Source organism: Mustela lutreola, chromosome 10, assembly GCF_030435805.1.
Source record: "Mustela lutreola isolate mMusLut2 chromosome 10, mMusLut2.pri, whole genome shotgun sequence".
Lineage (NCBI taxonomy): Eukaryota > Metazoa > Chordata > Mammalia > Carnivora > Mustelidae > Mustela > Mustela lutreola.
Window position 1 is genome coordinate 23201734 of NC_081299.1, and position 135038 is coordinate 23336771.

A 135038-nucleotide genomic window follows, 5' to 3' on the forward strand; every position below is an offset into this window, starting at 1 on the left:
ACCACGTGGCTTCGCTGCCGCCGCCGCCGCGGCCGCCACCGGCAGGGAGGGTGGGAGGGAGGGGCGGGGCGGCCGCGGGAGCAGAGAGGAGGGGAGAAGGGGTAGGGCAGTGGAGGAGGCGGGAGAGGCAGGGAGTGACTGGGAAGAGCGCAGGCTTGAGGGCCCTGGGTCAGACCCGGACTTCCCGGCTGCTGGAGAGCTGTGTGACCTTGGGCATGTCACGTCTCCTCTCTGGGCCTCAGCTTTCTTAGCAAAGTGGGAATAATGTCAGCTTCAGAGTTGCCAAGAGGGTGGAAAGCAGTTGTGTGACTAAAACTCTTAATCCTGTGCCTGAGCTCCTGAGGGTGCTGGAGCTCTCCTCTCTCCACCCTGTCCTTGGGACCCCGAGGTTCCAGGTTTGGCCCTCTCATTCCACTCTGGTTCCCAGATCTGCTCCTCTTCCCAGCCTCCCTCCTAAGTGTCTGGTCACGTGTTCGTCCTTCCCTCTTTCCTTCTACTGGCATTTACTGAGGCGGACTGCATACACACCCGTCGGGGACCCAGGGGTCCAGAGATGAGCACTGCAGCACGGTCCCAGAGCGCACTGAGCTTCCCAGTGCAGGGAACAGACAGGCTCCCAGAGGCATGAGGGTGAGATGCCTGATGGCAGAGACAGAGGTCCTCCCAAGGGCTGTGGCCAGCCCCTCAACCCCACTGCAGTGGGGAGGAAGTCAGAAAGCAGAAGATTGCCTCCTTCCAAATGCCTGGGTGGCTCAGTCAGTTAAGCGTCTGCCTTCTGCTCAAGTCATGATCCCAGAGTTCTGGAACCGAGCCCCATATCAGGCATCCGGCTCCTTGTTGGTCTGGGAGTCTGCTTCTCCCTCTCCCTCTGCTGCTCCCCCTTCTTGTGCTCTCTCTTTTTCTTTCTCTCTCAAGTAAATAAATAAAATCTTAAAAAAAAAAAAAATATATATTGCTCTCTCCAAGACACCTTGAAAAGCACTCGAACTTCCAAACCCGTGCCAAATCCATTTCATCCTCCCTGCCTCCCTCCAAACTTCCTATAGTCACCTCTGTGGTTCGCATCACTCAGGCAGGAATTCCTGTGTCATCCTCTTCCGCTTCTCTGTCCCATCTGGCCATTCTGTGAACCGTACCTTCCCAATAATATCTATAAAATTCCTACTGTGTGCCAGACTCTCCACTGGGAGCGAGGGAACCAACCAGTCTCTGTAGCCACTGGGAGAACAGTTCATTGAGGGACTGTCCTTACAACCGGAAATACATAATGACAGACTCTGATGAGTGTTCACTCTCAAGGACCAAAAAGGGTAAAAGACAGCATAAGGGGGCACAGTCCAGGTGTGGAAACCAGGAAGGGCTTCCTGGAGGAAATGGCATTAATCCTGAGAAGACTACAGGAGGGAAGGAGGAGGGGGGGTGTGTGGGGGGAAGCAGTGTTTGGGGCAGAAGAAACAGAACGTTGCTAATTCTTCCCACCTTCTCTGCTCTAACTAGCCGCTTCTGACCAGCGGGCAGTGTGAGGCAGATCCAGACCCGGGGTTCTGCACCCACACAGCCTGGGTTCCAGTCCCAGCCCTGCTGCCACTTGTATGCTGCTCCCATAGTAAGCTCTCAGATCCATTCTTATAATCTTCTCCTGGGACCAGCTCTGTAATTGGTGGGGTCTGCAGCAGAAGGAAAATGCACGGCTCCTTGTTAAAAACCCAAGGATGACGACCCAGCAGAGCATGAATCCAAGCACCGGGAGGGCGCTGCAGGCCCAGGGAGACTGTGTACCCCCCGAAGTCAGAAACCAGCCCCATCCTCTCCCTGGACTACTAAAATGGGCTCTTCACTGCCCCACCACCACCACCCCCCAGCCATTCCTGGGCATGCAGCTGGGTGTTTTGAGACACACAGGTTATTCCTAGAGTTGAAACTCCTTGTGCTAAGGTTTTCACTTGGGAGTAATAGGCCGAGGGAACAGTGGGAACTTTCTCAGCCGTGCTGAGAAACAGCTGTGTCCCACCGGTTTCTATGACCAGACGGGCTTCCAGAGTCTGTGAAGTCCCTGAGATGATATGCAAAGCTTCATGTGAGCAGATGTGCCTTTTTCTGGGGAGAGGCTTTCATCAGATTCTTCAAAGAGTCTGTTTCCACAAAAGAATGAGAACTGGCCCCACGAAGCCTCGGCCCAGATGTAACGGTTCTCCAGCAGATCCTCTTTGGGGTCTCTTCCAGAAAGAGCCTCTACCAGCTTCCTCCATGACTTTAACGATGCAATTCAATAATATTAACAATAATAGCTACCACGTCTTGAGTGCTTACTCTGAGCCGGTTGCTTGATATATATTATCTCATTTAAGCCCTAGAATAGCGGTGGGCTCCATTGGGGCTGTAACCAGCCCTTCCCAGGCTCTCGGGTGGATCACATCCCACCCAGGACATCCCGTTCCAAGGCCTGGCTGTAGCACTCTTAAGTCCATCCCACAGGACAAAGGAGGGTCTGTCCTGACCTCAGCAGAATCAGCCGCTGGCCCCAGGTCATTCCGAGTCCAAGCCTTGCCCTAATGAAGCCACGCACACACCGTGACATCTTCCAAGCTTTGTGTGTTTTGTTCTGTCTAAAGTGTGTCTCCCGTCTAAATTCTTAACCTGGAGAACCGTAATTTTCAAATCTCAGCACAACTGTCACTTCCCCTCGGAAGCCTTCGTCACCCTCTGGGACCCAGGGCGGTGCCTTCACTTTTGGGCTAGCAGTGGTCTGGGCTACCTCCATTTAAGCTTTTCCTGGGATTTACTATACTTGTCTGATTTCACGGGTTTCCCACAATAGACTGCGAGCTCTCTGCGGATAGCAACTGGGTCAAAAATTATCTCTATATCCCTCAGAGCTTGGATGGGGCCAGGAGTCAGCAAATATGTGATGAATGAATGATCCTCCTGGCCTCAGGCTTCAGCATACCTCGAGCTCTCTTTACCCCCTGGAAGTCCAGCGTTCTCAGGGGGTGGGGTGGGGGTGGGGGGAAGGCGGTCTAATTGTAGGAACAGCCAGAAACAGCTTCGGGAGATGTCGGGGGGTTAGGAAACGGGGGATGACGTCCAGCGGGGCTGGTAATAGCCCAGATGAAGGATGACTAACCCCTCAAGTAGGGAGAGGCTGTGGGGCAAATGAAGTAGGATTTTGAAATAAAGGACAGAGATGATTCAGAGAGAACCCACGCTTCCTGAGTGAGGAGGCAGAGTCACAGTCAGCCCTGGAGAGAGGCATGGGAGGGGCTGCTGTAGGCTTGAGATTTACCAGGTGGTGAGGAGTTCCCCCTTTGTCCTAAACCAAGAGGTCCTAGGGTCTGAATATTCCACCATAGTCCCTCTGAGGGTTAACACTGAGAGTTCCACAGAAAGTTCACTCATGAGATGGCTAAAATGTTAAGCCTATTCATTTCTGGGGTGCCTGGGTGGTTCAGTGGGGTTGGACCTCTGCCTTCAGCTCCGGTCATGATCTCAGGGTCCTGGGATCGAGCCCTGCATTGGGCTCTCTGCTCAGCGGGGAGCCTACTTCTCCCACACCCCCTCTGCCTGCCCCTCTGACTCCTTGTGATCTCTCTCTCTCTCTGTCAAATAAATAAAATCCTTTTTTAAAAAAAGCCTATTAATTTCTTCTTCTTCCATGTTAGAGGACAGAACATGCTCACTAATGATCATTTCTGGGGTATTTTCTGACACCAACCAATTCTTCAGCACCGACTGGTTGTCTGACAATTCACCCCATTTTGGACACTGAGGACCCAGAATGAGCAGGGCTCCGCAGCTGAAGAGTCAGTCCCACAAGACTGCCTGCCCCGTGGATGCCAGCCACAACCTCTGGTCACCCCTGCTTCTCCCCAACCAGCTCTAAGTCGGGGATCCCTTTGACCTCCTCCTCAGCTCCCATAATTCTCTTGTGAACCCCTCACAGAACAAGCACAGAAAGGTGCTTGACTTACCTTTACTGGTTTCTTAGAAAGGATTCAAATAAACAGCCAGAGGAAGAGGTGGGTCAGGCGATGTCTGGAAGGGTCTCTCCCTGAGGGGTTGGGGTGTACCATCCTTCTAGAAGGTTCGCCAGCCCAGAAGCTGCTCCGGATCTCATTGCTCGAGAGATTTTTATGGAGTTCAGTCTGCAGGGCCTTCCCAACCCCAGGCCTTCCCAGAGATGAGTGGGAGCGGCTGACAGTTTCGCCTCTAGTCACTTAATCTGTCTGGTGACCAGCCCCGTCCTGAGTCCCCTCATGAGAATAAACCCAAATGTCATCCAAGGAGACTCACGAATAACAAAAGGCAATCCTATCACTGGGGAAATTCCAAGAATTTCAGGAGATCTCACAAATGGGGACGAAGACCAGATATATTTTATATGATATCACAATAGCTAATGTCTCTTAAGCATTCTGGACCAGGCACTGTCCTGAGCGATTTCTCTCAGTAAATCATTAAACCTCACCACATACCTTTAAGGTAGGTGCTATCATCGTCATCCCCTTTTTCCAGATGGGGAAACTGAAGCTCAGACAGGTTAGAGCACTTGTCCAGGGTCACACACGCAAGACAGGGACATGGCAGAAACAAGATTTGTCCCCAGGCAGAACTACCTGTAATATTTCTGTTTCATTCCTTGCGTTTTTCAAGCTTTTCTTTTTTTACAGAACCTTTCCTTCCAAAGAAATCATACATTTCTAAAACAACAAAGTGGACCTGCGTGTGTGGGAGTGTGTTTGGGGAAAGAGGACCAGCAGACTGCTCTGTCGTCTGTCCTCACCTCCTGTGCAGGCCTCCAAATTAACACCTCAATGCAAGCTCTCTCAGGGACAAGTGGGAAGGCTACTGGCCTGGATGAGCTTCCAGAGGCCTTTTTGGAAGAGGGGAGAAATGAAGAGCGGGGGAGAACCTGAAGGGCAGAGAGGTTGTGTGAGTTCTGTTAAGCCACATAGCTCATTAAGAGACCTGGATGTCAAGACCTCCGGGTCAGGTCCAGGACTGCGCTGGGCACTGTGCTAGGAGCTCTGGAGTTGAAAATGAAGAGGACAGGTGCCCTGGAGAACCCTCGGGATAAAGACTTGGGGGTTAGCACACTGGCCAACAGTGTGGCATCACCTATTGCTGCTGCTGCTTCTTCTTCTTCTTTTTTTTTAAAGTAATCTCTACACCCAGCGTGGGGTTCGAACTCACAACCCTGAGATCAAGAGTCACGTGCTCTACTGAGCAAGTCAGCTAGGCACCCCCACTGCTTATCTTCTTAAACCCCGAGTTTTCGCCCACCTGCCTTCCCTCTCTGGCCCCTGACAGGCCCCTGGGTTTGTGACTCTTGGGTCTGCAGGGCAGGCAGAACAGACAAGCAGGTGGTTACTGGCATTGTGTAGAGCGGCGGAGGGCCTCCGGGTGCAGAGACAGGATGGTGGAGAGAGTGGGTAACTCTGCGTGGTGATGGAAAACTTCAGAGAAAAGACAGTGCTGACTCAGGTTTAGGCTGCCAGGGAGAAGTGCGGACACACGAGCGTCCAACAGGGAGGTGTGTTTCAGGAATGGTGCCCCCTTTTCTTTAAGTTCTGCATGTACTTTTAACCTCCTCTTGCTTCCTTCCTGCCGCCACTCCTCTCCAACCAACTGGCCTCAAAATCTCAGTTTTGGAGCAAATCTTTTTTTTTTTTTGACAGACAGAGATCACAAGTAGACAGAGAGGCAGACAGAGAGAGGAAGAGAAGCAGGCTCCCCGCTGAGCAGAGAGCCCGACACGTGGGGCTCGATCCCAGGACCCTGGGATCATGACCCCAGCTGGAGGCAGAGGCTTCAACCCACTGAGCCACCCAGGCGCCCCGCGGAGCAAATCTTAAAAGGAAAAACAAATCTCCGCTAAGCAGAAATGGCTGAGAGAAAAGGAAGAGGCCGGCATAGGGTGTCAGTGAGCGGACAAGGTCTAGGTTGGGAGACCCCAAACAGTTCGTAGAAAGTGTTGTCTCCTTGTCTGGGGCAGTGGGGTCCGGGAACACCTAGCACAGCCTCTGCGGCCAAGACGCATCTCCCTTTCCAGTAGTCCCTGGTGGCTGCGGGCTTCTAGTTAAAGTCTGCCCTCGGGGCACCTGAGCTGGGGATGCGTGGGGCTGGCCTCTCCAGTCAGCCCTGTACTTGGCTGGGCCTTCATGGTGCTGTGCTGGGGCTGCACTTGTCTGGGGGATCCCCTGGGATAGGAAGGACAGACAGGGTTAGCTCAGGCCTCCTGACCCCAGGCTCTAAAAGGATTCCCAATCCCCTGCTGGCTCCCCATCCCTCACCCAGGTGTCCTTTCACAACAATGCACTGAATCCTAAAATTAGCATCTTCAAGTCTGGGGCAAATGGCCATCTAGAATCATAGAACAGTGGAGCTGGGAAAGGGGTCCTCTAATTGCGTAGCTCCCAGCGTTAGTGTGTAGACCTGCCCTTGAACCTGGGCCCCACACCAGCCCGGCTCAAACCCAATCTCTGCAGACAGGACCTGCTTACAGGTACCTTGTAATAGACGCCCCTGGGGAGTCTGTGAGCCGCTTGAGCCCTCTAAATCGATACAGCGCAAAGCTGTGCAAAGCTGCTGTCTTCTAGTCCACTTCGTCTGGGCTCTGCACTTTGAAGCCCCCCAGAGGAAGAGCCTTTTCTTTTCTCCAGCGTGGCCATCTGGTGTATGAAGACACTGATCTGTCTTGCATGGTTCCCAAAGCTGTTCCTCACAAAGATCTTCTGGGAGGGTACCCAGAACCGGAAGCCAAGCCTCATCAGGTGTCCTTGTCAGAGTAGGGAGAAAACTGGACTGGCTCCCTTTCTGCAAGACCAGCCCAGAGCTGCCACACTGGCTTTCATGACCCTTTGCAATCTGGCTCCTCCAGAGCTTTCCAAGGTTCCTACTCATCTGCCTGTCACGCCTCCACCATGCTGTTCCCGCCATGTGCTGTGTGTCATTTCTGAACACTCCCGATTTGGTGATCTGTGCTACTGTCCCTGTTTTTTCCACTATCCAGGCTGTACTTCCCGGCTCCCAGCTCCCTCCCATCTCCCCAGGTTCTTTTTTTAAAAAATTCATTTATTTGACAGAGATCAAAAGTAGGCAGAGAGGGGGGAAGCAGGCTCCCTAATGGACCTGGGATCATGACCTGAGCCGAAGGCAGAGGCTTAACCCATTGAGCCACCCAGGCGCCCCTTCTCCCCACATTCTAACTCTCAGTACAACTTAACGCTAACTCCTCCTCAGGCACTGTCCCTGGCTTATAGGCATGCCTCCAGGATGGATTAGATTCTGTTTGAGTTGCTTATTTGTATCTTTTCCAAAAAGGAGGGCATGAGATGACACAAAATGCAGATAAATGTGGTACCTTTTTCTGGAGTGTCAATTTTACTTGGTGCTCAGTCATTTAAAACATTTATTAATGTAAAACAAGTACAGCTACGTTAGGAAGCAGCACACAAAACCACGCACATTTAAACAGTCAATTTCTCTAGGAAAAAGGTAGGGGGACTGCTCTGAGTTAAGAGACACTAGAGAGACAGAATAGCCAGACACATGAAACTCAATTGATTCCAGATTGAAAAAAAAAAAAACAGCTATAACAGACATTAAAAAAAAAAAAGATTTTATTTTTTGGACAGACAGAGATAGCAAGAGAGAGCAGGAGCAGGGAAGAGAGAGAGAAGCAGATTCCCCACTGAGCAGGGAGTGGGATGTGGGGCTCGATCCCAGGACCCCAGAATCATGACCCGAACTGAAAGCAGAGGCTTAATTGACTGAGCCACCCAGGCGCCCCTATAAAAGACACTTTTGATACAGAGGAAATTTTAATATGATCATTGGACAGTATTACAGATTGCTGCTAATTTTCGTAGTTGTGGTAATGTTAACTGGGGTTATGGAAGAAAATTCCTAGGAGATGCTTGCTGAAGTATTTGGGAATATTTGGGAGTGAAGAAGTATGACGTCTCTTACTCTCAATAGTCACTGAAAGTTGTATATATGTTGTGTGACAGAGAGAGAGATTGTTGAATTATCAAATCTAGGTGGGGCATATAGATATTCACTATATTAATCTTTCAAATTTTGTTTGAATATTTTCAAAATAGTAAGTGGGGGGTCTTACATTTTAGGTTTAAGGTAATGTTTCTTTTCTTTCTTTTTTAAAGATTTTATTTATTTGACAGAGATCACGAGTAGGCAGAGAGGCAGGCAGAGAGAGGAAGGGAAGCAGGTTCCCTGCTGAGCAGAGAGCCCGATCAATGCGGGGCTCAATCCCAGGATCCTGGGATCATGACCTGAGCTGAAGGTGGAGGCTTTAACCCACTGAGCCACCCAGGCGCCCCAAGGTAACATTTCAAAGTTATTAATTTCAAGTCTCTCCTTCCCCAGTTTATTCTTCTCCATCATTAAGGACACACAAGGGGAAAAGTTTGAGAGGTCCTGGCTTTTGTTTTTCTCCCCACCATTCTCCCCTAGCAACTCCCCAAAAGACTATGACTATCATTTCTGTATTCTCAGAGCCTGCCACAGCACCTGTCACAGAGGGGTGTTAAATAACTCCTTCCCGAGTGAGCAAACCCCCTGACTTCATAATATGGATGTGACCTTGGAAAACCCATAACTCCTCTCAGTTTCCCCTCCTGTAAGCTGAGGCTGGACCAGATGACCCGAGCACCCGGAAGGCCCTTTCTAGCTCTGGCACCTTTGGATGCTGTCCCAGGGGTTCTGAATGGAAGTCACAGGTCTTTTTTCTAAACAAACCCCAAGTCATCAGGCACAGATGATCACTGATCACAGTGGATCAACCTCTGATCTCTGGTCCAAAGTTTCAGCTCAGCCACGGGTGTAGAAGTGGGTGTAAGCTCACACAGACCACATGTCCGAGCAGAGGTTTCCCAGAGATCCAGAGGTGGCAGGGGAAGTCAGTTTGGCTTTATGCTGCCCTCCTGGCTATGACTGTAGACATGGCTAATGTTAATATCCTTAACCTTGATTTCATATTGCAATCACCTAAGGAAGCTTTAAAAATACTCATGCTCACCCTGGAGATTCTGATTTAACTGGCCCAGGGCATGATCTAAGTGAGCATCTGGAGTTTTAAAGACTCACCCGCTGATTCTAATCTGCATTCAAGGCGAAAAGCCACGAGGGCTACAAGGTGGTGAAGAGGTAGGAGCTGTCGTTGGATTGACATTCTGGCTTTGCTACTCACTAGCTGGTTAACCTTGGGTCTTACTCCTCTTTGAACCTGTTGCCCCGTTTGACAATCAAATGAGATCATGCATGGACAGCACCGAGCCAGAAAGAACAGCTAAACACATACTCAGGGGCAGCTATTAATGAGTAAACAGAAGCCTGTGGCTCTCCTAAGAAAGATTACAACTCTCTGAGCCCGTGGAGCCGGGGCTCGCCGGCTTGCATCGCATCACTTGCAGGGCTTGTGAAAACAAATGGCTGAAGACTTTCTTCCCCCTAAACTTCTGGTTCAGTAGATCTTGGATGGGGCTCTAGAACGTGCGTTTCTAGCTTGTCCTCAGGAGATGCCACTGCTGGTGCCGTCCCAGAAAGCATACTTTGAGAATCATGGTTCTGAAGCAGGGTTTTTCTTTCTTTCTTTTTTTTTTTTTTTTTAAAGATTTTACTTATTTATTTGACAGAGAAATCACAAGTAGATGGAGAGGCAGAGAGAGAGAGAGAGAGAGAGGGAAGCAGGCTCCCCGCTGAGCAGAGAGCCCGATCCGGGACTCGATCCCAGGATTCTGAGATCATGACCTGAGCCGAAGGCAGCGGCTTAACCCACTGAGACACCCAGGCGCCCCTGAAGCAGGGTTTTTCAAGAGCATCGCCGACCTTTCGGAGGCTCATTCTTTGAGCCATTCTGGCCCCTGCTCACTGGACGTGCACAGGATCCCTCCGCTTGTGACAATCAGAAGTCTCCAGACATTGCTGAATGTCCGTTGGGAGGCAAAACTGCTGAGTTGAGAACTACTGGTCTAGAGGATAAAATTAAAGAAGATCTGAGAGTCTAAGTGGTTGTCAGAGGCAAGTGAGGGAAAGTTGAAGCCTGGAACAAAGGAAGAGAGTTTGGGGCAGCTCAGGGATTGATAAGAGAGCGGGTGCACCTGGGATACTGAGACAACTGACTGGAGGGCAGAGGGCAGGCTCAGAGCTCAGAATGGCTTCATTTAGTCCCACAGGAACAGGGGTTGTCTTTTAAGTCAGGCCCCTCCCTGTGTCCTGGGACACAGCTGTCAAGCCCTAAAGTCTCTTGGAAAGAGCAATTCTGTCCTAACTCCAATGGCCTGATGGCCTTTCCCTGTGGCTCCACTGCCTGCAGCCCCAAATTGCTCTTTCTCTCTCACACCCCAGTTTCCTGTTCACACGCTTCTGAGATATTAACAAGCAGTAGACTCCAGGTCTATCGGTGAGAAACAACCGGAGTTTTGCTGTGAAGAAGCCACTCTGGTAAGATTCCCGACCTGTCCAAATCCACCTCCCTCAGAGCTCAGCCCACCAAACTCAACCACCCAGTGGAAAAAAAAAAAAAAAGATTTGGCTCTTTAAGTGCCAATGGTATTAAGTGCTAGAGACTGTGGAAGTCATAAAGGGAAATTAACTGAAGACCAGAGATGCCATTACTCATTCGGGAGCAATCTATCTCTCCCAAAGTGAGAATACAATTTGCACCCTCTAGGGATGTTTTATACTCAAATCCTTATTCCCCAGGCTAGGGCCGCTATTCCCTGCAAATTCTAAATGGTGCTGCTATTTCCTGCTAATGGCTTCTATCCAGCCTTTGAAGAAGGCACTTGGGAGGGGCAAAGAGGCTGAGGTTAGAGGAAAGCCTAGCAGTCTCCAGGGCCTTGGTCTCTCCCAGGCGCAGTCAACTTCTCAAGGGACTGGTAGGCTTTGAAAGTGCGGTGTTAAGGTTCAAGTCTTGTTCTCCCCTAAGCCAAGACAGAGATAGGGGAGGGGTCTGGTGCTCGAGAGAGATTCAGGAGTAATGTGAGAGTGTTAGAGGTGTGAGGAGCAGCTTGCGGACCATGTTGGCCAAATCTAATCCGGTTAAAGGCATAACCTTCTGTGTAATTATTGCTCACGCCTGAAATCTCAGTCACCACTCCCTGTGAAGATCCCTCTATAGTTTGTGTGTGTGTTTTAAATATTTATTTATTTGACACAGAGAGACAGAGAGAGTGGGAGAGAGCACAAGCAGGGGAAGTGGCAGGCGGAGGGAGAGGGAGAAGCAAGCTCCTCACTGAGCAAGGAGACTGATGTGGGACTTGATCCCAGGACCCTGGGATCATGACCTGAGCTGAAGGCAGATGCTTAACCAAATGAGCCATGCAGGCGCCTCTCTAGTTTGTTTTAAAGGCTCTGAGCCGTCCTGCAGCAAAGAAACTGCACTTTATTTAACCCAGATTACCCCCAAACTTATCTGAGCATGGGGACTTTATGTCCTAAGGTCGCTAATGTATGGGGGAAACTGTTCCGTGGAATACACTTTAGGAAACCTTAACCTATAGGATCTAGTACATGAAGGACAAACTCTCCCAAGCTGAAGTTCTTTCGGTTCAGGAAATGTGCGAAGCTTTCAAGCTTGTGCCTGTAGTTTCTTGGAAGGCACCTGTTCGTTGTCCACCTGGCAATGCCCTTGCCCATTCTCTGAGTCCCAGTGTGAGCAGGATCCCATCACCTGTTGAGACTTCCTGAACTCTGGCAGGCACAATAAATTACTTTGTTTCCAGTGCATGTTATCCAAAATTCATTCACTCTATGAAAAGTAACTGGTTTGACAGCTTTATTATCCTGTTGGTTCCTTCATTAATGACTTAAATAAGTCTTGGAGGTGTGCTCACTTAGAACTATACTCAGTCTTACAATGAGATAAACAGATGATTCAGGTTTGGGAGCTCAATGTACAAAACCACACGTTCCAAACAGGCGGCAGGTCTGAAGACCTCTGTGTCGAGACAGGAGGTTCCCAGAAGGCACATACCACGCCCCTGTGCCAGCTGGGATCCACTAGTGCCGGTGTGTGTGCACTGGGCACAGTCACCCAGTGATCTAGGGAGACAGTGACCTGTTTTGAGGGTAGAAAGCAACTAACAGCATTTTTCAATGTCCTTGTCAGTTTAGGAAGGACAAGGAAGCAGAAGTGCAAAAAAATCTCAGATGCTGTCCTAGTCCAGGTACCGCACAACTTGCTCCTGTTGCTTCTGAGCTGAGTCTGCTGCAGCATTCCAGCCCGCCACTCCTACCGGCTGAGGCTGCCCCCAATCCCGTGCCCACTCAGGGAGCCTGACTGTAGGGACTGCTGCTCAGAACAGTGTTTTTGGCAGAAGGCGGAGTAGGAAACAGACCCTGTTCCTTAAAGAGCATGTCAAAGTGTACAGAAACTAGGTTCTTTTAGACTTTACACTTCTTGACTGCTATGGATCTAGTAGGTGAGAAACTGTTTGTTATGGATAATTATTCTCTAGGAATTAATCTTCATGGGAGTAAATCTAAAAAGAAGAAAAGGGGGGAAAACCCTAGACATCCCTGTAAACCTGTAAATAGCATCTTGGAAGTTTAAATGGACTGTATTCCCCTGGCCACATCTTGCCTAGCTCAGATTTACAGCAATCAAGCTTCAAAGACAATAATAAATCCAATCCACATGGCTCTTGTAAAAAGGCATCTATTTGGTTTTTAATACAAAATGACTCAGAGAAACACAGAAAGAAAAATATCATACAAGCCAGTTATTGAATTAAAAAAAAAATTCCCAATAAACAAATTTCAGTCACATTCCCTGTTTTCGGCCTGGATTAGGAAACAGGAAACTACAAACCAATCCATGTCTGTCTCTTTGAAAAACTCTTCCTTAAAAAAAAAAGGAAAAAACCCAAACAGTCCCTGAAATCTGGCGGGTGGTTTTTAGAGGCCACTGTCAGCTTGCCTTAATCATCCTGTGGAACGGGATAGCAGTGGTTGCCGGAATATGGCCACCTCCTCCTTGCTTTTTGCTAGGAACGATCTTCATCCGAAGGGAGGCTGCTGGCCTGGGCCCCGCTGGATGCCACTCATGCCGCCTGAGGTCTCAGGGTCAAGCAGCCGGTGGTTCTTCCTTCCTGTGTCTTCACTGAATCTCCCCCATATACAGTCTCTTGTCGCTGGACGCGGAGAGGACTGGGGTGAGGAGAATGGAGAAGATAACTGGAACTAATGAAGGCTCAAGGAGACTCGGTGCTCAAGGGCTCTTGTGTTAAGAGCCAATTTTGGTATAAAAGAGCAATTGGGTTTAGTTTAAATTCCCCTCCTCTTCAACACTGCTCACAGGAAACGGTAGCCTGGCTTTTCAATCCAAGTCCTCTTGAAACCACAGGGTGGACTGTGCTATGGTAAATGCATTATCAGGGTCTAAACCCTGATGTCCCGTGTCAGCCAAACCTTGTGAAAAAGACCTTCTCAGCCATTCCAGGGAAGAATCAATGTCTGTGTCAGACATTCTGCAAATGTGTTTCCGCTTGTTATAGTTAGCCTGGGAGAAAGTTACGCTCTCTCCTTAAATTCAAGGTCCACTGTTTAATTAGCTAGTCAATAAAAGGTTAAATTGCAACTTATAGTTGAATATTAAGAAATATTATTTATCCAAATATATCACTGCACCAGACTTGAAGCATATAAACTCAAGAGAACTAGAAATAGATTAACCAGACTCCCTTTGAGATTAAAAAGATGGAATATGTTCTTCCTGTCCACCATTTAAAACCATGGCGAGACTGTCAATGGATGGCCATAAAGCCCACATGGAAATTCACATACAACAGACACCCACCTCTGCCTTGGTATTTTCAGGGCCCCTTTAGGGAGGTTCCCATAGTTTCCCTTACCCCAAAGTTAGGACAGACTTACTGATGGGCTCATCTGGGTGAAAAGCCACTTCATTGATGGAGCCGGCATGTCCGGGCAGCTTGTACAAAATCCTCCGGCTTGTCGTGTCCCACACATACACGAACCTGCAAAGTACCGTGATGCACAATGCTAGAGCTTCCTAGAGCTCAGGGGAGGGCAGAGGCCTGGCTTTTTAAGAGAAATGGAAGCAAAGATTTACTTATTACCCTTACTTACTCAACTGTGTTTTGGAACTAGCTTTAGAATGTAGAAATTTAGAATTTAGAAACCAGAAATACAGATTTTCGAATAAGGGATGGACCCTGCCTCCGAGTAACTGAACAGAGATACAGGAATAACTAAAATCATAAGCATTACTGGTATTTCAAATGTAAACTTTTGAGATAGGAAAGAACAAGGAAGAAGGACAGTTATTCCTATGGTCCCCACACAGAAATCTTAAAGAGCACCTGCTATTCGTCCAGGAAGTCTTATAGGTAACCTAACTACGGCAGGCTGGGAGCCTCGGTTGCAAATCCTGTAGAGCTTCTCAGTACTGCATTCAAATCACAGAGCCCAGAGAAGGGACAGAAAATTTCTGCAGTATAACACAACCCAAATATATACTTGACCAACCCTGCACTGAACTCATGGGAATCCCATGACCAGACCAGCTAGTCTGAACTCAATTTACAGATAAGAAGGCTAAGAACAATGACTCTTCCAAGGCGACACAGTTCATCAGTGGCTTAGCGACAGAACTAAAATGAGAACGCCGGTATTCTCCTTTCTCTTACCACCCTCACGTCTTCTACTTCCCCTCACTCCTCAGAAGTTCTTATGACCTTCAACCTTGCTTGGGTCATTTTGGGCTGAAGGGTAAAATAAAGAGACATAATCTTCATATGACCATGCAAAAATGATCTGTTGGTAAATTTAAAGGGCTGGTGGTTTTCAAGCAGGTTATAAATATCATTTACATATTTGTTTTGTTCAGTCAACCCAAAAAGGGTATAGTCACCAGTATCTGATTATAAAATGCCTGGTGCTGATGTGACATTCCATTTTTGGTCTAAAATACAACTAAATACGAGCTTCTTACTTGCACTGTTTAGCTCTCAAGGACCACACTCCACAGGAACTAAATAAAATTTCCAAGCAAGATGGGGAGGAAGCAGGAAGCTCATCTGTCTCCAGACTCCTTGGCTCTGATGTTCATGTTCTTCCTGCGGTCTTCTTCCTTGCTAAGAGCAAATAATGCCCCCAAGATGATATGGCAGAGTAACAGAGTCTGAGCTCAGGAGTCTGAAGACCTGGGCTCAAGTCTCATGTATCCATTTACTCATTAAGTAACCTTAGACAAGTATTTAACTTATCTGAACTCCTCTCTCCTTCACTGTGATGATGGAGACTACACTGAGCCCACAGCTTGGTTGAGAGAAGTGACGAGATGACCTATGTGAAGCACTTGGCACACAGAAGGACAGATGCTGTTATGACGAGTACATTCATGATCACAACAGATGAACATGAAGACAATAGGCTGACTAATTCACGGCAGACAGACTGGCCAGTCTTCTCACAGTCCTGGATAGGAACTGTTGAGGGGTTTTGATTTTGAACATGAGGAGGGAGGTGATTTTCAAGTAGAGAGGGGAAACTTGCCAAATCCAGGCCAAGCTGAAAAGCAATCTTCTGAGGACACATTTCCCAGGCACATAAAAGCCAGCAAGATCTCCAAGGGTTTACTTGAAGGCCTCACTCTCTATGGCCACCAGTTAGATGCTAAATTTAGAGGATTCCTTGTCCTCCCCTTACTTTGGCATGGCAACAATTGGCAGGAACCAGGTTCCTTATATAACAGAGCTGCTTGCTGACTTGGGGCTAACTGGAGAGGTGGCCTGTGAAACGTGGCCAACCCCAGCATGGAGACACATGGCCTGTGCCCAGGCCAGAGCCATGAGGCCCCCATGTAAGGTTTAAAGGAACAGTGGGGAGGGAAAGAAGGAAGAGGACACTGAAAGTTAGAAAGGGTCAATGGCAGAAACAAACTGCTCAAAACAAAAGCTTAGGCAAATATCATGTAAAAGCTTAACTACATAAAAAAGTATCACCACTGAAAATGATGTAAAAACGCTTAAATTGGTTCTTATTCTGTCAGAACGCACCTTAGGCTGTGGGTTCTTTCATTTTTTCTGTTTTAAGGGGAGGGTCAGATTCCCTCTGCAAGGCAGCTTTCTATACCACCAGGATGCAAACCTGTTTGCATGTGGACCCTTGACCCCTAGAAAACACCCCTGGTTTTTCTGGTTCTCAGGATCTTGGGATCACGACCGGAGCCGAAGGCAGACACTTAACCGACTGAGCCACCCAGGCATCTAGGCTCCCTTCTCTAATTCATCACTGAATGGCTGAGTCAGTTTAAATTGACAGCTAGGAAAGTCTCAACATCTCTGAATTCAGCCCGGGGCTGAAAAACACCTAGCTCCCGCATCTAGCAATCATGGCCCTATTGTACTCACACCCAGCTCTGAATCATCCTCAGCATGGCAGCCAGTTACCAATAGCTGAGTTGATATGCAGGCTAAGAGCTGACTGCTGTCCTCGAGTTAGGAATTCATTCATGTAATATTCACTAAGTGCTTAGAATAGGTCAAATACCGCTCTGGGTTCCGGATGACTAACACTCATTGCCTGACCTCCCGGAGCAAATAACTTAGTGAGGGTGCCCCACTGTGTTTGTCTCACTGTAAGATGTGATGAATGCTGATAAAGGCTGGCTGTGTAAGGTGTGACGACAGAGCAGAGAGGAGAGTGATTAGTGCTACCCCACAGGAAAGGGAGAGAGAGGGCCAGGGAAAGTTTACAGACAGAACACAGAGGCGATTTCTAGAGAGATACGCAAGTCTAGAGAAAGAGGGAACATGAGAGAGAAGCCTGGAGGCACAGGGGGTGTAAGGACAGGGAACGTTCCATGTGACTGAAGCACTGCGGCAATGGTGGGGGAGGCGAGTACACAACACGTATCTGATGAACTGAAGCACCACGGAAGACTCTGAAGAGGGAAACGGGAGCCAGATTAGGAGCCTAGACTTCACCCTGATGGCAGAGGGAATCCAACAGAAGTGAAGCAAGTGTTTGCCCTTCCTGTCGAAAATGCATCCAGACGGGCAACGCTGCGCCTGTCTGATGTGATGCTCAGGCCCTTCACACCGCACACGGATCCCTCTCCGAGCACAGCCGTAGCTCTGTGTCTGCTCCAGCTCGGATCACGCATAACAGGGGACCTGCCGCTCCGTTACTCTTCACCTCACACCCGGCAACCCTTACCTGTCAGCTGAACCAGCTGCTATCTTACTTCCATCAGGTGACCAAGAGCATCTCAGAAGATTCTACAAAGGTGAATAAGCAGGAATTCAATGAATACAGTAATGTACCAAGCCCCTCTTTACTAGACTATAAAATCACTGAAAGACTTTAAGTTTTTATTTTTAAAAATTTTTATATTTTATTAACATATAATGTATTATTACCCCCCGGGGTACAGGTCCGTGAATCGCCAGGTTTACACACTTTATAGCACTCATCATAGCACATACCGTCCCCAATGTCCATAACCAAGCAGCCTCTCCCAAACTCCCAAAACTTTTTAAATTTCTTTCTTTCATTTTTTCTGTTTTAAGGGGAGGGTCAGGGAAGAGGGAGAGAGCATCTTAAGCAGGCTCCACACCTAGTGTGGGGGCCCAGTGTGGGACCTGATCCCACAACCCTGAGATCATGACCTGAGTCAAAATCAAGAGCTGGATGCTTAACCCACTGAGCCACCCAGGTGCCCTGAGACTTCAAATTGTCATTATTTTATATTCTGTAGCCTAAGACCACATATTTTATTTCATATAACATACAAACCAATGTTAGAAAATGTTTAATTTATAGTAAATTAAGAGAGGAACTGGCAACAAAGTTTTATTCCGCCTACAAATGGAGACTTCCTTTGCTCCATATTTATTTTGATCCTCATTAATAATTTTATCTTGAAGGAAAATAAAAATAAAACCAAATTCAACAAAAAATAAGAATTATTTAATGGGGCGCCTGGGTGGCTCAGTAGGTTAAAGCCTCTGCTTTCGGCTCAGGTCATGATCCCAGGGTCCTGGGATCGAGTCCCACATCGGGCTCTCTGCTCAGCGGGGAGCCTGCTTCTCCGTCTCTCTCTGCCTGCCTCTCTGCCTACTTGTGATCTCTATCTGTCAAATAAATAAATAAAATCTTAAAAAACAAAACAATTTTTTTAAAGATTTATTTGAAAGTGAGAGCGAGTGAGAGAGAACCAGTGGGGGGAGGGGCAGAGAGAGAAGCAGACTCCCTGCAGAGCAGGGAGCCTGGTGTGGAACTCAATCTCAGGACCCTGGGATCATGACCTGAGCCAAAGGCAGACAATTAATGGACTGAGCCACCAGGTGCCCTAAGATCTGATTTATAAAGTGAAACTGAATCAAACAGACTCTCAAAAGAAAACCATATGTCTCTATTAACAAATTATCTGGAGGCAAAGCTGCTATTAAGAGCTGACCTGGTACAGAAAAAATTCTCTCAAACTTTGGGCCATGATCCATACTGAGAAGAGGGATATATTCTCAGGGCCCTATGAGCTGGGCACTGGGAAGGTGAGGGAAGCCACCATGAGTAATAGCCAGGAAGGCTGGGTTCCATATGGAACACTGACCAGAGGGTCAAAGTTGCCAAAGAACTAAAAGGATAACACTATCTTGTTGAAGTCAGAAATCTTAAATTAATCTTAAAATTTAAAAAAAAGGGGGTCCCACCTGCCTTCCTCCCTATGCTTCCATTAGCTTTATTTCTGGCAAGAACAGTTTTTTAATTTATTTATTTGACAGAATGAGAGGGCAGGAGAGCACAAGCAGTGGGAGCGGCAGAGGGAGAAGCAGGCCCTTCACTGACCAGGGAGCCCCATGTGGGGGCTTGATCCCAGGACCCTGGAATCCTGACCTGAGCCAAAGGCAGTTGCCTAGCCAACTGAGCCACCCAGGCAAGCACAGTTTTTTTTTTTTTTTTTTAAGATTTTATTTATTTATTTGACAGAGAGAGAGAGAGAGATTACAAGTAGCCAGAGAGGCAGGCGGGGGGGGGTGTGGGGGGGTGGAGGAAGCAGGCTCCCCGCTGAGCAGAGAGCCCAATCTGGGGCTCGAACCCAGGACCCTGAGATCATGACCTGAGCTGAAGGCAGAGGCTTAACCCACTGAGCCACCCAGGCTCCCCACAAGAACAGTTTTGATGAAGAACAGTGTTAACTGAAATGCAGCCCCTTCTTAGTAGAGCTACCACCCTCTACCCTTAGTGCCACCCCCTTTTATCCCCCCTGAATTGAGATATAATTGACATTGAACATAGTTTTAGTTTTAGGTATACAACGTAATGATTTGATATATGTAAATATTGCTCTTGGCACTATCTTAAATGTTATCTTTGAGTCAAATGGACAGTAAAACACTTTGCCATGCAGAACTTACCTTCTCAAAGTTGTGCACATTTCCTTGAAATATCTTCACACACCTCTCTTTAGGAGCAAATGGCCGGACATCCCAGACCCGCACTGCAAACAGAGCAAAAACAGTTATGGGCCAGAGGTTTCCTGAGAACCCAGCTGCAATCAACGTCATGTCAATGACACATGCTGTTTCCTGGTTTCTGTTTTCCTGTTTCCTGCTGTTTCCTCTTTCCTGAAGGAAGGCCAACACAGTATATTATAAGGTACATGATAAGGCTCTTTCCCCCCCTAAACAGGCATAAAATGCATTCAAATTCCATTAACAGGGTCTAAGGGCACAGTGGAAAGCTGAGCTGGCAGGAAGGGGAAATGCCAAGTGCACTGCTGGGGGTCTGCAACAGAAAGTAGCTGGGTGTGACATTAACAAAACATTGGCAGATGATTCCTCTGCCAACCCAAAAAAGCCACATTTAACAAAGCTTTAATATGACAATCTAAATACCACTGACTACTGTGACAATCAATCTATAAAAACCAAACACAGGACTAATTTTGCTCATAGGGACACCGGACAGTCTAGACTTGAGCAAGGTCAAGTTATACTAAGAGAGTATTATACTAATAGTTAGAAAAAATGAACTCTGATTCTCATTCTAGCTGTTATATGTATGGGTGGTATCAGGTAAAAAGTGAGGTTATAGTTTAGTCTCTGTAAGATGAGAATACCACTTGTTCTTTTTCTTTTTTACAAGAGTACATTAAGGACCAGATAAGATGATACATATACCAGGACTCTAAAAGAATAGAGGCAATAGATAAAAATAAGGATTTTGTCATTTTATTAAACAGCTATAACAAAAAATTCTTATTACTTTAATAACCATTTAGGGAACCTCATCATTCCTTACTGTGAACAACGCTAGAATTTGTCAATGGCAAATACATAAAAATCAGGATATAAACAGCACAGTAAGCAGTGGCTACAGCTGTTGGTAACAAATCCTTTATCAATAGTGGAATTCAAGGGATGTCATTTTAACTGAGTGTAATAAACATAACAATCCTAGGATTCAGATAGGCACAGAGAGTGAAGGTAGGTGTGAAAGTTTGCTATTAAGGTGAGAATACAGTCAGAAGGTAAGGGTGTTCATTCATTCAAGAACTACTTACTCAACACCCGCTGAGTGCTAGGCACTGTCTTCATTACAAAAATGTCAGTGAAAGCATTTCTGTTTCTGACAAGCCTATGAACTTGTACACGGAGGCGGGGGGGGGGGGTGGTCATCTCTAAATTCTCCCAATATTAAGCATATAATCCACCTTCTTTTTTGTTAATAGTAAACCCATCCTCCCACGTGGCAACTCAAAAACAAGCAGAGAAGCATCTATTTGTGTGAATGCAGAATGTTGCAACGTTTTACTGTTCAATTCCCATCCCACCAGGGCTTTGGAGCAGGGAGGGAGGGCACACTGGGGGACAGAATGCAACTCTACCAGCAGCTCTACTGGTCATTCAAGTTTGGTGCTCTCTGTAATGCTCGAGGACTGCTTTGGATGGATCTCAACAATCTACTAATCACCAGGAGCTTCTCGTACAATGCCTGGCTCCACAGCATACCAGAGCTGAAACAGGTCTTAAAAGCTGTAAGCAAAGTTTCCCGAGGATTAGAGTAGGCAGATTTGGGACTAGAATCCTGGCTTCTTGACTTTTCTATTACAATGTGTTCTCCCAGTTGCCCTGGCAGAAACCTGTGAACCACCCTTGACTCTTTCTTTTTGTTTTGTTTTTTAAAGATTTATTTATTTGACAGACAGAGATCACAAGTAGGCAAAGAAATAGGCTTTCTGCTGAGCAGAGAGCCTGTATGGGGCTTGATGCCAGGACCCTGAGATCATGACTTGAGCCGAAGGCAGAGGCTCAACCCACCGAGCCACTAAGGCGCCCCGACTCTTTCTTTGGATTCACATGTATCCCAGTACACATTTCTAGTACCCAATGCCCACTTTCCATGCAGACCTTGAGGTCCACAGCGTCTGGACCCTTGGAGAGCTTTCCTTTCCATAGTTACCTGTATTGTCCATTGCGTTGGACAAGAGATAAGAGCCTTCAGAACTTAAACTCAGGCCAGTCACCGAATCTGCATGGCCTCTCATGGTGTAGGTTAGCTTGTTTTGGCGCAAGTCCCAGACCTACAAAAACAAAAAGGTACTCCCAGAAATCAAATTGAGAATAGCAAAGAAACATAGTTACTAAAGAGTCAACTGCCTGGAGAAACTGGTATCCCCTCTCCATCTGGCTGTGGGCCCAGTATTTAGCACAAAATAGAGGATTTCTGTCAAGAGGAAAAAAACCTCATCTTTAAAAAAAACTTTTTTAGAGAGAGAGCATGAGCGCGGGTATGGGTGGGGCAGAGGGAGAGGGAAAGAGAGAATCTTTTTTTTTTTTTAGATTTTTAAAGATTTTATTTATTTATTTGACAGACAGATCACAAGTAGGCAGAGAGGCAGACAGAGGGAGAGGTGGAAGCAGGCTCCCTGCCGAGCAGAGAGCCGGATGCGGGGCTCGATCCCAAGACCCTGAGATCATGACCTGAGCCGAAGGCAGAGGCTTAACCCACTGAGCCACCCAGGCACCCCAAGAGAGAATCTTTTTTAAAAAGATTTTATTTATTTATTTGACTGAGAAAGAGAGAGCACAAGCAGGCAGAGTGGTAAGCAGAGGGAGAAAGAGAGGCAGGCTCCCTGCTGAGCAAGGAGCCCAAAGCCGGACTCCATCCCAGGACACTGGCATCATGATCTGAGCCAAAAGCCAGTTGCCCCGACACTTGGGCACCATTTCCAGACCTTCCTTCTTGTGGCCTGCACACATTGTTTGTGCACAATCAGTGTGTATCTGGGATTTGTGGCAGAAAGAACTAATTTAAGCAAGATATTTTCCAAGTGCCCAAATCAGTTGTTCAGTGAATGTTTGGGTCTCTGGTTAGTGGGCATCAACAATATGAGTTTTCATGCTAGATCATAACCTGAGCCGAAGGCAGAGGCTTTAACCCGCTGAGCCATCCAGGCACTCCTACTGGGTACATTCTTTAAAAATAAATAAATAAATAAATAAATTCTGGGGTGCCTGGGTGGCTCAGTTGGTTGAGCGTCTGCGTTTGGCTCAGGTCATGATCTCAGGGTCCTAGGATCAAGCCCTGCATCGGGCTCTTTGCTCAGTGGTAAGTCTGCTTCTTCCTCTCTCTGTGCTCTTGCTCTTTCTCTCTCTCAAATAAATAGTATTTTTTAAAAATGATGTTATTTATTTATCTGACAGACAGAGATCACAAGTAGACAGAAAAGCAGGCAGAGAGAGGAAAGGAAGCAGGCTCCACGCTGAGCAGAGAGCCTGATGCAGGGTCAATCCCAGGACCCTGGGATTATGACCTGAGCTGAAGGCAGAGACTTTAACTCACTGAGCTACCAAGGTGTCCCATCTCTCTCAAATAAGTAAATAGAATTTTTTAAAAAAGATTTTATTTATTTGAGAGAGAGAGAGAGAGAGAGAACGCATGCACAAGCAGGCAGAGGCGGAGAGAGAAGCAGGCTCCCAGCTGAGCAAGAAGCCCGATGTGGGACTCGATCCCAGGATCCTGGGATCATGACCTGAACCAAAGGCAGCAGCTCAACCAACTAAGCTACCCAGGTGTCCCAATAAATAGAATCTTAAAAAAAAAAAAAAAGAAAAAAAATCCTGAAAACAAAGCATTGGATTGGCAGAAAAATCTGAATATTTGTAGACAGAATAGACTTCCTATTTACTCATTACTCATGTATTTATTTATTTATTTATTTATTTGGAAAGAGAAAGAAAGCGTGCACACATACACATACTTGGGGGAGGGGCAGATTCCCCATTGAGCAGGGAGACTGACATGGGGCTCCATCCCAGGACCCTGGGATCATGACCAGAGCTGAAGGCAGACACTTAACTGAGTGAGCCACTGAGGCATCCCGCATGTGACTCTTGACCTAGGAGTCATGAGTTTGAGCCCTACATTGTGTGTAGAGATTATTAAAAAAAAAACACAACAAAAAACCTTAAAGAAAAAGAAAAGAAAAAACAAAAAAAAACAACACAGTTATAATAAGTAGGAAATAATTCACCAAATTACATGACACTAGAAATAGGGAACTTCTCAAAGAAATATGAAGGTCATTCATTTATTCATTCATTTTCTAAGTAGGCTCCACAGCCAACATGGAGTCCAGTATGGGGCTTGGACTCCTGACCCTGAGATCAAGACCTGAGCTGAGATCAGGAGTCAGATGCTCAACTGACTGAGCCACCCAGGTACCCCTGAAGGACATCCTCTTAGAAAAAAACCTAGTGACATATGTTATTACTGTACTTATAGAACTTTATTTGCACATTCTCTGTGAGATAAATTTGGCCTTCAGAACAGAGTTGAGATTAGCTGTCTACAGAAACTGCCTACCTTGACAGAAGGTATAACATACATTGCGTGTCTGAGAAGTCATGGAAAACCTTCAAATCCTAAAATGGGATCGGGTACCCCTTAAGGACTATAGCATAATTAAATATATCTGTTTAGAGAAGACCCAGGAAGAGTCTAGGATAAAGAATGTGGAATAAGCCACACTGTATGTCATAAGAAGGCTTTCCTAGCACAAGAGTATTACTCTTAAGCTGATCTATCCTCATAGTGGAGATGAGGGCATCAAATTCTCAGACTTAAAGAAAAGAAGCCAGTCTCAAAAGGTTATACATACTGTATGATTCCATTTGTATGATATTCTACAAAAAGGAACTACAGGACAAAGAAGAGATCAGTGGTTGGAATGAGTTAGGAATGGAAAGAGGGTTTGACACAAGTGAACACTACAAAATTTTGGGGATGATGTAAATTGTTCTGTACCTTGTTTGTGGTAGCTACACAAATCTATGCAACCATAAACATTCATAAAACTGTATACAAAACAAACTTGATTTCGCCATATGTAAACTTTAATAATTATTTTATTATTATTTTTTAATGGGAATTCTTTTTCTTTTTCTTTGTAACCTCTATGCCCAATGTGGGGGGCTTGAACTCATGACTCTGAGATCAAGAGTCACATGCTCTACAAACTGAGCCAGCCAGACACTCTTAATAATTTTAAAAGTATGAAAATTATAATAACTTAATGACACTAACCTACTGTCATGTGTATGAGATGACCTCTAGTGATTCTAAAGCTAATGGGCTCCCAAACTTCTCTCTGGGAAATACTGCATTAGCTATTAAGATGATCTAATTAAGTTCCTATGCCCTGATTTGACATCCTCCATACAGTTATAAGATAGAAAAAGGATGGGAAGTTAAATTTTGGAAATGGTCAATTTTCAAATATTATGGGACATCTAAGCGGGGGAATGTTGAGAGCTTGGCTGTATGCAGGGGTCTGGAGCTGAAGATCTGGGCCGGAAATATAAAGTCAGCATACAGATGATAAAGCCATGGACTTAGGTGAGAACTGTCCAGGGAAAAGGGATATAGTGAGAAGCACCTAGTAAAGGACCTTGGGGAATAACGACATTTCAAATATGTATAGAGAGTTTCCATAGTGTAGTGGTTATCACGTTCACCTGACAAGTATATATAGAAAGAATGGCTCTCAGAGGTATTTGAAAATGATATGCCAGAGGGGGTAGGAGAGTATACTGTTACAACTATTAAAGATTAAAAGAATCTACTGAAGGGGCACCTGGGTGGCTCAGTGGGTTAAGCCACTGCCTTCGGCTCAGGTCATGATCTCGGGGTCCTGGGATCGAGTCCCGCATCGGGCTCTCTGCTCAGTGGGGAGCCTGCTTCCCTCTATCTCTCTCTCTCTGCCTGCTTCTCCATCTGCTTGTGATTTCTCTCTGTCAAATAAATAAATAAAATCTTAAAAAAAAAAAAAAAGAATCTACTGAATTTAGGAACAGGGAGGAGGATTATTGGTGACCTTGAAGAAAAGGTCACCAATGAAACAATGGAGGCAGAAGCCAGACTGCTGAGGAGTGATCAGGAGACATGGAGTGGAGGAATGAAATGGGGTGGAACTGAAGACAGTGAGTGTAGAACAATCATCAGAGGGCACTTCTCATAGGCATTAAGAGCAGGACTCTGAAACCCGAGTCTGGGTTTTGCCGGACTTCTTTTAATTCAGTTTCTTCATCTGTAAAATGGCGTGAATAGCATTTATTTCATAGGGTGCTGTGAAGCTTAAATGAGTAAGAGAAAGCTCGAAGAACAAGGCCTGACACTGACAGTGAGGGTCCCACGGTAACGATAACATTATTACTGTCACCACCACGAAAGAAGTCTGGCTGTGAAGGGGAAGACGGACAGGGCAACAACAGGAGGAAGTGGAATGAAAGGAAGACTCCCCACCCTAAGGCCAAGAGCTGAGCGCAGCGGGAGTGATGATGCGAAGACAGAAGAGCAGACTGGAAACAGGATCTGGGAAAACAGATGGTATGAGGGCCCAGTCAGGGAAAAGGAGCCGATATCCTTCCAATGAAGGGACTACCTTTAAACAAAAGCAAGGACATTTCATCTGTAGTAGCAGCAGAGGAGGCAGGGAGGGAAGGGCACACAGTCTTACATTTTTAGATAGGAACAGTAGGAAGCTGGATATTTACCTACAGTTATCACTCTAAAGGTAAAACAGAGGGCCAAGAATCTTTGAAACACTTAAGGAAGCCAGTATGTAAAGACAGACACAACCTACAGTTATCACTCTAAAGGTAAAACAGAAGGCCAAGAATCTTTGAAACACTTAAGGAAGCCAGTATGTAAAGACAGACACAAATTGTGTAACCCCCAAAACACTTTCCAACCACTGGCATTTGCTATGTCCAGAAACCGCTACGTGCTCTAATTAATGCATTAAGTTCATTTAATCCTCACTACAACCCCATGAAGTAGATGTTATTATTGTGGTTATTAAAAGGCTGTTAAAGAACTTGCTTGCAGTCCTAAAAAACTAGAAAATGACAGAACTGGGGTTAGAAACCAAGTTAATTGGTCAAAAGCACGAGTACACTGTGCTGCTGTGTGGACCACCGCCACTCTCACATCATCACCGCCTTCCCTCTTTCTTGGCTGTGGATTCTCTGAAACTTCCTTTGTGCAGTCTCAAAGAGAAAGACACACTCAGAGATCAGAGTTGAGAATCACAGGGTGATTCAACGCTATCTCAGCAGGCCAACAGAGTGAGGGGGAAAAAAAGGTTGCAAATGTCTTTAGCCAGGGAACGCACTCTTCACGTTCACAGACTCCACACATGGGGCTTCAATTCACATGAACTGTCTGGTCCCTGATGGCATTTATATGCTATAATGCAACCCTTGACTTAGAAGTCAATAAGGATAGGGCAGAAAGAAAACAAGATTTAAGTTACTATCTTCTTTGTAGTTGGTATAAAGTACAAAGCTATCACAAACTCAGAAGTTTGAAAAGACTACCATCTGTGAATGGAGACAGGTGAAAGGGAGGTGTAACACAAACATTAAACATACCTTGATATCGTTGTCTATTCCACCAGAAATAATCTGGTCACTTGTGTCATTGAAGGTCACAGCTAACACCTGGTAGGTGTTCTGAAATGTCTGGATGGCTGCTTTCTTCCGGATGTCCCACAGCTGAAGCAGAGGAATAGGAGGGTCTATGGTCAAATATCATTGTAAGTAATTGCATAGTACATCCTGAAGTCTTAAGGATTTTGTAGAGGTAAATACATTTTTTTTCTTTTTTGAAAGATTTTATTTATTTATTTGACAGAGAGAGCGAGAGTGTATGCACAAGCAGAAGGAGTGGCAGGCAGAGGGAGAAGGAGAAGCAGGCTCCCTGCAAAGCAGAGACAGCCGGATATGGGATTTAATCCCAGGACTTCAGGATCATGACCTGAGCTGAAGGCAGTGGCTTAAACAACTGAGCCACCCAGGTGCCCAGGTAAATACATTTTTAACAGGGACACCATTCAGAAACTTGTCTGGATATTCTACTAACATGGTGAGAAGTGATGTAATTTGGCCAATGTATCTGAAAGTTGGGGTAACAAATTACTTTGGTTGTATTTTCAGACACCTTTGTTAAAGTATGAATAATCATAGTTCATCAACATGCCTTAGAATGGAAATCCTCTGCTTGCTTAGTTCATATGCTCTTTTGCACAGCAAGGATGTCAGACCAGTGCTTTCAAACTGCAGCATTAATGAGCTGTGGCTCACGTTAAAAAACATACAGAGAGAGGTTACATCAATGAAAACGGCAGAGTAGGGAATGCTAAAAGGTTGCCCCTCTATAAAAGCAGAGAATTATGTGGCAAAAATCCTGGCAGAATTAACTTTCTCAGAACTCTAGAAACTATTCAAAACTTTGTAGCAACCAGTAAAATGCTTAATGAGGAAAAAAACCCTCCTGAGTCTTGGTAAAAAAGTTTTAGTGTTTTAACTTACCCTGTCTCCCTCTCCTACTCAGCAAGAGCTCTGAAGACAATGGCCCATATTCCCAGTATAGGTTCCTATACCAGAGGGACTAGAATGGACCTTATTCTCAAAGAACTGTGGTTGTTTTTAACTTTCTGGTGGCTCCCTGAAGGATGAACTTAAAAGGTTTGACTTCGTTTTGCATAACTTGGAACTCTGCCAGGGCAGAGGCATTTGTTTAAAACATTTAAAGGCAAATGCATTAGCCTCTGCTGTCTGGGGCCAGGGATGAGAGTTGGGGCAAACTGTACACAAACCAAAAAGCTTGGGAGAAAAGCTGGGGAATGACACAGTTTGGAGAAAAAGAGCTTTGAAAAGCTGACGTATTCCTAGGACTCTAGAAGGCCATTTGCATGCCCATGTCTGGCACATGTTCAGAAAAGACCTGAGAAGGTCCTAAGCTCTCTTGCAGACCTGCACAAGCTCCGCACAAGCAGGAAGTGAAGGCTAACAGAAAGTTGTAAACTGACACAAAGCTGTAAACTGCCTGGTAAAGACAGACACCCCCCAAACATACACAATGAGTCTGCAAAGACTGGGGAGAGGTTTTTTTTCCCACAAGTGATTAAGAAAATCTCTGTCAAATCATTAGTGAGCCACCAAGCTAATGCAACAGAGATTTCAGTGGCTACACATGGCAAATAATACAGACTTTATAAAATTACCTCAGAAAATTCACTTAATAGGAGTGCCTGGGTGGCTCACTTGTGTGGCTGATGTCTGGTTTCGGCTCAGGTCATGGTCTCAGAGTCCTGGGATTGAGCCCTGTGTTGGATGGGCTCTGTGCTTAGCAGGGAGTCGCCTTGAGATTCTCTTTCCCTCTGCCTCTCCCCCTGCTCATGCACTCTCTCTCTCTCTAATAATAAGTAAATTCTTTTTTTAAAAGATTTTATTTATTTATTTGACAGAGAGAGACATAGCGAGAGAGGGAACACAAGCAGGGGAAGTGGGAGAGGGAGAAGCAGGCTTCCCGCCGAGCAGGGAACTTGATGCAGGGCTTGATCCCAGGACCCTGGGATCCTGACCTTAGCAAAAGGCAGATGCTTAATGACTGAGCCACCCAGGCTCCCCAAATAATAAGTAAATCTTAAAAAAAAGAAAAAGAAAAAGAAAAAAAAAGAAAGGTGGGGCACCTGGGTGGCTCAGTCATTAAGCAGCTGCCTTCAGCTCAGGTCATGATCTAAGGTCCTGGGATCGAGCCCCGCATCAGGCTCCCTGCTTGGCGGGAAGTCTGCTTTTCTCCCTCTCCCACTTCCCCTGCCTGTGTTCCCTCTCTCACTGTGTCTCTCTCTGTCAAATAAATAAATAAAATCTTTAAAAAAAAAAAAAAAAAGGAAAAAGAACAAGATAATTTACTAAACAAGTAGCAACAACAAACCCCTGGGAGAAAGTAATTTCCACAGTTACCACATTATAATATTCAAATGTTTTCAACAGGAAATTATGATGATGGGACAACTGGATAACCATACTCAAAATAACAAAAGCAGACCTTTATCTCATACTATATGGAAAAATATACTCCATGTGGATAAAGACCTAAATGTAAAAGTTAAAACTATGACATTCTTAGAAGAAAACACAGGGGTAAATTTTCATGGTCTTGGATTTGGCAATGAATTATTAGCTATGAAACCAAAAGAACAAGTGACCAAAGAAAAAACATAAACTGAACTTCATAAAAATGAGAAACTTCTGTACAAAGGACAGTATCAAGAAAATGAGATGAGAAGATAACCAACAGTGGTAGAAATATTTGCAAATCATGTATCTGATAAACATCTAGTATCCAGAATGAAAAAAAAAAAAAAACATAGTTCAACAACATTGCAAATAGCCCCCAAAATGGGCAAAGGCCCTGAATAAACATTTCTTTTCAGGAGCTGTAAGCACAAGAAAAGAGGCTCAGCATCATGAATTAGCTGGGAAATGCAAATCAAAACAACAATTAGAGATTGCTTCACACTCACTACGATGGTTATAATTAACAAAAAAACAAAAACCAAAACAAAAAAGGAATCACAGAAACTAACAAGTGATGGTGAGGAAAAATCGGAACCCTCGAACACCACTGGTGGGAATATAAAATGATCTGGCTGCTGTGGAAAAGCCTGTATGTTCCCCAAAAAGCTAAAGCAGAATTACCATACAACCCAGCAATCTTCCTCCTAGATATATACCCAAGAGAAATGAAACAAAAACTTGTACACCAATCTTTGTAGCAGTGTTAAAAAGGAATGAAATATTAATACATGTCACAACAAGGATGAAGCCTGAAAACATTAAGCTGAGTGAAAGAAACTGAACACAAAAAGGCCACTTATATGATTCTATTCTATTTATATGAAATGCCCAGAAGAGGCAAGTACATAGAGACAAAAAGGAGATTAGTGGTTGCCAGGGGCTGGAAGGTAGGGAAAAAGTACTGACTGCTAAATGGGTATGGGGTTTCTCTTTTGCCCTCCTAATCTTTGTCAGTCCCGGTCTCCCTATAATGGACTGTTCCCACCCTTTTCTAATTTTTATTGGGGGGGGGGGCGGTTTTGGTATTGGATCATGGTGATCAGCACACATATTGTGAATGTACTAAAAGCCATTGAATTGTATACCTTTTAAAATGGTTAAAATGGTAAATTTATGTTATGTGAATTTTACCCCAATTAAAAAAAAATATAGAAGAAAATGTCCCCTATAGAAACGGTTGATTCATAAACACAGATGTATTGAGGGGAGTATATTCTGGGTCATAGTATAAAATGTATTCCTTAATGCAGATTGTGATTTAAAAAATGTTTAAAAGTTACTAGTTAATCCCAACTTTCATGGATGAATAAACTAAAGAGCAGGGCGCCTGGCTGGCTCAGTGGGTTAAGCCGCTGCCTTCAGCTCAGGTCATGATCTCAGGGTCCTGGGATCGAGTCCCACATCGGGCTCTCTGCTTGGCAGGGAGCCTGCTTCCTCCTCTCTCTCTGCCTGCCTCTCTTCCTGCCTCTCTGCCTACTTGTGATCTCTCTCTGTCAAATAAATAAATAAATAAATCTTTAAACTAAAGAGCAAAGATAGAACTAACTTGATGAGAAATACCCAGTAGGTCAAGGGCAAAACAAGGACAAGAATCTAGTATTGTCTGATTCCATTACATTCATGTTGAATTTACTAAAAAGTGTTAATTTCTTATAAATACTAAACATATGTTTGTTATAAAAAGTTAACATTTATTTTCAACAGCTGTTTGACTTATTAACAATAGAAGAAGATAAAGATTAGGTACAACAACTCTAGAACCCTATACTCTATAAACAACTAGGCTCTATTTAATAAAAAACAGACTTATATAACATGGGTCTACATTAAAAAAATTTTTTTTTTAAGTTTATTTATTTTTAGTAATCTCTACAACCAACATGGGCTTGAACTCACAACCCTGAGATCAAAAGTCCCATGCTTTGGGCGCCTGGGTGGCTCAGTCGGTTAGGCATTTGCCTTTGGCTTGGGTCATGGTTCCAGGGTCCTGGGATGGAGCCCTGGGTTAGGCTCCCTGCTGAGCAGACTCTGGAACCATGACCCGAGAGCTTCACCACTCCTAAATACCTTTGTGCGTTTGTCCTATGAAATACATATAATAGGGGTGTCTGGTGGCTCAGCTGGCTAAGCGTCTGCCTCCGGCTCCAGCCATGACCCTGGGGTCCTGGGATCTAGCCCTGCGCTAGGCTCCCTGCTCAGTGGGGAGTCTGCTTCTCCTTCTTCCTCTGCTGCTCTCCACCCCCACCTCCCACCTCCCACCCCTGTTCATGTGCTCTCTCTCTCAAGTAAGTAAAATCTTTGGGGTGCCTGGGTGGCTCAGTCCTTAAGGGTCTGCCTTTGGCTCTGGTCCTGATCTCAGGGTCCTAGAATAAAGTCCCATATTGGGCTCCCTGCTCATCAGAAAGCCTCTTTCTCCCTCGCCCTCTGCCCCTTCACCCCACTCATGCTCTCTCTTGCTATCTCTCTCTCTCTCTCAAATATATAAAATCTTTAAAAAAATCTTAAAAAATCTTTAAAAAATCTTAAAAATATGTGTATATATATATGTATATATACACATATATACATGTGTATGTATATGTGTGTATTATATGTATCTCTTTTTAAAAGATTTTTATATTTATACACATATATATGTGTGTATATATATTCCTATAAAATCTTAACACAACCTATCAAAATTAACACCAATACATTATTATCATCCAATCCTCAGATTTCATTCAAGTTTCACAACTTGTCCCAATGTCTTTTATTGCAAAGAGATTCAGTTCAGATTCATGTGCTGAATTTATGGGTCATGTTTCTTTAGTCTCCTTCAGCCTGGAAGAGTGTCTCAGACTTTTCTTGACCTTGATGCTTCTCAAATAATAGGATAGTTATTTCATAGAATGTCCCTCAGTTTGGGTTTGTCTGATATTTCTTCATGATTAGATTCAAGTTATGACTCTTTGGCAGGAATCTCACTGGAGTGATGCTGTGTTTTCACTGTATTTTGTTGAGTGGCTCATGGTTTTGATTTGTCCCATCACGGATAATGTTCAGTTGATCATTTGATTAAAATGTTCTTTTGACAAGCATTATTGCATAAGATGTTCCAGGTTCATCTTGTACTTTTCCTGCCCAGGCCTAAAATAAGGAGTCCTGGTTTCTTTAGTGGAAAATGGTATTGAAAGACCAAGATGTACCCAGTAGCTATGCTCACTGCTTTGGGGGTATTGTTCCTAAACCCTCTCAGTGGATAGTTGCCAATATATGCACACAATATATGCACACACAGGCACATGCACACTTAATCTATTATTTTTCTATACCTATCTGTTTTATGTGTTGAATCCCACGAGTTCTCACTGATACATCCAGTTCAATGCCAACAACACAAGATGCATTTTAGTCCTCTCTCCTGTACTGGTAACTCCTTTCTCTGACAATGAGAAGTCTGTCTCCCGTTATACTTATTATACTTACATGATGAAGATTCCTGTGTGTAATTAATCTCCTATATTCTTTTCTACTCTTCCCCTGCATGAATGTCTTCCTTTCTCTGTTTGAACTGTGATTCCCATTTCCTATGTGGACCCCCTCCTCACCCCATTTGGGTTATCCCTTTGTATGAATGCTCCCTTCACTCTGCTCTGGCTCTAATATCCCTCTGCAGGCTGCCTTTCCTCAGGAATGCTATCCTTAGCCTCAGTCTTTGGACCTAAACTGCTCTCATCCCATGTGGACACTCTCAGCTCAAGCTCATACACATACTTTCTCCCCCACCAATGCACAGATGAAACTTTTACTCTGCTTAGGCACTGACTCTATGTTGGGCTGCTCTCCCCTCCAATTCCCCATACTGGGCTACCTACTCTGTCATGTGGACATCCTTACCCTTGTCAGTCCCCATCTCCCTACAATGGACTGCTCCCATCCTGCATGGATGCTTTCCTCACCTCACTTGGGCCCTGACACCACTTTGGGCCATGATGGCCCACCCGCACCTCTAACCCAAACACCTTCCTTGCTTTGGTCTGTGTAATGACACGAGGACTAAATTGTTTATAAAAGGGAACAATCTTTATTTATATATATGTTTACATATATAAAAGATAATAATAATATGTGTGCTTTAAACCTATATACAATATAAAAAATGATTTCCTTTAAAATTTTTAAAAAGAATTTATTTATTTATGTGAGAGAGAGCATGTGCACATAAGAAGCAGGGGGAGGGGCAAAGGGAGAGGGAGAAGCAGGTTCTCTCCTGAGTAGGGAACAGACACGGGGCTTGATCCCAGGACCCTGGCATCATGACTGGAGCCAAAGGAAGACATTTAAGTGACTGAGCCACCCACGTGCCCCTAAAAAATGATTTCCTAGGGGTGCCTGGGTGGCTCAGTGGGTTAAGCCTCTGCCTTCGGCTCAGGTCATGATCTCAGGGTCCTGGGATCCAGCCCCGCATCGGACTCTCTTCTCAGCAGGGAGCCTGCTTCCCCATCTCTCTCTCTGCCTCTCTAACTACTTGTGACCTCTGTCTGTCAAATAAATAAATAAAATCTTAAAAAAAAAATGATTTCCTAATTGCTTTATTAGAAAGAATGAATTGTTAAAAACAGTATGAAAACTACTAGTATGGGGGCACCTGAGTGGCTCAGCTGGTTCAGCATCTGCCTTTGACTCAGGTCATGATCCTGGGGGTCCCAGGATTGAGTCCCGCATCAGGCTCCTAGCTCAGCTAGGAGTCTGCTTCTCCCTATGCCTCTGCCCTTTCCCTTCCTCATGCGCGCACGCTCTCTCTCGCTGTCCCCCTCTGAAACAAATAAATAAAATCTTAAAAAAAAAAGCCAACTACTAGTATGGAGAATGTTCAGGCTGCCAGTTCTAGACCGAAAATACTAAAATTACTGAAAGCTTTGTTTTCTTTTGAGAATTCTGATGAGTAAAATACAACACAATGTTTCCCCCCTTATAAACAGAGGTTATTAAATTCCCACTTACAAACCTAGAACAGAAAACAATAAAGCAACAATCATAGGTTTAGTGTGGTTTCTCAGATGTACTCCTTCGAAATCCATCCTGATTTAATCATTAAAAGACTACCCAAAGGGGCACCTGGTGGTTCAGTCGGTTACGTATCTGCCTTTGGCTGAGGTCATTATCCCAGGGTCCTGCGATCACGCCCCTTGTCAGGCTCCTTGTTCAGCAGGGAGCCCGTCTCTCCTTCTCCCTCTGCCTGCTGTTCCCTGTGCTTGTGCTCTCTCTGTCAAATAAGTAAAAAGACTACCCAGAACCCAAAATTCGTGCCAAAGAAAGAGTAAAATGACTGGTCCTACAAAGTAGTATGTCCTTATGTGCCCCTGAAATAAAAGTCACTATTTTTAGGTCTCAGTTTCCTCATTTGAAAAGGAGGGTGCAATGGTGAGTGTAGCATAATGTATAAATCTGCCGAATCATTATGCTGTATACCTGTATCTCATTTAACATGCATCAACCACACTCAAATACAAATAATCATAAAAGAGTAAAATGATGATGCTGGATGAGATCAATGGCTCCTGAACTGTCAGACCTGCTACACCAAATCAGAAGAGTAACAGGTTTAAAAATTCTGGTTCTTGGGGCACCTGGTTGGCTTAGTGGGTTAAAGCCTCTGTCTTTGGCTCAGGTCATGATCTCAGGGTCCTGGGATCAAGCCCCCCATCGGGCTCTCTGCTCGGCGGGGAGCCTGCTTCCTCCTCTTTCTCTCTGCCTGCCTCTCTGCCTACTTGTGATCTCTGTCAAATAAATAAATAAAATCTTTTTTTTTTTTTTTTAAAGATTTTATTTATTTATCAGAGAGAGAGGTGGGGAGAGAGCGAGTACAGGCAGACAGAATGGCAGGCAGAGGCAGAGGGAGAAGCAGGCTCCCTGCCGAGCAAGGAGCCCGATGTGGGACTCGATCCCAGGACGCCGGGATCATGACCTGAGCCGAAGGCAGCTGCTTAACCAACTGAGCCACCCAGGCGTCCCAATAAATAAAATCTTAAAAAAAAAAAAATTCTGGTTCTTAAAAAGAAAACAAACAAACAAACAAACAAACAAAAAAACCCATTTACATTAGCACCCAAAAAAGAGGAATATTTAGATATAAACTTAACAAAATATGTACAGGAACTAAATAAGGAAAACCTCAAAACTCTGATGAGTGAAATCAAAGAACTAGGGGTGCCTGAGTGGCTCAGTCATTAAGCATCTGCTTTTGGTTTGAGTCATGATCCCAGGGTCCAGGGATCGAGCCCTGTATTGGGCTCCCTGCTTGGTGGGAAGCCTGTTCCTCCCTCCCCTACTATCCCTGCTTAGCGTTTCCTCTCTCGTTGTCTCTCCTCCTCTGTCAAATAAATAAATAAATCTTTAAAAAACAAAACAAAACAAAAACCCAACTAGATAAATGGAGAGCTATTCCATGTTCATGCATAGGAAAACTCAATATTGTCATTCTCAACTTCATAGATTCAATGCAATTCCAACCAAAATTCTAGTAAGTAGTTTTGTGGAAATCAACAAATTGATTCTAATGTTCATATAGAGACAAAAGATCCAAGATTGCCAACACAATACTGACGCAGAAACTAAAGTTGGAAGACTGATGATAACTGACCTCCAAGACTTACTTTAGGGGCACCTAGGTGGCTCAGTTGGAAGAGCATATGACTTGTGATCTTAGAGTTGTGTGTTCGACCCCAGGTTGAGTATAGAGATTACTTTAAAAAAAAAAAAAAAAAAAAAGACTTACTATAAAACTACAGTAATCCAGACAGTATGGTCCTGGAGAAAGAATATATCAATGGAAGAGAACACAGAGCCCAGAAATAGACTCCCATAAATACAGTCAACAGATCTTTGACAAAGGAGAAAAGGCAATGGAACAAGTGAGTTTCTTCAACCAATGGTACTGGAACAACTGGACATCCACATGCAAAAAACATGCATCTAGACACAGACCTTGCACCTTTCACAAAAATTAACTCAAAATGCATCACACAGAAGAAAACACAGATGACCTGAGGTATGGCAATAACTTTTTAGATACAACATCAAAGGCACAATTCGTGAAAGAAACAATTGATAAACTGGACTTCATGAAAGCTAAAAACTTCTGCCTGAGAAAGACAATGTCAAGAGAATGAGAAGATAAACCATGAGACAGGGAGAAAAGATTTGTATATCTGATAAGGGACTATTATCCAAAATGTACAAAGAACTCTCAAAACTCAGCAATAAAGAAACAAACAACACGATTAAAAATGAGCTAAAGGGGCACATGGGTGGCTCCAGTCGCTTAAGCACCTGCCTTCTGCTCGGGTCATGATCTCAGGGTCCTGGGATCAAGCCCCACGTCAGGTTCCCAACTCAGTGGGGAGCCTGCTTCTCCCTCTTCCTCTGTCTGCCGCTCCCCCTGCTTGTGCTCTCTCTCAAATAAATAAATAAAATCTTAAAAAAAAATGAGCTAAACGGGACGCCTGGGTGGCTCAGTTGGTTAAGCAGCTGCCTTCGGCTCAGGTCATGATCCCAGCGTCCGGGGATCGAGTCCCACATTGGGCTCCTTGCTCCGCGGGGAGCCTGCTTCTCCCTCTGACTCTGCCTGCCACTCTCTCTGCCTGTGCTTGCGCTCTCTCTCTCTCTCTGACAAATAAATAAAATCTTAAAAAAAAAAAAATGAGCTAAAGATCTTAACAGACACCTCACCGAAGAATGTACACAGATGACAAAAAGCATATGAAGAGATGTTCCACTTTATGTCATCAGGAAGATGTAAATTAAACTAACAGCGAGGTATGACTACATACCTATTAGAGAAGCCAAAATCTGGAGCACTGACACCACCAAATGATGATGCAGAGCAACAAGGATTCTTGCTCATTGCTGGTGGGAATGTAAAATGGTACAGCTATTTTGGAAGACAGATTTGTGGTTTCTTTCTCCTTTTAAGATTTCATTTTTAAATAATCTCTACATCCAACATGGGGCTCAAATTTACAGTTCCAAGATCAAGAGCTGCATGCTCCATCAACTGCCAGCTGGGCACTCAGACTGGTGGTTTCTCAAATACTAAATATGCTCTTACCACAGGATCTAGCAATCGTGGTCCTCAGTATTTACTCAACAGAGTTGAAAAATTTAGGTCCACACAAAACTCCCACATGGATGTTTACAGCAATTTTATTCATAACTGCAACTCTGGGAAGCAACTGAGATGTCCTTTAGTAAGTGAATGAATAAACTGTGGTATGTCCAGACAATGGAATATTATTTGGCACTAGAACAAATGAGCTACAAAGGCTGGAAGAATCTCTTTATTTTTAAGGAGATAGGAATTTACTGAACATACTACAAGGCAGCGGTGCGCAGGACAACAGAGGAGAGGCTGTCTATAAGACATGGAAGACTCTTAAAATGCATGATTACCAAGTAAAAGAAACCAATCTCAAAAAAGACAAAACTATGGAGACAGTAAAAAGATCAGTGGCTGTCAGGGGTGGGAGGGATGAACAGAAGGAGCACAGAGGATTTTTAGGGTAGAAAAAATACTCTGTATGATACCACTGTGATGGATACATGTAATTATATGTTTGTCCCAAACCACAGAATGTGTAACACTAAATGTGAACCCTAATATAAACTATGGACTTGGGTGATTAGGATGTGTCAGTGTAGGTTTTTTTAAAAAAGATTTTATTTATTTATTTGACAGACAGAGATCACAAGTAGGCAGAGAGAGAGAGGAGGAAGCAGGCTCCCTGCTGAGCAGAGAGCCTGATGCGGGGCTTGATCCCAGGACCCTGAGATCATGACCTGAGCCGAAGGCAGAGTCTTTAACACACTGAGCCACCCAGGCGCCCCTGTGTTAGTGTAGGTTTATCAATTGTAAAAAATGTACCACTCTGGTGGGGGATCATGGGAGAGGCTATGGATGTGTGGGGGAAGTGGGTATATGGGAAATCTCTGTATCTTCTCCTCAATTTTACTGTGAACCTAAAACTGCTCTTTGAAGAAGTTTTTTTGTTTTTTTTTGGCTATTAAAAGCTCAATATGAAAATGTACACGATCTGATTTTTATATTGTAGTAAAACAAGTACTATGGAGAAGGGACATGTGGAAGCAGTTGATTCTTCTGATGAACACATCCATTGTTTATACTCGTTCTAAGGCTTCTAACATGATGATACTATTTCCTCATATTACCACCATTCCATTATTGTTCTGTTGCCCACCAGTTGCCATCTCCACACATTCATCTATCACAAGATTCATAAATGGATCGAACCCCCGCAATATTCCTTGAACATGTCTGCCACCATTTAATTTCAATGATAATTTCTTATCCATAAATATTTTCAACTCGGGAGGGTTAGCTTTGCTCGGGGTGTCTACTCGGTGAGCTTAAAGATGCCTCCAAACGGAATTCATGGCATCCCTCACGCTCTAAAGAAGTCTTAATTTAAAAACAAAAATTCCCATTCTAGACCTACTGAACTAGAATCTTGAGTTTTTTGGTTTTGTTTTTAAGATTCTATTTTTTATTTGTCAAAGAAAGAGAGAGAGAGTGAAAGTGAGCGCAGAAGCAGGGGGAGCAGCAGGCAGAGGGAGAAGCAGGCTCCCTGTTGAGCAAAGAGCCCAATGTGGGATTTGATCCTAACTCCCTGGGATCATGACCTTAGCTGAAGGCAGATGTTTAATGGACTGAGCCACCCAGGCGTCCTGAGAACCTGGTTATTTTTAATAGGTTCTTCAGGCAGTCTGACATGAAGACTAGCTGGAATCACTGAACTAAATGATCTTGTTACTAAACCATATACTGACCTTTTTATATAATGACTATACTTTTACAACAGCTTTGTAAGACATGTATATTGCTGTCACTGTTCTAAAGACCAAGAGACAGGATCAGAAAAGTGAACTGCCTGAGATCACATACTTAGGTAAACAGCTCAGTCAAGAATCCCAGGGAATGCCTCGGTGGCTCAGTTGGCTAAGCAGCTGCCTTCGGCTTGGGTTATGATCCCAGTGTCCTAGGATCGAGTCCCGCATTGGGCTCCTTGTCAGGAAGGGAGCCTGCTTCTCCCTCTGCCTCTGCCTGCCACTGCCTGCCTGTGCACGTGCTCTCTCTCTCTCTCTCTGACAAATAAATTAAAAAAAAAAAAAAAAGATCCACTCAGGTGGTCCATTTTATTCCAAGTCACAAAGGTTCAACATGGTTCTAACATGCTACAAGATCCTTAAAAATACTGCACATTATTTTAAAAAACCTCTGTTTTTGGGGTGCCTGGGTGGCCCAGCCAGTCAAGTGTCTGCTAACTCTTGGTTTCAGCTCAGAGCATGAGCTTAGGGTTATGAGACTGAGTTTTGCACTGGGCTCCACAAGCAGCATGGAATCTGCTTGTCCTTCTCCTTCCCGATCTGCTCCCCTTCACCCCTACTTGCTCTCTCTCTCAAATTAAAAAATCTTAAAGTAAAAACAGAAAGACCTCTGTTTTGGGAAATGACCGCTAAAACAAAGTTGTGGAGAGGAGGCTACGCCATAGATGGAAGGCAAAGTAAGTTCACATTGTGGAACCTCGGAACCAGCAACAACATACAGACAGACAACACCCACCTTAACTGTCCCATCATCGCTGCCAGTGCAGACAAGCTGGGGGCCCCTCCTGGCCGGGTAACAGGAATTCACAAAGGAAGTATGTCCTTTTAGCCTTTTAACCCTCTCGCCTGTTTCGCTATCCCACACTGCCACAGTTTTATCTGTGGATGCGGAAAAGAGCATACTGCAAGAGGAAGAACAAAAAACAAGTGAGTGAAGACGAACAATAGCCATCCATCCTCCCCACTTGCCAAAATGAGCCAGACTCTTTAAGGCCACTGACATGTTGTACTCACATGACATAGGCCCTACCTATCAAATCCTACTGGTGCTCTAGACTGGGTTACACGGTCTACCCCATGAAAATGTGAAAAAAAGTCCTTCTGTCAGTCCCCATGATATATCCCAACCTAATACAGCAGTTTCCCCAATTTCTTCCTCCTTTTTGATAGATAACGTTTTAAACACTTTCCCATCTGGAAATGTTTAATCACTCCCTGCTACAGTAGGAAGACAGACTGCAGCAATTCTTGACTCAGTGACTCAGTAACTATAACCCTTTCTCTAAAATTAAAAGTTTTCTATTTCATCTCTGAAAATGATTTTTTAAAAAGTTTTATTATTTAAGTAATCTCTACACCCAACAAGGGGCTTAAACTCCTGACCCTGAGCTCAAGAATCACATGCTCCTCAGACTGAGCCAGCTGGGCGCCCCTGACAATGATTTCTAAGTTATAATTGATTTTATAAGGCTTTCTTTACTTAAATATTAACAGGAAAAATGCATACAAGGCTATGTACCAGTTGATTAGGGACCTTAGGATTTTAAAGGTCAGAGGTATAAAACAATGAATGTTCAATGAAATACCTAATGGGATTAATTAACTTTGCATAATCACATTTCTATATTACGTAGTTATTGTAAAATTAGGCCGTCATTAAAATGTTCATGATAAATGTATGTTATAATAAATGATACATTAGGTGAATAATGTTAAAGGAAAAAGCAGCAGAAAAGATCATACATGAAGTTCTAATGTACATGTAAAACCAAATAGCTTAAAGCAGGAAAAAAACTTGAGAAGCACTAGCAAAATATTAACAGTGATAATCTTTGGAGTGGTAGGAATATGGGCTATTTTTACTTATTTATTTATTTATTTATTTTAAAGATTTTATTTATTTATCAGAGAGAGAGGGGGGGAGAGAGCAAGCACAGGCAGACAGAATGGTAGGCAGAGGCAGAGCGAGAAGCAGGCTCCCTGCTGAGCAAGGAGCCTGATGTGGGACTCGATCCCAGGACGCTGGGATCATGACCTGAGCCGAAGGCAGCTGCTTAACCAACTGAGCCACCCAGGCGTCCCTGGGCTATTTTTAAATTGATATATTTTTGAGTTTCTCAAAGTAAATACTTTATTGCTTATATAGTAAAAATAGCTGATTTCTGCATATAAAATTATGTTTTATGTCTTAAAAAAGAAATTGTCTGGGCTATTGATGTTAGATAGAGATGTATTTATAAATGCATACACGGAACAAGAGACTGGGTTGACAGTGATAGGATAATAAAGTAACTGCCGAAAATGCAGTAGTCTTTGACAGCAAAGTCTCCAGAGAGACAGAAAACTTATGGATGAAATGTGAAAGGCTGCCAAGAAAAATTAGTATGAAAGCAGCTGTCATTCTATTATGTAGACTACTTACTCACCTGCCATCAGTGTTATAATGCAGCTCCATCACGGCCCCACTGTGTCCCTTCAATGTAGCATAGTTATCACAGTCACCATAGACATTCCACAACACTGTTAGGAAGATACGGGTTATATGATCATTACGACACAAAAGAAAACTCATCATTAGCCATAGAAAAGGTACTTATAAATTTACCACAATGGTTTTGAGATTACACTCCCTTGGAACACTATTGGCTCTACTGGCTGGACCGATTTTCCTGACACCAAAAACAAAAATGATGTAATATTTTCATATTTCATAAGACTGATAAAAATTGTTAATAGATATAATTTGGGGGGGCACCTGGGTGGCTCAGTTCACTCAGCATCTGCCTTTGGCTCAGGTAATGATCCTGGGCTCCTGGGATCAAACCCCACATCGGGCTCCCTGCTCAGTGGGGAGTCTGCTTCTCTCTCTGCCCCTCCCCTATTTGTGCTCTCTCTCTCAAATAAATAAAATCTTTTAAAAAGTAGGTATAGGGGCACCTGGGTGGCTCAGTGGGTTAAGCCTCTGCCTTCAGCTCAGGTCATGATCCCAGAGTCCTGGGATCAAGCCCTGCGTCAGGCTCTCTGCTCAGCAGGGGGCCTGCTTCCCTCCCCCACGCCTGTTTCTCTACCTACTTGTGATCTTTCTCTCTCTGTCAAATAAATAAATAAAATCTTTTTAAAAAATATAATTTTTAAAGTCTTAAGCTTTCTGCTGTAATGTTAAAAAAGTTGGTACTCACTACTACAGGTTGGTTGAGTATAGAGACTACAAAATGATGGCACTTACAGAAAACCCAGGAAGCTGGAACTGACTTGAAGGTCACATGGCAATGACTTTACACTACATTTATTCATTCCACATGTACCATATACCTACAACATGACAGGTGCTAGGATAAAAGGAGATAAATGAACAGACACAGTTCCTGTCCTCAGGGAACTTGGTCTAGCAAGGAATGAACTTTAATGAGTGTTATTAAGGAGCACCTCTATATGTTATAAGGTACATACATATTGTAGTTATTTTTCTGTTGATAAACTGTTTTTTGCTTGATGAAATAAGTGTATTGATTCAAGGATGTTTTGCAAAATTGCAAGTCTTCCAGATGCTTGGCCACTGTTAAGTTTAAGGATCACAGAACTAGAACAGCTAAATTAAGACAGCAAAGACAGCTCTCATCTATTCTGAGGTACAGACTTATAAGCAAAGAACTAAAGGACTCACTTCATCCCATAAAGCAACAAATGATGTAAGAATAAAAGACAGTCAGATGCTCCTGATATCTTCTCTCTTGCTTTTTTCTCATGACTCCTCTAAAGTGATTTTTTCAACTTATTTCTCAAAAATGGGTACTGCCAACTAGTAGCTGAGAATCTGGATGCAGAGTTTGGTTTTTGTTTTTTGTTTAAGATTTTATTTTTAAGCAATTTCTACATCCAGTGTGGGGCTTGAACTCAAGACCCTGAGATCAAGAGTTACATGCTCCACCAACTGAGCTAGCCCGAAGTCCCCAGTTTAAAAAAAAATTTTTTAAAAAAGATTTATTTATTTATTTATTTGACAGAGAGCGATCACAAGTAGACAGAGAGGCAGGCAGAGAGAGAGAGGAAGGGAAGCAGGCTCCCCGCCGAGCAGAGAGCCCGATGTGGGACTCGATCCCAGGACCCTGAGATCATGACCTGAGCCGAAGGCAGCAGCTTAACACACTGAGCCACCCAGGCGCCCCTTTAAAAAAAATTTTTAAGTAGGCTCCACACCCAACATGGAGCATGAACTCAGCCCCAAGATCAAGACTAGCATGCCCTACTGACTGAGCCAGCCATGTGCCCAGAACTATTTTTTTTTTTTTCAAGAATTTTATTTTTAAGTAATCTCTACGCCCAACATGGGGCTTGAACCCACAACCACAAGATTAAGAGTCACTTGCTTTACTGATTGAGCCAGCCAGATGCCTCTTGGATGCAGATCCTAATGATTTACAGGGAGATTATCCAACTGAGTTGCCACTTTACCATCTCCACCCCCCCTTTCTTTCCCATGTGCTAGGATTCTATGAATGGATCAAGAGGAAGGTCTCACATCTGGGAAAAGGAAGCTCTCTCTCCCCTAATTACTTCCATTAACCTGGTATGCCTAATTCTCTTGTCTGGCTCAACCCACTCAAGATCTGTCTCCATGAGGAAGATATTCTCAAAGTAGGGCAACTCACTTTCCAACTAGTAACATATTCCCTTTTATATTTACCACATGGACTTTGAGGTCTATACCCAAGATCATTCAATATTCTTATTGTACTGTATAAGAATATTCAATATTCTTATTGTACATTAGCTATGTAGTCTACGACATGACGGATTCAGACTGCTAACCTTCTTCGGCACTGGAAATTTTAAAAAATAATCACAACTTAGCAGACAGCAATTATTCCAACTTCAGAAACTATCTCTTACATATCAGTCGATCAAATCCTGCAGATGCTAAGGTGGATCCATTGGGGTGAAACTTGCAGCAGTACACTTCCCCTTCATGTCCTGAGAGCAGCATGATTGGGGCCTGAAGGGAGGAACACCTTGGAGGTCCCTGAACAAAAGACAGAAGTATAGAGTAGTCACTACCTACAGGCAAAGGAGGGTGCAAAAGACATGGGAAACAATAATTGAGTAGATTTCTCCTGATTTAGAGAATAGCAACTCTTCTTATACTAACTTATGCCTCCAATTTGATCCCTTCCTGCTGTAGTGTCTAGTGTCTACCTGTTTACTAACTACTCGCTCACTCTCCTCCGGTCCCACAGCCAACTTTTAATTGCTCAAACATGTTAAGCTCATTTCTGTCTGAGGATCTTTACACTTGTTGGTCCTGATCAGAATCTTCTTCCCTTGATCCTCCTGTGTTTAGCTCCTTCCAATGTTTCCTCTTCAGAAGGTCTTTCCTTCATCACTCAAACTACACCTCCCCTCTGTATTCCATTACTCCTGCTGTACTTCTTCACAGCACTTACCACTACCTGAAATTACCTTAAATATTTGCTCACACATTTTTTTCTTTTTCCCCAGTAGAAAAGCAGCCTTGTAAGTGTAGGGACCCTGCCTGTGTCATCCAATACTGTTTTCCCAGTCTCTAGCTCATTTAATGACTGGACTGTCACAGCCTCCCAAACATCCTGCAGGGAACATATTACCCAGAAGTTTTGATTATGGTCTTGACACCAAGCCTAGGCTTGGATAATTCAATGAAACCCAGGCTGATACTTTTTTCAGAGAGAAGGATGGGTGCTACTATTAGTGCCAAATATCTTTAGTGGTTTCTGGTTTAGTCAAAAAAATATGTGCTGGGCTATTTTTCTTGGCATTGGAAAAGTAGTACTGAACAAAATAAACAATCGAGTTTCTGTTCTAGGAAAGGAGGAATAGGAGAGAGGGAGAGAGAAAAACAAAACATACAGCAGGTGGTAGGTGCTATGGAGAAAAAAAAGCAACGTGGATTAATGCATATGGGGTACTGCAATTTAAAGCAGTGTAGTCAGGAAAGCCTTCCCTGAAAAACGGGATATCTGAACAAAGATTTGGAGGAGCCGGAGTGTGTAAACCATTTAAGAGCACTCTGGTAGAGTGCAGCAAATGCAAAGACTTCGAGGCAAGAGCATGGAAGCCAGCAAAACGAGCAGCATCAGCAATGGAAAATAGGTAGATCTGAGAGACACATGGAAAATGGGCAAAAGATTTTAAGGATTTTGGTTTAACTGGGTGAAGTGGAAAGCCACTGAAAGTTTTCAGCTGAGGGAAACATGATCTGACCTTTAGCAAGGTTCTCCAGTCGCTGGACTGAGAATAGACTGACCATACAACAGCAGAAACAGGATTACCTTTTAGGGCCTCACTACAATAATGCCAAATGAGAAAATAATGGATTAGACCACGAGTTAGTGATGGAGGTGGCAGAAGGGGTAGCAATTTGGTATATATATATTTTGAGGATGGTGCCAGCAGGATTTGCTCATCCGCCAGAGGAAAGGTTGAGAGAGGACACACGTATTTCTTGATCTGAGCCTAGCAGCACAGGAAAAGAGATGTGATCATTACCTCCATCTTACAAGAAATGCAGTTAAGACTATGGATTTGGGATTTAAAGTCTCTTTCTATCATTTACCGGGTAAATTTACAAGAGACTGCACAAAGAGTTCTTAACTCTTACGCTGTTACCAAGATTAATGGAGTTTTCGCATACAAAGCCCTGGGTGCACGGACTCCATGAATGTGAGCGATTGTTCGGTTGTCGTTAATAACAGCACCAGTACTGAGAAACAAAGGGGAGAGCAACTTGCCCAAAGTCCCAAAGCGAGCGGGTCTCATTCATTTCCTTCCTTCCCTCATTCATTCATCCATCCATTCTACCACCTTTTTGAATGTTTACTCTATGCCGGCTCTCTGTGGAAGATTAAGTATGAAAAAGCCCTGGTACTGGTTTTGAGTTCAAGGAATGTAACTTTAATTCTAACGCCCTCTCCCAGGGTGGTCGAGACGCTGAAAACAGGCGTCCAACCTGGGAACGAAGGGACCATCTGGAGGGTTGTTGACCACCTCCACAGTACTCCCCTATTTTAACTGCAGGTAGCTATTCTCGTTCCGCCCTCGCAGTGCGGGATCACCGGGTACTAGGCTCTCAGAGAGGAAGATGAGCGTAGGGCCGAAGGCTGTCTGCTACTTCACTTACCGCTTGCAGCAAAGCGCCAGGCGCCGTCGGCTGCTGTCCGGCTCCGGGGCCCGACCCCGCGGCTCCCAACAACAATTCATGCCGCTGCCGCTTGACTGGAACCAGTGGCAACTCTGGGCCTTTGCGCTTTTGCTGCTCTATCATGGCGGCAACCACTCTCCTCAGCGCCGCCACTGACCGCGCCGACACACTCAGGCAACGCGCGATTGGTTCCAACTTAGTTCTTCCCCAAGAACTTCCGGCTCCGAGGAACCAATCGCCTTCCAGTATTCCCCTCTGCACCGCCCCCTGAGTGCTCTCCTTTTATTGGTCAGATCTTTCCTAGCGTCACGAGAGTACGGTGCCAGGATTGGTGGGTGGGGCTGGAGTCCCACCTAGGCGCGCTGTGTCTTGTGGGTGGGAGCGCTGTCTGGTTTTGGCGTTTCGCGCAATGCTGCGGCGGGGAGACCGGGAGCTGACACAGAGTAAGTGGAAGGAAGGTCGGGGGTGGGGGGCTGCGGCATCTGGAGGCGGCACCTCGGTTGTGTGGCCTGAGTCTGGCCCTTCTCAGCTGATGGTTTTCAGGGGGCACAGGCAGGCCCCGAGGTCCCAGCGCCTGCATGTACCAGCCTGGGTTCCCCTTCTTGGCCGGAGCAGAACGTTGGGGTCTCTGCAGCCGCCTGAGGCCCTCGACCGCTGGCTTGTTCGTCCAGCGCTTGCCTTGTCCAGCCCTGTGCCTGTGCCGGACGCCCCCAGGGAGGAAAGCTTTGTCTCCCGGCTCCACCAGGCTCCTCTCTGGCTAAGGAGGCCGACTTGTTTCTGCCATTGATTGTGCAGTCTTTGACTAGGGCCTGCTCTGTGCCTCTCAGAGAGACGGAGATGAGAGGAATATCCGACCCCTGCTTCTCCAGAGCACGGACTTGTGAGAAATTTGGATTCATATCTGGGAACTAGGTCTCTCCTTAATCGTCCAGCTGGTTTGGGAAAGAGCCTTGAGGATACATGGTGAACCAAAGATGGTCCCTGACCTCAGGGGTTTGAGTCCGGGAGGGCAAACCTGTTAAACGGTGATCTCACTAAAGTTAGGAGACATGTCTGATGCTATGAGTGCCTGAAATAAGCAGAAAGGCGTCTGTGAGGAAAAGATGCCTGAATGGATACCTGAAGGAAGGATTCTAATTACTTGAGTCAAGGGAGGAAGGCAGAATATCCCAGAGAGAGCAGCATGTGCAGGGGCCCTGTGGTGAATCGGAGGAAAATGACTATAAGGCAAAAAAAAAGAGGCCACTGTGGCCAGTACAGAGGGAAAGAAGAAGAGTCTCCTACAGGTTGCAGCGGGAGGTGGGTAGAGGTGCCGGACTTTTACTTCAAGACGGATGAGAAACTGCTGCGTTTTTGTTTTTGTTGTTGTGGGAGAGAGTGGTGAGGTGGGAGAGGTGGCTTGATCCCTTAGTCTCAGTAGCATAAACAGGTTGGAGGAAGGATAGATGCAGATAGACCCAAGTGGTGAGAGAGATAAGCAATGAGGACTGAGGTAATGGTATCGGTACAACTGCAGAAAACTGGACAGATTCTAGAGATAAGGGGGTAAAATCAGTAGAACTTAGTGATGGATTAGATTCAGGGAGTGAAAGAGAAATCAGACATAACTCCTGGGTTTCTGGCTTATGCATCAGGGTAGTTCTTTTTTTGGACGGGGAAGGGAGAGGTCATTCATGAGATCCAGGAGGTAGTTTGAAATACAGCTTTGGAACTCAGAGATGTTTTGGGAGATATTTAGCTGGGAGTAATTTGCAGATGGGTGATAATTGAGACATAGGTGTGGGTAAGATCAACTGAGAGAACCTCAAGTGGTCCCAGCAAGTAATGGCCAAGAACAGGAACAGGACTCCACAAGAGAAACAGAAGAGCTAGGGTAGAGGACCAGAAGAATGTTGTCTCAGCAGCAGGAAATTGTCTGTGTTAGGAAATCCTGGAATTCAGGAGTGCCTGGGTGGCTCACATGGTTGAGCGTCTGCCTTTGGCTTGGGTTGTGATCCTAGGGTCCTGGGATCAAGTTCTGCATCGGGCTCCCTGCTCAGTGGGGAGCCTGCTTCTCCCTCTCCTTCTGCTGCTCCCCCTGCTTGTGCTCTTTCACTCTCTATGTGTCAAGTAAATAAATAAAATCATTAAAAAAAATGATGTCCATGAACTGATCCCATTAAAAGAAAACCTGGAATTTAAATATCATCAGAATTGAAAAAAGTCTGTTGGCTTTATCTTCATGGAGCTTATGGTGTCCTTCATGAGAGTTGGTGTGATGGGGCCAGAAGCCAGATAGGAGGCAAAAACTCAAGAGAAGGAAAGAAGGCAGTGAATCTTGAGAGTATTTTCCATACATATGATTGTAACGGAAAGGAGAGGATGTGGAAGCTAAGGGGGATGAGAGGTCATCAAGGACCCAATTTAGAGGGCGATGGAAAAATTGAAAATGCAAGAGAGAAATTGAGTCATTGATAGTGTTCTGAGGACATGGGAATGGATGGGATCCAAAGTACAGTTAGAGCAGTCTTAGGAAGATGGGAATGAAAGAAGTTTTTGCAGTTAATAGAAAGGAAGAAGAAAATGAAGGCAGAAGGCACAGGTTGTTTCTGTGTTTTGTACTGGTAAAATGAGTTTTCTCGTGGCTTTTATTTTTTCTGTAAAGCAGGTGATGGGATCATATACTTAGAGTAAGAGGAGGTCAGAGATTTGAGTGTAGAAAGTGTGAAAGTCATTGTAGATTGTGGGAGAATGAGTAGACCAGGGAATCGTAGAATTGTCTTGCAGAATTAAGGGCCCATTTGAGGGGCGCCTGGGTAACTCAGTCGTTAGGCATCTGCCTTGGGTTCAGGTCGCAACCCCGGGGGGTGGAGCCCCACCTCAGGTTCCTTGCTTGGCTAGAATCCTGCCTCTCCCCCTCTCTCTCCCACTTCCCCTGCTTGTGTTCCCTCTCTCACTATGTCTCTATCAAATAGATAAAATATTTGAAAGGGAAAAGGAATATAAAGAATGTCTTTATAGGATTGTAGTATGTACTTAAAAAAAGGCCCACTTGAGGTTGGAGATCATATCTTTTTTTCTAGGAACATTAGGCTGTTCAGTGTAGGCATGGAGAAGACATATCCAGGGATAGTGAGGACCAGGGATTTGACTTGCTCAGCATACTTTCCACCTCTTAATGTGCCTTATCTTACTGAAAAGTTTGGGATGCTAAAAGCAATTTCCTAGACTCCTTTGCACCTAAGGTGAGAATTGAATTTGGAGCTGAGTTAGATGTGGAGACAAAAAGGGTGAGAGCCATCCAGTTTTGCTGACAAGTATCATAGCAGAGGCACTGGATTTCTTTAGTCAACAACTTTCTGGTTTAGTGACTTCCTGCAATGATAGCCATAACTTTTTCGATCATGGCAAAGAGTTATTTTGTGGGTTAAGACTTGTTCCTGTAAGTTCTAAGGGAGCCTTCTCCTATAGCTCTTCAAGTAATTTTGTAAGCCACATAATATCTGGCAATAACTCCTTTTCTGCTTAACTTAGCTAGCATGGGTTCTGTTGTCTGCAGTTATACTCCACTCATGCCAGAAAGGTGAGCTGTAAAGACAAGGAGTTAAAGGGAGGTCATTCTAATTATTAAAATGGTGGGTCCTGGAATCTAAGCTGGAGAGGGCTAACAGGTTGGAAGAAAGTAGAGTTCAATAGATTAGGGTTCTAATGAGGTCAAAGAACAGTATTCTCTCCTACAGGACTTCATTTTTCCTATTTGGTTGTCACCTCTTAAACTTCCCAATTTCCTCCAAACCCTTGCTCTCTCTTGTTTTCTCAGTACTTTGAACCTAGCCACCATTTTTAACGCTGATACACTTGTAGTTAGCTAAGACAAGTAAAGCTTTTAGGTTAATGCATGGCAAATAAACACTGACGTACTAGCTGTTGTTATCAGAGGTCTTGGAGAACCTCCAGGATTATTGATTGTAACAATAGTGTGGGATAGAGTACTGGCCATGGGGTCTAGTGCCAACATGGTTAGCTGTAGGCAGCCTTTGTCAAGTCACTTGATGTCTGTTAGCCTCATTTTCAGCTAAATAAAAATAACATGCTAAATGAACTTCATAATTCCTTTTCAGCTTTCACGTTTTATGAGACCATTTTTGTGTGTGGTGTGTTTTTGTTTTGTTTTGTTTCATTTTACTATTTTTTCTCTTTCCTGCTTTTGGACATTTTCTTAACTGATCCATGACTGAAGTTCAAAAAGGAACAATCATCTATCTAAGATAGTCATTCTAGTAATTTGGTAGGGAGGAGGAAGTTTGGCTGTCAGTCTCCCACCTTCTGATCTGACCAATATATTGGGTGGAACTAATTTCCTCTGCTTTCTTTAGGGTAGAATGCTTTCTCCCTTCTTTCTCTACCTGTGTTTAGCACATAGTGAGTCTCTATTCACTCATTCAAAAAGAGAAAAAAAGAAAACAACAACAACAACTTTGAGTACCTACTGTATACCAGACCCTGGGAAGAGAAAAACCAAGTAAGAAATGGTCCTTGGGGGACGCCTGGGTGGCTCAGTTGGTTAAGCAGCTGCCTTCGGCTCAGGTCATGATCCCAGGGTCCTGGGATCAAGTCCCACATCAGGCTCCTTGCTTGGCGGAGAGCCTGCTTCTCCCTCTGCCTCTCTGTCTGCCTGTGCTCGCTCGCTTGCTCTCCCTCTGTCTCTGACAAATAAATAAAATCTTTAAAAAAAAAAAAAATGGTCCTTGGTTGCATGTTTGGATGAATGAATCCAGACCCAGCTCATCATTACCTCCTCCAAGAATGATGCCCTTCTGATGAGGACTCCTCATTGGAATCTCTAATGTTGGGACTTAGTTTGTATTAGAAATTATAATAAGATTTAGGTGTGATTTGCATATTCTTTTTGAGGCGGTGTAGAATAGTGGTTGAGAATGCAGGCTCTGGAGTCATTATTCTGTCTTTGTTGATACCCCAGTATTTTTACTTTTTAGCAGATTCTCTCAATTCTTATACACAGGTTGAAGATAAATTAGAATTCCTTTAACTCTCAGGGTTTTATCTAGTTAGTATTGTTCTGTAGCAACCACAGCAAATCCATATCCAAAGAAACAAATACAACAAAAAAATCATGGCCAGATCAGTAAGGTGACACTTGAACGTCCAAAGGTGCTTTAAGTATCTTACTGATTTAGTAATTGTTCTATGGACTTCTCATTGCTTGAGAGAAGAGAGAACAGGGGTTTTTTTTTGATTTTTGTTTTTTTGTTTTTCAGTCGCATGCACATTAAAAACAGCTTTTAAACAATCACTAAATTGTGGAAGTTCAGTACAGATAACATTTTTTAATGAATTATTTGAGAGTTAAGTTGCTGACTGGATGCCCCATCATCCCTGAAAACTTTAGTTTTCCTATAAAAAAGGACATTCTCTTATATAATCACAATATAACTCCTGTAATCAGAAAGTTAATATTGCATTACTACCTCTACTCTCGGCGCTGCTTCCCATTCTTGGCACTGATTCATCATTGTGGACAGCCCAATATGTGGATGTCATCATTACCCTGCTTCTTTCCACACTGGGTTGCTCTTTTTTTTTTTTTTTTTTTTTAAGATTTGATGGAAAGAGAGACAGCCAGAGAGGGAACACAAGTGGGGGTGTGGGAGAGGGAGAAGCAGGCTTCCCACAGAGCTGGGAGCCTCGTGCCAGGCTTGATCCCAAGACTTGAGCTGAAGGCAAACACTTAATAACTGAGCCACCCAGGTGCCCTGCTGAGTTGCTCTTCTTTGCAGATTTCTTCCTCACCCAAATGTCTGCCCTCACTCTGGGCCACCATTTGTCTGCTACACCTCTCATTCCCACAGTGTATTTTTCTTGCTCTGTCCCTTGCTTTGGGAAGTGGGTGGCTAGTAATTGGGTCCATGTTGCATTCCAACATATTCTATTATTGTTTAAAACATTCAAGGAAAACGAAGCACTTACGGAAGATATTCTGTTTCTAGAATTATTGCAAAGCAGCTCCAAATGATGTACCTCCATCTTTATCAATTTACTTGCTCTTTGACGTCTACAGATGTGGTCTTACTTGACTGGACCACCATCAAACTCTAGTTTCTTTCTTACTTTTTTTTCCCCCTAAGATTTTAGTTATTTGAGAGAGTAAGAGAGAAAGCAAGAGCATGAGCACACACACAGGGAGAGGGAGAGAGAGAAGCAGACTCTCCACTGAGCAGGGAGCCTGGTTCGGGGCTTGTTCCCAGGACCTGGGATCATGATCTGAGCTGAAGGCAGACATTTAACCAACTGAGCCACCCAGGTGCCCCCAGAACTCTAGGTTTCTACAGAATGTAATTTGAAAGAAAATTTTAAGTTCCATTTTTTAAAAATGGCAACCCTCTGCTTTCGTGAAATTGTAAACCTGTTACTGTTATGTTTCAGGATTTCCCTCAGTAATGCATACTGCTTTCTTTCCTGAAGAATTGCGCAGGGTTTCTCAGGGTAGTGTTCTATAGAAGGAGCCAATGGGAGAGCTTTAAGTTACGTGGTCATACACTTGCCACAGCAGAAATCTCTAAGAATCAACTTAAGATTTTTTCTACTTTTATCGCTCTTCCCATGACCTTTATGTAGAAGGAACAGATGATCAACTAAGACATTTGAGCTCAATTTAGGTGTCCTAACTGCTGATGCCTCTATGGATTCTATACCTCACTGTATGGATTCTATACTTCACTAGTGTTCCCAGAGCTGGAGGAATTAAGGTCTCTTGATAGAGCCACTGGCCTCAGGTCAATAACCTTTATTCTAGGATGTGAGGTGAGAAATGCTGGTCAGAGGGAGGGAAAGATTAGAGATGAGCCTGCATGGCTGGGAAGGGGAAGAAGCAGGATCTAACCAGGTTGTGATACATGGATTTAACCTGTTTATCAGCCATTTCTCAAGAACTGACAAATATGCCTCCATTCTATGTTCTATTAGTAAAGTAATAAAAACCACTTGTGGCTGATATAAGCAGAAAAGCACAAGTTTATTGCAAGGATACAAAGTTGTCTTACAGAACTCAAGGAGAAGGATGTAGGAACCTGGGGATGATACTAAGACCAGGATTTGGAAGACTGATAGGATTTTCTCTCATTTTTGTTTTAAGTGAGGCAGTTCAATTAATGGATGGTCCTGTAGATCAGGAAGACTTTGCAAAACTAGGACCGAAGTTGTCATATGAAAGTGAGGGGGTTGAGGAGAGAAGAAGGTATTTAGTTATGAAAAACTAAGGAAAACAGAATTTCAAGTCTTATTGTCAGGAAGTGTAATTGGGAGGAAAAAGAGACCCGAGGGCAGTACCGTTAGATTTATCTTCATGTAGCAGTGATTTATCCAGCAGAGTAAAGTGGCATGGTTAAGAGCCACTAGACTGCAAGTTCCCTCTCTGTTTAAAACAGGAGACTGAGCAAGAGTATCCATAAGGTCCCTTCCAACTCCAAAGTGGTAAGATTCTACTCAGGCAGCATCACCATCATCCAGGAGCTTGTGGAAATGTACAATCTCAGGCACCACTTCAGACTTACTGAATTGCAGTCTGCATTTTAACATGATTCATAAATAGTTAAGTAAATTTGGTAGGGGCGCCTGGGTGGCTCAGTGGGTTAAAGCCTCTGCCTTCGGCTCAGGTAGTGATCCCAGGGTCCTGGGATCGAGCCCCGCGTTGGGCTCTCTGCTCGGCGGGGAGCCTGCTTCCACCTCTTCCTCTGCCAGCCTCTCTGCCTACTTGCGATCTCTGCCTCTCAAATAAATAAATAAATAATCTTAAAAAAAAAAAAAAGTTAAATAAATTTGGTACATCCAAGAATGGATTGTTATGTGGGCACTAAAAAAAGAGGTGCAAGGGCACCTGGGTGGTGCATTTAGTTGTCCAACTCTTAGTTTCAACCCAGGTGGTATTCTCAGGGTCGTGACTTCGAGCCCCACATTGGGCTCCGCGCTCATTGCAGAGTCTGTTTAAGACTCTTCTGGGGCGCCTAGGTGGCTCAGTGGGTTAAGCCTCTGCCTTTGGCTCAGGTCATGATCCCAGGGTCCTGGGATTGAGCCCCACATCAGGCTCTCTGCTCAGCGGGGAGCCTGCTTCCTCCTCTCTCTCTGCCTGCCTCTCTGCCTACTTGTGATCTCTGTCAAGTAAATAAATAAAATCTTAAAAAAAAAAAAAAGAATATAACCTACAGCTTGAGAGTTTTGAGGATTAAATGAGATATTGGCTGTTTGGTGCTTAGCACAATACCTGGACATTCTTGATAAATGTTACCTCTTATTACTATTATTCCCTTTTTAAAAATTCAGTTTCACACACACATATCTCAAAGCCTTCCTTCGACAAAAGAACAGTAACAATAGCGATTAGAAAAACAAAACAGACTAATGGCCTTGGGTAAGTATCAATTGGAAAAAAAAGGATCCAAGTTTCCACAACTCCTCATGATGACGGGGCAAAAGAGATGTGGATGGAAGTGCCTAGTGTTAAATCTAATGCCATTATTCTGTAGAGACTAGCAGGGGATTATGTGCACATTTCTTCTTTAACGCAGGTGTCTTTCGCATGTTGTCTGTCTTATTTCTTTGTGATAGGACACTTGAATTAGCTTCAGCAGAAGAGAAATGGAGGAGCCATAGAACATTAAGGATGAATTCAGGAAGACCCGAGACCATGGAGAACTTGCCGGCTCTCTACACTATTTTCCAAGGAGAGGTATATTCTTTCTGGCCTTAAAAATTTTCCATTTGTGTTAAGCATAATTGAGGGGTGAAAAGCAGCTGGGTTTGAAGCTTCCTGTCTGCTTGAGAATATGTGGAGCATCGCAGTTCAAACAGGAAGAACTAGTGGAACATCTGGCTACTATTTGTACCTCCTTTAAGCTCCAGACTCCTAGCTGCATACTTGACATCTTCATTTGGGTACCTCACAGCATGTCTAATTAATGTTTTAAACTGAATTTTTTCTTCCTTTCTTTTAAAAGAAATTTATTTTTTTAAATAATCTCTACATCTAACATGTGGCTCAGACTCACCCCGAGATCAAGAGGCAGATGCTTCACCTCCTGAGCCAGCCAGGTGCCCCTGAATTTTTTATTTTCTAACCAGATCTTTTCTTTTAGTCTTTCTCATCTCAGCACATGGAGCCACTGTCCTTTCAGGTACCCCTGCTAAATGTCTGGACATCATCCTTTATTTCTCCTCTTGATTTGATCTTGATTTTCTCTCTCCCTCCAGTCCATCAGCAAGTTGTACTATTGCTTCCTCCCAGATATATCTCTTGAATGTATACTTCTTTATCCCTGTGGCACCCCATTAATTCATACTCTCCATTTCTTCTTTAGCCACTGGGGTCTCTATGCCTGTCTCTATGCCTGTAGACTATATGTCTGTAGTCCCTCTTTAATCTGGACTTGGCCTCTGCCTACCCTGACTGTGTGGTTTTGTTCTATTCTACTCACATACCAGCCACACTGGCTTCCTGACCACTCTCAGCATTCTAAGCTTGCTTCCTTCTCAGGACCTTCTGTACATGCTATGTCTAACTACCCCACTCTCCCACTAACTTTTTTTTTTCCTTTTCCAAAATTTTATTTATTTATTTGACAGACAGAGATCACAAGTAGGCAGAGAAGCAGGCAGAGAGAAGGAAGGAAACAGGCTCCCCGCTGAGCAGAGAGCCCAATGCAGGGCTCGATCCAAGGATCCTGGGACCATGACCCAAGCTGAAGGCAGAGGCTTTAACCCACTGAGCCAACCAGGCACCCCTCCCAGTAACTTCTTTTCATATTTTAGGTCTTGACCCTAAGGTCTCCTCAGAGATATTTCCCCACCATAAATATATAGGCTCACCCTGTATTTGTATACTTGTGTAATATCTGTCTTTCTCATAAGACACTAAGCTCCATGAGGGCAGACCCCTGTGTGTTTTGTTTGCGGTTGTAGCTCTCAGTCCCAGCTAGTTGGGTAGAAAATAACAGGTGCCCATTACATCTTTGGTGACTGAATGATCAGCCTTTGAATAAGAAAAGGCATTGTATTTGTAGAGCACGCAAAACCTGGATTCCTGTTCTAGTGCTTTTACTTTGTGATTCTTTTTTTTTTTTTTTTTTAAGATTTTTATTTATTTGACAGACAGAGATCACAAGAGGGCAGAGAGGCAGGCAGAGAGAGAGGAGGAAGCAGGCTCCCAGCTGAGCAGAGAGCCTAATGTGGGATTCCATCCCAGGACCCTGATATCATGACCTGAACTGAAGGCAGAGGCTTTAACCCACTGAACCACCCAGGCACCCATTACTTTGTGATTCTTGAGACCATCCTTACTCTCTTCGAGTCTTGGTTTTTCTCATTTGTTAAACGGAGATAATCATTTCTTTCATAGGATTGCCATGATGGTTAAATAAGCTATCATCTATAAAAACAATGCCTTAGATAGAGTAGGAATTCATTAACATTATCTTCCTCCTCTCAAAGCAATACTTTAACAGTATCATTCTTACTTGCTTTATGGTTGACAGAGTTTCATCTTCTGATAATGGGAGGTCTTTGAGGGCAGACTTTGTGTCTGTCAGTTGGCTATAGATAATTGTGGCTCTTGACTTCTTTTAAGTCAGTCCCAACTTGTAAGATACAAAGGATAATAATGTTCTAGCAAATAGTAAACACTTCTGCTCTTCAGAGCCTTTGTCTTTTTTCTTTAAGGTCTGTGGTGTTCCCAGAGATCAGTGAGGTACCAGGGCTCAGAAGGGGAAGTGAGTAGCACTAGAGATGAAATTGATTTTCCTGTTGATGAAGTTTGTTTGTCAGGTGTTGCACAGAAGGCAAAGAAGAGTGCTGTGCCCTTCACAGACTGACTCAGATTTCTGAAGTGACTCTTGCCCGACAGCTGCTTAAATAAAGTGGGACTTGAATTAGTGTAGGTTTTAATGTTACCTTTTTTTTTAAAGATTTATTTATTTATTTATTTGACAGAGAGAGAGAGAGAGATCACAAGTAGGCAGAGAGGCAGGCAGAGAGAGAGAGGAAGGGAAGCAGGCTCCCTGCTGAGCAGAGAGCCCGATGTGGGACTTGATCCCAGGACCCTGAGATCATGACCTGAGCCGAAGGCGGCGGCTTAACCCACTGAGCCACCCAGGCGCCCTTACATGTTACTTTTAAGGATGGATGGTCTAGGGTAATGTTTGGGGAGAACTTAGTAGTTCTAGCTTAGTATTTCAGGAGCACGTTTTGAAAAAATGATGGTTTAGAAATGACTGGAATTAGGGAGAGAGAAATTGCTTGATATATCAGAAAGAAGAAACTATTTTTCAGAATATTCATGCACAAATATTTAATGAGTACCTGATATTTCAAAGAAGACTCAGTTACATTAAGATTCAAAAAAATTTGTCAGCAGGGGCACCTGGGTGGCTCAGTGGGTTAAAGCCTCTGCCTTCCGCTCAGGTCATGATCCCAGGATCCTGGGATTGAGTCGGGTTCTCTGCTCAGCAGGGAGCCTGCTTCCTCCTCTCTCTCTGCCTGACTGTCTGCCTACTTGTGATCTGTCTGTCAAATAAATAAATAAAATCTTTAAAAAAAAAAATTTGTCAGCATCACATATGTTAGTACTTTTATACATTCTGTCATTGACTCTCCAAAAAATTATTACCCTCGTTTATGGATAAGGAAACTCCTCTCAAAAGTTAATTAATTGCCCAGTGGTTAATAAATAACAAAACTGGGATTTTATTTTATTTATTTTTAAAAAAGATATATTTATTTATTTTGGAGAGAGAGAAAGAAGGAGAGTGGGAGAAAGGTTGCAGGGAGAGGGGAAGCAGACTCCCTGCTGAGTGTAGAGCCCCGTGCTCGCTGATCTCACAACTCTGAGATCATGACCAGAGCTGAACCAAGAGTCAGATGCCCAACTGACAGAGCCACCCAGGTGCCCCCAAAATGGGATTTTGAATCAGGTCCTTTCTCCAAGTCTGCTTTCTGCTAAACTGCTCCTGGGGTGTCCAGCTTATCAAAAATGCATGGAGGAACCAAAAGAACCTTAGGAGAACTCTTCTAACTGAATTGAAATATAGAAAGAGGGTCAATAGTAAATCTAGTTTTTCCAGAGTCAGTTAGTTTTCAGTAACAGCATTTATCACAGTCTGTCTTGTATGATTATTACTTGTGTGTGTGTTTGTCTCCTCCACTAGAGAATGAGTTACTAGAGAGGAAGGGCCGTGGTTGTCTCATCTATCTTGGTAACGATATCAAATTTATTTAAAAATAGGTTGGACATTTTTTTAAGTGTTTTTATTTCACAGTACCTAACATGATATCTTGCATGTAAGTGCTCAGCAAATTTTTTTTTTTTTAAGATTTTATTTTTTTTGATAGACAGAGATCACAAGTAGGCAGAGAGGCAGGCAGAGAGAGAAGTGGGGGAAGCAGGCTCCCTGCTGAGCAAAGAGCCCGATGCAGGGCTCAATCCTAGGACCCTGAGATCATGACCTGAGCTGAAGGCAGAGGCTTAACCCACTGAGCCACCCAGGCACCCCAGTACTCAGCAAATATTTGAATAAAATTGAACCCAAGCCTCTTTGGACCAATCTGCCTTGAAGAAACCAGTGATATAGACCTAGCAGTTTTTCTCTTTGCTCAGCAGGGCTGGGGAGCCCAGTGACTGAATAAGTGAGAAGCCAGTATTCATCCTTCTCTCATCCTCTGAGAGATTAGCTTGGTGTTGGAGTTGATGAAGTGTGGTAGCAGGTATAAGCGTAGTAGTGTGAATTTGGATTTGGCTCAGCCCAGCCATAGCCAAAGAAATGCTTAGGGAAGTTTAGTGTTGGCAAGGTGGAAATGGCATTGAACTAGAAGTAAAAAGACTTGCTACTTTCCACCTTTGTGACTTTGGGCAAGTAATATAGGTCTCTGAGCCTCAAGTTGCTCCTTCACATTATGGGGTAACTACTTTTAAGGCCAGTGCAGCCTCTACTCCAAAGATGATAAATTCATTTTACCTGAGCTGTGAGTTCAGTTGATATAATTACTGAGTTTTTTTCCCTGAGTTATTTGACTAATTATTCTTGGGACACCAGGCAGACTGTGTGATCATCTACAGCAGGTGCCATTCTATTAATTTCAACTCTGACTGCACCCCAGGAGACACAGTGATGGAAACACCTGGTACTGGAAATAGGCAAGAATGCCTTTTCCTGACTAAACAGTTGAGTGCATCCATTCTGGAGCACATTAACTTTTCCTTTTGGGAGAGGCCAAATTAAGGTCTGTTAATGATATTTCCTCAAAAGATCATAATGTGACACTGGAGTTCAGGATTGAAAAGTGAGATGGTCTTAATTTACAGCAGCAAGGTAAGTTGGGCTCCAAATTCCAGATGATTCTTTTAAGTTTGTTAGATAACTCTGTCCTTAATAATGTTGTTATGCAGTATGAAACACCTCAGTCATCTTTCTAGATCTGTGGAGCAAAAGTCAGTTACTAAATTAAAGCAAAAGCTGAGGTGCCTGGGTGGCTCAGTCATTTGGGTGGCGACGCTTGATTTTGGCTCAGGTCATGGTCTCCGGGTCATGGAATCTAGGCCCAACTGGGCTCTGTGCTGGGTGTGGAGCCTGCTTGGGATTCTTTCTCTCCCACTCTCCTCTTTTCCTCACTTCTTGCATACATGCGTGCATGCACATGTTCTCTATCTTTCTCTTTCTTAAAAAAAAAAAAAAAAAAAGTTTAAAAGCAAAAGCCTTTAGTTGGTCCAGAAAGAAGGGATTTGCTTTTATTATAATGAAAAATTTACAATCTTGGGTGCCTGGCTGGCTTAGTTGGTTAAGTGACTGCCTTCGGTTCAGGTCATGATCCTCGAGTCCCAGGATCAAGTCCTACATCGGGCTTCCTGCTTTAGCAGGGAGGCTGCTTCTCGCTCTGACTTTCTCCCCTGTCATGCTCGCTCTCTCTCTCTCTCTCTCTCTCACACACGCTCTCTCTCAAGTAAATAAATTTTTTAAAAAAACTTAAAAAAAAAAGTTACAGTCTTGTCTGTATCCATGTAGCCCTGTTTTGCAGAAAACAACTTGCTTTGTGTACTTGGGTAAGCACTTTGTGTCTCTGGTCTTCCTTTCCTCATTTGAAGCATGATAGGATCACACCAGCTAATCTCTGACAACTTTCCTCCAGTTTCACCTTACCTTGATTTTAAGTACTAGTATCTGCCTCATTGTACTGTTTCTTCGGGACTATCTGGTCCTTACCCCACTATAACATATTCATCAGTATAAAAGAGGACTTTTGGTTCTTGGCTCAGTCATTTAGGTGTCTAACTTTAGCTCAGGTCATGATCTCAGGATCCTGGGATCGAGTCCCTCTCCTGGCTCTGTGCTCAGCAGGGAGTCTACTTCTTCTCTCTCCACCCCTCCTCCTGCTTGTGTGCACTCTCTCAAATAAATAAAATTAAAAAAAAAAAAAAAAAAAACTGGGGCACCTGGGTGGCTCAGTGGGTTAAAGCCTCTGCTTTCGGCTCGGGTCATGGTCCCAGGGTCCTGGGATCGAGGCACGCATTGGGTTCTCTGCTCAGTAGGGAGCCTGCTTCCCTTCCTCTCTCTGCCTGCCTCTCTGCCTACTTGTGATCTGTCTGTCAAATAAATAAATAAAATCTTTAAAAAAAAAAAAAAGCTTTTGGTTCTTAACCCATTAATGTTGTATCATGGAGTTATTTCAAGTGTTCATTTAAAAATATGAGGCAAACGGAAGTTTTTGTTTCTTTCCATCCTAACATTGAGATGAGTAATGATATTTGGTGGAGTGAGAGGCACTGGACTAGGCATCAGGGGATCTAGGTTCTGTGCCTTGTGTCTAAGTTAGTTGCGTTTCCATTAGTCACTAACCTTTTTTTGTGCATTAGTGTCTCAAACTGTAAATTATTAAAATGCCACAATTTGCGGTGCCTGGGTGGCTCAGTTGTTACGTGTCTACCTTCATCTCAAGTCATGATCCCAGCATCCTGGGATCGAGCCCCATATCGGGCTCCCTGCTCAGGGGGAAACCTGCTTCTTCTTTTTCCTGCTGCTCCCCCTGCTTGTGTTCCCTCTCTTGCTGTCTCTCTCTGTCATAAATTTAAAAAATCTTTTTTTAAAATAAAGCCACAATTTATTAAATGTACTTTAGATGCCAGGTATAACTGTGAGGTACTTTGTGTGCATCATTTATTATCTGCTGGAGGAAAGTGACTATACTTGGATACTTAGGCCCTGAAGGGCAAGCTGTATTCAACATCTCACAGCTAAGGAGTGGCAGAGCTGGATTAGAAGCCACATCTTTCAATCCAAAGCCTGTGCTCTTTCTAAAACTATGCTATTCCTCCTCATCTGCAGCACAGGCCCTACCATGTATACTTCTGAAGATCATTCCCAGGAGCAGATAAAATGTCAAATGTCACATTGCTTCTGTGTTAGAATTTTACTTATTTATTTATTTAATTAAAGATTTTTATTTATTTATTTGACACACAGAGAGAGAGATCAAAGTAGACAGAGAGGCAGGCAGAAAGAGAGGGGGAAGCAGGCTCCCTGCTGAGCAGAAAGCCCGATGCAGGGCTCGATCCCAGGACCCTGAAATCATGACCTGAGCCGAAGGCAGAGGCTTAACCCACTGAGCTACCCATTAGCCCCTGTGTTAGAATTTTATAGTTCAAGGGAACTTATGAGCAGTTCTAGTGTAAAGACTCACTGGGTTCAGATCCCAGCTCTGCTGCTGACTATCTTTGAGCTTTGGGTAAGTTGCTTAGTCTGTCATCAGTTTGTCATCAAATGAGAACAATAACAGTACCAATATCATATGGTATCATGAGGAGTATGTAAAAGAAAAGCACTTTGAGGGGTGCCTGCGTGACTCAGTGGGTTAAAGCCTCTGGCTTCAGCTCAGGTCATGATCCCAGGGTCCTGGGATCGAGCCCCGCATCGGGCTCTCTGCTCAGCGGGGAGCCTGCTTCCCCCTCTCTCTACCTGCCTCTCTGCCTACTTGTGATCTCTGTCAATAAAAATAAATAAATAAATAAATAAATAAACAAATAAATAAAATAAAAGCAGTTTGAACAGCGTTTTACACATAGTGAGTAGTCAATGTGTATTAGTGAACAGCAGTGCAGTGGGGCTTGACTTGTCCTATTCACTCACCTTCTCTTAGTTATGGTGAAGCGATACAGTGAGTACCTGAGATGAAACAACTAATTAAAGTTACTGAAAAAATAAAGCTTATGTCTATAAGATTGTATTGAATACTTTATAAATAATAATGAATTTAGTGATAAATATGGAATTTAGTGACAGTTTTAATCCCAATCCCTGGCCTAGGGCATGGGCTAGAGGATGGATGGGAGGCAGAGATAGAGTTTGGGATAATGTTTTATCTGGCAGGGGTTCTGGGCCTTTCATTACTATTGCCTGTTACATAGGCTCATTAAGCCTCTAACTTCTCCATCTTAGGGCACCTCCACAAAAGACTCAGGTACAACTCTTTTTCTCTCTAATTACATCTTTTTAGGTTCTGTTACATATCTCTATTGGTTTTTTCTGTAGTTGTCTTGTAAAATCTAAGACTGGTTTGGAGTTAAATAGAGCAGCCTATATCATCAGTTTTGACTTGAAGTTTAGGAAAAAGGACTGTCCTATATAATCCATCCCAAATTACTAAAGTTCTCTGTATTGGGATTGGGGATCTCAGCCCCAGCTAATAGAAAGTGTAACTTTATCACTAGATTTTCTGCTGTGTGTTCCTTTTCTTCAGATATATCCTTTGGGGATTTCAGTATGTGTGGGATTTGGACATCCCTAGATTTTGTCATACCATCTGACAACACTCCAGTCTCAGCAGTGTGTTTCATGTGTTCAAAAAGAACAGAAAGAATATTTGACAGAACATAGTTTTAGGGAGCTCTGCAAGTCAGTGCCAAGTAGAAATTCAGGGAGACTAGGTTAAATGCTATGGAAGAGAGATTCTCATTTGTGTGACATTGATTCTTTTTCTTTCTTTTTTTTTTTTTTTGGTCTTTATAGGTTGCTATGGTGACAGACTATGGAGCCTTCATCAAAATCCCAGGCTGTCGGAAGCAAGGTGGGAACCTGTCACTTGAAAGTCAGCCCTTCCATTCCACTGTCTTTTGTCACCCCTCCACATCCTGATTATAGACTCTTTTTTAGACAGTACTTTGGTTTTTGTCTTTAGTGTAGAGATATGGATATAGACAAATGATGACAGTCCATGTTTTTGTTGGTCTTAACTCAGAAGAATGATGCTCTCTGACTTGGTTGGGGGCTGGGTATAGCTACTTCTGGAACCAGCTCTTGTCTAAATTTCACCTGTGACCTTAGGCAAGGCGCTTGACCTCTCTGGTCTTAGAATTTGGGGTAGGGCAGTCTAATCCCTCTCTGATACTGATGTGGATTTTCTAGTATATGGCACAGGGAATGGGAGTAGTTTTGTAATCGATATGAATATATTGTATGTATTCTGCTTTAATTTTTCTTTTTATTTATTTATTTATTTTCAAAAGATTTTATTTATTTATTTGACAGACAGAATCACAAGTAGGCAAAGAGGCAGGCAGAGAGAGGGGGGGAAGCAGGCTCCCAGCTAAGCAGAGAGCCCAGTGCAGGGCTCGGTCACAGAACCCGAGATCATGACCTGAGCCGAAGGCAGAGGCTTTAACCCACAGAGCCACCCAGGCACCCCTAATTTTTCTTTTTAAAGTGATAGACATTAGTTGAATATTTCTTGAGAATCCCCTTAATATCTATAATCTTATTTGTTTCTTAAAATAGTTGTGTTAAGTAGAAGAGACAGGTTCTATAGACTGGTGGCCTGCTCAGAGTCATTTAGCTAGGTAATGGCATAGCTAGGTCTAGAACCTGAGCCTCCTAATTCTTAGCCCATAGGCTTTTTACCATACTGCAGTGCTAGTAGATCCAAAATCTCAACTTGCTTATTCCTTGTGCTATAATAAATTAAGGATTTATTGAAGATGTTAATGCAAAAAAATTTAACTACAAGGATATTAGAAAAATATGGAATGGTGTTTGACTTCATAAAAGTAAAAAATTTTATTTTAAAAATCATAAGCAAAGTGTATTGGGAAAAAGAATTTGTAGGACACATGACAGAAGACTAATTTAAAAAAAGGGAAAGTAGGAAAAGGAGCCAAGAATATGGAAAGAATTCATAGGAGAAAGAATAACAATTGATTGATAAATGTCTTAAAAGATGCTCCTTCTCCAGATTGATTTAAAACTAATGTAAAGCCTGCTGGGATTCTGTCTCTCTCTCCCCCTCTGCCCCTCTCTGCTTTGTGTGTGCTCTCTCTCTCTCTCTCTTGCTTTCTCAAATAAATAAATCTTTAAAAAAAAAAAAAAAACTAACTTACACTGTGGCACACTATGCAATGAACGCTACTTGGCAGTAAAGTGACATGAGATGAAGCATGGATGTATGCAACAATCTGGCTCAGTCTCCAGAGAATTATGTTGAGTGAAAAAATCTAATCCCAGAAGGTTGCATACCTTATGATTCCTGATTCCTTTTGTGTTACAGCCTGTTTTTTTTTTTTTTTGCAGTTTTATTGGGAAGGAATTCATATACCATGCATTTCACCCAAATGTACAAATCAGTGTTTTTTTTTAATATATCCACAGTTTTGCAACCATCACTACAATCTAATGTGAGAACATTTTCATCATGCTCAAAGAGAAACTCTGTACGTATTAGCAGTCACTCCAAATTACCATCCTGCCTGCCCAAACCTTAGGCAGCCACTAGTCTATCTTCTGTCTTTATATGTTTGCCTCATCTGGGCATTTCTTATTAAGTGGAATCATACAACATGTCTTTTTGACTGACTTCTTCACTCAGCATGTTCCCTAGGATCTTTTCTGCTGTGGAAAGTGTCAGTACTGCAGGTGTTTATTGCCATTGCCGAATGTGGCGGGTAATTAACCAGTTCTCCAGTTCTTCAATTCTCTGACACCAGCTGGGTATCCTACAGTTCAATTCAATTTTGACTCTAACTGCCCAGAGGTAGAGCCCTCCGCTACTCCACAGACTTCAGGGCTGCATTCCACAAGACTGCTCTCACTTCAGACGCCAGTTATAAGCATCAGGTCCCCAGATTACCCACACTTTTGTCAAACTTGGCTACACATTTGAATGTTCCCACACCTCCCACCCCACCCCCTCATTCTGATAATTTGCTGGAATAGCTCAGAGAACACCAGAAGTGCGATACTGTTACAGTTAAGAAACTGGGTAAAGGGTACCCAGGATTTCCCTGCATTATTTCTTTTGACTACATGTGAATGTAAAATTATCTCAAAATAGTTTTTTAAAGTGATTTAAAACACTCATAAGATTTTTGAGATTAACAAATGCTAAAGACATTGCTGTTACCTTGTATGTTAACTAACTGGAATTTAAGTACAAACTTACCAAAATTACTATTAATAACAAATTTTGGAAATAGGTATTTTCAGTAATAGTTTTACTTATTTTGGGGAACATAAATTGTTGTATATTTTGGCAATGCCAAAATCACATTTTTAATATGCTTCTTCTTTAATCCAGTAGTCTTTCAGCAGATTTAGTTTGTAGCATAGACTTAGATAAATTATGTACATTTATGCAGTGAACTATGCAGATGATAAGAAGCATGATACTTTGATGCTGGTGCCTTCTTCATTTCATTTATTTATTTATTTATTTAAGATTTTATTTATTTATTTGACACAGAGAGAGATAGTGAAAGAAGGAACATGAGCATGGGGAGTGGGAGAGGGAGAAGCAGGCTCCCCACTGAGCAGGAAGCCCAATGCGATGTCTGCGGGGCTAGATTCCAGGACCTGGGGATCATGACTTGAACCGAAGGCAGATGTTTAACTGACTGAGCCACCCAGGCATCCTGTCCCTACCTACATTTTAAAGCATGTATACATTAGCCTGTGTAGTTTTGGAATTACTGCATATGTTTAGAAGAAAGCCTAAGAAGCGTACTCAACAAACTGTTGACAGAGGTCACCTCTGGAGTGTTCAGTTTGCTAGGGGAGACATGGACATGGAATCGGGACTTTTTCTTTGGACAGTTTTTTAAAACAAAATTTTTCCTTTAAAATAAGTCCAACAGCTCATCTTTCGATAATAAAGCCCTGCTTCCAGCCTTGGAGATTACTGTGCCACAAATTGCATCTTGATTAGAAAGGGCTCACCAGTAGTTTCCAAGCTAGCAGTAGCAATCTATTATAAAGTTTCTCATTTTCCATTGTTTGGATTTAATGGGAGGGAACTCATCCCGGTCCCTCTAGACATGTACCTTTTCTGATCTGAAGACAGATTTTCTTGGTGTACTCGCCATAGCTCCCAGTATTTGAAAGTCCCATCCATGCTTGTGTGTTTATGTGGCACTTTGGGGACTGTATGGAGATGAAAGACCTGCCACCTCTTAGCAGTCAGTCTTCCACTCACTCGTGTCCATGCCCTGTCAGGGGATGCCTCCGACTGTGGCTTCCTCCTTACAAATGATCTGTTAGTCTGACAGCTGTTGAGAAAAGCCTCAGAGGGGTTGCTCAGGAAGCCAAGTAATTAGGTGGGAACTCTCTAATCCTGGGCTTTTCTGTGGGTTTACTGTATAACTTGAACAGTTGTATTTTGGCTTCTCTGCTCTCGAAGGGGGAAGATTATTAAGTTCCATGCCAACAGGACTGAGCTATAAAATAATTCTGGTCTCCAGATTTTAACATTTTGATTCAAGAAAGGAGACTTTTGGGTTGTTTGTCTCTGCCTTCTATTCTCAGAACTTTTACCATTACTGAGTTGAAGACATCTTCCTAGTATTCAGATCTAAACTAGATTTCCCCCCATCTATAGTGGTGTCTAATAGAACCATCTATGATGATGGAAATGTTCTATATCTGTTCCAGTGTGTTTTCTGACACTAACCAATTCTCCAGATTCCAGTAGCAGGTGTCTTAATTCAATTCTGACGCTATCTAGCTGGAGTAACTGTCGGATACCACAAGTTAAAGGGGCTCAGACTCGCAAGACTGCCTCTGCTTCAGATGCTGGTCATAAGTCCTGAGCCACTTGTACTTCTGACTGGTGCCCTATGAAGCAAGGGTTCCCACAACCCCATCCTCAAGTTTTTTAATTTGCTAGAATGGCAAGATATGAGTGGTAGGTGTACTCTAAGCTTATATGTCTTCTCTGGCACACCACCCTCCCAACAAACTAATGTTTTCACTATCCTGGAAGTTCTCTGAATCTCATCTGTTCGAGTTTTTATAGAGCTTAATCTCTAGCCCATTGCCCTCTTTCCTGGAGACCAGTGGGGCTGAAAGTTCCAACCCTCTCATTTGATCTTCTGGAGAGTTGGCCCATCCAGAGACATATAGGGGCCCTGCCCTAAGTCACCTCATTAGCACAAACTGGTGTGATCAGAAGGGGCATATGAGTAACAAAAGACTATCCTATCACAGGAGAGATTCCAAGAGTTATAGGAGATGTGTACAGGCTGTGTAGGAACCAGGGACAAAGACCAGATATATTTTTGTATTATAGCACATCTGCGCTATCCAGTAATGTAGCCACTGACTTTTAGCTTCATTTGTTTTAATTTAAACTTAAAACAGCAACATGGCTAGTGACTATCATAGTGTCAGTGCAGTCTTCTGTGAAGGTCTTTTATTTTTTTTCTCAACTATCCTCTGCCCTACCAGCACGTGAAATTTTGGGATCAGAGACTCTTTATTTTTTTGGTTTTTTTTTTTAAGATTTTATTTATTTATTTGACAGAGAGAGATCACAAATAGGCAGAGAGGCAGGCCGAGAGAGAGAGAGAGAGAGAGGAGGAAGCAGGCTCCCTGCTGAGCAGATAGCCCGATGTGGGACTCGATCCCAGGACCCTGAGATCATGACCTGAGCCGAAGGCAGCGGCTTAACCCACTGAGCCACCAGAGACTCTTTAATGTTATACTTTTAAGGTGTCTTGCTTATGGTAGAAGCTCAAATATTTTTACTTCATGGAGCCCAACACAAAGGCCAAGATCAAGCCCTAAGCTGAGATCAAGAATCACACACTTTACTGACTGAGCCACCCAGGCACCCTGAAGCTCAAATATTTTTAGCAGTTAATTTAGTTTAGCAAATAATTATTGAATTCTATTATCTGGTCACTATGTTAGGTGGGAACACTGAGATAAGAAAATAGTCCCTGCTGCTCTCAGATTGTTCATATGCTAGAGATATGAACAAATTACAATGCAGTGTACTAATATAAGTGAAGTTGCAGTTATCCACTGAGCTGTGAAATGTTGGGGCCTAGAACAGTATTTGAGGAATAGTGGGTATTCGGTACATTTTATTAAATGAATAAATTCTAGGGGCACCTGGGTGGCTCAGTGGGTTAAAGCCTCTGCCTTCAACTCAGGTCCTGATCCCAGGGTCCTGGGATCGAGTCCCACATTGGGCTCTCTGCTCAGCGGAGAGCCTGCTTCCTCCTCTCTCTCTGCCTGCCTCTCTGCCTACCTGTGATCTCTGTCTGTTAAATAAATAAATAAAATCTTTTTGAAAAAAAAGACAAAAAAACCCCAGCTCTGCCTGTTACTGGCTTTTGACTTCCAGTTGCTTCGAACTTGAGCCTTAGTTTCCTTATCTGTGAAATGGGAATGATGTGTTTATTTTCGAGTTTCTTGATTGGCAGGATCATGTCTTATTTGTCTTTGAATCCATTTTGCCTATAATACTTTGGCTATTTAATAACTATTTGAATAAACCTATAATTGCAACAAGATAAAGGGTGTGAAAGCACTTTAACTTGTGGACTTACATTATTGTCATATACCATGGATTGGCAATAACTTATTTGAAAATTTTAGAAAGGGAATTCAGATCCCCCAAAGATAAAGGGAACCTTTTATTTTGACATTTTTGGGCTATAGCTCTAATCGTTTAATTTTTAGAAACTCTTTGTAGACAGTGGGAGTTGTGAAAGAAATTGAGGTTGAACAACACATTTGGGAGAATATTTTTAAGTGAACAATAAATAGGCTACTTCTGTTTTTTTTTTTTTTTTTTTTTAATATATAGTGATTGAGATGCTAGCTCTTTCCACGTTGTCAAAATTTCTTTTACCAGAAGACACTCAGATGGGATTCGGTCTGTTTAAGTGTCATGTTGGGTTTACTGAACATAATGATGGACTTGATATGCCCTTTGGGCATTTATGGCTTCATGTCAGAAATCCAGGCACAAACTGCTCTGAAGAGCTCGCTTCCATGTAGATGGACAAGCAAAGCATTTTCGTTGTTCCTGTTCATTTTGGAGTGTATGCTGGAGCAGAATTAGATGTGTTTCTACTTATAGATGAGACCATCTTTTTTTTTTTTTTTAATGAGAACATAGATCAATAAAAAAGAAAAAATAGAGAAATATCAGTATGTTGTAGAAGACCCTACAGACTCACATTCGAATTGCAGTTCTTAATTAGCTTTGTAATCTTGTACAATGTATTTAACATCTATAGTATTTCCTTATGTGAACTTATATCACAGGGTTGATACAAGGATTAAATGAATGTGTGGATGTTCTGTATTTAATGAGGTATCCAGCACAGAGTAAGGGGGCCTCAAATGTGTTATTTTGTGCCCTCTACCATATCCACTTAATCCAGTTCTGGGTGGTTTATGTGGCTGGCAGTGAAATACCTCCCAAGAATATAGATTGTCCTCTGATAATGCAGCTGGTAATGAATCCCCCATACAGAGTATGGAATTAGCCATAGATGTATGCCAGGTAATTGCCTATAAATCTGTGACTAAAGAGATGAGAGCACTCAAGACGGTGACAAGATAATCTGGGTGTGATTCCAGAGAAAAGGGATTGGAAAGAAATTATAATTTAGGAGACTGAAATCCAGTTGTATCATTCTATTTATCTATTCCAAGAGGAAGTGAGAGTCCCTTAAATTTGTGGACTGGAAACCTATCTTAAACCATGTGTCTCCATTTTGTTCTGATTCTGTGTTAAAGCAATTTGTGATCACTTACCCAATTTTTTAGGTATTTGATACTGAGAGCAGTGGGTAGTTTAACTAATAGGCAAGGACTGGGAATTTAAAAAAATTATATCCTCAGAACTGAGCCTGGGTGCCTCAGTCAGTTAAGTGTCTGCCTTTGGCTTAGGTCATGATCCCAGGGTCCTGGGATGGAGCCCTGAGTCAGGCTCCCTGCTTGGCGGAGGCCTGCTTCTCCCTATGCATGCAGCTCCCCCTGCGTATGCGTGTGTGCGCTCTTTTTCCCTCTCACAAATAAATCAATCAATCTTTAAAAAAAAGTATATCCTCTGTTGTAAATTAATAAATTGGTGAACTGTCTTTCCCTGTACCAGTCACTAAGTTCACAATCTGTTTAACATATTAATATAGTAATTTATTATTTATTTTAAAAGAAGTTATTACTGGAGAGAGAATGTGTATGCACGTGAGAGCACAAACTGAAGGGAGAGGGGCAGGGGAGAAGCAGACTCCCTGCTGAGCAGGGAGCCCCACACAGGCTCAGTCTCAGGACCCTGGCATCATGACCTAAGCTCAAGGTAGACACATAACTGACTGAACCACCCAGGTGCCCCTAGTTTGTTTCTGATTTTTTCTGTTTTCAAAATACATCGAAGGGGACAGAAACGCAGTTGAGAAATGTTTTGGCCATTCTCACTGTGGGTGGCAGGATAAATTTAGCTTCCCTAGGACTGTATTGGGTGTTCAGATTACACCCTTAGGGCTTTTTCTTTTACCTCTGGCCAACTCTTGCCACCTGGTGGTAAAGATGGGCATTGGTAAATTTTTGTAGTTTTATTATCCTGACAAATGTCTTGAAAGAGATGAATTGATTTAGCTAATCACTCAGTGGGGTGAAGTATCTTGATTGATAAAGCACGTGTCGTGTGTCCGCAGTTGGGGGTTACATCAGCTTCAACCAAATCCGATGGACCAGACTTATTTTAGAAAGTAGGGAAGGTGATGTTGATTAATATTTTAATAATTTTATTCATAAAAATCTGAAATGGTCTATTAAAGAAGTAGGGAAGGTGGTTCTCCCAAGAAAGGACTTTGGACAGACAGAAAAATATCTCTATTGTAAATATTTTTAAAATAACTTAATAACTAATCCATCATTTAACTTTTAATTAGTTTTATTAAGTATTTTTACCACTCTTGTTAATCAGTGCTAAATGATTTTTAAAATTTTATACTAGCCTTAGGAATCTTTCTTATTTTACTACACTCTCCCCTATGGGTGTTATTTTCTAAATATGCTGTTAACTTAATAGATTAAAAATGGCACCTTGTTTTGATTTTCTTTTTTCACTTAACATCTATCATAATTATTTTTTGTAATTGTAATTTAGTTGGCTTCTTACTCTTCCATTTGATTGATTTACCATAGTTTACCAAGCTAATTTTCCAATTATTGGTCATTTACATTGCTTTATATCTTTTTTTAAACCTTTGTAGGTAATAATACTACAAGCACTTTTATATACCCTTAGGTTTTTGGTTTTTGCCTCTGTTGAGTTTTTCTTTTGGAAAAATTCTAATGATGATATTGTTGCATCAAAGGTATAAACATTTTGGGCGCCTGGGTGGCTCAGTGGGTTAAGCCACTGCCTTCGGCTCAGGTCGTGATCTCAGGGTCCTGGGATCGAGTCCCGCATCAGGCTCTCTGCTCAGCAGGGAGCCTGCTTCCTCCTCTCTCTCTCTCTGCCTGCCTGTCTGCTTACTTGTGATCTCTGTCTGTCAAATTAAATAAATAAAATCTTAAAAAAAAAAAGTATAAACATTTTGATGCCCTTGCTTTCAAAGACTTTCACTGACTTGTGTTTTACTAATGTGTTGTTCTTGTATCACGTTTGCTAACATAGAGCATTATTTTTAAACAATATGTGTTAAGTACAAAAAATGATCTCAGATTGTTTTAATTTACAGTTGTTTTTTAAAAGATTTTATTTATTTATTTGACAGAGAGACACACAGCTAGAGAAGGAACACAAGTAGGGGGAGAGGGAGAGGGAGTGAGAGAAGCAGGCCTCCTGCTGAGTGGGCAGCCGATGTGGGACTGAGCCACCCAGGCGCCCCTTAATGTACAGTTTTAAAGTAACAGACATTTTTCAGTGAATTCTCAACTCCCATCTTCTCCTTACCTCATTAGAGTATAAATACCAGATATACCCCCGTGCTTTATTTCATTTTTTTCTTGTACCCAGGTCTGGTCCATCGAACTCACATGTCATCCTGTCGTGTGGATAAGCCCTCTGAGATAGTAGATGTTGGAGACAAAGTGTGGGTGAAGCTTATTGGTCGAGAGGTAAGGTTCCATGCAACCTTCATGTTGTTAGACTGAGGAAAAGCTGGGGGGTGGGGGGCAGTGTTGGTATTTAATAATGGCAAATGTGTATATATTGTTAACTGTGGCTGATGATCTTATTTTTGAATCCTGCCATTATATTCTGTCCTGTATTGAAATCTTCTGGTTGCTGTCCTGTAAACTCAGAAGGGATGTGGTATAAACTCTAATAAGTGTGGTGCAATAAGTACATATTTATAGAACTTTCCTGAAGTTGAACTGTTGGTGGGGAAAAAAGAACCAAAAAGAGAAAAGAAAACTTAATTTATGGGACTAGTCTTTGTCGTAAATTTCAAAAGAATAGCTGCCAGGTACACTTTAGTTTGGACCAAAACAGTAAAAAGAGACAGAGTTTCCCGTTATTGCTCTGAATACCCAGCACCATGCAGTGTGAGGCAAGTGAGAAAGGTCTGAAGGAGCTGGTTAACAGCAGCTCACTTGAGGGCATGAAGGCTGTGGATGTGGGCAGCCTGCTCTTGTACCGGAGAATGACAGGGGAGATAGGTCTGAAAGAGATACTATTTGAGAAGATTTGAGTGCTTAATATGTACTAGTCTGAGAGATGTAAGAGTGAGTCAGACCTAGGTCACCTCAGCTGTTATGGAGCTTATATAGAATGTAACTGGATGAAACAAATGTAAAAGTAAGCAAACATATACATAAAATAATTATAAATTATTATAAGTGCTATAATGGGCTCAAGCATTATCAGCAGTAGATTTGGTCAGGAACAGGCTCTCTGTGGAAATGATGTATGAGCTGAGACCTAAAGAAAGAGGCACTGGTTATGTGAAAAATTAGGGTAAGCATATTCTAGGCAGAGAGAATGACTGATGTAGAGACCCCAAAGTGGAAAAAGGAGTCAGGTGTCGGAAGAAGCAAAAGAAGACCAACATGGCTAACAATTGCCTTCATGTTTGAAAATGCACTAGACTAAGTCCAAAAGGGGATCTAGTCTAGTCTGGAATGTTTAAAAATGAGTTCTGGTCTCATGGATCTCTGAACCCATCATTATGCTGAAATTACCTGGAAAAACCAGGTTTTATATTCTTAAAAGGCCTTGATTTTGGTTGGATTTTGGTTACCTCCATAGCCTTGAATTTATTTATTTATTTATTTTTAAAGATTTTATTTATTTAACACAGAGAGAGAGATCACAAGCAGGCAGAGAGAGGAGGAAGCAGGCTTCCTGCTGAGCAGAGGGCCGGATGTGGGGCTCGATCCCAGGACCTGAGATCATGACCCGAGCTGAAGGCAGAGGCTCCAACCCACTGAGCCACCCAGGCACCCCAGCCTTGAATTTCTGAGCAGCCATTTCTGTCTTTCCTCCCCAGAAGGAGAAGAATGAGATAAAAACCATTTCCTAAAGTAATTTTGCCACAAGATCTATTTATAATGCTCATTAGTACCCCCAGGGTTTCTAGTACAGGACCCCAGCCATTAGAGGAGCTCAGTGTTTGTTATGGTGATAAAAGCTTTGATGCTTAGTTAGATAATTTTAGACCAGCAGTCTAAATGGTGTACTCTTAGCTGTTGGTGACTGTTTTTGTCTTTTACAGATGAAAAATGATAGGATAAAAGTGTCCCTCTCCATGAAAGTCGTCAACCAAGGGACTGGGAAAGACCTCGACCCTAACAACGTTATCATTGAGTAGGTAAAAGTTTTGAAAAGGCTACAGTCCTACTTCTCAAACCATCAAATACTGTAGTGAATCAGGCTGACCTAGGAACTCTACATTTATAGTTTGTGATATTGATGACTTCTGTAGCTCTTGTGATCCTTGGAAATTGATAACATCATACTGCATAGAGTTCTAAGATTGGATGCTAACATGCAAAGCATAGAAATGCCCCATCAGTGGTTTTGTTACCTTCCTCTTATTCTTTGTCTGCCCTTTAACCAGTTAGCCAGCAAGCACTCCTGAAGCTTCTGCTCCTTGTTTCTCTAAGTATGGAGGCTCAAAAAAGGTAAAGACCATGTAGAAGAGTAGGGTAATCAAGAAGCAATTCCAGTGGGGTTTAATATATCTTAGGATAACTGTGTTCTGAATATGACATCTTACTTTCATTGGCTCTTCCTACCTTTCATTTAGGAATGGAAGATTTGCTATCCATATAGGCTGGTGATATAAGGAATTTGCTATCTGTCTCACAGGCTTTCTCTGATGTATGCCGGTGATTTCTGATCAGGAGTTCATAGCGCTCTAAGGTTCCATGAAGGGTTTCTGAACTGTTTCCAGTGTTTCAGAAAGCCAACCAAAATCATGCATTTACCTTCAGGTTAACCAAGACTTTATGGTATTGCTTTTGTTGTTAAAATATCACATTGTTTATCTCATGCTAATCAGGTGCTCTCAGTGACAATTACGTTATCAATTAATTTATTTTATTTATTTGTGACTTTTGGGGAAAGATTTTATTTAGGGGTGCTTGGATGGCTCAGTTGTTAAGCGTTTGCCTTTGGCTGAGATCATGAGATCAAGCCCCACGTCGGACTCTCAGCTCTGTGGGAAGCGTGCTTCTCCCTCTCTAACTCCCCCTGCTTATGTTCCCTCTTTCTCTGTTAAAAAAAAAAAAAAAAAAGATTTTATTTATTTCTGAGAGAGAGAGAAAACATGAGAGGAGGGAGAAGGAGACAGAGAGAGAAGCAGACTCCCCTGAAGCAGGAATCATGACCTGAGCTAAAGGCAGACACTTAACTGAGCCACTCAATTGCCCCAGTTATTGATTAATTAAAAAAAAAAAAAAAGAAAAAAGAAAAATAAATGTGAGTGGGATCTTGGTGTGTTAAAGTTGGGAAACCCTTATATTTATAGTTCTAAGCAAAATCACTGTGGATACAAAGTAATTTTACCTAAAAGGGAGGGAATTGATATTTATTGGATATATACTCCGTGCCAGGCATTATGCAAGACGCACATTTGTGCGTCTGATTCTCTTAAGAACCTCCACTGTGGGTATTATCTCCATTTTACTTTATATTCTTAGTTTCTTTCTTTCCTTTCTTTTCCTTCCTTTTTTCTTTTTTTAAAAGATTTTAAAAAATTTTTTTGACAGAGCACAAGCAGAGGGAGCAACAGGCATAGGGAGAAGCAGACTCCCCACTGAGCAGGGATCCCGATGCAGGGCTGGATCCCAGGACCCTGGGATCATGACCTCAGCCAAAGGCAGACATTTAACTGACTGAGCCACCCAGGCGCCCCTCCCCCCCCCCCTTTTTCATTTTTGGGCACTTGGATGGCTCAGTTGATCAAGCATCTGACTCTGATTTTAGGTCAGGTCATGATCTCAGGGTCCTCAGATTGAGCCTTTTGTTGGGCTTCCTACTCAGGGAGTTGTCTGCTTGTTTCCCTTTGCCTCTGCCTCTCCCCAAGTGTGCACTCTTTCTCTTTCTTGCTTTCTCTTTCTAAAATAAGTAAATAAATCTTAAAAAAAAAAAAAAAAAAGATTTTATTTTTAAGCAATCTGCACACCCAGTTGTAGGGCTTAAGCCCACAATTCCAAGATCAAAAGTTACATGCTCCACTGATGTGCCAGCCAGACGTTCTTATATTCCTAGTTTCTATCTTAATGCTTGGTGATAAGTAATTTCCTTGTGGTTAATGACAAATTATAGTAGGTCAAGGACCTGAACTAGGACACAGAAGCTAGGGCCCTTTTTACCACATGATGCTTCTAGCTGTTGCATATGACTTTTGAGTTTTTCCATATTTCTGTAGTTTCATCTCTAAATATTGACATGTTTGTAAGTCTGATTATTGACAAAACACCTTTCATAGTAGAAAATGTTTTGTAACTCAGAGCTCAGTAATTTTATTTAAGTCTGGCATCTGATTACATTATAATAAATTGCTTCTGTTCCAAAGAATTCTGTCCTATATACAGACTCATTAAAAAGGAATGGAATTCCCAAAGTCACTCTTGCAGGGGTAAAATGTGAAACAAGTAAGATGAAAGGGCTACCTCTCTGTCTCAGAACAAGGGTAGAGAAGGGAAGGGGCTCTCTGGTTTTGTGCTGTACAGGTTTCTATGTATAGGCTATTTCTAGTAATAACCGAGTGGCCAAAAAGAAGCATTTGTTTTAAAATATTTCTAGAGCTGCAACCAGGAAAGAAACATGATATAGTGGAATGATGTTGAGAGTTTTTAGAGTTAGACATAAATCAGAAAGAGTCCTAGTTCTGCTGCAAACTAATATATGACCTTGAGCAGACTCCTCTTCTCCGACCCTCAACTTCTTACTATCAGATAGAGGGGATGATGCCTGTGTCTCAGAAATGATGGAATGATTTAAATACAGGCTTATTTGTAAAGAGCCAGATTAATGTCTAGTCTATAGTAGAAACTCAGTATATGATAGCTACTTTAGTTACTATTTTTAAAAGATCTCTGTTCTTCTGTGATTATCATAACTTTTCTTTTGAAAGAATATATAAGGCCTAGGAGAACAGGGGACATAGCTCTTTCTTATCTCCCAGAGTGCCTGATGTGTAGTGATTATTAGTTAGTGCTTTCATTTACTCATTTATTCAACAAGTATTTTTTAGGTTCATATTCTATATTAGGTACAATAGCCATACCAGGTTTTCTGCCTAAGGGCCTTACTGCCTAGGGCAATGAGATAATTATGCAGGTCACTTTAATAAAAGGCAAATGTAATAAATGCCAAAAGAGTAGGTTAAAGAAAGGGTTTTAGGAATTAGCTTGAAGATGATGAATTGATTTCAGGCCCCGATGGCTGGAAGAGAGGTGGAATTTGAGCTAGTTCTAGAAGAACGGATAAAATTTTGTCAGGCAGCAGGGGAAGGAATGGTATTCCTGAAAGAAGAAATGATTTAAGGAAAGGCATGGGGCAGGAAAGCACAAGGCACATTTAGGAGTCTTGTTTAAGAAAAGAAGAGGATACAGTCAAGTACTAAAATGTAAGGCTTGAAAGGTATGTTGGGGTCAGATTGTGGAGAGCTTTGACTTTAACTATCAGTCAAAGAGCATTAGTTTTTTTTGTTTTGTTTTGTTTTAAGATTTTACTTATTTATTTGAGAGACAGAAATCACAAGTAGGCAGAGAGGCAGGCAGAGAGAGAGAGGGGAAGCAGGCTCTCTGCTCAGCAGAGAGTTCAATCCCAGGACCCTGAGATCATGACCTGAGCCAAAGGCAGAGGCTTAACCCACTGAGCCACCCAGGTGCCCCAAATAGCATTAATTTTTTTAAAGCCCTGGAGCATTTGCTTTCTGCTCAGGTCATAATCTCAAGGTCCTGGGATTAAGCCCCACACTGGGCTCCCTGCTCAGCAGGGAGTCTGCTTTTCCCTCTTCTCCCTGCTTGTGCTCTCTCTTGCTATCTCTGCCTCTTTCTAAAATAAATTAAAAAATATATATTAAAAAAATTTTTTTAAGCCTTTTAGGGGGAGAGGCTGCTGATCATTATAATCTCTCCTTGTACCCCATTCTCTGATCTCACCCTGTTTTGGTCAGTGGCTTAGTGCTGTCTCCAGCCTCCTACATTTCCATCAGTATCTAACTTTCATTTTCCATCAGTATCTAACTATCTTACATTTCATCCCCCGAGTGTGAGAGTGTTAAAGGCAATCTGTAAATGGAAAGGGGGAAAGGCAGTTTCCAGGTAGGTTTAGCCAGCATAGCATAGTCTTTTAGAAGAGTGTGGTTCACCATTATAATTATCACCACATATAATTATTATATGTCTCCTTCTGCTTCTAGACTGTAAGCTCCTTGAGAAAGACTGTATTCTGCCTTTTTGACACACTCATCATTGGCACTGGTGCTTGCCACTTAATAGTTGAACAAAAGAAAGGTTAATTCAGTTGTGTGCCTTGCTTAGAGGGACTGGAGGAGGAAACTTGCTACTATGTAGCTGCAAAGTAGCCAGGCCTAAACCAGCATGGCAGTGAGCACAGAAAAGGGAGGAAGGCAAGTGATTCATTTGTTGAGTTGAGTATTGGATAGGAGTTATGATTTGGCTTGTCATATGTTAGAAACCCCATAATATTGGAATTGATTATAATAAGGGTTTGTTTAAGCTGTGACTCATAGCCACTTGAAACTCAGCTCCACAGATAAGGATATCTGAATGCCATGGAGTTTGTGACTTGCTCAACTTATGTCCCCAAGATCCTGCCCTGGTTTTTAATTAATTAACTTATTTAAAAGGATGTTACTTATTTATTTTAGGGAGGGAGAGAGTGAATGCACAAAGGGGAGGGAGAAGCAGACTTCCTGCTGAGCAGGGAGCCCAATATGAGACTCGATCCCAAGACTGAGACCATAACACAAGCCAAAGGCAGACACTTAATGCATTGAGCCACCCAGGCGTCCTTTCTCTACCCTTTTATTTAAAAATTATTTTATTGTGGTGAGAACACCTAACATGAGATCTACCCTCTTAACAAATTTTTAAGTGTACAATATAGTATTGTTGACTAGGTACAATGTTTATAGCAGAGCTCTAAAATTTACTTCTTATTTAACTGGAACTTTATGCCTGTTGATAAGTAACTCCCGTTTCCCTCTGTACCCTCACTCCCCCACCCCCACCTTGGTTTTTCTAACTCAAGCTTTATTCTTTGAAATGACCCTCTCCCATGACCATACCAGAGTGTTGACCCCTGTCCTTTGAATAAGATTATGCTAGGGCAAAACCTGGGAATTGGAGCAGACATTTTCTTTTTCTTTTCTTTTTTTTTTTTTAAGATTATTTATTTATTTATTTGACAGAGATCACTAGTAGGCAGAGAGGTAGGGGGGAAGCAGGCTCCCTGCTGAGCAGAGAGCCTGATGTGGGGCTCCATCCTGGGACCCTGAGATCATGACCTGAGCCAAAGGCAGAGGTTTTAACCCTCTGAGCCACCCAGATGCCCCACTTGAGCAGACATTTTCCAAAACTTAAATCGTGCTTGTTTACACTGCCCAATGGATAGCCACTAAGTTACATATGGTTACATATGGTTATTTAAATGTAAATGAAAATTAAATAAAATTTAATCCAATTCTTCAGTTACACTAACCACATTTTAAATGCTCAGTAGCCACAGATCAAAATATTAGTCAATAGTACAGACATAAATTTATAGAACTTGTCCATCATGGCATTCTGTTGGACATTGGTATGCTAGATGGAATGTGTACTACCCAGATACAGAAAAAAATAAGACATAGACTTTATTTTTTTAAAGATATATTTACTTATTTGAGAGAGAGAGCCTGAACACAGGGAGGGGCAGAGGGAGAGGAACAACGAGAATCTCAGGCAGACTCAGTGCTGAGCTTAGAGCCCAGCATGAGGCTTGATCCCACGACCCCAGGATCGTGACCTGAGCCAAAATCAAGAGTCAGATGCTTAGCCAACTGGGCCACCCAGGCACCCCAAACATCGTCTTTTTTTTTTTTTTTTTTTTTTTTAAGATTTAATTTATTTATTTAACAGACAGAGATCACAAGTAGGCAGAGAGGCAGGAAGAGAGAGTTGGGGGAAGCAGGCTCCCTGCCAAGCAGAGAGCCCAATGTGGGGCTTGATCCCAGGAACCTGGGATCATGACCTGAGCCGAAGGCAGAGGCTTAACCCACTGAGCCACCTAGGTGCCCCAAACATAGTCTTTATCTTTGATGGTATCTTTCATGGTACAAAGGTTGAGCCAAAATATAAGCAAATCTAACAAAACGACCAGATGTTGTGGGAACACAAAAGAGTAATTAACCCTGCCTCTGGTGGTAGGGAACATTTTAGCGAACATGTGGTGTGTAAGCTGAACTGAAGAAGGACCAGGACGGAATATGGCGTATCCTGGTCTTTCTGTTTCCTCTCCAGAGCCAGTGTATTAGCTAAAATGCATCAGGTGGGTAGTTTTGTCCTGTTCTGATGCTGTCATCCTGTGTTTCTCTGGGTAATGCAGCTTTTTTGGCAAAATATTTCTGGTTTTGCTGGACTCTATAGTCTTGGTGAATAGTTGGAAAAGCTTAGGTGAAGTCAAAGTTCAAAGTTAAAGAGGTTCAGGGTAAGGAAAAATATTTGGAGGCAAGAGCACAGAATTTTTTTTTAAGAGTTATTTCTTTGAGAGAGAGAGAGAGCATGAGTGGAGGGAGGGGCAGAGGCAGAGAGAATATTAAGCAGAATCCCTGCTGAGTGCAGAGCCCGATGCGGGGCTTGATCTCATGACCCCAGGATTGAGATTTTTTTTTTTAAAGATTTTATTTATTTATTTGACAGAGAGAAAGATCACAAGTAGGCAGAGAGGCAGGCAGAGAAAGAGGGGGAAGCAGGCTCCCCGCCGAGCAGAGAGCCCAACGCGAGGCTCACTCCCAGGACCCTGAAATCATGACCTGAGCCGAAGGCAGTGGCTTAACCCACTGAGCCACCCAGGCGCCCCCAGGATTGAGATTTGAGCTGAAACCAAGAGTTGGATACTCAGTCAGGTGCCCCAGGAACATAGAGATTTCAACAAATATTTTTAAGTTTTACTTTATTTTATTTTATTTTTTAAAATGTTTTTATTAATTTGTTTGGCAGAAAGAAAGAGAGAGCGCACGCACAAACAGGGAGAGTAGCAGGCAAAGGGAGAACCGGGCTCCTTGCTGAGCAGGGAGCCCATGTGGGTCCGGTCCCAGGACTCTGGGATCATGATCTTAGCCAAAGGCAGACGCTTAACGACTGAGCCCCCTAGGCGTCCCTCAGCAAACATTTATTGATGCTGTTGCTTGCCAAGCTTTGGGCTAAGGTGTGAGGAAACAAACATAAGTAAGATACTGCAGAAAGGGCTCACAATCTAGAGAAGAAACATTAATGTATCAGGCAATAAAGGGCTAGGACTTTATTTAGGCAATATATGCTAGGACTGCAGTGTAGATAGACTACAGTTTGAGTTTGAAAAAAAGAGTGATCCAGAGTGACATTCTTCTGTCAAACATTTCTGAGTACCTACTCTCTGCGGGTACCATGTGTTATGGTAAAGGTCAAAGAGAGACATCTGGGGTGTATAGGCTCTGCTGCTGGCAGGAGTGTAATTGGTAAACATTATAGAAAACTGGCTGGCAGTGCTTGCTACCTCTGATGCCCTACAACCCAGTATAGTGTTCCACTCCTACCGGGCATTTCCCAACAGAAATGGGTATCTATATCTGTCACCGAAAGATGGGCTAGAAAGTTCATAGAAGAAGTATTGTTCATAGCAGAAGCTACTCAGGTACCCATCAACAGCAGAATACTTTATGGCAATGAGAATCAGTAATCTACAGCTGCATACAGCAATATGGATAGATCTCACAAATGAGTGAAAGAAGCCAGACACAGAAGGGTCCATACTGTATGTATGATTCCACTTACACAATTTTCAAAAACTGATACAATTGATCTATGCTCTTAGAAACAAGCATAGTGATTAACTTTGGAGGGGCCTTGGAGGTGCTGGCAATGTTCTGTTTCCTTATTGGAGTGAGGGTTTCCTGGGTATGTTCCAATTGTGAAAACCAATCAAGCTGTATGCTTATAAACACTTTGTGCCTATATTATACTTTAGTAGTAAATGTAGAATTTTTAAGAAATGATAGAGGAATGTGAACAAAGAGATGAATTCTGGCTGAGGTCCTCAGGAGACAACTTGATAGAAGGAGAGGTGGTGACTAAGCTGAGCTTTGAAATGTTTGGGAGTGGTGAGGTGGGAGGGAAGAGGGGAAGCAGCATTTCGGAGAGAGGGAATTATGAGCAAGGGCATTGAACCATCTGGAGACGGTCAACTAGTCCTCTTTGGCTAGCAAATCTCATGCAAGTAAAGTTGGGGCTGGAGAAGCAGGTTAGAGGCAGATCATGGAAGGCCTCAAGTACCACAGTAAAGGTCTTTTAAACCCGGGGTTGACTGTGTCAGGGTTACTGGGGGCTTAGCGAGGTAATTATATCTTCATCCTCTGTGCATTGGTGAGCTGAAGGCATCTCATTCATAATTATTAATTCAGAGCCTGTCCGGAATTAAAAAAAATATCTGTTTCATGTTGTTGCTTTCCCCGCTTGTCTCCCCATGCAGGACGCTTTTCCTTCTTCTCCCTTCTGCCTGCCAAGGACAGAACAAAAACTCAGCCTCCAGCATTACCTTCTAGTATCTCTGGCCCCATCTCTTAAGAAGGCCAACAGTCAGTATCCTTTTCGTTAACAGGCAAGAAGAGAGGCGGCGGCGGTCCTTCCAGGATTACACTGGGCAGAAGATCACCCTCGAGGCTGTCCTGAACACCACCTGCAAGAAGTGTGGCTGTAAAGGTAAGGTGAAGCCTCTGCCGGGCCAGTCCTTCCTCCTTGTGATGGACCTTCACTAGGTGGGGGAGGTCGCCTGTTTTGGGTGTGGCTCACCCTGCTTTTTAGTCAGTGATGGCCTCACCTGCTTGTGCTGTTAATCCTCCTAGACTCTTACCAGAGTTCATGCCCTTTCTGTGTCCTCTTCTGAATGCTGGCCCTGCTGGATACTCTGCTGTCCACCTCACCCCCACCTGTGGTTGACGCCCTGTGTGGGCAAGATCCCCATGTACTGCAACCGAAGCGGGGAGAGTGTTGGATTATGGTTAGCACTGTAAATTTTTATCTCCAAGGACCATTACTATTCTGCAGCAAAAATGAAGTGATTTGGAAATATATTGCCCAAGGATCCAAGTCAGACCTTTTCTTGTTCTTCCTTGTTTCTTTAACTTAAGACTTCTGAATACAGTCTCCTTTTAGTACTAAAGAACACAGGCTAGCTGCTCGCTCAGGTTTCTTCTGGTCCTGCTCAGGTGATTGAGAGCGCTCTCAGTCTGACTTCCCTCGTCAGACCTATCCTGAGAGGGATTGCCAGCGTCTCATTTTCAGAGTGACCTCAATTTGTCACCCCTTCTCCCTTGCCTTATATTTACCTGGCTTTCTTGATTTTTCTACACCAGTTGGTAGCGGATTTGTGCCCTGATTGGTGTGGGAGTTAAGCCCCTACTTACCATTAATGTAGAGGGAGGAAGGAAAAAAGAAAAATGGAAAGAATACCTCCTCAGGGGAATTGTGTAATCATCTCAGATATTTGAAAAACTATGCTGTATTCCCCTTCCAGGCACCATCTAGCTTCTGGATCCAGAGTCACAAAGCAGTTTACGCATAGCTTTTTGATGATCTCTTGGGATTATCTTTGCCCCTGAAATAGGGTCTACACAGGCTTGGATAAAATCAGCTCTGTAGTAGCTGTTAAACGGCCGCTTGATAGCACTGAAGGTTCAGGGAGGGTGGGTCCTCTTACCTTCAGCTTATGTCCAACCAGGTGTTACTTGAGGCAGAGAAGAATAATGAGAGATGGAATTTGTCTTAGCAAAGGTCAGGCCCTAGGTGGTTGGTTTTGGTGCAGCAGGAACAGCATTGAACAGGGAGGCATGAGACCTGGAGTAAGTTTGAGCTCTGCTGCTCTTTTTGTGACCTTGAGCTACTTCTCTACTCCGGGTCTTTATATCTGCACACGCAGAGCTGGATTTGATGATCTCTAAGGCCCTTGCCAAATCTGACAGTCTGAGTGTTGAGTGCCCCAGGTGACTGCCTGTCTCTCAATGTGTTAGTTTGGATGTGAATGCCACCTTCCTGCCAGCTGCCTAAGAGCTCTCTTCCTGTAGGGCTTGGCCTGCCACTCGGCTCCCTTTGCTAAGCATTCTGCTCTCTGGAGCAGCCTTTCAATGTCGGGAATAAGTTCCAAGCAGATCTTTAAAAATTACTAAGCCCCATTGCTAATGAAAGGCAGCACAAGTCTGCTTCCTCTGCCATTTCCAAAGCAGTGCCAGTGTCTCCCACAGCTCTAGGACCAGCTGCTGGTCTGGCTCTGGTTGAGTGGGCAATGCCATCTTGAGGTGACAGAAAATCTGCTCGGAATCCAGCAGCTGCTCTGAATGAACTCAGTAATACTTCTTCAACCAACCAGCCCCTTTCAGGAGCCTCTAGGGAAGCTCCACCTGCCAAGAGGAGAGGCTGCTTCTCCCCTCCCTACGTTTTCTACCTCTCTTCTGCAGGCCACTTCGCAAAAGATTGTTTTATGCAACCAGGAGGGACCAAATATTCTCTGATACCTGATGAGGAAGAGGAGAAGGAAGAGGCAAAGTCAGCAGACTTTGAGAAGCCTGACCCCACGAGGAATTCTTCTAGAAAAAGAAAGAAGGTGAGTGCTGTCTTGCTTTTATTTATCATATTTTTTAGGGTTTTAAAATAAAAATGTACTTTTTGCAGAAATTTTAGAAGTCTTGAAAAACATAAAGAATATTAGGATCTCCTGTAATCTTTCCAACCAAAGAGACTTACAGTATGTTTGGTACATTCCAATCTTTTTACTTGGTAATGATGATAGCTAGCTACATCTACATTTAAACACAAAATTATGGTTGTACTAGGTCTAGTTTATATTATACTTTTTTCATTATATGTATCAAAATAATTTTCCAATATCTTTAAGTGTTCAAAAACTTGATTTAAGAACAACATACAATATTCTACCCTATGACTGTATGATGGTTTATTTAATAATTTTTCTGTTGTTGGATATTTTTATTACTTCCACCCGAAGTCTTTGGCCATATCTCTTACTGTTTTCTTTGGATAAATGCCTAAGTAAGATTACTGATTTAGGGCTTTAAGGCTCTTGATACATTTTATCAAATTGTCTTTCCAGAAAGTACTTCTCTGTGCCCAGTGGTGGATAAGAGTGCCTGTCTCACAGAGTTCTGTCTCCTGTATACTGATTACAGCAGAACAGTTCATAAAACAGACATTATTATGGTGCTGAAAAAGACAGGGCATTTGTTGCATGCCAGCCAGAGAGGGAACGGAAAAAAACTGTGCTGTAGTTTGGTCAGGAAATAGTTGTTCTCATATTGTGTATTATCTTTCTAATTGTGTCCAGCTATTGGGTTTTTGTTTCATTTTGTTTTTTTAAAAGCTTCAGCAATTTTTTGTTGAGTGGTCTTTTTGTTCCAGGTAGTGCAACCCTAGGAATAAAAAAACTATGATCAGGTCCTTGTCCTCAATGGGCATTCCCTACAAATTAAGCATTACTTCATTTTATAGGAGAGGAAAAGGCCCTTTATACCATTTTAAGAACTAGCTAAGTGTATGAATAATAGTTTCTTTTTTTTTTAAGATTTTATTTATTTATTTGACAGAGAGAGACCACGAGTAGGCAGAGAGGCAGGCAGAGAGAGAGAGAGGAGGAAGCAGGCTCCTGCTGAGCAGAGAGCCCGATGCGGGACCCGATCCCAGGACCCCGAGATCATGACCTGAGCCGAAGGCAGTGGCTTAACCCACCGAGCCACCCAGGCGCCCTGAATAATAGTTTCTTGATCTGTATATTCTCTCCCTGGTGATCACATCCCTCATAAGACTTTAACTGCCTTGATGGCTCCCACATCCCTAACTAGTATCCCACAGGTACCTCAGACTTTGGCTTAGAGTCCCTCAGACCCAGGTTTTAGGCCCTCTGTGTTATAGACCACCTATGTAACTTTGGGCCTTCCTTAATTTTCAAAGGAGGATTGTTGTAGTCTTTGATGACATTGTTCCTTGTGAGGGCATGCCCAGCTCCCCAAGATACATAGAAAACACTGACAAGTTAAGTGCTTAATTAATGTTGGCTGTCATGACTACCATTCTGTCTTCTTCAGCCCTCCTCCCTACACACACACACACACACACCCACCACACACACCCACACACCCACTATAAAAACGACACCATCCTTCTATCTTATTACTTGTTTCTGTCCTTCTATCTTGTATTACTTATTTTAATGGCAGTAATAACCTGCCGGAAGGAAACCAGCATGTCATTTGTTTTCCTCTCCTTTCCATCCCGTATCTGTTCAGTCATTGAGTCCTGTTAATGGCACTAAGTATTCTTTTCTCCTCCTTCCCATTCCTTCTACCGTGTGCTGCACTCTCTCCTGTCTCTCACTCACAGACTATTGAACTAGCCGAGGGACATTTTATTTGCCTTTCACCTCTTAGTTCCAAGTTCCCAGGAGTTGGGTCTAGGCATCTGATTTTTTTTTTTTTAAAGCATCTTTATCTCACTGCTTGATTCTCTTCATTATTATGACTTTTTTGCTCTCTACTTTAACTCTGAATGTTGGGGTGCTCCAAGGCTGTCTTGTTACTCTCTTCTGTTCTCTGACCACCTCCTCTCTGGGTAATCTCATCCTGTCCTATGGTTTTGAATGCTACTTACATGGTAATAATACCCAGATTAAGTATTTGTATCATTATTTTTATCCAAATCTGTAATTCCATCCCTGACTTTCTTTGGCACTTCAGATTTAGAACTCTGTCTGCCTACTTGACATCTTCATCTTATTGTAAAGTTTGTATCAGGCTTAACACACCCTACAGCTCTTTAATTTTTCGATCCAAAGCTGCTCCTTCCACATTTTGCCCTATCTCAGTGAATAGATCACCATTCCCTGAGTTGCTCAAGCCAAAATCTATAGGCTTTGCATTTGGTGTAACTGTTGTTTTCTTTAAATTGTGGTAAAATATCCATAACATAAATTTTACCATCTTAACCACTTAAATTTTTTCTAAGTTTTATTCATTTAAGTAATCTCTACAACCAACATGGGGCTCAAACTCATGGCCCCAGGATCAAGAGTCATGTGCTCTTCCAACAGAGCCAGCCAGGTGCCCCCCCTTACCCTTTCTTTCTTTATCTCTCTCCCTCTCTCTCTCTCTCTCTTTCTTTCTTTCTCTCACAGAGAGAGAGAGAGAGAGAGAGATCACAAGTAAGCAGAGAGGCAGGCAGAGAGAGAGGAGGAAGCAGGCTCCCTGCTGAGCAGAGAGCCCGAGGGGAGGCTTGATTCCAGGACCCTGAAATCATGACCTGAGCCAAAGGCAGAGGCTTAACCCACTGAGCCACCCAGGTACCCACCCACTCTTATTTTTAAAGATTTATTTATTTTATTTTAGAGAGAGAGCATGTGCACATGTGTGCATGTGTGGGAGGGGCAGAGGAAGAAAAGTCTCAAGCAGACTTCCTGCTGAGCTAGGAGCTCTATGCAGGGGCTTGATCTCACCACCCTGCGGTGGTGACCTGAGCTAAAATCGAGTCAATACTTAACCGACTGAGCCACCCAGGCATCCACCATCTTAACCATTTTTTTAAAAAGATTTATTTATTTATCTTAGAGAGTGAGTGGAAGGGGCTAAGAGAGAGAATTGCAGCCCAGACACCCACATGGGGCTTAATCTCATGGCTCTGAGATCACGACCTGAACGGAAACCGAGAGTTGGCACTCAACTGACTGCAGCACCCAGGCACCCATAACTTTTTTACATGTGCAGTTCTTTGGCATTAAGTAAATTCACATTGTTGTATGGTCATAACCATCGTCTACCTCCAGAACTCTTCGTTTTGCAAAACTGAAACTGTGCCCATTAAACACTGACTCCTCATTCTTTCTCCCTGGCACCTGGGAACCACCATTCTACCATCAAGTGAGAAGAAGAGGTGAACATGCAAAAGAACACAGGCCTTTATTTGGGATCTCAGAATTGCAATTAGTAGATCACAGATTTGTGTCACTCATTTACGGAAAGCCAAGGGTTTTTCTGAGAGAGAAGGAAAGACGTAATTACACGGTGTAGCTGAAGAAGAGAAGAACAGACCCTGCTAGTTTGGTGCTGACCAGCTGAGCCACTTCTCATGCCTGTCTTCTTGATTATTTTACCAGTGCTATCAAGTGGAACTGTCACTGGCATGTCATAATTACCTTCCCTGTCCTCATGTGATCAAATACCAGTCGGTCTGTTAGAGTGTTACGAGCAGCTGCTTATATAGCAATTGCTGCTTCTGTCCCCGTTCAAGAGCCCATCAATTTGGAAAGGAAAATAGAGCTTAAAAATGGAGTCTCTTATGTCCAGAAATTTTAGACAATTCCACATGACTTTCTGTCTATGATTTAGGTAGACAGAGATACCTAGGTATCTCCTATAAGTGGAATAACACAGTATTTATCTTCTTTTTTTGTTTTTTGTTTTTTTAAGATTTTACTTATTTGTCAGAGAGGTAGAGCACAACAGGGGGAGCAGCAGGCAGAGAGAGAAGCAGGTTCCCCACTGAGCAAGGATCTGGACCCTGGGATCATGACCCAAGCTGAAGGCAGACACTTAACCAGCTGAGCTACCAGGCATCCCAGTATTGGTTTTTTTTATGACTGGCTTATTTGACTTAGTAAACTATCCTGAGGATATATAGCATGGGTCATTTTCCTTCCCTTTTAAGACTAAATAGTATTTCATTATGTGTACACACTACAGTTTGCTTATCCTTTCATTTGTTGTTGGCCGTTGTGTTGCTCCCACCTTTTGGCTATTGTGAATAATGTTGCTATGAACATAGTTGGGTCAAATATTTCTTCAAGACCTGCTTTCAGTTCCTTTGGGTATATACCGGGAATTGGAGTTTCAGGATTATGTGGTAATTTTGTTCTGACTTAATTTTTTTTTTCTTTTTTTGAGGAACCACTGCACTGTGTTTCATAGTGACTGCATCATTCCTACCAGTAGTGCACAAGATTCCATTAGGGAGTAGTGTTTGTTAATTGTCATTTAGGTAAAAGTAGGTGATGGTGTTGTTCAGTTGTTCAGTTCTATGTCTTTCTCATTTTTAAAAAAATTTCCAAGAGAGCATTATTAAGATATCCAGTCACACCATGTGTCTTCCTATATAAAACCCTTCAGTGATTTTCCACAGAACTTAAAATAAAATCCAAACTGCCTCCTGTGAAAACAAACTGTCTAAACCTACCAGCTACTGCTTTTAGTAGGCAGTAAATTATATTTAGCCAAAGCATTGTTTTTTTTTTAATATATTTATTTTTATAGTTACCTTCCACTTAAAGCATGGGATTCAGGCTTTCTATTTATAGTTGTTGTTACAAAGTTTCCCTTTTAGTAAAACATTTTTGTTTTTTCTTAAAGTGGAAATACATCAGATTTTAAGAACAACTTTAAAGGGTGGGGAGCCTGGGTGGCTCAGTGGGTTAAAGCCTCTGCTTTCAGCTCAGGTCATGATCCCAGGGTCCTGGGATTGAGCCCCACATCGGGCTCTCTGCTTAGCAGGGAGACTGCTTCCCTTCCTCTCTCTCTGCCAGCCTCTCTGCCTACTTGTGATCTCTCTCTCTGTCAAATTAAAAAAAAACATAAAAATTTAAGGGGTACCTGAGTGGCTTGGTCAGTTAAGCATCCAACTCTTGATTTCAGCTCAGGTCATTGTCTCAGGGTTGTGGGATTGAGCCACGAGTTGGGCTCCTCACTCAGTAGAGACCGAGATTCTCTCTCTCCCTCTCCGCCCCCACCCCCATGTGTGGTCTCTTTCTCTCTCTCCCCCTCAAAACAAATTCATAAATCTTAAAAAAAAATTTTAAAGTAAAAAATAAGCAGTTTGTAAACACATCGAGTAAAAACTGTGGCCGTGGGGTGCCTGGGTGGCTTAGTGGGTTAAAGCCTCTGCCTTCGGTTTAGGTCATGATCTCAGGGTCCTGGGATCGAGCCCTGCATCAGGCTCTCTGCTCAGTGGGAGCCTGCTTCCTCCACTCTCTCTCTCTCTGCCTGCCTGTCTGCCTACTTGTGATCTCTGTCTAATAAAATAAATAAAATCTTTTAAAAAAATTTAAAAAATTGTAGCAATATTATAGGAATGGCACTTGGAAAACACTGATTTTGAGCAGTGGGGATACTATTTTAGTTTGGTACTATTCTCCTATATTTCCAAAGAAATAGAAATTTATAAACCCTACCTACTTCAGGCACTGCCTTCTAGAGGCAAACCTTCAGCATTGCCAGACTTAGCTCAGCTCCCTCACAGAGGCAACAACCTCAGACCCTTACTGCTGGCAAGATTTCTTATTTTTGAACACAGGACTTTATTTTTCATGCTGGTGTTCCTAGAGCCTTTTTCATAGAGGTCTGAAGACTGATTTAAAGAGGGAAAAGAGACGTTTCCACTATTTATAACCTCATTATTGAAATGTACAGCAAAAGAGAGGCAACCCATAACCTCACTACTTTACCAGGGTCTATACTGCTGGGGCACGTTTTTTCCACCAACTGTTTTCAGATGCACATTTTACCTAGATACGGTAAAGATGTATATACCGTTTTGTTTCCTCCCTTTTTACCTTGTCATGAGCATCTTTCCATGTTTGCCACACGGTCTTGTAGTGCTCATTTGCAGTGCGATCTAGTATCACGTCAGGTGGATGTGGAGGGATTGGGGGCGGCAGGGGAGAGTGGCACTTCAGAACCCGGGCTGTGAGACACATTGCCTGTGTTCTGATCTCAGCCACCTCCTCACTGGGGATCTTAGTGTAATTACTAGCTTCTCTGAATCTGTTTCCCTGTTTGTAAAATGGGAGTGATAAGCATCTACTTCGTAAGGTTGTTAGGATGAGGTGATGCATGTGAAACTCTGAGCACCGCGGTGGGATACAGCACAGCCCGGCACCTGTCAGCTATGAGTGGCTGATGCTTAAAAACGGGCTTTGTGGTCAGAGACTGGGTAAGTAGACACTAGATTCAAGTAGTTCATTATATATTCTAGATACCAATCCTTAATTAGATGTGTGACTTCCTGCAAATATTTTCTTCCATTCTGTGACTTGTCAATCTGTTGAATTGTCTTAATCTGTTGATAGTGTCCTGTTTTTATTCCAGATTTACATTTTTATTTTTAATTTTATTTTTAGATTTTATTTATTTATTCGTGAGAGAGAGAGGCAGAGGGAGAGGCAGGCCCCCTGCTGAGCAGGGACCCCCCCCCCCCCCCCCCCCCAGTGTGGGACTCAATCCCAGGAACCCTAAGATCATGACCTGAGCCAAAGGCAGACACTTAACCCTCTGAGCCACTCACCTGCCCCTGGATTTACATTTTTAAAAAACACACCTAAAGCTTACCATATTAGCCACTTTTAAGTGTATGGCTTTTTACGGTGGTGTGAAGTACATTCTTGTAATCATGTGGGTGTGTGTTTTTAAGATTTTATTTATTTGACAGAGATCACAGGTAGGCAGAGAGGCAGGCAGAGAGAGAGAGAGGAAGGGAAGTAGGCTCCCTGCTGAGCAGAGGACCCAGTGTGGGGCTCCATCCCAGGGCCTGGGATCACGACCTGAGCCGAAGGCAGAGGCTTTAACACACTGAGCCACCCAGGCATCCCTGTAATCATGTGTTTTGATGCACAAAAATTTTAATCTTGTTGAAGTCCAACTTACCAACTTTTTCCTTTTGTTTCCCATAATTTTGGTGTCATACTCAAGAAACCATTGTTAAATCCTGTCATGAAGCTTCCCCCCTCTGTTTTCTTCTAAGAGTTTTATAGTTTTAACTTCTGTATTTAGGTCTTTGACCCATTTTAAGGGTTTTTTTTCGTATATGGTGTGACTCCAACTTTTTTTGGGGGGGGCATGTGGATCTTTCCAGTTTTCCCAGCACCAGTTTTTCAAAAGAACTGTCCTTTCCATACTGACTGGTTTTCGCATCATTGTTAAAAATCACTTAACCATATATGTAAGGTTTTAGTTCTGGCTGACTACTCTGTTCCATTGGTCTGCTCATCTCTCTGTATGCTCTGCCGCACTATTTTGATTACTCTAACTTTGTAGGAAGTTTTGGAATTGGGAAAGGTCAGTCCCCTAACTTTGTTCTTCTTTTTCAAGATTATTTTAACTGTTTGTGGTCCCTTGAGATTCCAGATAAAGTTTAGGATGGATTTTTTGATTTTTACAAAAAATATTGGGATTTTGATAGGGTTGCATCAGATCTGTAGATTGCTTTGTGTGGTATTGGGATATTAACCATATTAAGTCTCCCAGTCCACGAATGTGGATATTTTTCTATTTATTTGTGTTATCCTTAATTTCTTTCAGCAGCATTTTGCAGTGTTCTGTGTACAAGTCTTTTTGCCTCCTTGGTGAAGTTTATTCTTTTTTAATGCTATTGTCAGTGAATTGTTCTCTTTATTTCCTATTTGGATTGCGCATTGTTAATGTATAGAAAGAAATACACAAACACACACACAAATATATGTATAAATACAAATGTATTTGTATATACACATATATGCAAATATGTGTATATACAAATGTGGATATATATAGTTAATGTATAGAAATGCAACTGATTTTGGGGTGTTGATTTTGTATCCTACAACTTTGCTGAATTCACTTAGTAGTTCTAACAATTGTTTTATGAAATCTTTAGGATTTTCTGCATTTAAGATCATGTCTGCAAACAGGTGATTTGACTTTTTAATAGAGCTGGGTATTTAACAGCTATTCTATTTATATATCTGTTTCAAGGATTGTTCTTTCTCTTTCAGCCTTTTAGTGAGTAAACAATATATGTCAGATTCCTAAAGCGGAATATTTCACTTCTGTTGGTCTTTGGTTAAGTTGGTTTGCACTGCTTAATACATATGGTACAATGAGTTATTGCTTTGTTTCTAAAGCTGCTTTGAAATATGTATTTCATTTCACCTTTTGGTGTTATTAAGGATCTGCTAGGTATGAGGCTCTTATATGAACTGCTTAGTCAACCTGTTATCTTACCCCCCATCACTCTTCACTTAGTAGAGGAATGGTCTGATGAACCATGGCAGTAATAATCGTCATACTTTATTATTTATTATTATTATTTTCTAAAGTGTCTTTGTGTATTTGAACTTCTAACTCATGAGTTGTCTTTGATTAAAAAGTGATCTAGGGAGTTGAAATGTTTAAAAGTTCCTCCTTGATCCCCTCTACCCCCCCGTTTCTACCAGGGTTTCATCTAGCATCATTGTCTTTTCACCTTAGTGTTAATCCCTTCATGATCTTTGATGCCTTGTATTTGTTTAGTGCTGATGGTTTGTAAAATATCTTCATGTTTTTTATTTTGTTTTATCTTTATACACCCCAATGAAGTAGCCAGACTAGGTGTTACTGTTCCATTTTACATATTAGGAAAATGGAAAGGAATGTCTCACCCGAAGCTACACAACTACCAGAGATAGATTCAAAATAAGAACCCAGACCTTCAGATTGCTAGCCCTGTGTTCCTTTTTTCTCTACTGCACTTCAGCCATTATCTCACAGTGCCTCAGTTATTTACTCAACAGATGTGTATTGAGTACTTGAGCATGTCTGTTGTGCACTGGTAGGTGCTTGACTTATCAGGACTCACAAGGTCAGTTTTACTCTGTCGCCAGCTACTCTTAGCGACCGTTTGATATTATCTGTTAATCTATTTCTTTTTCCCCTATGGTTCTGTTTCTGTTCACAACAATAAATCAAGATTCTAGGCCTCCTATCTGTTTCCTTTTACCCTCTAAATCTTTTTTTTTTTTTTTTTTTATAATTTTTAAAACTTCCTTAAGTAATCTCTAAGACCAATGTTGGACTCAAACTCATGACTCTGAGATCAAGAGGTGCATGCTCCTCTGACTGAGCCAGACAGGGACCCCTACCCTTTAAATCTTTGACTTCAATAGGAGATTGACTTTCCTTACCAGAGGAAACTCCTACTGGAAATGGATGTTTTGGGCTTGTGAGATTCAGACACCTGTTCTAGCACTGGTTGGCTCTGGGAACCACATGTGGAACTGAGTAGGTTCATCTGAGGGGAAATGCCTTCAGCAGTCCATGTTGCCGAATAAATTAATGGGTAGCAAGCGTGCCCAGTGTGTGGAAGCCTATGTGATGGGCAAGTCCCATGAATTAAAGGTTGTATACAACACCTACACTCAAGCAACTAAAAGCATAAGTAGAAAGATGAGCACCCAGGGTGTTTCTGGGGGCAGAGGACAGACACCCACTCCAAGGGTTTTATTGGATCACATAGAAATCCAGCAACAGGAAATCAAGTGTGGTTGGGCCACTCAGAACTGGAACCAGAAAGTCAGAAATGGGCTATTGAGTTCTCACTTCTGCTTCTTTACTAGACTGCTTCACTGTCCCACTTTTTTTTTTGCAGTCTGGTGAGAATATCTAAGGTAAAGGAGAAGGTACTAGGCATGTTGGGAAACCAGGAAATGGCCCCAGATAAAGAAAGGATGTCACATGTTCCACATAATGCCTAGCACTGCATTACCAGCTACCTTTGAATAGGCAGCGTCCACAAGCTCTGCTATCTGTAGCTCCTTAGTTCCTTCACTCAGTGAGACCTGCCCTCAGTTGGGAGAGTAACAGAGGCTGAGTCCTGTTGCTGCTGGAAGGTAATAATGAAGGGAACAGGGGTAGGAGCATGGGATCCTTTTAGCCCTGAGGCTCCCACCTTTTTAAATCAAATATACACATAGTGAATGCACATGTTGTCCACATACCGAGTACGCATTGGTTTGGTCCTATATACCCATTCAGTACCATGACAATTTTTGTCCAAGTGTCTGAAAATTGTAAGTCATTTTTTGGGGCATAATTAGAACAAGAGGAAACTATGTATTGAAAATGGAAATGGGCTATGAAGTGGGTGGCAAAACAGAAATAGAGGTTTTTGTAGTGAAGCCCTGGATGATCTTTCCATGAATCTTTGGCCTATACTTTGCAGGCTTCTTTCTTTCACTTATCATATGCCATCATGGATTTTTCTGAATCGGTGCTGTATAAGAAAGCATGTGCACTGAGGATCAGGCTGCCTACAATTATATTGAAATTTAGCCGCACTTGATCCAGAATATAATTTTCTTCTTCCGATGTTGCTACTGTATTTACTCTCTGCTCTACTATCTATAAAAGAACAGATCAAGGATTGTCATCCCTTGGCTGAAGTACTGGATTTTCCCCCTTTTCCAGAGAACTTCTTCAGGCCTATTTGAGATAGAGAGGTTGCCAATCCTGGACCCATTCTGATAGAACGCAAGGTTGTCCAGGGTGGTCTGTTCAAAAGCCTTACGTGATTCGCATTCTATGGAATAAAGTCCGAGTTCCTTGAAGATTCTTCACAATCCCAGCACCGTCTCTGACCAGTTCCTTCCCACACACAACTGTTCTTTAACCTCCTTTGTTAAAAGTGTCTATGTGCCAAACTCTGTTCTAGTCACTGCAGGTATAGTAGTGAACAAACAGGTAGAGTCCCTACCTTCATGGCACTTACACTCTAACGGGTCCCAATGAACTGGTAAACAAATACAAAATAAGACTAATATGCCAAGTAGTGGTAAGTGCTATGGAGAAAAATTAATTTGATGATGAAAGATAGGGAGTGCTGGAATGGGGTTAGTAGGGAGAGGCTACTCACCATCGTAGATAGAGTGGTGAGGGCAGTCCTTTCTCAGAGTGCCATCATTGGGTGGACGTTTGAAGAAAGACAAGAAGCAAGCTCCTCTGAGAAGTGGAAAGCGAGGTTTCACCAAGGGTAGTAGCCAGATGTTCCGAATGAGCTTGGTATCTTTCAGTAACAGTAAGGAGGTCGGAGTAGGAAGTTAGGGGAAACTGGATCATGGAGGGCCTTCTAGGAGAATATGAGGATTGCACCTGTCCTGTTAGAGGGAAATGGATGTCGTTAGAAGTCTGACCAGGGGGACAATGTGATCTGGCTTCCCTTTTAGGAGAATTAGTCTGGCTTCTGTGTGGAAACTGGGCAGTCAGAAGGCAGCAGGCTAGTTGGTAGACAACATTAATAATTCCGGTAAGAGATGGTGGTGCTGGAGGTAGTGAGGAGTCAGCAAAGCTGACAGAGTTTGTTGAGGGATTGGATGTAAGGTAGGAAAGAGAATAGTTGAGGATAACCCCACAAAGTTTTTGGACTGAGTAACTGGTAGTAAGGTAGGAAAGAGAACAATTGAGGATAACCCCACAGAGTTTTTGGACTGAATAACTGAAGATTTGCGTTGAGAGGAGAAGGGATGCAGAAGTAGGTGGGGGCGTGGGGAGCATTTGGGCTTTAGTTTGAGGTTCTCCCTATGAAGACTGGAGGGAAGCAGAGGTGGTGGGGGGGGTAGAGGGCCTGTCATATCCACGTGCACCTACCAAGGGAAGGCAGCTGGATGTGTAGTTTGGAGTTCAGAGGAGAGGCCCACGTAAGAGATAGAAATTTAGGAGTCAGTACATACAGATTGTATTTAAGTAAATATCTGAGGTCACCTGGAGAGTAAATACAGAGAGAGGGCAGGGCTTTGAGGACTTGAGTCCCAGCATGTCCCAACTTTTAGAGTTAGGACTCCAACTGGAGGTGGGGACAGACGAGCAAAGGAGACTGAAACGGAACAGCCCGGGAAGTTAGCAGAGAAGTAAGAAAATGTGGTGGAAGTTAGGGAGGAGTGTGTTCTAAGGCAGATGGACTGTCAAGGTATGACTGATTAATCAAGTAAATGAGAACCAGGGATTTGGCCCTGTGGAGGTCATTGGTAACTTGGACAAGAACCGTTTCAGTAGCGATGGGGTGACAGTGTGGTTAAGGTTGTTCAGGAGGTTTTTTCAATGGAAACTATTACGTATTTGTTTATTGGGGGGGATGAATTGGTGAAGGAGGGGGAGATGATACAGGAGAGAGGGGATGATCCTCAGATCCAGGGTTTTGCATACAAGAGAAGGGATGGATCTGGTGCATAGTAAATAGCTACACAGGATGTGGTTTGTCGCTCCTGGTGGCTTGTCGCTCGTTGAAAGATATTTCAAGCATTTGCCTCTTTCTGACTTCCATCTAGCTGGAAGGCCCCAACTTCCTTCTTCCATCAACACTACCACCACCATTCCACCAGCCAAGACCATATTCATGCTTCAGAAGCATGACGCCTGCGTATCTTCCATGAAACCAACCTCAGATTCCTCAGACATGATGGCTTTTTCCCTTGTGTTTCAATGACATGGTTTTTATACTTTTCTTATGTTACTGTCATGAACTCCCTAGTATCTTAATTAGTTTTTATCTTTGATTAGATAATGTGTTTCTTGAAGGCTTATTATCCCTGATTTCTGACCTTACTCAACTATTTTAAGAGAGATTAGTTTAACAGATATTCCTGGCTCTTAAAAGGTACTCAATAAGTATTTGTTGAATGAATGTACTATATAGTTACAAGGAGTTACTCTTTCCCTGGTTTGATGAGGTTGGCTCAGGCTTGGAGGAAAGGGGCCAGGCTCCACTACTCAGTGGGTTAGTAGGTACTCTGAATTCTATTAAAAATTGGCATGTTCTCCTTATCTCCTAAGCAACACAGTATGCAACTCGTGCTCTCCAAAGTGCTTTGTAGGTAGTAAAATTAAATACATATTTGTGAGTTGATTGATAAGCCTTTTTCTTCTGGTCTTATCTTTTCCAAGTTATGGTAAACTAACTGCTGAATTACAGGTAAATTCTATCCAGGAATTGCACTCTATCTTACTTCCCAAAAGTTTACCCCAGTGAACTTCTCAGTTTGAGAATCAATCATTTCTCAAGAGTAATTCTTTTTTTTTTTTTAATTATTTTATTAACATACAATGTATTATTTGCCCCAGGGGTACAGGTCTGTGAATCATCACGTTTACACACTTCACAGCACTCACCATAGCACATACCCTCCCCAATGTACATATTAGGAGTAATTCTTAAGAACAGATAAAGAATAAATGCTTGCTTGGTTGATTTTGGGCCAAAATCAGAGCCTTTTGGTTGGGAGGTGCTAAGATAGTGCTGCCCATAATGCAGATGGGGCGAAGAGAACATCCACTTTGGGACCCAGCCCAAGTCAGATCCCGGTTCTGCCATGTGGGCAAGTCACCTTGTCTGTCAGCCTCTCTGAACTTACCATTTTTTTTCCTGAAAATATAGGAATAATTATGTCCACTGAATGGATGTGTTGTGAAGGTTAGAGGAGGTTATGTGCAAAGTGCCCAGCTTAGCATCTGGAAAATTAGGTACTTTATAAATGTTTGTGTTGTTTCCCTTTCTCAGTTTTTGTTTGTTTTTATCGTGCTGGAGTGCTGCTGACCTGTTGCAGAATGAGAGAAAATGGATGGGCCAGCTGCTGTCACCAGACATTGGCTTTTCCTGGAGAACAGTTCTGAGCAGTGGCTTCTTTCCCATGTCCCCTCCTGGCCTGTCTGCCAGTGGCTTATGCCCAGGGTCATTTTTTTACCCTTTATCTTCTGTTCCACTTCCCCCTTGGATGAAGTCAAGGGACCAGAAGCCAGTGTCACTTCTGGTACTCCATCTTCTCCCGTCTAGCCGCTGCAGTGATCGACGCCACCTGCTGGAGATTTTCTTTGTTCAGAGATTGAGGTCTAGAAGACTAATACCCCTCAGCACTTTCCGTATTCTAGCGGGAGTCCACCTTACAGCCTGTGAATTCTTCTTCTTCTTTTTTTTTAAACATATATATATATATATATATATATATATATTTTTTTTTTTTTTTTTTTTTTATCACAAGTAGGCAGAGAGGCAGGCAGAGAGAGGGGAAGAAGCAGGCTCCCTGCTGAGCAGAGACCCTGATGCGGGGCTCCATCATGACGTGAGCCGAAAGCAGAGGCTTTAACCCACTGAGCCACCCAGGCGCCCCAGCCTGTGACTTCTTACAGCCTGCATTTTTGAGAGGGAGGAAAATGAAATAATGCCAGACTCTGAGTTAGAAAGCACAATGACCTTATCACCTGAGTGGTCACTTCACTTTACTTCTCTGAGTTATAGTTTTCTTATATGTAGAATGGGAATAATAATTCCTGAATTTTTGGCCTTACCAGATTCTTATTATAAGATAAAGGATGCAGAAAGCTTGAAAAATGCTCTTTGGACGTAAAAAAAAGTACTCCTACTGTCCTTCCTCATTTATTTATCCAGGGCAGGCCAGGCTTGGAGGCGGGGGGTACCACACTCCACGTGTGCTTCACTTTCCCAGGACCCTGTCCTACCTCCGGGGCAGGATCTGGTGAGGCTCCCCAGGCCCTGTATCCCGTGATGGGCTTCCACGATCTTGTCATCCGGAAGGTGCAGTCCCATAAGCCAAACTAGTGATTTGCCAGTTCTCAACTGCCCCTAGCTGTGGTTCCTACTGCTTGGTAATGGGGGTCTGGGAAGCTTTGGTCCCCTCTCTCTACTCCACTGGAGACATCAGGAAAGAATTCTGGTTAGGGTAATCTCCTCTCAACACTTTGATTCATTTGCTGTGGATATGTGGCTAGACTGTCAGAACATTCTGGGAGTTCTCTGAAATGACAGAATAATACTTACAGCTGCGGCATACTGCCTGCTGTGTATCAGGCACTTAGTGCCTGGTAATTGATATTTATCTTGTTTAATCCTCACAGCATCCTTTGAACTAAGTATTTATTATTTGCAGTTTACTGAAAGGAAAACTGAGGTTCAAAAAAGCTAAGTGTCTGTTCCAAGTTACACAGCCATTAAGTGGCAGCTGGAATTTGAACTTTATTCTGTCTTATTCCAAAATCGTTGGCGCTGACCACTGTACCGTGAGGCCTGCCTCTGCTCTGTAGAGGGAGGGGCCGGTCATGTGCTTCTGAGGGAAGCTCAAGAGATTTCCAGTCATCCAGTCTGTGTGCAAACCCCTCCCTGTGTGATCTGGGGCAGGCGGCTCTCAGCTGGAGCTGTAGATACTCCCTCATTACCCCTTCACCACAGACAGGCAGCCTGGGTGCTGTTCTCCTCTCCATTTCACACTTGAGGAAAGTACGCCTCAGGAGATAAAGTGACTCGTCCTGAGTTACAGAGGAAGGATCGGAAGTGGCAGAGCCAGAACTTGAGGCTGGGTCTACCGCCTGCTTCGGTGTTCGTCCCTCCTTTCTCACGGCGGGCTCCTGAGGCACACGGCCATCTGCCAGTTTGGGAGCCTGTAGGGGGAGCAGGAGCTGCGCCTCTTCAGTACCCTCTCTTCGTTCTCCCTCAGTCTCTGCTTCTTAGAAACCTTCCTGAGGCAGTAGGAACATTTGAAATTCAAGGAAAAGGTTATATGTTGCTTAAAAACTGCTTGAAGCCCTGCGCACAGAAGCCTGGGAATCTGCTGCCCATCTTTTGTGTGAGTTGGTGTTGCTACTTCGGCAGCACCCTGTGGTGCTTATAGTCGGAGAAGAGAAAGTTCTTTCTGGGCTTTTCTCTTCATCCTTATAATCTTCCAAGGTTGTTGTGTTGGAGATGATGCACACCAAGGGCAGCAGCTGGAGCCGTACTCATTGATGGCAGCTGTTCTCCCTGGCAGCGGCCTCTGCTGGAAACCAGAGCAGGAGTCCAGGGCCCTGGAGCTCCCACCCAGTATGGGCCCCTGGGCATGTGAGGCACTGTCTCCAGGCAGACTGGGTGACCTCTAAGGACTAAATTCCTCCTCAGTATCCTGTGCTTTTTTTAAATAAAAGGATGCCTTTTTTTTTTTTTTTTTAAACCTAACTGGACAGAATTACATGAAATAGAAAGTAAAAGACTATGTTCTTTCCCCCATTCATTCATTCCTGAGGTAACTTGTTGCCAGTGTCTTTTCTGTTGTTCTCTGTGCATTTTAAATATATACAGGTACATGTAAATGTATGTGTATGTGTATATTTATTATATGCACACACTATATAATATGGTAAGCACCCCAGAATCTGGAATACATACTATATTATGACGTGGTCCTTTCACCCATTTGGGGCATTTTGTCTTATTAATACTTGGAAGACTTTATTCTTTTTAATTAGTGCTTTGTAATTTTTAAATTTTTATTTTTTTATATTTTATTTGTCAGAGAGAGTGAACACAAGCAGGGGGAAGGGCAGGCAGAGCAGGCAGAGGGAGAAGCACGCTCCATGTTAAAGAAGGAGCCTAATGCCGGACTCAAACCAAGGACCTTGGGATCATGACCTTAGCTGAAGGCCGTCACTTAACTGATGAGCCACCCAGGTGTTCCTCCTTTATAATTTATTAAATGATCCCCTATTGATTATATGCCATGATACTCTAAAGCAAATGTATACATGCAACATTGCTTTTAAATTTTCTTTTCAGGAAAAGAAGAAGAAAAAACATAGAGACAGGAAGTCGTCTGACTCGGACAGCTCAGACTCTGAGAGTGACACAGGCAAGAGGGCAAGGCACACATCAAAAGATAGCAAGGCAGCAAAGAAGAAGAAGAAGAAGAAGAAGCACAAGAAAAAGCACAAAGAGTGAGAGTGGAAAGAGTAGAGGGGGTGGTTGAGAGGAGGAGGTACCAGGAGCCTCGGTGTCTTAAGCCCTGGCTCCCAGAAAGACTCAGTAGTGTTAGTACGACCTCCCACCCCACTGACTCCTCACCCACGGGGGAGATGGCTTCCCCTCGTGCAGCAGGCAGGTTTGGGAGTTAGATGTCAAAGCATCTGCCTGAATGACTTGTTAACTTATCATTCCTGGTCCCTTTGCAAGTGACCCCTGCAGCTCATCCATTCATTCACTTCAACTTCCTTTATTCGGCAGGAGGTCCTGTTACCCTCTCCAGCTGCCACTGCCAGAGCCAGATTCCTGCACAGGAGTCCAGGCTGCAGCCACAGGTACTGCTGTGGAGGCAAGTCTGGCTGTAGTTGGAACAGGGATGGGCCCCTCCCTGTTGGGTCTGCCCTGGGCTGACTGGTGAGTGATCCCTGCGGCATCTAACACGGGCCAAGGGAGACCAGCAGGATGAGGGAGAACATGGTAAGAAGTGGTGCTCACTTTTTCCATTCCCCCTAACGTGATTCTCCCATGCTACAAGTGACAGCCAGAAAACCGTTGTTTGCAGTGACTGAGCTTGTGTGTGACATTCTGCCAGACCACTGAACCAGACAGCTAAAGCCAAGTTCATTGCTTTACTTTGTATTTACTACTGTGTGAGTCACTTGGTTCCACTTCAGGTCTCTGCTTAAATTCCTGGCACTAAATGGAAGTGTTTTTGGTTTTAAACCTGCTGAATGTTCTTATTACTATAATCCCTCTTCCTGGTAATTTAGACTTACAAGTCACCAAGTCTGCATTAGTTGACAGAAAAACATTTAATATGTTACTTCAGACCTTGGAGAGAGGCCCAGCTGAGATATAGAGCCAGAGACACTGACAGGTCACAGCCTTCTTAGGAGATCACTTATAAGCCCTCTCTTCTGTAATGATTAGATGACCTCTTCTCCCAGAGCTGATTAGAGAACTGGTTAAGATTTGTAACCATGAATGGTCCAGGGCGCAGGCGGGAGCTTAGCTGTCATCTTGGCCAGTGGGCATTGGCTCCCACCACCAGGCACAAGCCTGCATGCATCCTGTGTCCTGACCCTGCATTCTGGAAAAACAGACCACAGCATCGCACAAAAAGTAACTTTCCAAACCCAGGGGCCCGCAGTGCAGAATGCGCCTGATCTGACAGTTTAGTAGCCAAGCCTAGGGAAGCCCTGCCACTGGTTCATTATTCCGGACTGGACTCACTCATGTGGCCTTGGGGAGGGACAGTGGAGAGCCCAGGTGTGGGAACAGCTGTTTTATGATGGAGTGGGTCAGGTGACCAACTACTACTGCCTCTGAGACGGTCCATTTCGGTCTCATCCAGTGCTGCTTCTTCGTGACCTTCAGGCAGTTGTTCCTGCCTGTTCTCCAACACACAGGGAAACTGAGACTCCCAGAATCATGTCACCAAAGGCAAAAAGGCAGTCTGGTGACCTTGACTCTGCTTTATTGACCTTAGAGCACCCTCTGGATGCAGTTAAAAAAACAAACATACACAATGGGAGCCGGAAGTGGACCCAGGCTGGTGCCACCTGACCCCAGACGTATTTCCCCAACCCAACCAAGGTGGATTTATACAAAATGCCGAGGAAAAAATGAGGCAATCTGGTGCTGAGTCCAGGGCTAGCCGACTGGCAGAGGAACAGACAGTGAAGGAGTGGGCAGGTCATGCCTCTTTCTCGTAAGTACGAGTGCAAACTGCATTTCCATGGGTGAGTGTCTGGAAGGAAAGACAGAGCCAGATTAGGGCAGGGGTGAGGGCACTGAAGGTACTGGGGCAGTCTCCATTCTGATGGGGAGAGCCTCTGCCTTCATCCCAAGAGTCTCCCTGGGATTCGCCACCTACTATGTGCCAGGTTCTTTTTTGTATTTTTTCCTAATACACCAAGCTTTTCATTTATTTAGGCACTTAATTCCTCTGCTAGAATTTTGGGGAAATGACCTGTGAGAGGGGAAGTGACTGGTCCCTGTCCCAGGCCGTCGCTCTCTCTTGCACCATTCCTCTAGTGCCTCAGATGGTGCCTGGCACATCGTAGACAAACAGGTGAGTAAGAATGTCCAGACTCTCTTGGAGAAGGACTGTCCTAGGCCACCAGTTCTCCATTCCTTCCCTGACAAGCCAGAGGCTTGAGCCACCATCGTCCATCCAGCCTCGCATCGCGGAGCCAGGCCCGTGGTTTCACCATAGTCCGGTTACCCAGTGAGTGTTTGGTCCCGCACAGCACATGCCCACCAAAGGCAGACACCTCTTCTTAACTCTGCAGGGACCCCTGCTCACCGTGATGCAAGAATGTAGGGAGCAGTGATAGCTGACCCAAGGTCTGCAGGGAAGACGCTGCTGGGGTGAAAACCTGAGGTCCTACAGTTAGGAAGCAGAGACCACGGGGCTGCTGCCTCTGTCCTGGATCTGGGGGTGTTCAGTCATGGCAACATTCTTCTAACAAAGTCCCCAAATTTGTCCTTAAACAGACTGATGGGCCAGCCTGATTGTCCCCTCCTAGGCTGTCAGGTACTTGCAGGCCAGGCATGCAAGACACTGGGAGGCAGTGGGGCTGGAATGAGGTAAAAGGGACTGCACTGTCATTGCCCCGCCATCACCAGTCTCTCCCTGCCCAGAGGCTTTCTATGTGGCAGCACAGTCCCAGAAGAAGAGGGTATTAGGAGCCTAGGATCTAATTTGGCTCTTCTGCCTTTCCCGGGGTGGGGCAAGGTGGCAACACAGGAGGAGACTAAGGCTGTGGAGCACCTGAGCCCTCTGCCTCACCTCTAGGATGCTCTATGTTCTGCATCAGGGTCAGGGTCTCTGGCATCCCAGCAGCCCGCAAGGTTGGTGGTGTTAATGCCCATTTTACAATGGGAGCTGGAGAAGATGACTTGTCTGAAGTCATGTAGCCCATAAGCTGAGATGTGAAACTAGGCCTGTGTGAGGCCAAAGCTACCACACAGAATATTCCCACCTAATCCCACCCCAGCCCTGCCTCTACCCCCATTGATCCCATGGGGGAGACCCTGGCCTTCCCAACAGGCTTGACTAAAGGGGCAGTAATGGTAAACAACTCCGGGAGGCTCCAAAGTTATCCATCTTACCAAGATAAGTTTCCCATCAACTAGCTCCCGCACAAGTGTTGTCTCTTGCCCGTCCCACTTCTGCACGTGGACAAGTTTGCCTCCATCCAGCGTCACGGTGGACTGTGGAGAGAGGTAGAGGCCTGAGCTGTGATCTGAGCCAGGAGTACGGGACAAGATGGTGTCTGGTCACTGGGGCCACAGAGGACTCCGCCCTGTGCCCCAAAATGATGATGGTGCCAGGACCAAAGCTCAGGTGGCCTGCTTCCGGCATGGCCCCAAAGGCTGTCTTGTTCACCTCCAGCCTCTGCTCCACGACTGCCTGGCTGGGCCCTTCAGGTGTTGGTAAGTAGGCAGAGGCAGGCAATATGGTGAGCCAAACAGCCTGGCTCTGAGAAGTGCTGCTGGTCTTTAGAATGGACACTTATCCCATCTTCACATGACACCCACAGCCCTAGAGCCCCTAGGAGACAGGGGCGTGTCTCCTACATCCCTGGGGAAGACTGGTGAGGAGTCCTGAGACTCTCCAGCCTAGTGGTGATCACACACAATGTCTAACAGACCTTGGGGTGGAAGGTATTGGAAAATAAGCTTCCCACTTTGTATTCCTATCTCTTCTTGCTCTACATCACGTGGCCCCTTCAGCTGACAAGTAGACAGCAACTGCCAGGTCCAGGGACTGGGTGCCCTTGGAGTGTTCCAAAGCCCTGGTCAGATGCCCACTTAGTCTTCTGGGCTCTGCCAGCCTACATCAGCTGGTTCTCATTTGGCAGCTCTCCCAGATCTCTTTTCTTTAGGAATTTGGGGGCTCTGGGTCAGGCTAGGGGACCCTGGCTGAGCAGGGTTGAGTACGAGAGTCTGAGAAGGCTGTGTTTACGTTTGGAGCAGCATGGGGAGTGAGTGTGCATTCTTGCTCCTACTTCACTTCTCATGCCCATCCCCCAAGCTTTTTGCCTACTTAGATTATGTTAAGCTTAGGCATCCCAGAGCATTATGGTTTATTAGGGTTCTTGTCCCTCAAAAAGGTGGGCTAGTCAAGGAAGCAGATGCATGTGATATGACAGCCACCTGTCTCCAAAGTAGAATGACATCTTTGGGCACCACCTCAGCTCTGCTGCCAGGTTCTCCACAAGGAGAACAGACCCTATCCTGTCTTTTCTGGGGCAGTTGTCAGGAAGCAGAAACAGCTGAGGGGCAAAGTGATAGGTTCTGCTGGAGGATACTGCTATAGGGACCCTCTTTAGAGGTCAAAATCCCTTTGTTCTGTCTCTGCCATGCCTGGCCCAGGGGCTGGGAGGCCTGAGGCAAGCAGCAAAGACAGCCATCACAGGGTGACAAGCCCTGAGACTGCTGGTACATGTCCCCTCTCTACTTGGGAGGAGAGGGGCTACAGCTTGGGAAGACGTACAAACACACCTTAGAGGCTGCCCTATCCAGAACATAGCTTTTCCTGGCTGCGGGCTGGCAGAACTGGAAATAGTTCCTCAGGCTCACTGGCCAAGCCTGGGAGGTGGAGGTTGGAGAAAAGGAAACATCTTGAGCAGGTCTCCACCTCTTGTCCCTCGCTGCCTCCTTTGCTGGAGGCCAGAATGACCTGTTCACTCAGAGAAGAGCTCTGAATTCTCCTGGGCATTGTTCCTAAAGTACTTGAAATCACAGCCATGGCCACATAACTCTCCTGTCTGCAGACTGGAAAGAAACCCAGAGCTCTTGGATGCCATGCACAACATCATCCAGCTGGAGCTGGAGTGGACACTGAGGTCAGAAGAACATCCAGGCTCTGTGCCGCCAACTCCCATAGGCACCAGATACTCCTCAGGGAGGGAGGGAGGAAGCCCAAGGACAGGGCTAGCATGCTCCTAGCACCTGGGACATGCCTGCACTGCACAGGCTTTATGCCCCTTTTTCATTTCAATCCCCCCAAATCACCTGCCCCTCAAGGTACAGTAACAGGGTGCCAGGTCTCAAGGTCTCTCAATCCCCAGACTCTTATGACTCACCTTGACCTTCCTGTCATCTGCTGTTGTCTCATCGAACTCCACCCCTAGCTTGAAGCTGATCTCTGTGTTCTTGAAGGTGCTGTGTGTTTTTACGATGATAGTGTCCCCATTCATTTCGATGATTGTGGTAGGCTTGGTCATGCTGGCCACCTGCCTGGTAGCAAAACCCACACCTGAGGGCAGGGGGAAGATTATGAGCATGAGTCGAGGGGAAAGGCAGGGTACAACGACCTCAGGGAACAACTCTCAGGCCTGGATGTAGGGTAGAAGGAAAAGTACGAGAACTTTCAGAGACTCTGTTTTTTAAATTCAGTTTTCTTGTTAGCTCTGTGCAGCGAAGAGACCCTTGATTTCATGGGGCAGCTGAGAAGCCTAAGGGACGCAGGCATGCCACAGCAAGTCACAGCAGATCTGAGATTAGGACGAGCTATTTTCTGAGTGGTAACAAACGAAAGTGTTTTATCTCATTCAGCCCCTCGTTCTCCCTGAAGGCACGATGCTATTATGTCCACTCACAGATGCAAAGACCGAGAGTTCAAGCCCAGGCTCACAGGTCTGGAATTCAAATGCAGAACTGTTGTGAAGAGCTCACGGAACTGCTCAGCTACAGTCTCCCAAGGCTGGAGCACAGGGCTCCCTTCAAGGGGACCTGAGCAGCTTTCCAGCCACGGGCTGAGGCAAGAAGAGAAATGTGGACCTTGCCTTCCAAAAGCCTGAGGGACGACAGGCCTTTTCCACCTTTGGAAGTTTTTGCCCTGAAACATACCAGTGCACTTGTCCCCTGTATATGGCAGAAGGGATTTTCAAGCCCTCTTCTCCATGACCTAGGGAGGACGTTGGCAGAAGGGAGAGTGTCTCAGTGTACAGGTTTAGGAGAGGCCCGAGTGCTAGTGCAGTTAAGGACTTGAATCCAGGTATCCTGGCTTCTGGTCTAGGCCCTAGGGGGAGTCCCCCACTGACCACAGCACAACTTCCCTGAGTGTCCTGCAAGAGTGTGAAACAAAGAACTCCAGCAAAGCCTTAACCCCCTTAGGTTACAGCTTCCCCGAGAGGTGAATGCCAGATCTGGATATGAATCTAGGCTCCAAAATCTCTGGTTAGCCCCTGCTATCAGAGTGAGACAGGCTGACCCCAGTCCCCAGAAGAGAGCAGGGTCTTGTCACCATGCAAGGAACTCTGTTTGCTTCGGACCTACCCAGAGGTGTGGTGTGTTTGAGAAAGGGAACCACTGTGGAATGAGTAAGGGACTGAGCCAAGAGAAACAGACCAAAATGGGGCCGATTTTGGAGGCTCAGAAAGAGCTGGGTTCTACATAGAAAGGAAGTGGACGCTATTTACAGAGAGAGCTGAGGATGCTCTTTCCTCCCCCATGGACCTCTCTCATCCTTTCCATCTGTGTATGGAGAAAAGCAGGCTGGATGGATTCTCAGCCCTGTAGCCCAAATTTGCTCCTTATTTGGGGCAAAATAAGGGAACAAGTGTGGTAAGGATGTTGCAGCTCACTTCAGGGACACAGGTCTTCTTCAGCTGGAATGTCTGCTATGGGAGGCTTGGAAGGAGGGGCTAACTCTGGGCATCTCAACTTCCCAACAGCTGCCCAGGGCCCACTGCTGCAAGAGGGGCTACTTTCCTGGAGTCAGTGGGCATAGTACCCAGCAAACTATGGCGGGGCATGAGAACTCGGGCCCCAAGAACCAACACTTGTGATCCCTATTTCAGGAACGGGTTAGGAACAGAAGGGAGAGGTTGGTCCCCCCACCCCCCAACCCCTGATTTGGGTAACTGCCAGAATCAGTCCCCCTTCCCTAGTAGGAAGGCATGGAATGTAGCTCAGCTGTGAACAATATTCTGGTTTCCTTGTCCCAACCCAGGAGACTAGGATAATCTCATAGCTGGGGATTTAAGAGAAAGGGTATTCACCTTCTCCATCTAAGTCCCTACTAGGAGGGGAAGAAGGGCGGAGGTCAATCATTAGGTAAGCAGTTCCTACCACTCCCACCCCCAGGGTCCGTAGTGGAAACTGTTGTGGGTTGCACATCTAGAAATCCAGGTTTTCATATCTGATGTGGGACTGATCTGACCAGTTTCTACTCTTTCTGGGTCTCCGTCTCCCCATCTGTCAGACTAGGCAAGGCATGGGGTATAGGTATCTCCAAGGACTTCAGATTTTAAGCACTCTGAATCTTTATTCTTCCCCATCTGAAGAATCACACCCTCCTAGACCGAAGACCCTCCCTGCATCTCACAGATCTTGGCCTTGCTCCAGGACCGTGCTGCATCGGAAGTCCAGTGGTTTTCTCCACCAGACCCTTCCCCCAACAAGTGGCTGAGCCAGCACGGGATGGGTCCTCTTGCCCCAGCCTACCACTAGGCTCACTGACGGTGATTAAAGCCTAATATCACATCACTGCAGGATAAGGTCAGAGACTCCATGACCAGGGAGAGAGCATTCTCCAGCAACCATGTTTCTCTAGTTCAACATGGAGGGGCAGGGGTTGTTGCTAACTGTGCAGGGCCCCTATCTCGCCTTTTCCTCATCCCATTCACCCCCTTGTTCCTCTCTCTTCCCATCTCCCTCCTCCTAGGAGTTTCCTCCTCTCTAAGCTTTGCCATAGTACACTCCCCATCTGCCCCGTTCCCTTTCCGTATTCACACTTTCCAGTCCCTAAACCACTCATATTCTTGCTTTTTCTCCTCCAGATAGCCTCCCACCTTATGCGATAAATGCTCTCTTTTTACACAAACCCACCTCTTTCCAGACACTATGTATACCCCTCTTCCTGGAAAGCGCATCCGTGCCCCAACATCAACAGATACATCTTACCTCCCTACACCTCCCTATCTGGGAATCCCTCTAGCCCGGTTCAGACCAGAAAGTCCCCTTCCGATAAGCCCCCTTCCAACATGCGTGCCTTAGACCAGGCTGCCACCTGCTCCGCGTCCCCCTGTTCCCCAGCGCTGAGCAGGAGGGATGCAGCAGCCCTGCCGGCACTAGCGAGCGCTCGAACGCTATGCACGGCTGCGCACGCGGCCAGGCCCTCTCCAGCCCAGCATCCCCGAGTTGCGCTCACCGAGTGACTTCATGTAGTCATCGAAATTCTTGCTGTCCACTAGCTTCCAGGTGCCTACGAAGGCGTCCACCATGGTGAGGCTGGGCTAGGCCGAACAAGGACAGAACAGGCGTGCAAGGACTCCGGGACCCACGGTTCCCAGCCCGCGCTGCCTCTTTAAATAGCCCTTGTATCACGTGGTGAGGCGTGGCCCACACCCCCAGCTCCCGAAATAGGAAGCCGGCGGCTGGCGCTCACCCGCCAGGCGCTGGCTGCCCATCCCCCGACCCGCCGAGGGGGAGGGGGCAGCCAGTGGCGCCGGGCTCGCCCGCGTCAGCTCGGGTCTCCGGCCTCCGAGTCCCTGCCCGGCGCGGGCAGGACCTGCTCCCTTACCTGGCCTAAAGGCGCTCTTCGCCATCTGAGAAGGAAGCAACTGGGGGCACAGTGCCGGCGAGGTGGGGTGCGCGCCACGGACATCTTCGTCCCCCACTGTATCCCCGAGTTTGGGGTTAGAGCAGAGATGAGAGATTAGAGGAGAAAGGAAACGCCCTTGGGCTGATGCCCACGCCGGGAAAGCTCTCGCCGACTCTTCGTGGCGCAGGCATCTTGGTCCTCCTTTTGCAGGTGAGGAGTCCTAGGCTCAGCGGGGAGCTAACAAGGTCGCAGGAAATAAGGCGAAGGTTCTTTGGAGCCCAGATTGCAAGCGGGTCTAGGTGGCCCTGGTAGCCGCACTCTCCCGCCACTTCCACTCGCCGGTTGCGGGAAGAGTCACCAGGGGCACCGTGGGCGGATGAGCCGATGAGCTGCCCCTGTGCCCTCCGCCTGTTCAGGGCGAGAGCGTGACCCACCCCGCGGTGCCCTGCGCACGTGCTCGCCCCTCCCTGTGGAATGTCGCCGGCGCGTCTTTCCGCCCTGCGGTGCTCCTCCCCGTCCACCTTGCCAGCGCTTCGGGCTCCTCTGACCTCTACGCGGGGCTCTGAGCATTTCATCAGATCATTTCCCCCCTCTCCTCCTTCAGAAATTCTGGCCGTCCAGCCAGCTCTTACAGGCCCCTGGGCAGCTCCCGACCTGCCGCCCTTCTCTGACCTCTGAACAAGCAAGCAGCTTGCACTTTCACAGAATGTCACTCACCTCCTTGAAAGAGACTCCTGTGTGGTTGACGCTTTACAAATCGCTTTTAATAGATCACCCTGTATTGGTATTTATTTCATGCTCAGGGCTTCAGGTACATTCTAGCGTTGAACTTTCAGAACAAAGTCCACGAAGAAGGTTTTATAATTACTCCTCTTTTATAGATGAGCGGGCTGAAGCTCGGAGGAGCCCATCCATTTCTTAATCTGGTGGTTATTAAAGCGGCCACTTTTTGCCAGGGCTTGGGCTAGGCTTTGGAGAGACAACCACGAATGAGACACACTTGCATCGCTCACTTGGGTGGACTGACACAAGGCTAGTGTGGCTCTGAGGGGAGGCCTGTCCTGATCTAGCAATTCAGGGGAGACTTCCAAAGAAGTGAGGGGTAAGCGAATGTCTAACTAATAGGAGGCCCTGCCTAAGAGTGCGGTGCCCAACAGAACCTCAGCCAGGAGAGGTTCACGGGGGTCGCGATGGGGGTCAGCCTGCAGGAGCCACAGCACACTAGCCCCAGGGTCACATGAGTACAGTGTGGCCGACCCTCCTTCCTGGGCCTCTGTTTCTCCATGTGGAGGTGGAAAGCATCTGCCCCTACCTCTGTCTTTCTGGGAAGAAGCCAGGGAGGAAGAGCCCTCCCTTGCCCAAGGTCCTGATTCTTTGGGGCAGGTCCACTTTCCAGAAGACAGGGGCCTATTTCTGCCAAAGCTGCAGGAACAGGCCTTAGGGCTGGGCATGGAGCCCTGGTGACCTCATTGCGGGAGCAGGTGCAGGGGAGGGTTGGGGGGGAGAGGGGAATGGTTTCTAAGTCAAGGTCACAGCCTGTAGACACTGAACCTCCTCTGTCAGGGACTGTGTAGCTGGAGACCCAGGGGCCAGAGTTGTCTTCCTGTGTGGTCCTCACAATGCCGCCAGGGAGAGCTGGACTGGGGCAGGTAGATCTGTGTGTCAGTTCTGATTCCCAGGGGTACTCGCTGTGTGGCTGTGGCCGATTCACTTAAGCCACTTTGAGTCTCAGTTTCATCTTGAAAATGGAGGTAATGACAGTATTTACCCCTTAGAGGTATTTGGGGATCAAATGAGATAATGCATTTAAAATGCTGAGCATGGTGGACCTCGTGCTGGCTGCTGCTGCTGTTACTGTTCCTCTTACCCATGGACCGTGCAGGAGTCTCAGACCTGTTCTCAGCCCTGCCTCTCACCTGCGCCCCCCGCCCCCACCACTGCAGATTGCTTGGCTTCTCTAATCCTCACTTTTCTTACTTCCAAGACAAGATTAGAACCTGCAACAGCGGCGAGGAAGGGGCTGCAGAAATCTTTGGGATGGGTTAAGGGGGACACTGCCAGAAAGTCCTGTGACCTATCGCTAGGGCCTTGCCTCGGCTGAGCAGCATGGAGACCAAGCCCAGACCCACTAGCCTTGCTGCCCTACCACCGTCCCCGCACCAGGCCCAGACCTGGGTCACCAAAGTTGACTCCTAAGCCACACCCTATCTGCTTTCCACTGGGCTTTCGTTAGTGTCCCTCACAAGTGTGCATAGCTTCGCATCTCTCTCGTTACCTGCATCCTTCTTGCCCTGTTCTACTTACCGCCTTTGGGGAATGAGGGGCAAGGGGAGGGAGCATGAGCCCTTCCCTTTTCCTTCCTCTCTCTCTCTCTCTTTATTGCCCTTGGTAGATCCAGATGTGAACACAACATCTGGCAGGCAGCAGGACCAGTCCCTGCCAAGAGCAGCATCTCCCCAGCCCTCACCCTGTGGTGATGTCACTGTTCTGTGTTTCCACGGCAACCACAGGCTGGGAAGATGGAGAAGAGGAGAGCTGAGTAACCATGAGAGAGCCAATGAGAGGGGCCAGCTGTACCGGGTGATCCATGGGGCCATGAGGCGGGGCGAGGGGAGGGTGGGGAGGCCTACTCAGCATCTCCAGCTCTTCCCAGGACCCTCCCTGCCATCTGGACGCCTCCAATAGGGGATGTGCTGCTGGCCTGGGGAGAAATGTGGGAGGTAGAGGCCAACGAAGCTGAGCTGGAACCTCCACTGACCCAGGGACATAGAGACCCTCCCCCCAACCTCCGCTTTGGCCCTAAGTCTGTGGATGCTGACTGCCCCCATCCCACTCCACCCCCAGTTCCTGCAACTGGGAATTTTTTTCTTTGAATGGTAATGGTGGTGTGGCTCTCTGCTGTGGAAATCAAGTTCTCAACCCTTTTCTCCACACCTTCCACTGCCTCCCCTCGGGCATGATGGGTTCAGAAGCAGCATCTTTGGAAAGAAGTCTGGTTCTACGTCTCAAACCGAGTGAGTCTCACTCCAGAGCCCCTAAAGCTAGAGAGGAGATAGATTCCCTCACTCGTTCAGTCATTCATCTCTTCATTCAATATTCCATATACTCATTCATTCATTCATTCATTCAATAATCCATATACTTACCAGCCACTTAGCTAGCTAGTCCCTTCCCCTTCCTCTCCTTTCCTCCCAAATGGAAAAAGGCCATCTACTCTCAGGGTTGGCGTGAAGATTAAAAGAGGTAACCTAACACACACAAATACTCAATGAAGGGTGAGTCCTTTCTCCCTCTGGGTGTCCCCAGGGCCGCTGTCCCAGAGATACACATGACCCAGCCAAGGCCCTATGAGACATTGAATCAATAGCAAAGTATCCAAGTTTATCTCTGTCTCCTCACTTTGGTCACGGAGTGCCTTTAGCGACCATAGAGAGGTTTCCACATCTCTCCCTTTCTCTCTCTTTAAATAATGCATCCATTTCACCCATCTTGGTTGAGCACCCCCTGTGCCCAGGCACTGTGCTGGGTGCAGTGGGGACCCAGAGGAGAGCCACAGCCCCCGCCCTCCCTGAGCTCACTGCGTAGGGGGATTGCAGCCACTGTGGCAGGAATGCAGTGTTCCTTCTGCCACTAGGAAATCACTTCCTCGTTCCCCAAGAGTTCTAGCTACTCCAAGGCTGAGGGAACAAATGATGGTTAAAGATAGGGATTTACTCAACATCAGTTTTGCTTCTGAGAAGCTGGTGCCCCTGGGGCGTGCTTCCTGGAAGGAGAACAATTGGGGAGGAGAGGGGCCAGCTCAGAGTGTCCGAGCAGGCTCCTCTGCTTTCCCAGAAACTGGCTGTCCTCCGTTTTAGCAGAGTAAAGGCCAAGCTCTTCCGCCTTGCTTCATCCGTTTCATTAGTCAAATTTATTACTGAAATCCTGTTCCAAGAATAGTGGCTGGCAGATAGTAGGTGTAAATGAATAAATAGTGAATGAAAGAATGAGTGAATGAACAAATGAATTAGTATATGGGATATTGGATGAATGAATGAATGAGTATATGGACTTTTGAATGAATACATGAATGAGGGAATGAGGGAATCTTTCTCCTCTCTAGCTTTAGGGGCTCTGGAGTGAGACTCACTTGGTTTCTGGTCCTGGGCCTTACTTACAGACCAGCTCTTGACCTTGGGCAAGTCATTGCCTCTCTGAGTCGGTGTTTCTTATCTGAAAAAGAGCACATCACAATTCCTGTCCATGGGCCTCCCAAGGACTCTGAGAAGATAAGGTAGGATAAGCTTGGGAATGCAGTCTGAAGACTCATTGTTTCTCTGCTCAGCCTCCCTCTGGGTAGGTGAGGCGCATGATCCTCCACAGCCCCCAGGCTCTGCACGCCACCCCCCTACCTCCCCTCCCCAGCCTCTGGACGCCCTCCACACTGCAGGCACTCTGCCCTTCTGTATCTCAAGCGGGTGCCTGTTTGGGTCTCATGTTCACCTGGAGTACTCTACCTCCTCAGCTGTTACTCCTTTAGTAACTCCTGCTCACTCTTCAGCTTAAGAAGCCCCATCCTTCCTATTAGAACCCTGAGCCTATTTTCATGTGGTCCACTCAGCTCCAAGTCTGCCTTTCCTATTAACACCAGAAGCCCTGTGACGGCTGGGACCCAGTCGGTGTGGCCGTCTGCCATGTCCGCAGAGCCTAGTACAGGGCCTGGCACGGATCTGGGGAGCAGACACACAGTCTCTCCAGAGCAAAGAAAACCACTTGTCCTCGTCAGAGCACTCTGTTTGAAAATTCTGCCCCTGGCCCTCCTTTCCTATGACTCTTAACTTTTCTCCTGTTGAAGTATCTGTCTTCTATCCTCTTTTTCACTCCATCTCTAAGGATCATGAGACTGGGTCATTTCCAGTGGGGGTAGGGCTCCAAGTGCTCCCAAGTGAGAACTGCCTTTCTGGGCACATAGGTATAGCCAGAATCTCAACTGTAGCATGCGCTCTCTCTCTCTCTCTCTTTTTTTAAAATTAACATGTAATGTACTATTTGTTTCAGGGGTACAGGTCTGTGAATCATCAGTCTTCCACAATTCACAGCACTCACCATAGCACATACCTTCCCCAATGTCCATCACCCAGCCAACCCGTCTCTCCCTCGCCCCTCCCCTCCAGCAACCCTCAGTTTGTTTCCTGAGACCAAGAGTTTCTTAAGGTTGTCTCCCTCTCTGCTTTCTTCTTGTTTCATTTTTCCCTCCCTTTCCCTATTGTCCTCTGTCTTGTTTCTCAAATTCCTCAAATTCGTGAGATCATATGATAATTGTCTTTCTCTGATTGATTTATTTTGCTTAGCATAATACCTTCTAGTTCCATCCATGTTGTTGCATATGGCAAGATTTTGGGGTTTTTTGATGGCTGCGTAGTATTCCAGTGTATATGTATACCACATCTTTATCCATTCATCTGTTGAGGGACATCTAGGCTCTTTCCGTAGTTTGGCTATTGTGGACATTGCTGCTATAAACCCGGGTGCACATGCCCCTTTGGATCATTACATTTGTATCTTTAGGGTAAATACCCAGTAGTATGATTGCTGGGTCGTAGGGTAGCTCTATTTTCAACTTTTTGAGGAACCTCCGTACTGTTTTCCAGAGTGGTTGCACCAGCTTGCATTCCCACCAACAGTGTAGGAGGGTTCCCCTTTCTCCACATCCTCACCAACATCTGTCGTTTCCTGACTGGTTGATTTTAGCCATTCTGATTGGTGTGAGGTGGTATCTCATTGTGGTTTTAATTTGTATTTCCCAGGTACTGAGTGATGTGGAGCACTTTTTCATGTGTCTTTTGGCCATTTGGATGTCTTCTTTGCAGAAATGTCTGTTCGTGTCTTCTGCCCATTTCTTGACTGGATTGTTCTTTGGGTGCTGAGTTTTATAAGTTCTTTATAGATTTTGGATACTAGCCCTCTATCTGATATGTCATTTGCAAAGATCTTCTCCCATTCTGTTGGTTGTCTTTTGGTTTTGTTGACTGTTTCCTTTGCTGTGCAAAAGCTTTTTATGTTGATGAAGTCCCAATTCTTCATTTTTGCCCTTGCTTCCCTTGCCTTTGATGATGTTTCTAGGAAGAAGTTGTTGTGGCTGAGGTCAAAGAGGTTGCTGCCTGTGTTCTCCTCAAGGATTCTGGTAGATTCCTGTCTCACATTTAGGTATTTTATCCATTTAGAGTCTATTTTTGTGTATGTGTAAGGAAGTGGTCTCTTCTGCATGTGGCTGTCCAATTTTCCCAACACTATTTGTTGAAGAGACTATCTTTTTTCTACTGGAAATTCTTTCCTGCTTTGTCGAAGGTTACTTGGCCATAGAGTTGAGGATCCATTTCTGGGCTCTCTATTCTGTTCCATTGATCTACGTGTCTGTTTTTGTGCTAGTACCATACTGTCTTGATGATTACAGCTTTGTAATAGGGCCTGAAGTCTGGAATTGTGATGCTGCCAACCTTTGTTTTCCTTTTCAACATTCCTCTGGTTATTTGGGGTCTTTTCTGGTTCCATATAAATTTTCAGATTATTTGTTCCATTTCTTTGAAAAAGGTTGATGGTATTTTAGTAGGGATTGCATTAAATATGTAGATTGCTCTAGGTAGCATAGACATTTTCACAATATTTTTTCTTCCAACCCATGAGCATGGAACATTTTTCCATTTCTTTGTGTCTTCCTGAATTTCTTTGAGTATTCTGTAGTTTTCTGAGTAAGGTTCTTTGCCTCTTTGCTTAGGTTTATTCCTAAGTATCTTAGGTTTTGGGTGCAATTGTACATGGGATTGACTCCTTAATTTCTCTTTCTTCTGTCTTGCTGTTGATGTATAGAAATGCAACTGATTTCTGTGCATTGATTTTATATCCTGACACTTCACTGAATTCCTGTTAGAATTCTAGCAGTTTTGGGGTAGAGTCTTTTGGGTTTTCCACATAAAGTATCATATCATCTGGAAAGAGTGAAAGTTTGACTTCTTTGCTGATTTCAGGTGCCTTTTATTTCTTTTTGTTGTCTGATTGCTGAGGCTAGGACTTCTAGTACTGTGTTGAATAGCAATGTGATAGTGGACAGCCCTGCCGTGTTCCTGACCTTAAGGGAAAAGCTCTCATCAACTGTAGGTCTCTCTGTTTTTAAGTTATTATTATTAGTAGTAATGTTTTTATTTTTATTTTTTTAAGTAAACTCTACCTCCAATGTGGGACTTGATCTCATAACCCCAAGATCAAGAGTTGCATGCTCTATGACTGAACCAGCCAGGTGCCCCTACCGTAGTTCTCTTTAGGGACAGCTTCATTCCCTGGAAATAATCAAACCAGATCCCAGCCTTGGGGCTGCCCCTGGCTCCTTCCCCAATGCTCCTCTGTCAGATGGAAAATTAACCTCTGCAAAACTACAAATAGTATTAGATTAAAATAATTAAGAAGGGAAACATAATGCTTGTAAAACAGCGTTTCACCCCACCCTGAGGTCGGGGGTGTGGGGGGGTGGTTCTTGTGCCACATGACCTGGCACCAAACAGATGGTTCAGTGGTCACTCCCCAGAGCACACTTCATTCAGGAACAGTTTGCTCAAGATTCTGGAAAGATTCAGACAGCTCCAGACCACCTGATGAGCCTGGTGTGTGTGGACAGGTGCCCACTGTGTGTCCATAGGTGAGGAGAGCTGATTAGCAAGCCCTGGCAAGAGGCCTGGCAGAGAATGGATCTTGGACTCACGAGGCTGGGGTCAGGTGCTTTCCAGAAAGCAAGTATACACAGGCAAGTCTGTCAGCCTGGCTTTGGCTGCTGCTGCTCCTTCTTCTTCCTTCTTCTTCTTCTTCTTCTTCTTCTTCCTTCTTCCTTCTTCCTTCTTCCTTCTTCCTTCTTCCTTCTTCCTTCTTCCTTCTTCCTCCTCCTCCTCCTCCTCCTCCTCCTCCTCCTCCTCCTCCTCCTCCTTCTTCTTCTTCTTCTTCTTCTTCTTCTTCTTCTTCTTCTTCTTCTCCTTCTTCTCCTTCTTCTCCTTCCCCTCCTTCCCCTCCTTCCCCTCCTTCCCCTCCTTCCCCTCCTTCCCCTCCTTCCCCTCCTTCCCCTCCTTCTTCTTCTTCTTCTTCTTTTTGGACCTGGAATCGGGGTTCGCTGCAGCCAGTGGGGGACAGCATCTTTGGGCTCTGCAGTATACAAAGACACCAGATAAGAAAAGGAAGGAGGAACTGGGTGGACTTGGGGATGACCAGGACTGGAGCCTATGGTGAGAGAGTGGGGGATGGGAAAACCAAGAGATTAGAAGGATGGGGCTAGGGTCAGCGGGGTTTGATGGTGGAGGAACGATGGGATTGTTCAGTCCGGGGTAAGAAGAGCCCGGCATGGCATCAGGAGCCAAGGACTGGCTTATGCATGGTCACTCTCTCCACCTGATGAGTCATTGAATGAGCTGTCAGGAGCCAGGAGGAGGAGAAGGTGGAAAGACCACTGACAGGGCAATTGGGAGACCTAACACCAGCTGTGTGAACTTGACCCGTCCATCTCTCCATGCCTGTTTCCTTTTCTATGTATTGGAGATAGTAAGGTCTGCCTTGCGAGGCTAGAGGAACGAGATTGTGGTGGGTAGGAGGCTTCACGTGCTGTGCAGCATGGTGCAGGAAACGATCGCTGTCTTATGAAGTGCTGGCACTGGGTTCTGCAACTTGTGGCCTTTAACGCTTTTAACTCTGACAGTAACCCAGTGATTCAGGAACTTTCATTCCCATCCCCTGTTTGCAGATGAGAGCTAGGACTTGGGCCCAGGACCCTGGCCCTAGATCTTGTTCGTCCTACCACTATTCCACACTGCCTTTCCCCAAGGCAGTCTTTGCCCTGTCTTGCTCTGTGACCTTGGGCCAGTCTCTTCCTTTCAGTGACCCCAGCTCCATGGCAGGGGGTTGGGCCAGATGAGCCCTTTAGTCCTTCAAGCTCTGGCACTTGGTGGTTTAGGAAGGGAACTTCCAAGTGGGGAAGAGGGTAAGGTAGGGCAAGAACCAGGAGAGGACAGACTTTTCCAGCATCCCTGCTCCAATCCTGTCGCCTTCTCAGTGGGTAGGCTGGCAGGCTCCCCTTTGCCCTACAAGCTGTGAGGCCAAGGGAGCAGGTGATCCTCAGCCCTAGCCTGAAATACTCACTGGTCACTGAGGGTCACTGAACTCTAAGTGCCAGGACTGTCCACTAACAGGCAAGGCCCATCTGCCTTGCCTAGAGACCCCAGAGGTCAGTAGGGCTGCCTGAGTCATAGCCCTTGGTCTCCACCTCCCCCCCCAACCTCCTCACTGAGGGTCAGTCTATCTGGGGACCAGGCCTGGTTTGGACCCAGGGATGTGGCTATTTCTAGATGCCCTCCCTGTCTCCTTGGCCTGGGCCTCCAGCCAGCTCAGGACATGCACACACATAGATTCTCTCTCTTCCCCTTTCTCTCATTGAACTTGATGGCCGCTGGCTTGGTTCCTCGACCCGTGCTGGGTACCAACAGCCAGCAGATGGCCCAAACTTGGTTCCCACTCTGACAGAGAGAGGGGAGAGGTGGACGTGTCTACAGATGCTAATACAGAAGGCCTCTCATTGTCCCACATGCAGACTGCCCATGGACCCCTGAAGGCCAGAGGAGGGAGCCACCCACTCTGCCAGGATAGTGAGGAAAGGCTTCGCACAGGAGGTACCCCTTTGGAATGGGTCTTGAAGGTTACATAGGAGTCTGCCAGGTGTGGGGCGAGAAACTGGTGAGGCAGAGGAAGAAGAGACAGTTAAGGACGGATGAGCTTTTCCTGGTGACTGATCTGGAATGAAGGCAGAGGATAAAAATGCCAGGTGCTAAGATGGGAAGGTAGTTTCCTGTCAGCCAGAGAGGAAAAGGCCTTGCCTACCATCAAGGAGGCTGGCCTGTCTTCCAAAGGCCATGGAGAGTCATCGAGTCCTTGAGCAGGGGATTATGAGGACCTGACTCAGATTATGCTAAGAGTTCTCGGCTGTTGTGTGAAGGCTGGACCGGACACTGGTCAGTTAGGAGGTTGTGGCAGCTGTCCCAGGCTCTCCCCACGCCAGCAGCCAACAGGTGGGGGGAGGGGGGTGGACACACCTCTCCTAATTAAAGGCATGACCGGGAAGCCAGACACATCTTCTCTCTTGGCCAGAAATTAGGCACAGGGCCACATCTAGCTGCAAGAAAGACAGGGAAACATGGTCATTACTCTGGCCGGCCTGCAAGTCTGGAAAAGGTGAGGATGGCCATCAGGGGATGGGAGGTCCCTGACACAGTGGTTACAAGTCTCTTTCTGAAAGCAGGTTTCTTGAGCTGAAGTCCTACCTTACCCCTTACCTGCTTCGTGGGCATGTTACGTACCCTCTCTATGCCTCCGCTGCTGGCTTAAGTTAGTGTGCCCAGTCTTAGAGTAGAGTCTGGTACATAGTGAGGTCGAGCTGTCTTTAGGTTCTGAGAAAAGAAGATGTTCTGGGGACAGGTTCTGCCTGAGTCCCCTGGTGGAGCCCAGATACTGAGGCCGATGTATGGCTGGGGCAGCTGGGACTCTCCAGCCCTGCAGACTGGGCCAGGGGTCTGGTTTAGATGAGGCACAGGATGCTGGGACCATGGAGGTCCTGGGAAAAGAAAGGTTGACTTTGGAGGGAATTCAAGAACAGATGGCCCAAGAAGAGATACCCCTTGGACTAAGAATTCGCAGAGACGGCCCAGCTGAGAGCTCCTCACAGGACAACAGGAGACGGTGGTTAGCTTGGGGACAAGGGCGCTCGAAGCAGGACTCAGATTGATTGCTGCTCTGTGGCCCCAGGCCTCCAGCCGCCATCACCCCACTCTAGGCCAGGGTCTTCCCACCCAGAAGTGGGGGATCCCTTATCCCTGCTTCCTGCCACATGGCTCTGGAGATTAGACTTTAGTCCTGGCTCTGAAATTGGGCTGCCTCTGCAGGGCTGATTGGCCAGGAGGGGTGGGTCTTGGAAGGTGACCGTGGGGACCCCTCCCAGGAAGGGGGAGCATTGTAGCCCCATCTTGCTGAGCCACTTGCCTGTCCTACCTTCTCCCTCCTTTGGCCTGTGCTCCTCTTCCCAGGCCCCTGCTAGCCATAAAACAGGGTGGGACCAGAGAGCTAATGTGGGCAGGGCGGGGGTGGTGGGGGGTGGGTGGGGGCGGTGGTGGTGGCAAAGAGCCTAGAAGAGTTTGGGGGATGGACAGAGCAAGCTCGGGGGGGAAGAGGGAATGATAAGATTGAGGGAAGATGTGAAGTCCAAAGTGAGGGGCGAGGTGTCTAGAGTTCGCCCGGGAGGGACCCCTTCTCATTCTCCTCACAGAGAGGCCCGGAGGGGGACCTTGCAGGCTCTGTGCCTTAGGCATTTCTCTGTCCCTTCACAGGGCAGCACCTAGGTGCCCCCCCAGCAAACTCCAGACTGAGCAGCCTCAGGCCTACATGAAGCAGTGCCCCCAGGTCTCACTTAGGGGATGATGTGAAAGGGAGCCTTGGGGGGACAGAGATGCAGTTGGGCCCCAGGCGAGGCTCCCTCATCTCACCACCTTGCTCTGTGACCTGGGACAAATCGCCTGCCCTCTGAGTAATAAGGGGGTGAGGGGCGGGCGGGCCAATGAGGTACTTTTACACCAGAAAGTCCAGTCTTCAAACAAACTTTTAGAGGATGTCCAGGAGATTTAAAAAAAAAAAAAAAATTTGAGAGGGAGCCTGTTGTACGGAGGGGAGCTGAGAGGGGCCTGGCCCCTGCCCATGTGGACCTGGCAGGGCCCGTGTGAAGAGTGTTGGGCAAATCCCCGGAGCAAATCCTACTCTAGCTGCAGCCGGGGTGGGGGGTGGAGTGGTGGGGACTGGTGTTTAGCAGCTGGGCACACAGCAGGCAGAGCCCCACCCCAGGTTGCCTTTCTCTCCCTGGGAGCTGGCATCACCCACGAACCCACCTTGGGTCCCTGCGCTGGAGGGAGCGCCCCCAGAGAGAGCCCTCAGTTGCCAGGCTTGGAAGTGCGGAGGAGAGGAGAAATGAGGAGGAACCACGAGACTCAAGACTCGGGGTCAGGAAGCTTCTGGTGCCACCTGGTTAAGTGGTCTAGAGCAGCCTCTGTACCTGCCCGGGTCTCAGTTTCCCCATCTGTATGAGGAGGGATGAGAGCGATGATGTGGGTGTCATCAGACCTGTTCTCATTTGTAGCTGGAAGGAAGATGGGGGCCCGTGGAGACTTCAGAGGCAGTGATGGTGGTTGCAGCGTCCAAGGCGTGGAGGTGGGGTGGGGGGGCAGGGTTGGCAGGATGACAGTCTGAGCTCAAACTCCGCCGCTGAGTTGGTGTGAGTTGTCCCCTCTCGGGGCTGCAACTATCTCCATTGGTCTGAGTGGACCAGATACTCCCAGATCTAGGAGTCCCGGACTGGAGTCAGAGACTGGGAAGAGGTTTGAACAGCCGCCCGGGCCAGGGTCCCATTGTGTGGAGCTAGGAGTAGTCATCACAGGCAGGGTGGGTACTGAGGGTAAGGTGGGATGCTAGTGCAGAGGGGAACTTAGGGGTTACAACTTCTTTGGTTTACAGATGGGGAAACTGAAGCCAAGAAGGGCAACCAGATGTCTGAAGTCCCAGAATGGGTTGGGGGCAGAGCTGGGGCCAGAAGCGGGTCTCATGGCTACCTGTTTCAGTTTTGCCTCACAGGAAGCCCTGATTAGGATTGACAAAAATGGTCAATTTAGGAGGTGCAGGGACTAGCTTTGTCTGGGAAGTGGGAGACGGACACCTTCCTGACCCTGGGGGTGGGGGAGGGTAGAGATGTTTCCATGACACCAGCTGGAGATTGTGGTGCGCAGCGTGAACTCAGCCAAATGGATACCCCTTCCTCTCCTCTCCCTGCCCTCTCCCCAGGACTGGTGATTTTGTTATTCCCATCTTTCTGCAGGGGCAGGGCTAGGATGCTGTGGGGCATTCGGATTTTGCAGAGACAGTGGGGTGCTGGGGTGAAGGAGTGTGGTTAGGCTGGCGGATGTAAGGAGGACGTGAGGTTGGAGGCTTTCCTTGTGTCTTGGGTGGGGGTGGGGTAGCATTCTGGCCCCCAAATCCAGAGGAGGACACACCCCAGATGTGATTATGCAAGCACACACTTACATACATACACGTGAAACCCCATGTGCCCTCCCACACACCAGACACATATACACATATACCCTACCTGTGATTGCTTAGATAATTGGCGGGCCCACTGCAAAGTGAAAATAAGGGCCCCTTGTTAAGAAAAAAATCTAAGAGGGGCACCTGGGTGGGTCAGTGGGTTAAAGCCTCTGCCTTCGGCTCAGGTCATGATCCTAGGGTCTTGGGATCGAGCCCCACATTGGGCTCTCTGCTCAGCGGGTAGCCTGCTCCGCCCTGCCCCTCTGCCTGCCTCTCTGCCTATTTGTGATCTCTGTCTGTCAAATAAATAAATAAAATCTTTTTAAAAAGAAATAAATAAAATCTTTTTAAAAATAAAAAAAATCTTTTAAAAATTTTTTTAAATAAATAAAATCTTTTTAAAAATCTTTAAAAAAAATCCCACTTAAAAAAAAAGAATTTCAAGACGATGACAGCAGAGCCTTAAACCAAGAGCAGAGCCCTTCTGGGCAGAGGGCCTATCAGGGTACACATCCCTGAAGTTGGTCCCGTCCACAGCACATTCAAACCACTCCCTCAGGGACCCACAGTCCCACAGACATCTGGCCAGAGACACACTCACCCAGACAGACATTTGCACCCCAGACACGCCACTGCCCCAGCCCCTGTGCTGCTAGAGACTTTCACTGAACCAGAGCCTGTCCCAGCTGGCCAGGTCCAGCCACCCCTAGGCCCTTACACTCATACCTTATCTGGGCTGCCTGCTCTCTCCTGCCCTTTACCCCACACAGCTCCTCCCCCTACATGCACCAGCCTGTCTGCTGGCTTGGGAGTGGATGACAGAGAGGACGGTGCTAGCCCGTCCAGACGCTCTGAGTGTCTGTCTGCAGGGGTGCAGCAGAGAGTAGAAGGCTAATAATAACCATATAATAATAATAATACTTGAAATATGAACCTTTACCACATGCCTGGCACTGTTCTGACACTATAAATACAAACTCATTCAGTCCTAACAACCATACGTGGTAGGGACAGTGATTTTTCTCCATTGGACAAATGAGGAAACTGAGGCACACTAGAGTTGTCCCTTGTCTGACATCTCACTAGTAAGGAAGTCGGGATTTGAACCCAGGCCCACAGGCTCCAAAAAGCCCATTTTGTGAGTTGTTGCCATGGTTCTGTCTATACCAGGGGTGTGTCAGCCCTGGGAACACGGTGGTTCTGGGGCCCATCCCAGGGAGCTCAGGACCTCTTGTGAAATGAAAGAGAGATGTTATTATGCTGCAGCATCACTTTGACCGGGATCCACGGGCCACCCTGGGAGCCGAAGGATGGTCACCAGATTGCAGAAATAGGAGTGTCTTCTATTACATCTCAGTATTTAGAAGATGTCTTAGAGGGAGACCTACACCTGTGTTGCCTCTTTACAGACAAAAATGGTCAATTTATCTTAGAGAAAGAGACAGGGGAGGGAGAGAGAAAACCTAAAGCAGACCCCATGCTGAGCTTGGAGCCTCCACTGGGGGCTGGATCCCAGGACCCCGAGATCGGGACCTGAGCTGAAACCCAGAGTGGGAGGCTTAACCGACTGAGCCACCCAGGTGCCCCAGTGACGTAAGTAAGGCATTTTCAGTGACAGTAGGGTAGGCGGTAGGGGAGTGGACAGTGCACGGGGTGGCCTGTTATCCTGAGGACTTCCTCCCTGATGGGAATGAAGAGAAATCCGCCCAGCCGGGGAGTCCTGGGCATCCGCCTGGCCTCACGGGTGATCTCCTCTGATACCCGAGCTGCAGAGCGCCGCCCAGTTCATGCCCCACCCTCCTCCTCCCCAGAGTTGCCCCTCCTGCCTGGGTGGCACTGCCCGCTGAGGCCAGACTGCCTCCTATGACCCCGGTTCTCCACGCCCATGGCCATGACGGATTGGTCCAGAAGAGCCTACCTGATCCCGGCGGGCCAATCAGATCCTTCGCAGATTATGGATCGGCACAGCTGGCTCGAGGCAGTCCCTGACCTAAGAACAGGTAAATTTGTTGACTGTAAAGCAAATGCCTTTACCCTCCCTGCTGTTTGAACAGAAAGAGAAGAATCAGGAAGCTGTGGACTGGCGAGGCTAAGGTGGGGAGGAGCTATGAAGCTTTGCAGAGGCGAGCTCTGGCACTCTGCCTCCCCTACATGGACACTCGAGGTAATTCCTGCTTTGTTTCAATGAGCCTGAGAAACTGCTATTCCTTGCAGTCAAATAGCCTTATTTAAGGTACTTAAGTTGGGAAACGTAAGAAGAATAAGCAGCACAAAGCCCCTGAATGGGTTGATTTTACTGTCCTTGTTGGAAGTGGTGGACCCCGCAGTCCCAGAGCCACCTGTGTCGGGGGCGTGTCCACAATGGGAGCCTGAGGTCATCGGTCTCTTTGTCGGGAAATTACCTACAACGTTTCTTCCCCAAGAAGAAATCCACTTTGAGAAGGACTTTACTAAATTTGGATTTGGATATGTTTAGTGGTATGCTGGTGCATGTTTGACAAGCGGTTCTGCAGAAATCCAAAGGCATGCGTTATGTATGTATGTACGTTGCGTGTAAATGTCACTGATAGTAAAGAATGTGTAGCACACAATTTACAAACTACAACACGTTGCATGAACTCTGGACTATAAATTCCACATAGTCCACTGATTTCACAGACTGCTTTTGTCAATTGTTGCCAAAGTCTTGTGTCTCTGGTCCATCTATGGTTGCAGCTCAATCAAAATTTGGGGTGGGGTTGTATTTCAGCCTACTAACTCTACTCCCAATAAATTCTTGTCATTAAATCTGATGTGTGAGCTACTGTTACACTTTATCTCACTCTCCTATGAATGTATTCATTGAACCGAAATCTCTGTGAGCAGTCAGCCCTCCAGTGTCATCTGTGCTGTTAACATTTTGTGCATCACTTTCTTTTGTCTAGGAAGTTAAGACAGCAAGTCGAGCCCTGTCGTGCAGTGTTTACCAATTCCCCGGTGGTAAATAGTCCCACCTTGGCCAATTTCAAGTTGCTGCTGTGATATCACCAAACACAGAGCTGGGAAGCAGTCCATTAGGTCAAACTTCCCTTAGATACCACAGAAGTGGACACCTCAAGAGACTAGATAGTGGTAAAATGTAAAATCATGAGGAAGTGAGGAGTTTTGAGCATTACTTTTATTTTAACAAGATGTATTTGATTGTAAATATAAGTAATTTAAAATCTTAACAGTGATTGTCCAACAACCGGTTCGCAAAATTCCTGAACCTTCAGCAGCTCGTTCTTGTGAGCTGATAAGACAGTTGCCGTGCCCTGCAGACCGGTCTCCACCCAAAGGCATCGCATGGGCCGCTGTCAACAAGAGAGACTCCATGGCTGGAGGGACCACAGTGAGGCCATTTGTCTTGGCAAAGTCCAAGCTGGTTTGTTTCTTGGAGCAGAGGAAGAAACTTGAAGAGATTTAGGGGCAAACTTGAGGGCAGGACACACCATCCACATGGCTGGTCCATTATGGCCATTTTTATTCCTCCACGCTGAAATGTGAGATGATATTTTTAAATATATTTTTATTTATTTATTTATTCTTAAAGATTTTATTTGGCAGAGAGAGAGCACAAGTAGGGGGAGAGGCAGGCAGAGAGAGAGGCAGGCTCCCTGCTGAGCAGGTAGCCCGACATGGGCTTCAAACCCAGGATCCCGGGGTCATGACCTGAGCCGAAGGCAGACCCTCAACCAACTGAACCACTCAGGCTTCCCAATTGTCGGTTTTTATTAGTGTGTGTTCAGTGGACATCTCTGACCATCTTCTGACCATCTCTGCACCCCACCCTGTGTCTCAAACTCACCCCACTCATCATGATCAATAGTTGCCGATTCTCAGCCCAGAAGCCCAGAGGAGCAGCCTTGCTCGTTGGTTAGGTTTTTCTGCCTGCATCACAACTCGCTGGCCCTCCTCCCCAGGGAAGGGCAAGCTAGCCCCAAGTTTGGTATCTTTCCACAAGCCCATGTGGCAGAAGGGATTTTTTTTTTAAGATTTTATTTATTCACTCAACAGACAGGGATCACAAGTAGGCAGAGAGGCAGGCAGAGAGAGAGGAGGAAGCAGGCTCCCCGCTGAACAGAGAGCCAGATGCAGGGCTCGATCCCAGGACCCTGAGACCATAACCTGAGCTAAAGGCAGAGGCTTAACCCACTGAGCAACCCAGGGGCCCCAGGATTGTTTAATTTTAAAAGAATGCATTGCTGGGATGCCTGGGTGGCTTAGTGGGTTAAGGATCTGCCTTCAGCTCAGGTCTTGGGATCGAGTCCTACATGGGGCTTCTTGCTCAGCGGGGAGTCTGCTTCTTCTTCTTCTCCCGCTTCCCCTGCTTGTGCACTTGCTCACACTCTCTCTCTGACAAATAAATAAAGCCCTTAAAAAAAAAAAAAAAAAAGAACACAGTGCCTGTTATACTCCTCTCCATTCTTCAAAACCCACTCATGTTACCCTGTCCTGCCATCTCCTCTCCCAGCAGCGCTGTGGCCGGGACGTGTCTGTATTCCTCCTGTTACCTCTTCAGACAAGAAGGTGAATGCTTGCTTACTGATCAGTGCCCTTGACTAGGCTGTGCATTTTTCCTTAAGGGAAGGACTGTGTCAATGTTGTATGTTGTTACTCTGTGGACAGTGTCTAGTGCAGGGTCTGTCACTGAGTATTTTCTCAATAAATATGTCAAATTAAAAAAACTGGAATATATATTCAATGCCATGCGGACTCCTATTTATCCAGGGAGAAATGATTTGGACTCAGTCCTTCCCTCAAGGAAGCTCCCCCTTGAGGCCTCTTATACCTCCTCTTTATCTCCCTAAATACATATTTTGCGCTTGGACCCCCGAATATCAGAGCCAGAGGGGTCCTGAGGCCATTGTAAGGTCCAGAGAAGGGCAGGTCCAGAACTTGCCTAAGCTCACACAACTCTTTCCTAGGGTGGAAACCAAAAACCTCCTGTCTCCCAGATCAGGATTCCCTTCTTAGAGGTAGGGAAATAGGGCTGACAGGAATGTGAGCACAGACTCAGAGCAAGTGAAGGGCAGAACCAGGGTCCGAGAATTCTCCTGGCCTACCCAGACCTCCTTGGGACTGTCCTCCTCCTCTTGGGACCCGGAAATGACACTTGAGGGTGTCCTCTGCATGCGCTCAGGGTGAAGAAAGGCAATTCTGGGGGTCCTGGTTTTAGAACTGACAGGTGCGCATACCAGTTTGTCCACCAGGGGGCGCTACAGAGTGGCCTGCTCACTGAGCCTGGAGCGGTGGTTCCTCTGTACCGGGGCCTTCGGGGGGGAGAGGGACTTGCCAAGGTCATCCTGAGAACCAAAGACAGAACTGGCACTTGTCCCGGGCCTCCTGACACCAGGCCGATGGATGGCCGAACGTGGCCTGGGGGTGGGTCTTTGGACCTCAGAAGCCCCTCCTGGGCTGGGCTGGGCTGGGCTGAGCAACAATCCCCGCTGGTAGGGTATCACACCTCTCCCTGGCACCCTGACCAGGGCTAAGCCACACCCTGCCTCCTCCCTGCTGTGCCCAGTGACGTCCCCCACTCCTATCAGCCCTGGTCTGTGGTGTAGGAGACACAGGCCCTCTGCGTGTCTGCTTTGTCTCTGCAGGGAGGACAGGGTGGGCCTGGGGTTAGACCCGGAGGGCGGCAGGCAGACCAGCTCCTCGGCCTCAGACCAGGCCACCCATCTCTTTGTGCCTCTGCTTCCTGAACTATAAAGCAGAGATCGTACTGGTTCTTTTTGTGGCTTTTTTTTTTTTTTTAAGGTTTTATTTAAATTCAAGCCGGTTAACATGCAGGGGTGACTGTGGCTCTTATCTCCGAGTTCGTGGAAGGATTAAAGGAGAGGCCCGTGCTCGGGAGCTTTTTATCACGACTGAAAGCTGCACTGGCGTCCTGGGACGGGAGCGAAACCACTTCCGTCTTACCGGTGACACCCAAAGCACAGAGACATCCACAGTGAGCAACGGTAATGCAATGTCCTACTGGGCGCCAGGTATGAAGGGAGGCTGCCACCAAGGGGTAGCAAATAGAACTTTCTGTTTCCTCAGTGAGCTTTGTCTAAGTTGGGGTGGGAGAGGTACTCACGCAGAGCTGAGGCTTGGGTGAGCCCTTGTGTTCCCCAGTCCTGTGACACAGGTCACCTGGGTGACATGGATGTCCCTTTTGCTTTGAATGGCTGATGTCTCTCTGCACTTCTAGGTTGTACGGGAGGACACAAGGATTGTTCTGCTGAGCTAGGGGGTCGTGCTGAGGCTTGGGGTCATTCTGGCAGGTTCCTCCTCTGGAGTCTGGCAGCTCTCCACGGGGCCACTGATGTCTCTGTCCTGCACCAACTCCAGACTTCCTCCTCTTCCTCCCTGGGGAGGCCTCCTGCCTGCCTCACTGACTACCTGCTTGCAGCCAGAGGGGTAGCTTAGGAAAAGGGCAAAATACCAGGAGAGAAAGAAACTGATGGGTTACATCAGAACATTTTTCTGGGATGCCTTTTATAGGTACCAAGGACAGTTCAGGCCCTGGGGTTGCAGCTATGGGCAAGCAGACCTAGTGCCTTCTCTCAAGGGGAGTTGCAGGGGCCAGACGGTGACGGTCATAATGGCTATGATTTATGGAGCCCTACTATGTGCCTTTATGTCCCATTTACTCCTTCCAACAACACAGTGATGTAAGTGCTCTAGGTATCCCCACTTCGCAGGTGAGGACATAGAAGTACAGAGAGGCTTGGTAACTTGCCCAAGCTTGCAGATAATAGGGGTAGGATGCTGGCCCAAGCAGTCTGGAACTTTAACAAGGTCATGAGGCCAAGAGGAGCTGGCCATGCGTCCAGCTGGGGAGGACGCTTACGGTTTCCCTGGTGAGGAGGTGGTGTTTGAGCAGAGACCTGCCTAATGATAAGGAACCGCCGTGCTAGAGCGGGGGGACCAGCATCGCAGGGAGGGAAGAGCAAGTGCGAAGGCCCTGAAATGAGAATGGGCATGACTTCTCCAGCTCATTGGAAAGAAAGCCCCCGTGGCCAGGAGGAAGGGAATGAAGGAGAGAGGGTGGTGGGAGGTGGGGAGGAGGGGAGGGACCCAAACTGGCAGAATTAAACCCCTTGAGGGTTTGCAGCCAGGCAGGGCCAAGCCCTAGGCCCATAAACCCCAAGAGGTCATTATTTCTCCGCCTGGCAGCTGGGTACCCACAGCTGGGGCCTCTTCTAACCTCTTACTTGTTCTGGGGTGCTGGTAACCACCAGTTTCTGGGGGAAGGGGGCCAAGGTGGGGCTTGAGGCCTATAGGAGCCTTTTTACTCATGGGGTGCTGGGCAAGGGGTGCTGACCCCTGAGTCGCAGGCCCTGAGGTCTGGCCCAGTGCTGGCAAAGGCATTTTGATTGGAGCCATGAAGATCACCCAGGCTTGAAGTCCTGGCCCTGAGCCAAGCTGTCCCATTGGCTTCCCTCAACTTCCTGGACTGATTTCTCCTATCCCCCAGTGACAGGAGAGGACCCTGTGAGGGCTCTAATTAACACTTCCTCTTTTGGATTCCAGAGCTTTCTCTCTGCCCACTGACAGGGAAACAGCTCCTTCCAGAGAACAGGTATTACCTCTACCCCTCCCACTTCCCCTAACTCCTCGGGGTTCAGCTGAGGTTAACAAAACCACATTTCTTGGGTCATCTGGTTCTGCCTGTGGGTAATTTTCACCCATGGGTGCCTTTCTCATGCTGTTCCCTTAGAATGCTTGGAATGCCCTTTCCACTCCTGTTTGCAGTGAAAATGCCTCCTACTTTATTCCACAAGGTGTAACAGACTAATTCTTTTTGTTCTTTTTCCTCTCTCTCCCCCTCCCTTCATATCCATTCATTCATTTCATTCGTACATGGTGGGCATCCGTTCATCCGGTTCTGCCAAGCACTGGGGGCACAGAGAGGGTAGGACAGACCCTGAGGTCAAGGAGTGTAATTATCCTGGGGGACCTGGCTGACTCAGTCAGATGATGTGCGACTCTTGATCTTGGGGTCGAGAGTTTGAGCCCCACGTGTAGAGATTACTTAAATAACTATTTTTTTTTTAATTTGACAGAGAGGGAGAGATCACAAGTAGGCAGAGAGACAGGCAGAGAGAGAGGGGGAAACAGGCACCCCGTCGAGCAGAGAGCCTGATGTGGGCTTGATCCCAGTACCCTAGGACCACGACCTGAGCTGAAGGCAGAGGCTTAACCCACTGAGCCACCCAGGAACTCCTAATTTTTTTTTTTTTTTAAAGGAGTCTATTATCCTGTGCAAGAGGCAGAAGACAAAGAAGTGGGACCAGCTATAGAATTGGCGGGTGTCAATACAAATAAAAATGTGAGATTCCGGGGCACCTGGGGAGCTCAGTCAGTTAAGTGCCTAACTCTTGATTTTGGCTCAGGTCATGATCTTGGGGTCCTGAGATCGAGCCCTGATTCAGGTTTTGCGCTCAGCGGAGAGTCTGCTTGAGATTCTCTTTCTCTCTCCCACTCTGCTCCTCTACCCCCCTCCCCAAATAAAGAAATCTTAAATAAGAATGAGAGATCCCTTGTTTAAAAATTATGAAGAATTTTAAAACAGGGCGTCTGGGTGGTGCGGTCGGTTAGCCATCTGACCCTTGGTTTCGGCTCAGGTCATGATCTCAGGGTCTTGGGATCGAGCCTCCACTCAGGCTTGGCGCTCTGTGCGGAGTCAGCTTGAGATTCTCACTCCCTCTCCCTCTGCCCCTCCTGCTTGTGCTCTCCCTCTCTCTCAAATAAATAGATAAATCTTTTAAAAAAAAAGAAAAGAAAAGAAAAGAAAAGAATTTCAAAACAGTCACGGCAGAGCATTCAATCAGTGGAGAGGTGCTTCCTGACAATAGGGCCATTCTGCAGAGGTCACGTGCCCATGGAGCTAGCCCTGTGTAGTGGCAGGTGAACCTGGGAGTCATGCAGAACAAGGTGACACCCACAAATAGCCAAAAGCAGAAGGAGAGGGGTTGAAGGACTCTGTTCTGTCCAGTCATTCCTTCCTTCCCCAATAGAACATAAGCTCTTTAAGGGCAAGGGGTTTCGTCTCTTTCGGTCACGGTGTACTTGCAGGGCCCGGGACTGTGTCTGGCACTCACTCCATTGATGTCTGTTGAGGGGACCTGGGTGCCTGGTACCTGGGTGTGTCAGTTTCACTTTCCTGGAGCTTAACCTGCGCCCTGGAACAGTGTCACCGGCAGAACCACAATACGTTAGTGGGAAGATGAGGGAATAGGAGAATTTCGGATACGAAAGCGTCATGATGTGGTTGGAGAGCTCATTTAGCCTCAGGGTCCCGGGAGCCTTGCCAAGACAGTGACTTCTGAGTGGCTGATGTGGGCTGATGAGCCACTCTCTGTGCCGGTCAGAAATCATTGTAAGGGCAGGGAGAGGTACGCATGGTGACCTGTGAAGGGCGGGATGCAAGCTGTTTATGTACTGCGAACCCAGATGGTGTTCAGAAAGTGTCTAAGCACTAAAATAGATCAGAATAAGGTATGTATATATTTCTGTAGCTTTTCTTTTTTAGAGGGAGTGTGAGTTGATGAGGGAGAGGCAGAGGGAGAGGGAAACAGAATCTCGAGCAGCCTGGGCTCTGAACAAGGAGCCTGATACGGAGTTTGATCCCATGACCCTGAGATCATGACCTGAGTTGAAATCAAGAGCCGAACACTCAACTGGCTGCACCCCCCCGGGCGCCTCAGATATATGGATATTTTTAAGTCATCTCTATGCCCAGTGGGGGGCTCGAACTCACGACCTGGAGATCCAAAAGTTGCATGTTCCACTGACTGAGGCAGCCAGGCGCGCCTAGAATAAGATGTACTAAAGCACGTAGAGGGTGGGAATCCACCAGCGATTTCTTTTTATTTTTTAAGCTTTCCCGTATTTTCCCAGTTTCCTAAGATTCATGTACTCTGCTTGCTCAGTGTCCCCCGGAGGCACACGCGGCAAATTGGACCGATGAGGTCCCCGCTCTCAGGGAACAGGTATGATTTTACAATTGGGAGAAATGAAACCCCGAGTAAAGGAGAAAAGTTATTTTTTAAACCAACGAATAAAATTATTCAGGTGGATGTGCCAGGGAACCTTCTGGAAGCTTGGAGTCCTGTTAGGAGGCCGCCAGGCTGAGCAGGGTATGGGGGCTGGGCTTCCTTAGGAAAGGGCAGAGAGCCAGGGAACACAGCTGCCACTCACTGTGTCAGTCCTTTTCCCGGCTTGGCCTCAGCTTCCCTATCCATTGAATGAGAAGAGATAGGAGATGTGGGGTTTTTTTTGTTTTGTTTTTAAAACCCCCTTCCCTTCTACCCCCAGCCCCCAGCAACTGCCCTTCTGTTTTTTTGTCTCTGTGAGTTTGGTCACCCTTAAGTGCCTCCCATAAGTGAAATCACACAGGTCTGTCCTTTCGTGACTGGCTGATTTCACACAGCCTAATGTGCTCACAGTCTATCCATGTTACGGCATGGGGCCGAATTTCCTTCCTTCCAAAGACTGACTTGTATTCTGTCGTATGCATGTACGTTAGGTGGGTTTCAAGCTTTCTGCCGCTCCGACCTGGTAGGGTTCTCAATGCCGAGCCTCTGTCCTCCTGTAGGAAAGTTGCTGCCTGGATGGGGTTGGGGGATTGTCCTGCCTCCAGGCAGACTTTCCCTCCTTCCTGAACGCAGTGACCCTGGGGAGGCCCCTAGGGATGAAAGGCTTTGGTTAAATACATGCTACCTTCTCTCTGGTGCTTCTGCAGCCCGGGCGGGGCCTGGGTCAGGGCAGGGGTGGGGGAGCTAATGATGGCCTGCTGGGGGCTTGGGTGTCCAGATGAAATGGGCCCTTGCTCCACAGCCTGCCCTGATTACAGGGAGCCCTGTGCTTCTCCTCCCCAGGGCCCCGGCCTGGGCCTGGCCTCCAAGCAGCCTCTGCGTACCCAGCTGTTCTGTAACAGCTGTGGAGACAGATGGGCTGAGGCATTTAGGGTCGCAGCTGCCAACTGCATTGGCTTTGGGGTCCAGAATGACAGATACAACTCATGGTGAAGACGGGGGGGGGGGGGCTCGTGTGTGATTTTCATCTGGACTAACTCAGTCACAACAGTCACTCTTGCTCCAAGTCTGACTCTCTTCTTCATGGGCACACACTGGAAGTGAATTGTTTAATCTTACACAGTCTTAGGAGTGTGGTATCCTTATCCCCATTTTACAGAAAGGCAAACTGAGGCCTGGAGAGCCTTGCCTGAGATCACAGAGCTGGTAAGCAGCACAGCCAGAATTGGGCCATGGTTCTGTGCTGAAGCCTGATCAGCACAGCACAGCACAAAGCACATTGTGCTTTGGCTTCAA

At 45.2% G+C, this 135038-nt stretch overlaps 3 protein-coding genes and 1 pseudogene across 3 annotated transcripts; 1 reads left to right on the forward strand and 3 right to left on the reverse strand.

Moving 5' to 3' along the window:
* Window positions 1-12663: 12663 nt before the first annotated feature.
* On the reverse strand, window positions 12664-46655 carry SNRNP40 (small nuclear ribonucleoprotein U5 subunit 40). The gene is made up of 10 exons (XM_059136609.1): window positions 46459-46655; window positions 44196-44325; window positions 41732-41825; window positions 40042-40207; window positions 26928-27050; window positions 21454-21574; window positions 19407-19489; window positions 17206-17267; window positions 13897-14000; window positions 12664-13170 (listed from the first exon to the last, which is right to left on the reverse strand). The coding sequence occupies exons 1-10, from the start codon at window positions 46600-46602 to the stop codon at window positions 13121-13123; spliced, it is 1077 nt and encodes a 358-aa protein (XP_058992592.1). The 5' UTR covers window positions 46603-46655; the 3' UTR covers window positions 12664-13120.
* On the reverse strand, window positions 33464-39530 carry LOC131809483 (small nuclear ribonucleoprotein G-like; annotated as a pseudogene).
* Window positions 46656-46808: 153 nt separating the features above from the next.
* ZCCHC17 (zinc finger CCHC-type containing 17) lies at window positions 46809-102731 on the forward strand. Its single transcript, XM_059135496.1, has 9 exons — window positions 46809-46922; window positions 55081-55201; window positions 63519-63576; window positions 72760-72860; window positions 74459-74550; window positions 83059-83159; window positions 84911-85056; window positions 101826-101983; window positions 102270-102731. Exons 2-9 carry the CDS (start codon window positions 55136-55138, stop codon window positions 102424-102426), a joined length of 879 nt encoding a protein of 292 aa, XP_058991479.1. The 5' UTR covers window positions 46809-46922; window positions 55081-55135; the 3' UTR covers window positions 102427-102731.
* A 732-nt stretch (window positions 102732-103463) lies between these two features.
* Window positions 103464-110333, reverse strand: FABP3 (fatty acid binding protein 3). Its single transcript, XM_059135497.1, has 4 exons — window positions 110176-110333; window positions 107105-107277; window positions 105126-105227; window positions 103464-103758 (listed from the first exon to the last, which is right to left on the reverse strand). Exons 1-4 carry the CDS (start codon window positions 110246-110248, stop codon window positions 103705-103707), a joined length of 402 nt encoding a protein of 133 aa, XP_058991480.1. The 5' UTR covers window positions 110249-110333; the 3' UTR covers window positions 103464-103704.
* Window positions 110334-135038: the final 24705 nt, after the last annotated feature.

What these genes read in the sequence shown, in the direction of transcription:
- SNRNP40 (XM_059136609.1), bottom strand. Translation starts at nt 46,602, where the DNA reads ATGATAGAGCAGCAAAAGCGCAAAGGCCCAGAGTTGCCACTGGTTCCA. An exon ending in GCGATGATGGGACAGTTAAG is followed by an intron (nt 27,051 to 40,041) that starts GTGGGTGTTGTC and finishes CCTCTGCTTCAG; the next exon opens with CTGTGGGACATCCGGAAGAA. An exon ending in TCACCCAGATGAGCCCATCA is followed by an intron (nt 13,171 to 13,896) that starts GTAAGTCTGTCC and finishes TCCTCACCCCAG; the next exon opens with TCCTCTCCGCGTCCAGCGAC.
- ZCCHC17 (XM_059135496.1), top strand. Translation starts at nt 55,136, where the DNA reads ATGAATTCAGGAAGACCCGAGACCATGGAGAACTTGCCGGCTCTCTAC. An exon ending in CCCAGGCTGTCGGAAGCAAG is followed by an intron (nt 63,577 to 72,759) that starts GTGGGAACCTGT and finishes TCTTGTACCCAG; the next exon opens with GTCTGGTCCATCGAACTCAC. An exon ending in CCTAACAACGTTATCATTGA is followed by an intron (nt 74,551 to 83,058) that starts GTAGGTAAAAGT and finishes TTTCGTTAACAG; the next exon opens with GCAAGAAGAGAGGCGGCGGC.
- FABP3 (XM_059135497.1), bottom strand. Translation starts at nt 110,248, where the DNA reads ATGGTGGACGCCTTCGTAGGCACCTGGAAGCTAGTGGACAGCAAGAAT. An exon ending in CAGATGACAGGAAGGTCAAG is followed by an intron (nt 105,228 to 107,104) that starts GTGAGTCATAAG and finishes CTCTCTCCACAG; the next exon opens with TCCACCGTGACGCTGGATGG. An exon ending in TTGATGGGAAACTTATCTTG is followed by an intron (nt 103,759 to 105,125) that starts GTAAGATGGATA and finishes CTTTCCTTCCAG; the next exon opens with ACACTCACCCATGGAAATGC.